This window comes from Ylistrum balloti, unplaced genomic scaffold (assembly GCF_031769215.1).
Source record: "Ylistrum balloti isolate Yb309-2 unplaced genomic scaffold, AGI_CSIRO_Ybal_v1 Utg370522, whole genome shotgun sequence".
In the NCBI taxonomy this organism is placed as follows: domain Eukaryota; kingdom Metazoa; phylum Mollusca; class Bivalvia; order Pectinida; family Pectinidae; genus Ylistrum; species Ylistrum balloti.
This window is the reverse complement of record NW_026782334.1, coordinates 9,602-131,776: the sequence shown is the minus strand read 5'-3', so window position 1 is coordinate 131,776 and position 122,175 is coordinate 9,602. Positions and strand designations below refer to the sequence as shown.

Sequence of the window (122,175 nt, the reverse complement as noted above, 5' to 3'; positions counted from 1 at the left end):
ACATAGCCTCACATAAAAAAAGAGATAAACAGGTTGTAAAATCATTTATCTTCTCAACATACACCAAACTTTCAACTCAGATAGGATTGATAAAATCACATGTCTCTCTCAGATAATCTAGTTTACAGAAAGGACATATTTAAAAGATCCAAGTTGTTAGCATTTTAGCTCCTATGAAGAACACAAGTAACAAAGTACTGTGTAGCATTTTCTTTTCTAGAAAATAATATCTTTGTTTCCAGAATCTTGGATATTAACATATCATAGTATCTTCGATACTAGTTTTTTTTGTGTTTTAACTATTTTGATAGCACTCCACGACAGGTAAGTCTATACTACACATCTTAGTGCTCTTTTGATTGAGTCGTTTGATTATTTCATTAAATCCATCCCCTTTAAGTGCCGGGTAAGCTATAGGCCAGGTATCAAGACCGTACTTTCAGTAAAAAAGAATATCAACAGATTTTGCTTACCTCTCGTTTGATCTGTCTCTCCTCCTCTGTCATCCCAGACATACTACTTCCGGAGGAATCACTAGCTGTTTCCGACGGTTCTACGTACACCCCCAGTTTTTTCTGTCTCTCTACCCACCTAGCTTTTCTTTCCTCTAGCAGTTTCTGACGCTCCTCTTTTTTCTTGTTCCGGTATTTTTTCATACGTTGTTTGATATAGTCCCTTACCCGTAATTCCTCCTCCTCCTCGCGCGTCTGTAATGTAACGAGAAACACATCAATTTCGCAGTCTTTATCATTTTGGACGAGAGCTATTGTGTTATTTTGATGTTGTGATACAATCGTTTCCTGTTTACCTTGTAGAACACATTTTGTAGTCTGTATTTTTACTTTATCATTTTCCTGTGTGGTATACCATTTCATGTCAGATTGCTGTATTTTCCTTCTTCGTATTTACTGAAGCAGTGAAACATATTTTGTATGTTGTATGTCACTGGTATATGTTGTGAAGTAGAGAAACAGTTTTGTATGTTATATGTTACTGCTCTTTGTACTGAAGAGGTGAAACAGTTTTGTATGTTATATGTTACTGCTGTATGTACTGAAGAGGTGAAACAGTTTTGTATGTTATATGTTACTGCTGTATGTACTGAAGAGGTGAAACAGTTTTGTATGTTATATGTTACTGCTGTATGTACTGAAGAGGTGAAACAGTTTTGTATGTTATATGTTACTGCTGTATGTACTGAAGAGGTGAAACAGTTTTGTATGTTATATGTTACTGCTGTATGTACTGAAGAGGTGAAACAGTTTTGTATGTTATATGTTACTTGCTGTATGTACTGAAGAGGTGAAACAGTTTTGTATGTTATATGTGACTGCTCTTTGTACTGAAGAGGTGAAACAGTTTTGTATGTTATATGTTACTGCTGTATGTACTGAAGAGGTGAAACAGTTTTGTATGTTATATGTGAATGCTCTTTGTACTGAAGAGGTGAAACAGTTTTGTATGTTATATGTTACTGCTGTATGTACTGAAGAGGTGAAACAGTTTTGTATGTTATATGTTACTGCTGTATGTACTGAAGAGGTGAAACAGTTTTGTATGTTATATGTTACTGCTGTATGTACTGAAGAGGTGAAACAGTTTTGTATGTTATATGTTACTTGCTGTATGTACTGAAGAGGTGAAACAGTTTTGTATGTTATATGTGACTGCTCTTTGTACTGAAGAGGTGAAACAGTTTTGTATGTTATATGTTACTGCTCTTTGTACTGAAGAGGTGAAACAGTTTTGTATGTTATATGTTACTTGCTGTATGTACTGAAGAGGTGAAACAGTTTTGTATGTTATATGTTACTGCTGTATGTACTGAAGAGGTGAAACAGTTTTGTATGTTATATGTGAATGCTCTTTGTACTGAAGAGGTGAAACAGCTTTGTATGTTATATGTGACTGCTCTTTGTACTGTAGAGGTGAAACAGTTTTGTATGTTATATGTTACTGCTGTATGTACTAAAGGAATTCACAAATCGACTATAACTGGGTACCGCTCTGTTTACTGTTGTTTGTGTATTGGTGATTTGGTTGTTTACTTGGTACCGCTCTGTTTACCGTTGTTTGTGTATTGGTGATATGGTTGTTTACTTGGTACCGCTCTGTTTACCGTTGTTTGTGTATTGGTGATTTGGTTGTTTACTTGGTACCGCTCTGTTTACCGTTGTTTGTGTATTGGTGATTTGGTTGTTTACTTGGTACCGCTCTGTTTACCGTTGTTAGTGTATAGGTGATTTGGTTGTTAAGTGTGTACCTCTCTGTTTACCGTTGTTTATGTGCTGGTGATATGGTTGTTTAGTTGGTACCGCTCTGTTTACCGTTGTTGGTGTATTGGCGATTTGGTTGTTTAGTTGGTACATCTCTGCTTACCGTTGTTTGTTTATGGATGGCAAATACACAAACAACGTGTTCAACACCTTTATCGTCAATATAGAATACACTTTGTATTAATTAATGCATTATCTATCACCTTTCAAACAAAAACAAAAAACAAAAAACAAATACTTGATTTTTAATGAAAGATGCTGCTAACTTGTGTGATGTTTGTAAGGTTTGTACGTCTTCAAAAAACAGCATGTCTAAAGTTTTTGTCTGCGTGTAGATTTCAATCCGATATTGATGTATTAAATAGTTTGAATGGGCCTCCGTCATCAACAGAGAAATGTGATTAGTAGTGTTACCGATGTATCTAATGTCAAGCGATAATTTTTTGTCAATTTGATCTACAAGAGTCTGGTAGGAAAAGTTCTAATGTGTTTATTGTAGTGAATCGAGGTAACGATCTGGTTTTATTATCCCATTTGGCATTCATTGATTTCTCTGCAAGGCGTAAAATTATTTTCTAGGATTTCAATAGTAATTCATTAATATTCATATATATTAATTTACAGGTATATAGACAATATTGTGAACGATATAGAGGCCGGCTGTTCTTTGTCTAATATATTAGATCAATATTAGTATGTGATTTCAAATAATACGTCTCAAATGCATTTGTTCTACTGGGAACATATCCTAACACAATGAATACACTTGGCGTAAACAACAGCTCTCGATTATCAAAAATTAAACATCCAAAGTGACGTGTATCGTAAAATATGTGTGAATATCGTTACTGGGCCCATTCCGAGCCCCTAGATCCCACCTCCCACCTACTACTAGAAAAATCAGTCGGATCAATATATTGCTTATTGATTTTTTTAACAAAAGCGAGGCTGAACTGTTCTGAACCAATATTAGACGTATGAATTATATGGCGTATCGGTCTCTGTGGGGTCGATCCCCCGATACCTAAAAAGGCCGTGGCGACTCTGTTTATATAAGCTGATAACTGTAAAACTTCCGTCAAAGATAGTAATAAGGCAACAAATGGTTGATTGAAACTACACAACCAATTCCTAAAAGATGAAAATGTCCAATAGGAAAACTAAAAATTCCAAAAATATTAAAAAGGAACAAATGGTCAAGACAGAGTCATGATAAATAAAACAGAATTCTTGATTCTCCTGATACGTCACAATAATAAAACATTTAATTTATCAACACAGTACAATGGGTCAATGATATCCATAGAATAAAAGCCCATTAGTGTTAAATTCATGTTAACACTAGGCTGTTCCTAAATGTTGCCGCTGTGCCTAAATGATGTCAATTAGATTAAACAACTTGAGAATTAGCGTTATGTTTCTTAACCTTATGTTTTTGTCTGGATTTCCCATTCCTCGTTTTATTATCAATTAACAGAAATAAATAGGTTTTTACCTTATAAATTAGGTAGATAGCCTAACGAAATTGTCTTTTTTACTGGTAATATTAGTTGATGGCAGCGGAAATAGAAATATATATATGTATATATATATATTGACTGGACGTAGTATGACATTTTTATCTATGTTAAACAGTGTATAGTTATGTCCTCTATTGATATGATCGTGTGTTGATAGACTTACCCATAGGCTATAACTGTATATCGATATGATACAGCATATAGTAAAGTGCACGGTATCAATATTTTATGTGCTATATAGCTTTTAATGCTGGTACTGTAATGTACATTGTGTTCAATTTTTAACATTAGGTTTCGGTTGGCTTTTTATATTAATTTTTTTATGTTGTGTGTTCAAGCTAACATTTTATCATTAATTTATTGATGTTGTGTGTTCAAACTAACATTTTATCATTAATTTATTGATGTTGTGTGTTCAAACTAACATTTTATCATTATTGTATTGATGTTGTGTGTTAAGGCTGACATTTTATCATTATTGTATTGATGTTGTGTGTTAAGGCTGACATTTTATCATTATTGCATCGATGTTGTGTGTTTAATCTGTTTTTTTTCTCAATAATCTTGTGAACTATCAAAAGTTGATATGCAAGTTAATTAAATTATTCAAAATTGTGTTCAGTTAGGCATATGTCAGATTTTTTAATTAATTAATTAATTTTCAATGCCAGAATGAGACCATCTAAATTCATTACTGACATCTATCGACCATTGGGCAACTATGTATTGACCAGTAGCCAGAAGCATACAGTTGTTAATTAATCTAATACACCTGTACATGTATTAATTAATTCCCTGACTATATAAGTAATTACTTGAGCCCTATCTGGGCATTTTGTATACTTATTTTGTGGAAAACAACCTAATATAGACCATTCCCCTGTGCTATACCCATGTATTACTTTATTACTCAATGTGTGTTTAGGCTGGTTTTTATTATCATTTTATCAATGTTATGTATTTAGGCTGGTTTTTTTTAACTATTGTCCAATTGTGTGTCTTTCATGATAAGTGTCACGACAAAAGCACACATTGTAGTTATCAAACACAGCTACCGTCTACACACACTAGTTAGCATACTTAGCTAGCGTCTACACACACTAGTTAGCCTACTTAGCTAGCGTCTACACACATTAGTTAGCATATTTAGCTAGCGTCTACACACACTAGTTAGCATACTTAGCTAGCGTCTACACGCATTAGTTAGCAAACTCAGCTAGCGTCTACACACACTAGTTAGCATACTTAGCTAGCGTCTACACACACTAGTTAGCCTACTTAGCGTCTACACACACTAGTTAGCATATTTAGCTAGCGTCTACACACACTAGTTAGCCTACTTAGCTAGCGTCTACACACACTAGTTAGCCTACTTAGCTAGCGTCTACACGCACTAGTTAGCATACTTAGCTAGCGTCTACACGCATTAGTTAGCAAACTCAGCTAGCGTCTACACACACTAGTTAGCATACTTAGCTAGCGTCTACACACACTAGTTAGCCTACTTAGCGTCTACACACACTAGTTAGCATATTTAGCAAGCGTCTACACACACTAGTTAGCCTACTTAGCTAGCGTCTACACACACTAGTTAGCCTACTTAGCTAGCGTCTACACACACTAGTTAGCATACTTAGCTAGCGTCTACACACACTAGTTAGCATACTTAGCTAGCGTCTACGAACATGATATAGAAACACACTCCAGTTAGCACATTACAGTGGTGTTTTAGACGTGTCATCACATTGTAGTGGTGTTTAAAAACGTGTCATCACATTGCAGTGGTGTTTTAGCATGCTATCTTAAGCAACACAATAATAGGCTTTTTAGATGATATCATATTGCAATATCGAATGACATTTAATCAACTCAATGAAATTAAAATTCGCCAAAAAATTACTGCTGCACTTTTTTCATGGCGCCAAGTTTTTTGCATCGTACGTTTCATTTGCATGTCCTTTTATCGAAACGTTAGGTACCATTCCTTTCTGTACTGTTTCAAAATTTATAAATCTTATAAGAAAACGTTTTCCATTAGTTCGAATCGACATTTGTGTCTACTGAGGAGGAAATCGATAAAAGGAATTTTACAATGACATCAAAAGCACCTTTTTCAACTGTCAACATTTCAAATATGCGTAGTCTTGTTAGTCACTAAAGTGTTGACACACCTATAGCAACGTACTGCATATATAGTCAGAATATTGAATTCAGGCGAGCATGTCTAGTGGTATAAAATCGAATTCAGCACCGTGCCACAAGTACTCGATATTTGATTCAAGGCAAACGAAACGCTGTCCCACAAAGTCAACTCCTGACGTGCATGCCAAGTGTCAGATAACTGATTCAAGGCGAGCACACACCGTCCCACAAAGTCGACTCTTTATGAGCATGCCAGGTGTCTGATAACTGATTCAAGGCGAGCACACACCGTCCCCAAAAGTCGACTCCTGACGAGCATGCCAGGTGTCAGATGACTGATATAAGGCGAGCACACACCGTCCCACAAAGTCGACTCTTGACGAGCATGCCAAGTGTCAGATAACTGATTCAAGGCAAACACACACCGTCCCACAAAGTCGACTCTTTATGAGCATGCCAAGTGTCAGATAACTGATTCAAGGCGAGCACACACCGTCCCACAACGTCGACTCCTGACGAGCATGCCAAGTGTCTGATAACTGATTCAAGGCAAACACACACCGTCCCACAAAGTCGACACACACCGTCCCACAAAGTCGACTCTTTATGAGCATGCGATGTGTCAGATAACTGATTCAAGGCGAGCACACACCGTCCCACAAAGTCGACTCTTTATGAGCATGCCAAGTGTCAGATAACTGATTCAAGGCGAGCACACACCGTCCCACAAAGTCGACTCTTTATGAGCATGCGATGTGTCAGATAACTGATTCAAGGCGAGCACACACCGTCCCACAAAGTCGACTCCTGACGAGCATGCCAAGTGTCAGATAACTGATTCAATGCGAGCACACACCGTCCCCCAAAGTCGACTTCTGACGAGCATGCCATGTGTCGGAAAACTGATTCAAGGCAAGCACACACCGTCCCACAAAGTCGACTCCTGACGAGCATGCCAAGTGTCTGATAACTGAGCCAAGGCGAGCACACACCGTCCCACAAAGTCGACTCTTTATGAGCATGCCATGTGTCAGATAACTGATTCAAGGCGAGCACACACCGTCCCACAACGTCGACTCCTGACGAGCATGCCAAGTGTCAGATAACTGATTCAATGCGAGCACACACCGTCCCCCAAAGTCGGCTCTTGACAAGCATGCCAAGTGTCAGATAACTGATTCAAGGCGGGCACACACCGTCCCACAAAGTCGACTCCTGACGAGCATGCCAAGTGTCTGATAACTGAGCCAAGGCGAGCACACACCATCCCACAAAGTCGACTCTTTATGAGCATGCCATGTGTCAGATAACTGATTCAAGGCGAGCACACACCGTCCCACAAAGTCGACTCCTGACGAGCATACCAAGTGTCAGATAACTGATTCAAGGCGAGCACACACCGCCCCACAAAGTCGACTCCTGACGAGCATACCAAGTGTCCGATAACTGATTCAAGGCGAGCACACTCCGTCCCCCAAAGTCGACTCTTTATAAGCATGCGATGTGTCAGATAACTGATTCAAGGCGAGCACACACCGTCCCACAATGTCGGCTCCTGACGAGCATGCCAAGTGTCTGATAACTGATTCAAGGCGAGCACACACCGTCCCTCAAAGTCGACTCCTGACGAGCATACTAAGTGTCAGATAACTGATTCAAGGCGAGCACACTCCGTCCCCCAAAGTCGACTCTTTATGAGCATGCGATGTGTCAGATAACTGATTCAAGGCGAGCACACACCGTCCCACAAAGTCGGCTCCTGACGAGCATGCCAAGTGTCTGATAACTGAGCCAAGGCGAGCACACACCGTCCCACAAAGTCGGCTCCTGTAGGAGTCCTTGTGGTTACTTTTATAGTACTTGCTTCTTGTGTTCAAGTTTCAGGAAGTTTCTGAATTGAAGACCCACCATCTTTTCCTTAACTGTTTGCTACAGTTAAACGACGATAAAAATAATACAAAAAAACATAAAGAAAGGAAACACATGTTGGAATGTGTTGTGATTGAAGAGCTGTTGAATATTTCCTTATGAAGATTATCTTAATGAAGCCAGGGCCCGAGGAGATCAATAACTTATACACAGGTATTAAAACTATAGACGATCACAACAGACGAGTTTTACTAAATATTTCATAATTCTAATATTATTGAACATTTAAGAGTGCGCTAATGTCCGCGCCATATGGCGAAGTCTGATACCAGGCAAGATACTGCTGTAAGACAAATCCCTCCAGCAGACACTGAAACATGTGTAATTACTTAGATATGAGCATCAATAAGGCGACAACAAATTAAGTATTGACACGGGAAAATGCTTAAACAACATACATAAAAATTAATTGATCGATGTAACAAAGAAGTCAACGTTGTCCACGTCCGCTGTATTTGTCTGCTAGTCAGATATTTACCACTAGTACTATTATAATAACTCATCGGCTGCATTCTCAACCGCATACATTTTAACGATACTAACAATAACAATGAGATTACATTAGTAAACTGTATTGGAAAACATTTTTACATCGATGTTTATCCGTCGTTCATTAACTATTTAAAAATATAGTATTATAACAGACCCACAGTTTGGTTTCCGCAATGATTGATCAATTACACGTGCTATTTTCTCATTACAAACTCTAATTAATAGAACACTGAAAAATAAGAAAACCCTGTATTGCTGCTTTATTGATTATTAGAAAGCTTTCAATTCCATCGATAGATAAAACGCGTGGTTTAAATTATTCAAAGAATGTATAGAAAATACATGTCAACAAACATTAGATCATTATCTGGAAAAGTCAGATGCTGTGTAATAAAAAAACCAGGAGTTGAATACAGATTACTTGGTTATTGAATGTTCGACAAGAATCCACTTCATTTATCATAACTGAAATTAAATGTGATTATTTTTCAGCAGAAAAACTTAAATAGAATCTCCAAAGGGAAATATTTTTAATACTTAAAGAGCCAGACCCACTCCTTTATAGATATTTTTTTCATATTTTATTGAATGGAAATGTTGTTGTATACTAATAGATGCTATATAAATAAAGACTTGTATAAAGTTTCGAACTTGAAATTGAAAGGGTACCGGATATATCGGTGCCGCAATTAATCTCATTAATCAACACCAGTATATGAATATTGATGAGGAAAAGGAAAAATCACGTGATACGTTCAAACGCGGTTAGAACCAAAACAAAATATAAGGAAGAGGTGAGTAGTACGTCCATGTGACATCGCTTGTAAAGAGATTTTACCGATAAATGCAATCAATACTCTATATATCCTGTATGGAAATCATCTGACGTATCTATTGATCACATCTTTCAACGCACACAAAAACGTGCAGATTACGAGAAAAACTACGATTAATTGCAAAGAGGCCCTCAAATGGGGGCTACGATACGCTAACGAACATATAGAACATCGCGAAATGGATCTATCTAAAGCGAATATTCGATGATAAGAGTATATATGAATATGATTTTAGAGTGATACTACACGAGATAGTCATACAAAGAGCGATACAGAGTATGAACCAGCCATCTTCCTTCTTTTCGCACTGAGTCGTTTCGAATTCTTTTTTAAAACTATTTATTACGTTAGATTGGTAGCGATTTACTTTAAAATTACGGTATTACAGGGTTAGTCAGAACTTTTGCTACCCGAGAAAAATAGAAAATCATGAATTTTTTTATGTGAAATAATATCGGTCGAGGAGTGGGTTTGGCTCTTTAACAAATGTTTTCACCTGACAGAATTTCAAAATGAAAGTAAATTTCAAAGAGAACTTACCGGAATTTGAATGTCTTACACATAAACTTAATATAGAAAGAGGCCGACTTTAATACTATACGAAATGAAAGAAAAGGAACCAATCATAATCTAGACGAGATCAAAGACGAATACCATTTCATACGTATCTGTCCTAACTTTCTAGATATTCGACAAAAAATTAATTAAACCTTATTACAGAAAAAGAATCCAAGCGTATACAAATTCTTACAACTCATATGTTATGGTAATGTGTCTGATTTAAACAGTCTAGGGAAGCATCTACTTCTGGCCGAGGGGTAAACCTTTGAAAACATTGGATAAAGCAATTGTGATACACGATATTTGGGTGTCTTGTTTATAGGTAACATGTCCATGCAGAGAGTCGAGTTTCTTTGTCGTGAGGTGTTTTTAGTCAGTTCTCAAGAAGTTGCAGATTGATTTGTTTGAATTCGTGTAATATAACCTAAATATGAATAAGATATAATGACAGAAGTACCGAAAATAGACAACAGCGCCACATACGAGGAGGTATGCGCCGACTATAAAAGTGAAAAAAAAACGAAATAAAAAAAAAAAACATCATGAAATGATTACCACATAAAAAGAACTATGCATTTAAAAGGGTTGTACAAAAACACACAAGAAAAACCTATCAACATATATTAATCAACTAAGCTGCACCACACAACTGTTTCGTCTATCTAGGGCCTTTTAGTGATGATAGGAGTCGATGAAACTGGAGGCGACGTAAAAAAAAAAAAAGTAAAAAATTGTCGAAACAAATGTCAAAACACTAAACTCATTGAACTCATGATCTTCAACATTTAGGGATTTTAAAACAACGTCAAACAAAAAGAGGAATATAGTATACGGAACTATAGTATAATGTGTAAATTCTGGACCGTACCGCTGTCCGAAATGAGAAATATAGTATACCGGTGTAAATTCTGGTCTGTACCGCTGGCCAAAATGTGGAATATAGTATACGGAACAATAGTATAATGTGTAAATTCTGGACCGTACCGCTGTCCAAAATGAGAAATATAGTTTACGGAAATATAGTATACCGGTGTAAATTCTGGACCGCACCGCTGTCCAAAATGAGAAATATAGTTTACAGAAATATAGTATACCGGTGTAAATTCTGGACCGCACCGCTGTCCAAAATGAGAAATATAGTATACATGTGTAAATTCAGGACCGTACCGCTGTCCGAAATGAGAAATATAGTATACGGAACAATAGTATAATGTGTAAATTCTGGACCGTACCGCTGGCCAAAATGAGGAGTATAGTTTACGGAAATATAGTATACATGTACCAGCATAGTATTTCATATAGACGTATTCATTTAAAAAAATATGTTTGTTGTGAAGTTGTAAAAACATAAGCATAATTTAATCATTGATGTAAATATCCTAAAACATCCCAGACACAGGCATTAAATTGATGTGGTATAGCTCGACATACCGTTGCCATGGTGATACAGTCAGATGGTGTCAAGGGGGAGTGACTAGTGTTTGACAACAGAGACAAACATTTATAATTCATCGTAAGATACTCCGGAATACACACGACACATTAATATAGTGGAGCACATTACCAGTGTTGGAACAGATATAGATGTATATAGTACATAATTGATGACGGAATTCAAAATCAATGAATTGGATGAGTTTTTACCTTGATACCATTAAAAATAGACAAAACATCCCTGACACCATTAAAAACAGACAAAAAACCCACATTGACACCATTAAAAACTGACAAAAAACAAAGATTAAAAATTATACCGGTCTAGAGTCGATGGACGTCAAAATGATTCGGACAAAAGGACACCTCCACCTCTATATTATAATACACTATCACGGGTACATGTGTATATTTATTTTTAGTGTTACGTATCATGCTTCCATTGTAGTAAAATTACATTGTGAATAATGCATGATAAAATAGCTTGATTTGGTGACAAAATCTATTTTGAACTTAAAGGAAAATATTCATTGGAAGAAATGAAAATGAGAACATCTTTTTGTTTACAGCTAAAGTGTTTCTAAATGATATAAAGTGTTTCTAAATGATATACCTGAAAGGAATATTTCAGAATACTCAACAACAAAATTATAACATGATGTAAAGCTTGTGTAGTAGTCTAGGTTGTAAAAACTGTATATTGTATAAAACACTGCAGGCTTGTGGCGTTACGATACGTACGGTGAGAAAGTCTATTGCAGTCTTAAAAATTCTCTACCAATATAACCTACCATAGTAACAAACAATTCAAGCTCATTGTAAATATCAGCGTTAACTTTGTATTTGAAAATGCCTATTAATTTCTTAAACGAACTAACCCGGCACAAACTGATCGTACCGAAAAAAAGAAGAGCCCTGCCCCTAATTTTATTAATTTTTTCGTGCATGATTTGTTTATTGTGAAACAAAACTTTGAGTGGTTTGTGAGGTTTGTGTCATGACCGTTTTTGTGGTTTCATAACAACTTGTCACGCAAATTACAGTAACCTCCTTCAGATGCTGCGAATGATTCCGTTAACTGCCGAAGGGTCACGTGCTCAGTGAGATGAAACGAAAAAAACCATTATAAGTTTACGGTGTCAGGTAAGATATTAAAAATGCATTAATGTAGGTTGGTTTCTAAGTACAGATAACCCAACTTTCTACTAATAATCTGCCGAACGAAGCAAAAACGATCGACATCAGGTGAATATTTTGTGAAGTAAATAGCACGGAAATAACTACAAAAATGTTTGGGTCATGATATTTATATACATAGTACCCAGTGACACAAGTGACAGAAATAACAAATGACTACTCATACCAGTAATAGCTAAAGGATCAGCAATTACCGACATATGCAGGAGAGGTCAACCTCACGGACACACAGAGGGGCCACAACAATGACAAGAAAAAGACAAATTTCGTTTCCGAGACAAAGAGTGTAACGTTTTACCACAACAAACACGAAAAGGCCAAACTTAACTTTGTTATCGAGACAAACATTGTGAGGTTGGCCTAAACAATGACGAGAAATTGACAAAATAACATTTGTTCCCGAGGAAAAAAAGTATGAATGTTGGTATAAGCAATGACGAGAAAAGGCCAAAACTAACTTTAACTCAGAGAAAAAAAGTGTGATATTTTGCTACAAGAACACGTAAAAGGAAAAAGTAGACTTTGTAACCGAGAGTGTGGAGTTTGGCATAAACAATGACGAGAAAATGACAAACTAAGATTTGTTTCTGAGACAAAAAGTATGAAGGTCGACATAAACAATAACGATACAATGACAAACTCAACTTTGTTATCGAGACAAACAGTGTGAGGTTGGCCTAAACAATGACTAGAAAAGGCCAAACTTAACTTTGTTATCGAGACAAACAGTGTGAGGTTGGCCTAAACAACTTTGTTATCGAGAAAACAGTGTGAGGTTGGCCTAAACTTAACTGTGTTATCGAGACAAACAGTGTGAGGTTGGCCTAAACAATGACTAGAAAAGGCCAAACTTAACTTTGTTATCGAGACAAACAGTGTGAGGTTGGCCTAAACAATGACTAGAAAAGGCCAAACTTAACTTTGTTATCGAGACAAACAGTGTGAGGTTGGCTTAAACAATGACTAGAAAAGGCCAAACTTAACTTTGTTATCGAGACAAACAGTGTGAGGTTGGCCTAAACAATGACTAGAAAAGGCCAAACTTAACTTTGTTATCGAGACAAACAGTGTGAGGTTGGCCTAAACAATGACTAGAAAAGGCCAAACTTAACTTTGTTATCGAGACAAACAGTGTGAGGTTGGCCTAAACAATGACTAGAAAAGGCCAAACTTAACTTTGTTATCGAGACAAACAGTGTGAGGTTGGCCTAAACAATGACTAGAAAAGGCCAAACTTAACTTTGTTATCGAGACAAACAGTGTGAGGTTGGCCTAAACAATGACTAGAAAAGGACAAACTTAACTTTGTTATCGAGACAAACAGTGTGAGGTTGGCCTAAACAATGACTAGAAAAGGACAAACTTAACTTTGTTATCGAGACAAGTTTGGCCACAAAATAGACAAGATAATGACAAACTTCACTTGGTTACCGAGACAGAACACACATAATTTGTCACGAAAGTGCGAAGAGAGATTCAGCGAAACGAAGACAGAACATACGTATGTATTGGCAATATGCCCTTGTTGCATTCCATACAAGTGGACTTTCGGAGTGATTCTTGTTCCAGTCATTGAGTGATATTATTACCACTAAAATTGTAAGTATTTATCACTGTATTCATTCGTTATTTGACTGATGTGTGTTTATAACAGCAAGAAAATCGCTTTTATAGGATATGCCTGTTACCCAATTCCTTTTGTCAGTTAAACTATGACAATAAAATATTCTGAAAATGAAAATACAGAACATACTTTATTGACATTGTTAGTGCTACAATAGATGAAACCAAATTGAACTTACAGGTGTGTGAGGGAGTTCCTCTTCCTCTGGTTTCAAGGTCAACTCTGTGTGTTCACCATTCTGAAAATAACTTAGATCTACAGAGGGAGTGTCCTGGACACTCCTTGTTTGAGCTGTACTGGGTCCAGACGATTGCTCACTGACCGGACGTTTTGCTTTCCTCGACCGGATGGTATTGATAATCTCACGGACGGCGTCATACTGGTCATTGTCATGATCTCCGTCTGCTATCGAATCGTCCTTGACTGATGCTTGTTTCACGCGACTGGTCATCCCGAGGTTATTTATCTAACTAATGAGTTTCCTTTAACAAAGTGTCATTGCGGTTGTCTTCCATCATCAACACGATGTTCATTCGACTGACAATCAGACAAAATATGATCGATTTCAGTGTGTATAAACCCTTAAAACCAAAAAAGAGCATCGATTAAAACTTAACAAATGAAATATTTTCGCTGAATAAAAAGAAATATACTCCGGGTCTATTAAGGTTGTAAAGGGTCCATGCACGCGCCGCAACCCGTGTTTGCTGTATTGTCGCGCCTCATCATGTGTATACACTTATCAACAGGACGGTTTTAGACTGACTGCCTTGTCACATGTTTAATTATTAATAACAGTAAAATACATTTTTAATGTATATGTCGATGCTCAATGTTACGTTTTATAATCCATGGATTCAATCACGTGAAACCCGACTTGGAAATACATTGGTTCCCATTATACAAACACTCAACATTATACCACTACACAATGATGGACAATGATATTATTACTGTCAAGGAGATAGCGACATATTCACACGTACTTAATGAAGGATGAAGGGTGATTCCCAGACTGGGAATTCATTCCTCTAAACACACGGTCTCCAAGCAGACTTTATTTCAGCCGATGTTTAGATTTATCGAAATACGGTATTCATCAGATGAATGGTGCAGTTATTGTTTGAAAACCAATCAAATAATAAGTACAGAATCACTATTATTATTCTTTGGGGAACTCAGTCTTTCATCTCCATAGATATTTTTCGTACCAATGTTGTTAATGAGTTATTGAACGTTTCATTAACATTACCCCTGAGGGAATGTAGGTATGGTTTACAGCATGTTATGAGTTTCCGATAACCTGAGCCCAGGGGTGTTAACACTAAAACACAAGCATTAAGGTGATCCGAAACAACGGAAATCGGGAAATTCTACAAAACGGACAGAAAACAGCAGGTGAATCGGCCAACTTTTAACGTTTCAGTTCAAAAGGACTTGCCTCTCCTACCGCACGTAAAAACATTTCATGAGCCCTTGATGAACAGCTCTTATAAAGGAAGATGATTGGATGGGAAACATGAGCATGATATCTGATATACAATATTTCTATATGGCCCTTCGGCCTTTATGAAATTACTCTAAAAGCAATTCTAGTGTAAATAAACTGTCATACTGTAATTCATTACCTAATGATTAAAAAGTGCTAAATGATCTGATATAAACCATCCATTAACTAATAATGAAATAGCCTAAGCTAACAATTGTGGACAAACCAGTTGATCTAGTCACAATTCCTCGTACATTTGTCTAACAGATCCACCTTCATGTATCTTTAAATGGACACTCCCTCCTCCACGTCACGTGTCTTTAAACTGACACTCCCTCCTCCACGTCACGTGTCTTTAGATGGGTACTCCCTCCTCCACGTCATGTGTCTTTAAATGGACACTCCCTCCTCCACGTCACGTGTCTTTAAATTGACACTCCCTCCTCCACGTCACGTGTCTTTAAATTGACACTCCCTCCTCCACGTCACGTGTCTTTAAATGGGTTCTCTCTCCTCCATGTAACAGTTTCTCCTACGTGTTATTAGATGAACATTTCCTCCTCCTAGTCTTGAGTCTTTGGAAGGGCACTCCCTCTCCAGGTCACAACTTTCCAACATGTGTCTTTTGGTGAACACTCCCTCCTCCATGTCACGTGTGTTTGGATGGGCACATCCTCCTCCATATCACAACTTTCCAACATGTGTCTTTGGGTGAACACTCTTTCCTCCATGTCACAGTTTCCCAATATGTGTCGTTGGAAGGGTACTCCCTCCTCCATGTCATGTGTGTTTGGATGGGCACATCCTCCTCCATGTCACAATCTTCCAACATGTGCCTTTGGGTGAACACTTCCCCTCCATGTCACAGTTTTCCAACAGATGGGAACTTCTTCCTGCAAATTTTTTTAGATGGGTACTCTGTCCTCCATGTCAAAGTCTTTGGATGGGTACTTTTTTTTATCCATGTCACAGTTCCTCCTTAGTGTCTTTCGTCAGGTAAATCTCTCTGCCATACCGAAGATCAACTACAATTTGTCTTTGGTTGGCTTATCACTCCGCCATGATGCCTACATCACAGTTCCCATACATTTGAAATCAGCCGAGTAACCTTTTAGCCACATAACAGTTCCCCTACATTTGTCTTTGGCTGGCTAACCTATCTGCCACGTCACACTCCCCCTACATTTGTCTTTGGCTGGCTAACCTATCAGTCAAATCATATATCCCCTACATTTGTCTTTGGCTGGCTAATCTATCAGCCACATCACAGTTTCCCTACATTTGTCTTTGGCTGGCTAACCAATCTGCCACATCACAGATCCCCTACATTTGTCTTTGGCTTGCGAACCTATCTGCCACATCACAATCCCCCTACATTTGTCTTTGGCTTGCGAACCTATCTGCCACATCACAATCCCCCTACATTTGTCTTTGGCTGGCTAACCTATCTACCACATCACAATCCCCCTACATTTGTCTTTGGCTAGCTAACCATTCTGCCAAATAACAGTTTCCCTACATGTGTCTTTGGCTGGCTAACCTATCTGCCACATCACAGTTCCCCTACATTTGTCTTTGGCTGGCTAACCTATCAGCCACATCACAATCCCCCTACATTTGTCTTTGGCTGGCTAAGCTATCAGCCACATCACAATCCCCCTATATTTGTCTTTGGCTAGCTAACCTATCAGTCAAGTCATAGATCTCCTAGATGTGTCTTTGGCTGGCTAACCAATCTGCCACATAACAGTTTCCCTACATGTGACTTTGGCTGGCTAACCTATCTGCCACATCACAACCCCCCTACATTTGTCTTTGGCTGGCTAACCTATCTGCCACATCACAATCCCCCTTCATTTGTCTTTGGCTGGCTGACCTATCAGCCACATCACAGTTTCCCTACATTTGTCTTTGGCTGGCTAACCAATCTGCCACATAACAGTTTCCCTACATGTGTCTGGCTGGCTAACCTATCTGCCACATCACAATCCCCCTTCATTTGTCTTTGGCTGGCTAACCAATCTGCCACATCACAATCCCCCTTCATTTGTCTTTGGCTTTGCCATGTCATAGATCCCTTATATTTGACTTCATTATTATACCCATTAATTCATTGTCGCGTACACTGCCTCTATTGATACAGATATACTTTCTCTGAATTTTTCCTTTTACACACAGAGATTTACTTATGTTTTCTCTACGTAGTTACTACATATGGCCCATTTCCCCAAAAATTGTTGTTTATAGTTACTAACACACTGACAAATGACACAATATGTAGACGTTTCAATCACTGACATATCAGATGATAAATTTTAGTTGTTTCAGGTCAGAAACTGTTCTGGTCAGAAAATGAGAGTTGCAGTAAGATATTGTGTATATGTAATACTTGATTACTTGTTGGTTCTTGTAGTATTTTATTATTGTCAATAATTATTGATTAGTAGATGGATAATAGATGTGAACAAAAAATTGATATTTGACATATGAAAAGTACAAATAAACAGAGTCCTTTTTCTGCACTTTCATGGAGTACTTGGAAGATATGCTGCCAAATGAAAAAAAAAAAAAAAAAACTGTGGCCGCAATTTGTGTTGTAAGAGTTATCTCCCTTTGAAACTTGACCATCGCATACAATTTTTGATAATTCGGTTTGTCCTTTTGATTAATCTTTAAAGATTGAACTAAGTTAGCCTTGTGGTTAATTGTTTGGCTGATCCAGACATCATAACTGCTCAATCAAAAAATCAGACTGACAGTGAAGTTTGATTCTGTTTTCAGGAAGTCCGATGTAATAGTATAGTGGCAGATACCTTCGGGCGTGCATTGCTGTTTCTATACCTCTGATTTGTGCTCTTCCAAAATCTGTATGATGCCACTCTGTCATCCTTGGGCAATCTGAACGATATGCAAATGAAGGCTGTCATTACTGAAAATCTTGTTTTTATCAATTTCTCAGTAACAATGAATGGTATCGAAATCATTTTGGTGTCTATCCCCATGTTTAGAACGCACCAATCACTTTATGGTGAATAGACATATTGAGGCGACCATTACTGAAAATCTTGTTATCTCAATCATTACACGTGGTGTCAATATAATTTTCGTGTTCATACCCATGTTCTTAGGGGTAAAGCATCGGATTAGGTCATTCCAGTATTAATCACAACTGTATTTTCTGCAAAGAATTGACAATCAACTTTAGTGTGTATGTAAATCGTCATAGAATATTTCAATTACTTGTGTTGATGCATGTTGACATCCTCTGTGCCATGCTTATCCACAAATGTTAGCAGCATTGCGAGAGAATGCGTTGAAAGTATCCCATTCTGTGAGGATATCTGTGCACCAAAATTGTCGGAGACGAGCTGAACAAGACTGTCCTCAGCGTGGTCATGTCCCCTTAATGAAGCATTGCTTACAGCTGCTGCTGATACTTTGAACCTTAGAACTTCATCATTACTGCAAGCTGCAACTCATGACATTGTTCAATCAACCCTTTCCTGTTTAAGACAACACCAAGAGCAATTTGGAGAGTTGCGAATCTATCGCTTAAGGCATTTGCAACAATGTTTCTGATGAGAGCGGATTGTAAAGTGTGGTCCAACTTTGTGAAAAGCTTTGATAGCAATGATAACAAAGTGGCACTGACACAGTCAAGGGCAATGTCCATATTGACTCTGGCATGATACTTCTTTTCATCAACTAATGATTCCTTTACATCATGGACAATCTGGTTGGCAATTTTTCTCCAGTCCTATCTTAACATCATCTTCATCACTGCTCGGCACTAGCCTCAACAAGGTTGATGCTTTACTTCGAAACACAAGAAGATTAGCAACACCTGTGCCACTCAGCAGGAGAAGATCCGAACCAAAGTATTCTAACAACCTGGAGACTAAAGTTCGGCGGCTAATGCCTTCTCCGCCATTTGACTGGTATAGGTCGTATAATTTGATGGAATTCCACATTCGCGATGATTCTGCTTTCAGTGCATTAACAGTCGATTCAAAAGCCACATCCACCTCCTCTTGACTGCTACTAGATACTGCTGAAGCTGACTTCACTGATCAAGATGAACACAACTTCTTGTACCAGTCTATGCGATATCTACCATCTGCATGCAGATGATTCACTGCCCCAGCAAAACGTGTCACTACTTCGTGTCCCCAGTTGTCCTTGCGAGATCTGCAGATATCTAGAAGTGTTTTCTTATAATTCTTCCTCCCCTCACCACGGTCTGCTGTCCTACACAGAACAACCCCTATCCACCGATCTGGAAGTTTTGGATCAATGTCGAAGCATTCCTCGCCACAGAAAAGGCAATGCTGCCTGAAGTTGAAGGTTTTCGATCCGGACCAACGCAGACGTTTTACTGCAAATGTCTCTTCGGAACATTTTGATGAGCTGAGCTTATTCAAGTGCCTCTTGATGCGAGTTTTGGATGTATACTAAAAGGATAAAGAAACGCAGGGTGAACTTTAAACCAGAAATTAAGTATGATATCGGACTTCATTTAAAACGAAATTTTGTATACTTACAGATAAATTAAAGCTTACAAATTTCCAAAGTCTGTATTTTGCATCTGACAATTGGTTTAGAGGTAGTAATGATTGAATTGAATGGACCCATAGGATTTTGAAATTGAAATTGAACTGAGTCATCAATATCTTGTGTGTCCGCCGTTTGCTGTGGTCACGGCCTTTATTCTTCTGGTCATAGAGTTCATGAGAGCGTTAATCCGTCTTATGGCGATGTTGTCCCACTCTTCAATCAGAGCTCTGGTCAACTGCTCTCGAGTAGCAGGGGGTGGCTGGCGCTTTCGAACCTGTCTATCCAACTGGTCCCAAAGATGCTCGATCGTGGACAAATCAGGGCTATATGGCGGCCAATCTAGTGGTTGAATGTTGTTGTTGGTCAGAAAGACTTGGCAAATCCTTGCTACGTGGGGCCTAGCATTATCCTGCTGGAGGGTTAGATTATGCTGCTGTAAGAAAGGGGTAACATGGGGTCGGAGGATCTCATCTCTATACTTAGCTGCTATTAAACTGCCATCAATAACAACCAATTGTGATTTTAACCCGTGTGAGATTCCTCCCCACACCATTACTGAACCACCCCCAAACCTATCCCTCTCTACAACGCAAGCGTCCGTAAAACGTTCGCCATGACGTCGGTAGACACGTTGACGGCCGTCAAATTGATAAAGACAGAATTGAGACTCGTCCGTGAAGAAAACTTGTCTCCACTGCCTCAGTGGAAACCGTTGTGGAGGATGTGCAGCGACCCAGGCCATACGACGCTGACGTCGTGCAGGGGTAAGGTGTGGACCTACGTAGGGGCGACGTGCTCTTACACCAACTTCTCGTAATCAATTCCTTACAGTTATTGAACTTATAGGACGCCCAAGATTACCACGAACTTTAAGTGCACTCTCAACGGCAGTAAGGCGCCGATTACGCACATGAGAGACGACGATATAGCGATCCTGACGTCGTGACGTTACGCGCGGACATCCTGACCTAGGTCGATCGGCCAATCGCCCAGTTTTTTCCTTCCTCCATTTACCAGAGCTGCGCACTGTACCGTGACTAAATTTTTGATACATGACAAGGTGTAATATGACCTAATTACTTAATCCACAAAGTTTCACTTTATTTGGAGAACACGTTTTTAAAATATCGGAATAAATATAACCCTGCATTTCTTTATCCTTTCAGTATATATGTAGATATACAGTCTCTATGACAAAGGATCTCTAAATGTTTGTCTGCGGAAAGATCATCATGGAGAAAATCACATGTACTTGATTCAATGCTAATCTGTATCCTATCAGTGCTTGCTACGCCAAGTTCCTTCTTGCTTCCATCTTCGTTACCCAAGAAGCAACACCCTTTCATCTCTAAACTCTACCTTGAAGATATATTTATGTTTTTCTTCCGATTAATATTTGCTGATCAATTGCTAATGTGAAACAAAGAAAAAGTCCGAACTCAAGTTCTCCAACAAATCTCTTTATACGATGTCCGCGTTCCACATACCACCTGAACAACCCGTTTCTTCACCTTCAGTTTATGTAGCTTGGATGATCCTGTCAGTTTGGGTGATTCTGTACACGTGGTCGCGATTCAACGTCTCATCCAAACAACGGTACTGCTGTTCGTCTGCTCCTTCACCTTCATATCAGTTTTTTCAGCTCTGTAGACCATGTCAGCTTGAGTAACTCTGTACACATGGGTGCGGTTTAACGTCTCATCCGAACGATGATGGTGCGGTTCGTCTGTTCCTGCCCTTTCATATCAGTTTAGGCGCTTAACTATCAGAAAAGTTTCTGCTTTACATGACCGTTACAGCTAAGATTATTAATGATGGAGGACCTCATTCGCACTTGAAAACGGTTGTTTGTTTTTTGATGGAATTATCTAATCTGAATGTGCCCCTAAAAACACGGGGTTGAACGTCCATTTTTTTGGTTCTTGATATCATGTGATCCTTACTAAAATGGCTTAATCAGATTCTTTGCCTGTCATAACATGGGGGTAGACACCAAAATAGTTTTGACACCATTTATGGTTACTGAGAAATTGACGAAAACAAGATTTCCAGTAATGGCGGACTCCCTTTGCATATTGTACGGACTGGCCAAGGATGACAGAGTGGCATCATACAGATTCTTGAACAGCACACTACAGAGGAATAGAAAAGGTGAAAAAACTTTTTTTACGGACCGCATTGTAAGGTCCTCCAAAAATCTTTGGTTTGGCAACCGGACTATAATGTTAGATCCCTAAGAGTTTGATGATAAGCATTATCTAAAGTTCCAACAATCCTTTAATTAGAAATTTCTTTGAAAATCAATGTCAACACAATGCAGTTGAACCCATAAATTTAGAAAACGAGATTTGTAACTCTTGGGTATGAAAAGTTATATATCTACTTCAGGTAGCATATGCCCTTAACTAATCTTGCTAATGTCACACTGTTCTTAGTTATCCTCCTATATGCGGTTAGTTTGCTGTACCTTTGTGATGTTTACCGTGCCACCATTAGCTGTCTTTTGTCACTACTAAAATCATTATATAATAGCACATCTTTTGTATACATGTATTAACTATGAATCAAACATAGCATTCAAGTATTCGAACTTGAATAAAATGTAGATTTTCTATAAAAAAAAAAAACACCAATTCTACTTGTTCTTCATACTGACAAGAACAATTTTAATATATATAATATATATATATATATATATATAATGGTGTCTTTCAGCCACATCCACCCTATTTCCACCATGGACATATCAGAGAATTATCTTCATCTAAATCACTATAACTCAAGCATTAAGTCATGGGGACAATATACTACACAAAGAATACCAATTTCCTTTTGTTTTATTTACTCTTCATCCTACCTCATCATGTTAACAAAACAATTTGCAGATTCTGTATGTTTTCCAGAAAAGAAGCTGAACAATAACCAGATTTCCTTAATCTTACCAACATATTCTCCATTGATGTTTCTTTTTACCAATAAAGACAAAATTACAAAAAATGCCACAAAATACAACAAAAAAATCCAGCTTTTTGTCAGGTTTTGATAGCTAGTGTTACTTTCTGCTTCTTCTTTCGGTTTTTGTGTTTAAGTGTGGCATCCTTGAAGAGCATGACCTCCCCTGATTTGTCCACATGTTGCTGTAAGAACTGAAGTCCACTCATGTTGAATCCAATTCGATCCTGTAACATATATACCAGTAAATGTTATAAAATGCCATCATTACAGTAATCTCATCATGTCAATTTTTGTTTTATTTTGTCATTAAAGGAAACAAAAATACTTAGACAATCATTTGTGTTTTTGTGACGAGGTGAACTTATGATGACCTACTCTGATTTGGTTAACCTTGGTCTGAGTGCTGCTTCGTAGTCTGTCAATGATAGGCATAAGGACAGGACTGGACGTCACCTGGCCATGGTGTACTCTGTCAAAAAAACAACTAAATGTCAGGATGTAACAAACAAAGTATCTTTTGTTAATCCCAAAAAACAGCTCATAAATCGGACTACAAAATTTGTGAATACTGGCAGACTAATCCAAAGGACACAGGATTAGGTAACAAGGAAGAAAGGCTGTATTTCATATAGTCCTAGCAAACCACCAGAAGGAAATTCCAAAAGTACAATTAAATGGGTGACTTAAAGGATGTTGTAAGTCTCTAGCAAACTATTCAAAACTACACTGAACAAAAATGAAGGTTGAATTATTTGATTTAAAGAACATTTGAATCTGAAAGTTACGAAGATTTTATAGGATAACTTCAGGAGGATTTGACCTACCTTAGTAGGAAGAAGAGGACACGACAGGTGAGCTCCACATGCCAGCCTCTCTCTAGAAACATGTCCATAACCTGTATGAGGTCTATCACATAGTTAAAGGGCAGCACCAGAAGACTTTCCTCCAGTTCACTAAAAACCAGAAAAGAAAACATCTTATATTCTCCTCCAGCTCACTAAAACACAGAAAAGTTAATTTTGCATTCTTCTCCAGTTAACTGAACCACAGAGAAAAAGTAAATCTTATTCTCCAGTTCATTATACACAGAAAAAATAAATCCTACATTCTTCTCCAGTTCAATAAAACACACAAAAATTTCAATCCTATATTCTCTTCCATTTCATTAAAATGCAGAAATTATCCATTTTTGCTCTTCTCAAGCTCACTAAAACACACAACAAAGCCATCTTCTTTTCTCATCCTATTCTCTAAAACACACAAATTCCTTTTCAAAGTCATGCTGAGATAGTCGTACCTGTTTGATAGGAGACTTAGGACATAACCATGGTTTCCTTAGGACATAACCATGGTTTCCTAGTTTTCTACTGTTTATATGTTAACAAACTAAGATGATATTTGTTTATTCACTAACCTTGACCTGATCTTTTTGAGCACCTCCAGCATGTATTTGAGTGGAGTATCCACAGAAAAAGCCATCAGCATTGGATGGAGGGGAGGCATAGGTAACTACAACGAATAAAAAAATATTATCAACCCACAGTCTGCAAACAATAACAATGACCTTCAACTTGAAATCCTTAAACATGAACTTATCAGAGGTTTTTCCTAATATAGATCATTTTCTATACATAGTAAATGTGACCTAGGCTTAACCATGGAGTCCGGAAACACAACCTTATAGTTGACCTTTGTATGAATATTCCTTATATTCCCCTTAGAAATCAAGGTGAGCAATGAGAACGATTCCAGTCTTAATTGAATAGAAAATATAAGCACTGTATGTCCAACACTGCCCCCACCCCTATCCCTGAACCTCCCAACACCCCAAGAATTGGCATGGCATAACAAGGTCATGAAGAAAGTGAGAAAAAGGTCAACATAGGGTGAAAAGGTGATAACTGTTACACAGAGATAGTTCGTCGCCTTTGTGTTAACAATTCAAATGGTTGGACCAGTTGAACCTGCAAGAAAAAATGCCAAGTACTGGTTGGGACCGAGGCTGGACTGCGTAATATTTGGCACATGCAGATTAAGCGTCCAGTCATAACTGTTCAAAACTAACTTGCTGAATAAGTTTTTAGAAGGATTCCAGCATAAGGCAAGGTTTGTGCACTCATATATTTCTGCATTATGCTATTACGTATGAATGAAATGGATGGTACCTTGGTTTTATTCAATTATTTTATGCTTGACAAGGCATTATGACACTTTTGAGCTTTATATGTATCAGTTCAAACATCTGGTGTAGCATGGTATTGCGAAACTTTAAGGGTTTCATCCAGGTAACGCTAAAGTGGCCTGTATCTCCTGTTACATATATCTTAATGTCTCTTCAATATAACTGAACAAAAAGTCTTAATTTCTTTATTCAATGCATAGTTGTTTCAAAGTTGTCTCTAACATACATGATAAGCTACATGGCCTTATCAGTCTAAATAGCGGACTCCAATGATTGAATGAGCAACACTATTAGCTACTTCTTTGACGCATGGAATGTATAGTAAATAATCCGTGAATGTCTATCAACTCACCTGTTTTCCAGCTCGTTTACACTCAGCCAGGTGTTGTTGTAATTTTTCAGTTTCTTCTTTATAGAGCTCCAGGGCCTCCATCAAACGCTCAGCCTATGTTATATAAATATACATAAAGTTATAACAGAATTTGTAGACTTTTGACCAGCCTAATTCTCCCCTTTATCAGTGTTAGATCAGAAAAAATATACAATAAATATATATATAACCACTGATCAAACAGGTGTAACACCAGCCTTATTATACCCTGTATAAACCCGAGTGTGAGACCATACTGGCATACAGACAGATAATCTTATCACAATTCAAGATTCCCACATTTTTCTAAGTAGCCTTACTTTTTTTTTGTAGGGGTCTTATGATGACACCTCTTAGACACTTCCTCTTCATCATAGTAGAGGTCAAATGAGAGCAAACTTCCTTGACTCCCACCCTCCCCCAACCCCAAATTTGTTATAGATGTCTAATGAAAACATACATCCTAGACTTTTCCCCTTAAATATGTTGTAAGGGTTTAATGAGAACACTCCACCACCCCCGAGAGTTCCCTCTAATTTTGCTGTAGGGTTATAATGATAAGGGTAACAGTGGGTGACTTACCCCTTTGACAGTTTCCACAGTTTTACGTCCAGCCATTGCCACTTCTGTGTTGGTCTCCCCAGGAACCTGTCATCATGGAAACAAATATAATTATCACATATATATATATATATATCAGTCATAGTGTCAACTTCATACATTAAACTATGGGGTGATGTCTACATTAACAGTTACACTCCAGTGTCAACAAGACACACTACACTGAGGGGTGACATCTACCATTAACAGTTACACTCCTGTGTCAACAAGACAATCTACACTGAGGGGTGACATCTACCATTAACAGTTACACTCCTGTGTGAACTAGACACACTACACTGAGGGGTGACATCTACCATTAACAGTTACACTCCTGTGTCAACAAGACAAATTACACTGAGGGGCGACATTTACCATTAACAGTTACACTCCTGTGTCAACAAGACACACTACACTGAGGGGTGACATTTACTATTAACAGTTACAATCCAGTGTCAACAAGACACACTACACTGAGGGGCGACATCTACCATTAACAGTTACACTCCTGTGTGAACTAAACACATTACATTGAGGGGCGACATTTAGAACAAAAAGTTATGCCTCGTTGTCAATAAGACACATATGTGAGATATCTTATGTTATTCTTACTATAATATAACTCATAACCCTTACCCTAGTCCTTGTGAGGAGTGAAGTTATACTTATCACAGGCTCCCCTGTTTGTCCCATGCTCTCCTCCTTCCCATACCCCTATTCCTTGTGAGGAGTGAAGTTATACTTACCACAGGCTCCCCTGTTTGACCCACGCTCTCCTCATAACCCTTACCCTAGTCCTTGTGAGGAGTTATACTTACCACAGACTCCCCTGTTCGTCCCACACTCTCCTCCTAACACTTACCCTAGTCCTTGTGAGGAGTTATACTTACCACAGGCTCCCCTGTTTGTCCCACGCTCTCCTCATACTCTTTTTCTCGCTCCTTTAAACAGAGAAAGTTTTCACTATAGCAGTGTATTATATAAAATTCTGCTGTAAGGTTTTTCCTCATAACCTTTTTTGTAGAAACTTTTTCATCACAGATCTTTTCAAAGCAACGGAATGACTGAACACTCACTGTTGACAGATTGTGTAAATTAAGCCCACATCGTTGATTTTCAAGCCATTCAACACTAAATGTGTCAGATCAACAAAAATGCCCACACCTTCAACCTAGAAGGTGTAAAACTTTTTCGTATAATTGGCCTTGTTAAGACGAGTTTTCTTAAAGTGTAAATGAGTGGAAATGACTTTATGCTGATGGCTCCTTCAAGAAATGGCGGGAGTATAAAATGAAAACACTTCATCTGAATAAGCCCTGAATCATTTCTGGCGACTATCAAATAAATCCTCACAGATTTCAAGAAAAATTTTGTTTTGTTTTAAACCATTGATGATTGTTCAAGGTCACCAGCGATGCCAAGTTACACACTGGACCTACCATTTCTCTTTCATCCTCCAGTACCAGTGGCTCCCGTGTCTTCTCCCACAGACGAAGGGATTTATCATGGGACCCCGTCACCAGAAAATTACCGCTTGGGCTTGTGGTCATACACCAGATCTCTGCATGATGTCCCTGTTTAAAAAATAAATGTAATAGAGGATAATGGCTAGTATTTACCATGGTTACATAAATATTTATTGTCCCCAGCAACAGGTAAATGTGATAAGTATTGGCCCAAGTAACAGATAAATGTTTAAAGTCCCTAGTAAATGACAATTATTTATTTACCCTAGTAACAGATGGATGTTTATTAACCCTAGTAACAGATAGATGGACATTGTCCTTAGTAACGGATAGATGTTTACTGCCCTAGTAACAGATAGATATTTACTGGTCCTAGTAACAGATAGATGTTTACTGGCCCTAGTAACAGATATATGTCTACTGGCCCTACTAACAGATATATGTTTACTGGCCCTACTAACAGATATATGGATATTGTCCTTAGTAACAGATAGATGTTTATTTCCCATGTAACAGATAAACGTTTTTGTCTCTAGTAACAAATAAATGTTGATTTATTTTAACATCACTTCGTCAACTGACCATAGCTTTACTACTTGGCGTTGTGAATTTTGATAAGTATTACCCACCTGCACTACATCATTAAAATAAAAGTGCTTCAATGTCAATAAAACAGTTGGAATGTGGTTGTAGAAATTCTGTTTGACCTCCCAAAAATAACAGTAGTTTTACAATTCAGACCTGGTACAAACCTTTAAGGTGACAATACTTTCAAAGTTGTCAGCATCCCACTGTTTAATGGTGCCATCTTTACCCCCAGTAAAGAACAGGTGTGTCCGTGGTATAAACTTTATACACATGATGCTGCAACAGTAGATAGCTCAATTATCCTTCTGTTAAAATTTTGAGAGGACAACAAAATATTTTGTTCAAAGATAGACTGTACTGTATAATACTGTGCTCAAAATCTAGCACGGTAATTGTTCACTGGATTCAAGTTCTAACAAAAAAATTGCTCCTTTTGTTCAATATCTGACAAGGTAACACAAAATTCATTGCCTTCAAATTGTGATAAGAGCAAGTCTAAGTTATAAATAAAAGCAGAAAATTGAAGTCTTGTTGTTGATTGTGCGGCCATTTACTTGAGATGTTTAAATGAAGTCACATGTGCTCAAAGGTATGTTAGGTCTCACCTGTCATCATGAGCAAAGATAGATTTGTGACAGTCCCCAAAGTCCAGGCCCCAGATCTTGGTATTTCTGTCAGCTGAGCCAGTCACCAGCAGTGTGGAGTCTGTGGAGATATCCATACAGAGGACAGGCAATTTGTGTCCATACAGGGAGAGGAAAAACTGTAACAGGCAAAAAAAAAATACATTAGGGACAAAAAAAAGGCAAAAAGGAGAAAGCAATAACAGGCAGATTGTGTCCATACAGGGAGAGGAAAAACTGTAACAGGCAAAAATTATACATTAGGGACAGAAAAAAAGCAAAAAGGAGAAAGCAATAACAGGCAGATTGTGTCCATACAGGGAGAGGAAAAACTGTAACAGGCAAAAATTATACATTAGGGACAGAAAAAAAGCAAAAAGGAGAAAGCAATAACAGGCAGATTGTGTCCATACAGGGAGAGGAAAAACTGTAACAGGCAAAAAATACATCAGGGACAGAAAAAAGGCAAAAAGGAGAAATCTTAGCAATAATAGGCAGATTGTGTCAAACACAGACAGAAAAAATGTAAGAAGGAAAAATTCAAAGAAAGAGAGCAGTGGCTCATATAAATATACCCCCAGCCCCTTATCTTTTTCTTCTGGTTTGAATCTATTGCAGAGTCAAGGGCAACCTTTGATCATTAACCCTGGCCAATAAAAACCAATATCTAATAAGGTGTAGACCTTAGTGGGGACAGTAGTGGGGAGCTGTATCACAGAGAGGACAGGCAACTTGTGTCTATACACAAAAAGCTGAATCAAAAAATGTTAAAAATGGTCAAACTTGTTCCTTGACTTTAAAAGTATTGGTCAACAAGGATAATGACCTTGCATGAATCAGTAAAGATGATATTTACTATGCTAACCAACAAGGATACTGACCTTAAGTGTGTCAGTAAAGAAGACTTTAACTGTATTGTCCAGCAAGGATACTGCTATCAATCTGTTGTCAGGGCTGAAAAAGTTTAAAACAAAAAAATATTTATTGTCAATTACAGCTAGGTAACCTTGTCATCTGAAAACAGTTTTTCACTGAAATCCCATTATAACATCATTTATTCAGATAGATCTTTGAAGTATAAACACAGTGAACCGTGTAATTATTATTTGATATCCATGATAAATTTTTTACCAGAACATACCAGTTGTTTACAGTTATTTTAACCCTACCTATATGAGGAGAGACCAACACACTAGGAGTATTGATTCTGATGATGTTACCTGCACTGAACTGCCAGGATATCCTCATCCATACGTAATGTGCGTGAATGTTCCAGAGTCAAACGTTTACTATAACATAAAACACAGTCAAGGTTATTAAAGGGACTGTACAGTAATTACACAGAGCTTAATCAACCAGACATCATTAACCCAGTTGTCCCACCATCCAGCTACAATAATCTGGCTGCCCCATTATCTAGTCACCACTAATCCAGTAATCCTACTCAGCTAACCCTAATCTGGCTGTCCCAATATCCTGTTACCACTAATCCAATAATCCCACTATCAAGCTAACCCTACTATTGTTGTCCCACTATCCTGTCACCACTAATCCAGTAGTCCCACTATCACGCTATCCCTAATCTGGTTGTCTCACTATCCTGTCACCACTAATCCAGTAATCCCACTATCAAGCTAACCCTCCTATTGTTGTCTCACTATCCTGTCACCACTAATCCAGTAATCCCACTATCACGCTAACCCTCCTATTGTTGTCTCACTATCCTGTCACCACTAATCCAGTAATCTCACTATCAAGCTAACCCTCCTATTGTTGTCTCACTATCCTGTCACCACTAATCCAGTAATCTCACTATCAAGCTAACCCTCCTATTGTTGTCTCACTACCCTGTCACCACTAATCCAGTAATCCCACTATCACACTAACCCTACTATTGTTGTCTCACTATCCTGTCACCACTAATCCCACTATCAAGCTAACCCTACTATTGTTGTCCCACTATCCTGTCACCACTAATCCAGTAGTCCCACTATCAAGCTAACTCTAATCTGGTTGACTCACTATCCTGTCACCACTAATCCAGTAATCTCACTATCACACTAACCCTACTCTGGTTGTCCCACTATCCTGTCACCACTAATCCAGTAGTCCCACTATCAAGCTAACTCTAATCTGGTTGACTCACAATCCTATCACCACTAATCCAGTAATCTCACTATCACACTAACCCTAATCTGGTTGTCTCACTATCCTGTCACCACTAAACCAGTAATCTAACTATCAAGCTAACCCTCCTATTGTTGTCCCACTATCCTGTCACCACTAATCCAGTAATCTCACTATCACACTAACCCTAATCTGGTTGTCCCACTACCTGTCACCACTAATCCAGTAATCTCACTATAAAGCTAACCCTCCTATTGTTGTCCCACTATCCTGTCACCACTAATCCAGTAATCTCACTATCAAACTAACCCTAATCTGGTTGTCTCACTATCCTGTCACCACTAATCCAGTAATCTCACTATCAAACTAACCCTAATCTGGCTGTATCACTATCCTGTCACGACTAATCCAGTAATCCCACTATCACACTAACCCTAATTTGGTTGACTCACTATCCTGTCACCACTAATCCAGTAATCCCACTATTACACTAACCCTAATTTGGTTGTCTCACTATCCTGTCACCACTAATCCAGTAATCCCACTATCAAGCTAACCCTCCTATTGTTGTCTCACTATCCTGTCACCACGAATCCAATAATCCCACTATCACACTAACCCTAATTTGGTTGACTCACTATCCTGTCACCACTAATCCAGTAGTCCCACTATCACACTAACCCTAATCTGGCTGTATCACTATCCTGTCACGACTAATCCAGTAGTCCCACTATCACGCTTACCCTAATCTGTTTGTCTCACAATCCTATCACCACTAATCCAGTAATCTCACTATCACACTAACCCTAATCTGGCTGTATCACTATCCTGTCACGACTAATCCAGTAATCTCACTATCACACAAACCCTAATCTGGCTGTATCACTATCCTGTCACGACTAATCCAGTAATCTCACTATCACACTAACCCTAATCTGTTTGTCCCACTATCCTGTCACCACTAATCCAGTAATCTCACTATTACACTAACCCTACTATTGTTGACTTACTATCCTGTCACCACTAATCCAGTAATCTCACTATAAAGCCAACCATACTATTGTTGACTCACTATCCTGTCACCAGTAATCTGGTTGTTCCACAATTTATCACTTTAAGTCTGTTTTTCCCATTTTCCAATAACCTCTTATTTTATTGTCTCACTTTCCAAGAATCTCTTTCCCTTAAGTGGATTTAATAATTCATGATGTGGGTAAGGTTGAAAACCTCAAAATTCAATGCCATAGTGGTATCTGATTTAAAAGACTGTATAATAGAGGGTTGTGAGTAAATCTTACTTTGTTTGAACCTAGAAAGCAAATTTAATGTCAGAACCTACATTATAACCTGAAATAGCATAGTTATTAAACACAAGGTATGTGAATAATTAAGAAATAATTTTAATTTTTTGTTGTTTACTGGTGTGTAAACTGCATTTTTTTTACAGACAGCATTAGCGCGTCATGTTAAAATATCTGTAAAAAATAAATGCAGTTTACACACCAGTAAACAACAAAAAATTAAAATTATTTCTTATATTTACATTTTTTTGGTTTCCTCTTTGAGAATACCGCATTAAAAAATTCTGGTTTCAATTGTTTGGACATTACACGCTTAGGCGAGAATACCTGACATCTGATGGAATAGCCGAACAGCTGACTCCAATTTGGCGGAAACAATTGTCATACACAAGACATAAGCAAATAAAGTTCCACAATATAGCATCATTTATTTGAATTACAAACAAAAAACAACAACTTGTAAGTAATTCTTTCATTTTGTATAATGTTTTTTCGTACACATAAGAAGTTGTCTGTAGGTTATCATTTTCATTCATAGCCGTCCGGTGTTTATTGGCATCAAGCCAAGTGTGCTTGCTGTCAAGTTACTGAAGGCCAATGTATTCATACGCGTAAGGTTTACCGAAGTGTAAACGTCAATTTCGTTGGTAGGTCTATTTAGAGGATACACACCGGAAATGTAAATATTGTATAATGTATGTTTCAGTGTATTGTGTGTGACTGAATATCAGTATGTGGTTTGTCTGAGATTGTGTCATTATGAGATTTTGAATTTTATCCTACTCACCTTGTACTAGAATTATCTGTGTCACTGACTAGCTCAAAATTCCAGAACTTGACTTGCTGATCAGCACTGCCTGACACAATTCCTCGCTGTCAAAATAAGCCCAAAATAAAAAGATCTTCACTGACTCTTTAATTTTTTTTATATTTAATCAACTTTATCATATGTTACATTTTAAGTCAGGTCAACTGTAAATGAATCATGTAGTAACTTGATTATAGCATAAAGACCTCTCCAATTACTCTTGAAAACTAGTGGCATAAATTTCAGATTTCAAATCCAAAATAGCTCTGATGGTCATCTTGAATATTATATAAATCTCTGAATTGACATGCATTTATTGAATCCATACTTGAGAAACAGTGATTATGTTGAGACTTATTTATGTATTAAGTTTTATGTAGATACCTCTTATAGTTTTAGTGTAATGCACTGGACAAAATTAGGTATGAAAAATAAGAAAGGGCAATAACTCCTAAATTATGCAAATGAGCAAATGAGAGTGAGGGTTATGGTGCAATGCAATTCTGATTGCTGAGATCTATCTAATTATAAATTATTATGTCGATACTTCTAATAGTTTTTGTGTTATACTCCAGACAATCAGAAAGACAGACAGACAAAGCAGCAAATATGTGCTCTCCTTTTGGGAAGCATACAGAATAAAAAATGAATTCAATTCAAGAAATTCTAATTTTGGAAACCCACAAAATTCCATCATTTGAACAAAAAACAAAAAAAAATTGGGTAAAATGTACCAAAGTATTCCCTGCCTTTATCTCATTTAAAAGGAACCTCATATGATCTTACTTGACATCAATTTATGCTTTGCAAGATACTGATCTTAACACAACTTCCAAAACTTTAGGAAGTCAAGCCAACAGAAATTAACACATTAATCTTGCTGTTGCTCTTTCATCATAGCGAGATAGTAAGTAATTGGGAAAGCCCAGCATCTGATAATAGTGGGCTATATATGTATATATATAATCTAAAAAAGCTATTAATCATAGTAGGCATATATTAAAATGTGTATATTTGTACTATCACTTACCTTATCGGGGGTCATAGATAAAGACCACACCTCTTTACTGTGAGCGTCTATACTCTCCAGTAGAGATCCACTGGCAATGTCAAATATCAGTAGTTTACCATTCTATAACACAGAATACAGAAACAATATAATTTGATCTACTGACAACCTTGATAAATATTTGGTACATAATGATATGAAATAGTAGAAAATAGACTTTACCTACTCATTACAACTGCCAATACCTGTTTCACCACGTCAGCTATATATAGAATTAATAAGTAAATGAAGTCTTGACGTTGACTTTTAACCTTTCAGAATCAAGGATCCTTTACGGGAAATATGTGACACTCAATCAGCGACGAGTACAGACTGAGCGTTTTTATACAGGGTCCATTACCTTGGTGCCTATGATAATGTGTCTGTCGCCAGGAGCAAAGGTGGAACACAGGGCGTAACTACAGGGCATAGTTCGAATACACTGCAATGTCGATCTGCAATCACAACACAATAATCCATACAAGTTTTCTGTGGAGCTATGTCTTGCCATCCCTGCTTTATAAAATCCACTAAAAATTCATATTTGTTCACCCCAAAATAGATCATAGTAATCTAATTGATTTGATTTATACACCCATGATCTACCTACACACCATATTTTGTTGCTGAAGTGATTCTTTCAGAGAAACTGATCACAATAAACCTTCTAAACAATGGGAATGGAGACCTGCAGAATTAGTAACATGTAAGTTTTGTTTCGGTTCCTTTGTAGCAATGAGGCAACACAACTTAATAATCATAGCTAAAACCCTAAGATTTTTAAGTCCAAAAACTTAACCTGTCTCAAGGGTAAGAAAGTTGTACAATACTTTTTCATACATTAATACACAACACGTATTTAGTACCTGTTCCAGATCTTGGCAGTCTCACCACTGGCAGATAGTATAGCTGTGTTGTCTGAGCTAAAACTCACTGTCCGTACATCTGTGCGATGACCAAGAATGGTCAAATTCTTCACATTCTCTGCAGTACACTTCTTCACTTCAATGTTACACGAACACGTCTGAAGTGAGTTGTTGTTTAAAACCGCCACCATCTGTAATAAAATAGTCAAATCTTATTAATCTCACTAAACCCAATACCTGTATGTCACAGGACCATATATAGAGTGAGTTGTTTAGTACGACCATTATGTGTGATAGAACACTCTAATCTTACTCTATATCTCATTGTAACAGGACCATATATGGAGTGAGTTGTTTAGTACGACCATTATGTGTGATAGAACACTCTAATCTTACTCTATATCTCATTGTAACAGGACCATATATGGAGTGAGTTGTTTAGTATGACCACCATCTTTAAAAAGAACACTCATTACTCATTCCAATATAATCTTTACCAAATGTAATCTAGTATGAATTCAATAACATGAAATGTTACTGACAGCATTAATTCTCTGTTTGAGAATTATATTTGGCATCATAGAATTAAGTTTTATATTTATCCTTTAGAACCATGTGATCTGTATTTACCTGCATGTTTGACCCTGCAAACTACATCCAGTGTACTCCCCATAACCCATGACCCTGTAAACTGCACCACATGCACAGCCCATGTCTTTGATGGGCTGTGCATGTGGTGCAGTTTCAAATCATTTGTTTCACCACAAAGTGTGACCCTTCAGAAATGCATCACCTGCACTCACCTTAAAGCCTAGAACTTTTACAACTCTAGTCTCTTGCGTCTGTGGCCTTTAAGACAAAAGCATCTGTTACCTTGAGCTACACATCACCTGTGCTCTTTCCAGCAAGTGATCTGGATAACCTAATCACCATAAGGCCTTTTGACCCAGGACATTTAACACTACATATCTGTTCTCACCTTGGCCTGTGAACTTTCCTCCAGCACCACGTCAACTGAAGCTACCTTAGAGGTCATCTTGATACAGGTAACCTTCTGTATTTCATCCTCCAGAGTGAGTTCTGCTGTCTTGACCTCTCCCTCCTCCCCATCAGCTCTGTCAAAGAAAGCCACATTACTAGTCATTTAAAGATTATGCTGAAGACAAGTTGCAATGAAGTTGGATATAATCTTGGCTAGGATGAGCAGTTTTTTCAAATATTTTATACACAAATGTAAAAAAAATGAGAACTATTTTCATACAAATATACATGTACATTAACTATATACCAAGGAAAAAATACATTCACAAAAAACCTTTATTTTAAAGAAAACTTATATATATATCATGATGTTACAAAAAACAAACAATAAGTTTAATATTCAACAGACATGATAAAGGGTCTGGAACTTAGAAAATCAATGTTAACTCAAAGCAATGCACTCCAACTGACTTGCATGTAAACCCAGACACAGTACACTATTCTCAAGCCTTCACTTCTTTGACTTCAGTGTGAACCTTGAAGCAATACAGTGCAAAACCTGTAGGAATACAGTTGTTTCAAACTGTACACCGACTTTAATTTCCGCCTTAACTTTAAGTAATACATTGTTTTCGATTCTTCCACTGACCTTGACTACACATGCTACAAAGTAATTTCCCTCACCCAATACTCTACTCACTTTGACTTTTTGTTTAGTTTCTTCTGTCGTTTACTCTGGCGCTTACTCAATTCTTGTTCAGATGGAAGTTTGTACACCTCAACTAAAGCATCATTACCCTATGGAGATAAAACATAACAATACTGACAATCAAGTTATAACGCTGCACAGTTAAAATAATACACCTACAATGTCACTGGGCCAACTGATGGTATGATTACAGGTGAGAACACAGATAAATATAAAGTAGTTCTATGTTCTGTTACACTGTGAAGGGACCAGTCTTATTAAAGACAATAACTTAAGTTTTAATTACTGATTGTTTGTTATATTAAAAATTCATCTCTCACATGACAGAGGAGAACTTGATCTGATTCATCTGTTGTCATGGAAACCACTCTATCACGACCTTGTCTCATGATGGAGCCAACTTTGGAACAGCGGAGGATAGTCTGAAACAAAGGACATCCAGTTAGAACATGTATAAAAAGGGAAGTAACTCTTTCTTTCCACATTTTACAAAGATATTGATGACCATAATAGGTTCTTAGAAATTGTCTGCCCTTCATTTTTACATGCCTGAACATGAAAAGCCATTACATTCATTATTAACATGGACAACTTATACATACCAAATCATCACTGTCTTCTGATTCCTCTTCACCATCAGACGCATCATTGTCTGGTACTTGAAGTCTTCTCCGTTTGTTCTGTGGTTCATCATCATCCTGTTGTCCAGCCTAAATATTTTGTCAACCATTTGAACAATATATTTTATGCTACTGAAAATATTATAGTTTAACTTAAATATATTATTACCACATTTACATACAGCAAAATCTTGATATATTATTCCTACATTTACATACAGTAAAAACCTTGATATATTATTCCCACATTTACATACAGTAAAACCTTGATGTATTATTTCCACATTCACATACATTATTACATTTGTAACTACACTGAAACAATATATTTACCTGTTCTGTGATGTAATTGATATCCCAAACACGTAATTCACTATCTCCTGATCCTGTTACAATCCTGTGGCCATCACGTGTGATGACAAAGTCATGTACCTGTTAACATCATCAATCACATCATAAAACTACAATAACATCTAATTAATCCTTAATGTACACAGGACAAATGTCTCAACATTCTAGACAAACATGACAATATAATACCTATAAAATGTAACTAGTGAGGATTCACCTACCTCTGTCCTGTGTCCAACCAACGTATGAAAGCAATGCTGGGTATCTAGATCCCAAAACTTCACAAATGTGTCTTTTGAACTGTAAACATAAAGATTCAGCATTAAGACAAACCACAAGTCATATTGAGATCACAGCCCCCTTCTACAGAAAGACTTTGTAAACTACCATTTTCAGATGATATCATAGTCCCCTACCCCAGCGGACCTACATAATCCCTCATGCATGGTGATATCACATACTTCCCTTCATTAAGATATCAGTTCCCAGCTCTAAGGTATCACAGTTTCCATCCTAAGGGATACCTCATTCCTTCATCCTAAAGTATACAACTCACTCAAAAAGATATTGTAGTTCCTAATCTTAGGGCATATCAGTCCCATCTTCTGGGACACCAGATTCATGTCCAATGGATATCAAACACATCTATCCTAGGGATATCAGTTCTTAATACTTGGCAATATCACATGCTCACATACTCTTTGGTATTTCCCAGATTCCCACTCTGAAGACATCACAGACTCTCATTCTGGTGATATCACGGACTCCTAATCTTGGATATATATCACAGTATATGAGATAATATCACATACTTGCAGATAATACAAATGTCCTTTTTTAAGGGAGATCTCCATTTCAGTTTGATCTCAAAACCTCTTACAGTGGAATATAAAAGATAATCTACACCCCATGGTGTGTGACATAAGGTATCATTAGTAAGCCCAATAATGGGTACATATCAGATACATTCAGTTCAGATTAAGATCACAAAATATCCTCTCACATTAAACAATCCATTTCTTACCTTGTGACCAGCACATTGTTTTTTGACAGAAACCTGGCCTGGGTGATCATGCCCTTGTGACCCTTGAGTCGATATAGACCACTCTCACTGACTATGTCCCATACAATAACATCTGTGTCCTGTTGGTAGATGACATTTCAAAACATGTATATTTTGGTTCTATTGCAATATATGATGGGGTCTTTAGTGTAAAGTGGGACAGTCTACACAATACATCTATTACTGACAGTAAAACAACCCTGGTAAATACTAGCTGCAATCTACCATTACAGTAGAGAGAACTTCTCTTTAGCTTTATCGGTTGGGCCTAAGTCTAATCAGCCAGCAGTCTACGAGTTAATTCCTATTGGTAACATTGAAATAAATGATGACCTCTGTTACTCTGAAAGCATTTTAATCATGATATGTTTCATAAAGAGTCAATCAATAACATCAATGATCAAGTTTTTACTTATGGTAAATTTGGTAAAAGTATGCTAGTAAACTTTTGATTGAGACTTAAAAGTACATTTTTGTTAAGACATTTATTGTATGTGGATTGGTTATTCTATCTTTATCTTTCAGGAGGAAATTATTCCTCAGTCTTTTCCAGTTCTATCATAGGTGATTTCATTCCATAGTTCCCTCAGTGTCCTCATAGAAAATCAAATCCATAACCCCTGGCTTACCTGTCTACTGCTACACCTATCAAGCTCAAGAGAAAATTACCTCTAACATGCACAAAAAAAATTGAAATGTGAAGTTTTCTTATTTTCATTTTTTTCCTATGGCAACAAAATAAAAGTCTGAAGTGTCTCCAAGATAAAAGGAAACACCAGAGTACTGGCTGGCTTGTACCTAGGAAAGTGTACATAAGTACAAAATTCTATCTTAACAGTTAATTTTAACGCTGTCGTATGTGGGAAGCAGATCTACACACACATATTTTTAAATGTTTAAAAAGACAAAATTTAAATACAGCAATAAAACAGTTACTGATTGTTAGTACATCTTCACACTAACCTTTGCTCCTGATACCAGATGAAGCCCTTTAACATCATATTGTAAGGCTGTCACTGTAGACTTGTGTCCACTGAAGTTAATGGTTGCTTCTCCTGATGAGATGTCAAATATACGAACCATGCCATCATTGTACCCAACTGCCATGTGGCGTCGGTCTGGAGAGCGGGCTATCTTTGTCACTTCATGCTTGTCTCCCTTTAGTGTCATGTACTGCAGTAACAAACATTGTGAAGATTAGTGTCTTTAAAATTGACTGTCATACTGAGATCATGTAAAGAAATAAAATACAAAGTTGGATTAATAAGACATGTTTTACATAAGTTGTTTTATGACTGCCTACCTTTTCCCCGGTGCGCACATCCCAAATGATGACATCTTCACACACTCCTACAGCACAGTGGCGCCCCCTCATTCCCTTTAGCTCCATGAACACCACATTGGATTTCTGACTAGCGACCAGACCAAATACTGCATCTTGTACATAGCGCAGGTACTGTTTTGTCAGACCCATCTTAGCTATTCCTCAAATCTGAAAGCATTATAAAAAGTTGATTTAGGATGATTCTTATAGCCCAGATTTAAAGGACAACCGTAAGACCATCAATGAAAGTAGACACTTCAATTGTGCTAAAGAAAATTTTAATGCCATTGGCACTGAAAGGTCAATACTGAAATACTCAATACTGTGCAGATGGAATGGAATCCTGATATTTGATCACTAGGAGTTATAGAATCAAATCAAAGCAAGGCAAGAACAAAAATGAGATATATATATTTTGAAGTTTGATTTTTGTTGGGGGTTCAATATAGAGCATAAGTAACTTTACAGGACACAAAACTATTCTGTTGATACCTTTTGATAGGTCAGTTTTAAGTAACGAAATGAATTTTCAATCATGTCTGCAATGAGGATCAAAATAGTGAATAATCTCTGAAAACAAGACTGGATGTCATACTTCTTTCACTGCTTTCTTTATCACATATTTCAATTCATCAACATTTTGAACATTTCAGGCAAAATTGGGACAATTTGCCTTCATATATCAATATGTGTCATCAAAGACTTTATAGGGACTTACCAGAAAGCTGGGCAAAAAATTAAGGAAGTTTTGCCTTATTTGATAAACAAAGAGCCCTGGTCCAATTGTCAAACTGATGCACAAAATTGGATAAAGATTTCCAACTAGATGAGACTGGTAAAGCAAGCTAATGCACTCTAAACTTAGTTATCAATTAAAAAAACAAAATATCAGTCTTCTGTGATGCAATGTAACTCTCAGATAATGAATATATTGCCCACTACCAACTGATCAATATGACACACAGTTGTGTACATACTGTTTTTAATCTTAACTTTTTCTTATAAATACTGTACTCCTTATTTAATGGTTTAAATCCGATATAATTACACCGGTTTCCTATCATTATGTAGTTGAAATCAGAATTTTACAACAACACGACTGACACTAAATACTGTTGTAAGTGAACTGCTGTTATAACATAGTTTAGCCAAGCAGACTATCGAAACAAGAAACGTTGGTGTTTGCCCAGTTTTCTACAGACTCTGTCAAAATCAGTTTAAATCCTCAAAAATATTTACCTGTTTCTCCATACACGTGCTATAATTATCATGTCTGTGAAAAGCTTGTGTTGAACGGGCGACTCCTTCTGTTTTGATTGACGCAGATAATTTTAGGGATATTCTAAATCAATATTATCAATCCGAGTACGTTGAACAAATTCCGGATTGTTAGAAGACGGCGTAGCAGACGATTTTCTTGAATATGAAATCAGTGTTTAATGAGTGCACCACAATTAATCAGAAATAAATTTATACAGCGTCAAACTAGAGACATCTAGTCAGGCTATTCTATTATTATTACTACTACTATAAAAAATATAAACCGGTACTTTGTCGTTAAAAATTTTTCAAGGAAAACAAGTAGTTTTTGGGCGATTCTGAACCCATATAGGGTATCATACAGATGTCATTATATCATTAGAAGAAATTTTCTGGTGACACTATTTAAAGTTTAAAGTGAGTTTCGTGTTGATTCGAAAGGTTTTCATTTATTTGCTTGCCGCAAATATATTTTTTTTCACATATTCATACACACGTTGATTTTTTTCCTCTTCTCTACAAGTTGGATTGAGACGCCCTAGGTATATTTTGACAATTAAACATTCGACTAAGCCAAATCACCAAGTAGAATATTTTATTAGTTATTGAATGGTGAGCTATGATACACTAATGTTATCTGTCAGGGACGTATAATGACGGTTTTTTTTAATTACACTTTATTGTTCCATGGTTTCTTCAGACCAGCATTTGCATCAGAAATTTACGAACTTTTGGGTACGTGTAAATCTAACCCTGTGATAGATTCTATGAGGATAATCAACACGAAGAATTGTCTTCCGTTGAAAATACATATACCAAAAATCAATATCTTCTCTTCAATCAAAAGATCATACACTTCATACAAATCTGTAGTCATCCCCAATTCTCCCAGCAGAATAAAGACATTTCAGCGAGTCTCAGCAGGAAAAGCACTTTAGTAAATTCGATGTCTTCACCTAAAGCAGAAAAAGACACTTTAGCAAGTTCTGAGACTTCGCCTAGTAAAGAGAAACAAAAGAAAACATTTCAACAAGTCCTCCGTCTCTCAACAGAAAAAGTAAGTTATTAAATTGACAGGAAATTTATCGAGCATTTCCGTCGTATATGAACACCAACATTGGGAGACGAGGACACAGCAGACTTGTCTATGCCTACAGCTAAATTCTATCTTTACCTACAGCCTAACTGTATGATAAGTGGGATGATTTCAACTTCCGTATTGCGAACATTCACCCATTTCTAGATAGAAACATTCATCAATTTTTAGATAGAAACATTCCCCCCATTTCTAGATAGAAGCATTCCCCCATTTCTAGATTCCCCATTTCTGGATAGAAACATTTCCCATTTCTAAATAGAAACATTCCCCATTTCTAGGTAGAAACATTTTCCCATTTCTGGATAGGAACATGCCCGTTCTAGGTAGAAACATTTCCCCATTTCTAGATAGAAACATTTCCCCATTTCTGGATAGGAACATTCCCCCATTTCCCCAACCTGTTTTTAATATCGCAGTTGATATTCAGTGATTTATTCCCAATATCACGATTTTCGTGCAAGATGTCGACAGGTGTCCGATCAATTTTCGACACAGGTTTTTCGGAGATGCGAGTTGATGCAGATTATCATCGGGAAGTTTTGTGATCGTTACAATGATCTCATTTAGAAACATTTGATATGCCTAATGGTTCTGCTATTGTTAAGATTGACCAAGAAATACACCATGTTTACCCTTCAGAACACTTGGCATAGTCTTGAAATACTTTTCAAGGGGTCTATGTGCACGTTTTTGTCTCTTGATTACATGTTGCTCTCGTTTAATCGAATTTGAGTTTGAATTACCTTTGTTTACTTTGCAAACCAGCAGAGAAATGTTATTGACGCTAATATTAGTTCTAATAAGTACATATAAAAGCAAACTTGTTATTTTACATGTTACCTGAATCGAAGCGATGGTCTGTGAAGATTTCAAGTTTGTTCATTGTTTGGCACCAGGTTTTATTTTGAACAGGTTGTCAATCATTTATATAGTTCCCGGAAAGATAATGCAGTCCGTTTGCCGAGGTGAGAGATAGCTAAGTATGGGACGAAATCCCTCATGTGCAGCAAGGTAGGGAATGACAAAACGTTCAGCAATGTTGAACACCTGTATCAAGAGCCAGATCTGCAGGTGCAAATTACATACAAATGTTGTGCGTAGATCTGGTCTTAGATACCTGTATCGCTTCTTGAGCCAATTAAATCTTACAAACCGCTAGTGTGTTTTTGTTTTGCCTCTATACGTTCAGTACCATTTTTTCGTTTACATTTTGTTCATTAGCTTGTTTTATTGCGTACCTAGTTATAACAGTAAATATAATTACATTGTTACTGTTTTATTAGTAAGGTATGTACTAGAATGTTTGCTCTGTAATATTTTCATTGATCATAATTTGTAGATCTAATACTTGCCAGTGTCTATGATAATCATAGCTGCTGTGTTAGGAACATTATGCTATTTTCCCCATGATGCCATCAAATGTATTTTTCCTACTTGTATTGGCTGTATGCATGTATTTTACTTTTACAACTGCCTTTGTTGTAAATATTTGTTTTTGTCGCAACATTAGCTCTACAAGGCTATTATCTTTGTTGTCCCAAATCAACCTGCTGCTTCAGATCTATGCTTGTGTCTTGTTGAGGTTGTATGAACCGCTTCTATCTTTATATAAACATGTATACATTATAAATGACATATCTAGATACGATAATTTCAGTCCTATTGTCAAAGAATTAGACATGAAAATATTGAGTAAACAGTTACGTCTTTGTCCGAGAAATTGTCTGAAGGGCAAGATATCTTTCATTATACGTATGAGATATTCGCCGTGGGTGATAGATTACCCAGTTATCATCGGCCTTCTGTCAAAATATTCCCTAATCAATCTATCCATGTTCAGGGTGTCATCTTCTCTCTGGCGACATCGAATGTAAATGTTCAATATAAAAAGAATTCTGCTTTTCTTTTATATAAAACGCAGTATAGAAAACCAAGTTTGGCAAAAAATCCCTAAACACAAAACACACACAAGCACAAAAGAGGGGTAGAATCTTATTCTACAGTGGCGTTTTAAAACAAGAAAGTCGATTTAAGTAAATCCGGACGCTTTCATTCACCGCACTCCGTATCAGTAACTACTGCGATTCCTGGTGCGTGCGCAAGCTAATGTGTTCAATGCATCACGTTGTGGACTTACTTCCACTTGTCGGATAGGATCCGAAGTGTAAGGACATACTGTGAATTACGAGTTCATGGACACGGACAGGGCCACCATGATGCTTGACGATGTCGGATAATATCATAGTGGACTGGTTAAAATCCGTTAGGTTGGAATTATACACACAGGCGTTTTTAGATAATGGTTACGATGAGTTAGAAGTGTGTAAACAGATTGGTGAAGCCGATCTTGATGCTATTGGGGTTCACAACGGGGTTCACAGAGAAATTTTACTTCAGGCTGTCACTAGACTCCGGGAGGAGGGTGGCACGTCAGTTTACTTTACATTAGAAAACACAGATGTACCTCGAAAGTGTGTGAAGAATGGCACGGAACAAAGTAAAAGTGTTAAATTGGGGACGAGAAGTGCGTCCTCCCGCAGAGGTCTCCCAAAGGCAGGCGATGACATCCCCTACAAAACACTGGAACAGCTGAGGAAGTGTATTGGAGACAAATTGGTCAAGGATGGCATTGACCTCGCATGCCCTCCCTACATCAAACCGGTAATTGCTAATATTGACTAATCTGACCCGACAGGCACATTCGCTCGTTACCTTACTAGTGATGAGTAGTGTAACTGGCTACCGTTATTTTTTGGAACACAAGTGTTCTTTAACTTAAATATAATCGATTTTATGACACTTCAACTTATTTAATCCATAATTTATCATACTTTGTTATATAATATTCTGTAAGACTTATGTATAAAATGTAAGTGACATTTTTTGGGACTCAGATATTTGAGTTTTGGACTCATACTTATCCTATGGGACTGCTCAAACTTTGAGAACCCACTATATCTCTTAGAATTAGGACTCGTCAAAATGTTTGAATTGGACTTTTGGACTCGCCTGAAAAAAATCCTACAAATGTAAATGTTGAAGCTCTATTATTTAACAGAAACATTGTGGTGACAAGAAGTAGATGTATTGAATTATTTTCAGTTCAGGTGTTAAAATAATATATAACAAGTTAGTCTGTGATAATACTACTGATGTTAGGCTGGTGTTTTGGTCTAGTTGTCAATGTGGTTGGAGCATGCAGGTCCAACACTCAAACAGTGAATTTGCATGAGTTATATCACATCTGTTGTTTGTACTGAGAACTACGACCTCCCGTGATTTGCTTACATTAAGAATAAAAGTCTTGGAGAAAATAACTCCAAGTATATATATGTGTACTGGGTCCTGCTTATATTAGTTGAAGGGTGGAGTAAATACAACTTTTTCGCGTCAAGTTCATAAATCTCCGCTGGAGAGGAGCTTTGTTTGTGTAGTCCACAATACACAGACACCAATCATTGCATAATATACACATGAAATTAGGATCCTGAGCTTACTGTAAAATGTCAAAATTTTTGAAGAACAGTTGGCTGAACAAGTTTTTTTTCTCCAAAAGAAATGAAAAATAAACAGATGAAAAAGATTTGGCAATGGAGCATTTTGTAATAACAACTTGTCTAGATTAATTTCTTATACTGTCACAGAAATTGTATATTTTTATCAAATTTTTGTGACAATTGAGATATCTCTTATGCAGAAAGAAATTAATTATACTTATGCAACATGTGTTTTCATCTTTCTTTATCAAACAGTAATACACATATGAATTTAAATATATGCTTTTGTATTTGTGATATATGTAGCTGTCAGCTTTAGTTGTACAGTATATTCTAGAAATTGAAACTGTTGTAGACAACAGAATTTTCAATAACTAAGCACTTGTACTGATAAATATCAGAAAGCTGACAAATATTGTATGTGCTAATATGTGTTGAACATTCTGATTCATCTCAAAAATTTTCATTTCTTTGAAATATTTTTTCTCTTTCAAATGATGTCCAGGTGTTGAATTTGTTAAGAAATTTGAAAAATAGTTAAATGAAATTAAATATGAGTGGTTCTTCGCGCTCTATTGAGTTAATATTAGTCTGTCGTATACATCTGCTTTAGTTTATTGAAAGTTAAATATTTTTATCTTTTCAATGTTTTATACAATAAAACTGCATAAAACGTTTTAGGAACAAGTTAATCACTATTATGTCTAAATATTTGATAAGAAATGAACAATTGAATAGGTAAGGTGGGTGGTTTCTGATGATAAGTGACTATGTCTGTTGGAGTGTGGAAGAGGCAGTAAGTGATACCTTTAAACACTTTGTCCTCTTCCTGACAGCTGGCTATTGTAGACAGCTACAGGTGTACACTACAGGTATCCACACACCATACTTGTCACAGGTAGAGCATACTATCAGTTAGGTGTGGTAGCCAGCACTTTTATAATTACTTGGTGTATAATGCTTACTGTTGACTGTGATATGTTAACTCTAAATTATTTGGATTTTGTGCTTACTGACTTACAGATAACATGTTTGACATACCTGTAGCAACCCACCTCACTTATATCTTGCGTTTACCTTTATAATATCATATTAATTTATAACATGGTAATACAAATATGAATATCAACCTGTCATCATACTTTATCTCTGTGGACTGAACTTCAGGGTTTCCAATTTGTGTTTTTGTAATTAGGATTCATGCATGAATACCTTAATCTGTGCTACCACAACTAGTATCATTAATACCCTCCATCCCTACACCAAACTTCTATTCCATCGTCAAAGAATCATGTACATTCTCATATCCTTAGGGTCCCAAAACTTGAAATCATCAGCATATCCCTGTAACAGCAAATAGCGTTGCAACAGTGTATAGTTGCCTAAAAATTCTTGTTTAAGGTTTAGAATTACTTGGGTAAAATAGGGACTGTCAATGGTATATACTGTAGATGATCAGGGATGGCTGGTGGGTGAATTTAGGGACTCGGTATGTCCTTGTTAGGTTGAGGGTTGAGGTTGGGACTACCCGTTGGTTGGAGGTGAGATGTACCAGTATTCAGGCCGTCCCTAGAGGACTGTGTACCTGATAGGTGGATCACATCGAAATACAAGTTGTCCCTGGGTACTACATGTGTACCTAGTGTATGGTGGGGAAAAGCTAATGATAGGTACACCCAGGTATGTTGTGACTGCCTGTCATCTGTATTACCTGTTGTTTACTGGTCAGTAGCTAATACAGGTGAGACAAGCACCTAGTACACAGAAATAGTTCAACTTCATAAGTTAGAATGATATATAAGAAATATGCTTGGTATATATCACTGATAAGATATTTGTTTGCGGAGTATAGGTATAAACTATACATGGATTGGCTTATCAGTGATTGTCTTCAGAAGAGCAGGCCCTGGACTGTAGAGTTTTATTGGGATGACTTCTACAGCATACAGATGATGTTAATAACAGGTGTATGATGGTTGTTAAATAGTGCTGGCTGAAGAGGTATTACAATGTAATGAACATTGTGATTGGAATTTGTTAGAGTTAGATTTGTAGCTAGGTGTATCTAATACTTGGTGCTGTGTTTCATCGGTCTACAGTATGGGTGTTACTAGCTATAACTAGACCATTACTGTGGGCTAATGAACTTGTTGGAATCTGCCTTGATAGCACCCCTTTACCCCTTCTCCAACTCCCTCTCTCACAAACAAGTCAACCACCACCACCACATCTGGAAGTCGCTGCAACTGTAGCCTCATTTACTGCCTTACTACACTTTGTTTACTTGTAATAGACTGGTGTTATTTATCTTAATTTACTTGTAATGTGGCCATTAATTTGTGTTGGTATGGTAGAGACACCCCATGCTGTTAAGCGTATTATGATGTTATTTATAATTTCTGTAGTCGTCAACAATATTTAATATGTATATAATTGTCATACTGACAATTCTGTTTTTATGTACATTGTAATTTGTGTTTTCTACTAGAATTTATAATTGGCTACCAGGATCTACAGCATGCAATGGAATTATAGAAACTCAGATATTGCAAAGAAAATATATATAGTTAATTAAAAAAAACAAAATCTCCTGTTACATTTCATATATTTTGCAGATTTATGTGTCTGCTTAAAATGTTGAGTCATCGGTTTATATTTACATGTAGATACAATGTTGCATCATAGTATCAACTCAGAGAAAAGAAAACAATCATTATGCTTCAGTTCGTAAAGCAGGAAAGTTTTATTTCTCTCATAAAAATAGTATACATAAAAAAGTTTATTAAAAAATACTATAAGAAATTGACCTTAGGGCTGTGGGAGTACTTCATTAATGAAAGGTTATTCAATCTGCACATTATGATAACGGTTGTGTGTTTATTGTATCTATACCTACATACATGTATCCTTGTGCAATGGTTTAGTGGCACATGGCCTGATAACATGCATGTGTGTTTGTAGGGAATACACATGTTCATAATTAGCTCACCATTACTGATGATTTCATTAATGTATTGTCAATATCAAATGGTCATCATGTAATAACACTGAAATTTAAGTTAGGATAAGTGAGGTCTAGGAAAAAAGAAAACCTGGTAGAAATTCATGGTGTGACTTTTGATAGACAATTATTCTTCTTTATTGATCATTGTTTCATTTTCCTTCGGTTCAACACATGACGTGGATTGAAATTTGCATGTCATTATTGACATTTTTAAAAAATTGAATTGTATTTTTTTATTTGGCTGGGAGAAGTGGGTTTGAATTTTTTATTTGCTGCAGACTTTGTGTCTATGACCAGATGTAATTGTGTTTGTATATTACACAGCGGGGAATACTGGAGAATAACGTTTTGTGGCAATACAAAGACCTGCTATAGGATTGTCAGTGTTACTGAATATTCATTTGTTAGGAGGATAGATATTAAATAAAAGATGATATACAAAATAAAATATTGACTCAGTCTCCCAACTGTGAAAGTTGATAAAAATACAAGACATTTTGACATCAAAGCCTTCCTGTACTGAAGGGTTGGACGCCCCACTCAGTCCTATACCCACCTCTGGTGCCACAAATTCTGGACTATTGTCCGATTATATGTACATCTGTTAGCATGTCTATGTAAATCCACATTTGTGGGCATTGAATTGGACCTGACTTTTGTTGACATTTCCTACAGTGTCAGTCGTGTGTAACACTGTAACAGACCACTGTACCACAGGTAGCAGTGTATAGTGAATAATGAAATTTTTATGAGGTGATAATATGTATACAATTCAAATATATTACATTTTTTTTGTTTGTGGTTGATGAAAACATCTGAAGTATTTGTGGTGTGGTATTATACCTATACATATATAGCTGTAGAAGTGCTATATATGTTTGGAATGGGTAATGCAATGTTCTATTTAAGAAGAAATTGGCTTTATGAAATGTTCTTATTGCTAATTTTGAAAATTCCTTTCCTGACTTGTCACTTTGATATAATATTTTGATACGTGTGATCTGCATTCCCCTCCCCCATAAGTTCTGTAGAATTCTTGTGTCTGATGTAACATAAACAACCCATGGGCAGTTAAGTTGAGTTAATTTATTATGGTCATCCAATGTATTGGTAACTAAAAATCTGATTACAAATAATTAAATGTGTAGTCAATAATGAAGCCACTTTGCCATTTTTAAACCAAGATTTCAAAATTTTAGTTGCATGATATCTTCTACAGCAGGGAAATTTTCTTAGGTGTATAGTACACAAAATTTGTTTTTTATTCCAGGACAACTCGGCTTGTCATAGCAGTCTAGCTGCCTTAGCGGTCAAGTACACTGACCAGCTGAAAGGCTCAAGCCTCCAGGATGTGTATCGATGTCTGGAGGAACTGTCATTGTGGCGAATCAATGGTCCTCACAACTATTATTCAGTAAGTCTCTACTTCTACTATTTAGGTAGTGATCCATTTCTACTATTGGGTGGACCCCTGACTCTGGTTTTGAGAGGACCTCTAACTCTACTATTGAGCAGACCTCAAACTCTTAAGTATTGAGGTAGCCTCTAATTCTTTTCATGGTTGAATTCCCTATTGGGTCATCAAATCTTTAATTGATTGAATGACCTTCAACTCTTCTGTTTAGTAAATGACCGCCAACTCATTTATTGTGTAAATAACCTCCAACTCTTTAATTGTGTAAATGACCTCTAATTTTGCTTTAGGATAAGTCTTTAAAAATGTAGAAAATAAACTTAAAACTAGTTACTGATTTTCTCACATTAAGATTCACCTTTGTTGGTTATGGCTGCAACAATGTAGTTGTGTTCTTGGTAACTCTGCTGTAACAATGAACTGTATCCATAGTTTATTCAAGTTTGAAAATCAATCAATCAAAAATTTCCATTAATTTAATTTCATACAGACAATGAAAGTTAGATAAGTTAGATAGGGGAGATAAAAGTGGATGTTTGACAGAATCAAATGGCCCAGCATCAGCACCCAGTCTTGCTGGCTCCATCAGGTCCTCACATCCACCTGACTCTACATCACTGGTGATTCATTAAAGTACAATGTCGGCATCAGATTAATGCATATGGTTGATGCACTGATTTGCTAGCACATTACAAAACAGAAAAAATGTTTTTATTGTGGCCATAATAAAGTCACCACAGAAAAGAGAATTTAAATTTTCATATACAGAATACATGGAAACAGCTTGTTTTTTCTTGTTCTTACATAAAAATTTCCACCTAGTGATAACTTTGCTTTGAAATTACATTAAAAACACTGATTTCAGATTTAATATTTCGTCTTATTTTATGCACTCTTTGCAAAATGACAAAACTTTTTTTTAAAGTTATCTGCAATGAAAATTTCACGGCATAGTATACCCAGATTTTAGGAAACAATACAAACTGATTCAAGGTTACAGGGAAAACATATGCACACATTTATATAAAAATGAGTTTAAATGTACTGTATCTTTTGAAATTTTTTACATTTAAAGATGGGTGTTGTTTCTTGTTATTATTGCAACTAGAGATGATGAGGAGACTATCAATGCCTTTGTACATGTTTGGAGATTAGGCTAACAAGCTCCTTTCCTTTGATTATCTATGTTGTATCTAATGATGTTGGTAGCTAGTGCTGTAGTTTCATAGTCATTTAGGCAATTTACTTTTCGACTGCAGTACACCTTATTCCTAATAAGAATAAACAAGGTGACTGCAGTACACCTCATTCCTAATGAGAATAAACAAGATAACTGTAGTTCACCTCATTCCTTATAAGAATTAACACAGTCTAAACCCAAAAAATGTCTAAAATACATGTACAGCCCTTTATAGCAAGGATATGGCATGTTCTGCTGCTCTGACTGGTGGACTATATAGCTATGTCAGACCTTAGTCTTCCTTCATAGGTTTTCAGTCATGACTAAAGTTTGAATTGACCACCATAGGAATTGATGGAGTTGGAGACACTTGTACTGCAGTAACGTATTGATTTGCAAATGAAATCCTACACTGCAGTTTGTCTGGGTTTATCCCTAATTGACCATGTGTCACAGTGACCCCATCAGCTAGTAGGGGCTAAATAAAACGGGATTCTGTCATGCAGGCACTACCAGATAGCAACGTCATCCAATAGTCCATTGATTTAGTCCCCAACTCCTATTTCTATTGCCCTATTTGTTCTAGGAAGAAAAAAGATTATCGGAAATTCTTTTTCATTGTATGTATTGGCATGACTTGACCAAGTTAGAGCCCAAGGCATGCAGATAAAAAGGGACACAGCTGTACTGCATTGCAATGGCCATTGGTCCCTCCTCGTGCCAGACTCTCGTAACTTAAATCTATCGATTCATCAAGTTTAATGATGGGGAAAATTAAATACCCTGACAGATAGATCAATATGTGAATTCTTTATGAGGAGTTTTTTCTTTAGTGCTTCTCTATGAAATATATTGAGGGTTACATCTTCATAGATCTCTGGGTGTGTCTGATGTACATAAGAATTAAGAGGGAGGACTATTATTAAAGGCTTGGTATGAAGATTGTGGTATACTATAGACAGTAATAACAGTACTGTACCACTTTGTAGGACAACCTGGTACTTAGCTGTGTGTATCAATTATTGACGGCACCCCTCCAGGAAGGCACACTATTTAGTGTATAAAGGACAATTGATTTTCTCTGTTCTCTATAAATGAATGCTGATGTTGTTTCTTGGCAGCCTTTGATACCAATCTACTTATATACATATGGATGTTTACTCTTGTGAGATACAACTTCTCCAAAGGTCAGGTTATAAAATTTCATAGGTAAATTTCAGATCTAGGAAAGGATATATATAAACTCACATGTATGTTGCATTTTAACAAAAGACTCTTAACAATGTCTGTTGTTTTAAGTTATAATCTTAAGCGCCTTTGAGCTCCCAGCCCAATACAGATTACAGACAGATCTATAGACCTTAAATTCCTGCCAGGCTTACACATGAGTTGATCTATAGACCTTAATAAAGCTCTGTCAGACTTACACAGATCATGGACAAGATCTATAGATCTTACATCCTTGTGAGGCTTACACAGATCATGAATAGATCTTTAGACCTTACATCCTTGTCAGGCTTACACAGATCATGGACAAGATCTGTAGACCTTACATCCTTGTCAGGCTTACACAGATCATGGACAAGATCTGTAGACCTTACATCCTTGTCAAGCTTACACAGATCATGGACAGATCTGTAGACCTTACATCCCTGCCAGGCTTACACAGATCATGGACAAGATCTGTAGACCTTACATCCTTGTCAGGCTTACACAGATCATGGACAGATCTGTAGACCTTACATCCATGTCAGGCTTACACAGATCATGGACAGATCTGTAGACCTTACGTCCTTGCCAGGCTTACACAGATCATTTACAGATCTGTAGACCTTACACCCTTTTCAGTCCTACATGTTATACATCTAAACCCTACATGACAGTGATCATGGTTAGACCTAACAATGTGTCAATGCTATCATGTTTCTTGTGAAAGAAAAGGAAAGCAAGCATTCAGAAGAAATTATTTTTTGTACTTTTGGGGCAGCCTGTTCTCTTGGTTTTCAGCTGTCAACCCAAGGTTTTGTATAATTATTGGAAAAAATGCAAATTAGACCCAGTGTAATTATGTGTCATTATGCTTTCATGTATGAGAATTTGATAAATAATTATCTTTCTTTCATACAAAGTAAATTGCATGTTGTAATGACATAAGGAAACAGTGCAATCAACATGTCCATTCACCATTTATATGGAAACATTTACATATTCATCATTTGTGTGTGAAGTAATACCTTTTAACAGAAAATACATGTATGAATAGTCAGTGTTTTGATCTAAAGTAAAAATATTTTCAGCCTTTTAAGTATATTCTTCAGCCTGTACATTATGACAGACTGCCACATGCAAGTGCTATAAAGCTAGACTCTTAAACATTTTCTCAGGATTGAAATGTTGAATATGCTTGTGTTGGTGACTTTTTGTGTCTGTGAGTTATAGGTGGCCATATGTTGAATGTGGAATTCTGGTCTAGCAAGTCTATGAAATTACTCTGGTGTGACCTAGTGCTCAACGAGGCACATCCACCTGTGACCTTGGGTCACACTCAGTGATTAGATAGATCTTGGTAGTGGTGTAGGAGATAAGCCGAGGTTATCTGTTGTACCATTGAAGATAATAACAGGATCTCCCCACACACACCTTTAGTACCATACAACTGTTTCAGTTATAACCGTTCACATCAAAGAAATTTAAGAGGGTGTTTGTGACTTGTAATTGGTGTAACAGTAAACGATGAAGGTTTTAATTAAACCTTTATACATAGTGAACATCCACTATTCCAGTGAACTGAGATATAGACCCTCATGACCAGGTATTTGTTAGAGAAGTAGACAGGGTTGTGTCTATACAAAGTGTGACAATGACAAATTACAACAAAAAGCTAATATATTCGTTGTTATGACTTTTATAGTATAGAAATTCCTTACCGTATTTATCTTGCAAGAAGCCCAGGGAGCCAACAATATGCTTGTGGAGGTAGGGGGCGTGGGGGCCACACGCCCATCATCTCCTAATACGGGATGGGCTTATATAAAACACCACGTTTGAAGTATGATTGATTTGTAGATGAAATGAAATTGATTTGTAGTTCTACTGAACAACAATAGATATGGGTGGGCTTATTACATAACTTCTAGAATATTCATATATATATATATATATATATATACATATATAATATTGTTTGTAAATGTCGGCTTTGTGGAACCTTCCAATATCTGCTTGTGTTTGCAGCAGTTTTGTAGTGGTGTTTGTGAGATTTTAATTATACATATAAATGCAAATAAATTCCATTGGGGAATCTCCAAAAGGAATTATTCACATTGGTTTTCTTTGCCAGGCCTGCAGTTTGCATGTGTTTTCCCTCAAATGAACACAAGACTTCAAGTTTACAGACAAATTGTGTCAGCTGTTTACAAATTGGTGATTCAGGAACTTGTGATGATACATGATGCAGATTTTTTTTTTTTTTAAAGTGTAGGTTTCAGTATAATAAAAACTGTTGAAACATACATTTGAGATTTCATGTTTGTGTAAAAATGCCAGAAGGAACAGCTATCAGTTAGGGGCCACTGATTGGAGTATAATATATGTATGTTTAAGTCCAGTAAGATGTATGGAGATATATGTGTGTGAAGGGAATCCATATCCTATGTATTGTTCATGGCGTGCAAGTATAGAGATAACATTGCCTAAACTGGAGCTGACATCACATGATCTTCTATGCTTTATTGTTAACATGTCAAGAAAACGAAAATTCATCATCTACGTGAAAAAAAAAATTCCAAAAATCAATAGTCTTTCATTGGTTTTCATTTAAGAAAATAAAAACTGCATGAGAAGGTGAAAGCCAATAAGAATGATGTGAATTCCTTATAGTATGATTGTAACCCAGATAAAATGTATAGCAGACACCGAAGGCATCTTGGATACAATTCCTACGGGTACTTAGTTACTTTCTATACAATCTGCAGGTCTCCATGATGTACATGTCAATTGTATGCTGGCGAAGCTAGCTGTTGGAAAGTTAGGTAATCGAAATTCAATTATTTCATATTAGTAGAATTCACAAAATTTTGCTGTGTTCCACAGTGCCTCCATTGTGTGTATAGCTACCTTTGGTAAAAGAGTCATATCACCGCGTGTATAGGTTTAGCCTAGGATGATGAGGGAGAAATTCTTCCATTGGTAAATATTCAAAATCATTGTGTGCAGTGTTATCTTTAGCATGATGATGATGGAGAAATAAATGGAGTCCTCTTCACTACTTGATGATGTAACCACTTTACTTGAATTTAACCCGTCAAATATCAAAAAATTGTTTAAAAAGTTCATTCATCAGTTTTAGTAGAGAATCATTCATGTAAAAAAAATACAAATGTATGATTTTGCATAAAATACTTTGGTATACCCAACACATACTGATATTTTTATAGACATAAACAAGGTTTTTATCATTAATCCTATAGACTGTAACAGAATTATAGTAATTTGAATAGTAATGTTGCTTTATGACACAAAAGTAGTTAAAAACCAAAAAATCTGGTAGAATTTCTATTGTACTTCTAAGTTAATCTTTCTAATACATGGGTCTAGATTCCATATAAACTTCGAGTTACAGCTGATCTTTTTCTGTTAATACTTATACAGATTATATAATGTGTTTTGGTAAGAATTATTTTGTCAATGAGATACGACGTGAGAATGCACCCATCACTAGGGTATAGAGATGATGGAAAGTCTTAATTATAATGTGCTGGAACTCCCACATTCCATGGTGTGCATATCTGAGACTTATGATTTATGTAATACTGTCTGTACTACAGCCAGCTGTGAGAAGTTGGACCTAGATCAAATGTATGGTGACAGTGTACTGGAATTATTGGTAGACATATATTTCCACATTGTGTTAACTGATACTGAGAGGTGTTGGCAGTATTTGAAAGCCATCACAAGATGATGAGGCACAGCCTGGTACTGCACCAACTCTTTGTGCATACTGCTTGTCCTGTATTCAATCCTTCCCAATAATCCTTTTGTATAAGCATTGAGTGACCTAGAATTTTTGGTGGAAACAACAGCTTGGTTTTCTTCCACAACCCAAAACCTGAACGGTAATGGTGGATATATATATAGGGTTTGTATAGTAATGCTGAGCATAAGATCTGTACAGTAGGTCTGTTACAACAGTAACCCAGGATAAAACGTCTACAGAAACCCTTGTTATAAAGTCTGTACAGTAATCCATGATATAAGATCTGTACAGTAGGTCTGTACAGTAACCCTGGGTATGAGGTCTGTACAGTAACCCTGGGTGTTAGGTCTATACAATAACCATTGGTATAAGGTCTGTACAGTAACCCTGGGTATAAGGTCTGTACAGTATCCCTGGGTATGAGGTCTGTACAGTAATCCATGATACAAGATCTGTACAGTAGGTCTGTACAGTAACCCTGGGTATGAGATCTGTACAGTAACCCTGGGCATGAAGTCTGTACTGTAACAACAACAACATTAAAATGAAGATGGTGTATTATCTTTGTGTACTGTCTTCTGTCTTATTGAACCTTTGATCGGTGACATTCTAACACTTGGGTTTCAAATTGTGTAGTTTCTTTTGATGAACAATTTGTAAACTATGAGGGAGACTTGGCCATCAACAAAGCAACAAAGGTCAAAGATATTGATATATGGCACTGAACAAGTGTCACAGTACTCTGACCTCCTACCCCCTCCCACACTATCCTTCCCATCATTACAGCACATGTCAGTTGGCTACTTATCCTGCTACATTTCTGTTGGTTCATTCCATAAAAAAGTTGGCTCAGATTAAGCTTGTATAGGTCATGTGTTAATGTATGTTGTTATTCTAGAATTCTCTGTTGCCCCTTTCCTAAATTAAATATCATCTTTATATTTTTGGTCAGAATTCAAGAATGTTTTATGATTTTGTATAAGAAATTTCAGAATGATCAAGTTTCACTGTTATTGATGTATTTAAAGAAAATGTAAAATAGGAAATATCAAACTTGTTTGGCTTTGGGTGCCTTCACACATTGTCTACACACAAATATATGGCCTGATGTTACATACGGTTTGTTAAGCAATCTCTACATCAGTGTCTGTACTGTTAAATATTAATGAAGGCCCTTGCATGCTGACAAAATTCTTATAGTCCCATGTTATTTCTTGGAATTTTCACAAAGCCGTCCATGTCAAAAACAAGCATGGTGGTCATTCTAGAATTTGACTTATAACCTGATGACCTATTGATCCCATGATGCAAAAGGCTATTGTAAACTTTCGTTATGACTTTGAAGTAACTGTGAAGTCCAGATAATATTGTTGTGATTCATGTTAAAAGGTATGATTACTTAAATCCATGCAAATGTTATTTTTATTTCATTCTTCAAAATCATCCTTTATATGATTGTAAATGGAGTTTCTAGAGGAGCTGTTTCAGTCACAAACATGTGACAAGCAGGTACCTGCTGAAAAACTCCATCTTGTACTGGTGTACTGGTACACTTCATTTTTTTTTTTGTCATCATGCCAATTTTTTTCCCCCGTCCCAATAGAAGCTGCACCAGTATATAAACTGCGCGCCTGATTCACGATGAAAAAAGGTGCGGCTCATATCCGGAAAATACGGTACATATATAACAATACAAATATATCATCACATAGGATGGCTCTCAATTTCCACACACTTCATTCATGCTGTCACTACTTTAATTGTAAATTCTGGGGACTAGAGCCAAGGCTGTGTGAGTACAGAGTGTTCCTGATATCCCTTGCTTGGATGCCATGCAATATTTAGGGGGATTGAGTAAAAGGGACAAACAATGGAAGATATCAATTGCAACAAGGATAAATTATCCTTAGCTTGTTGTGATTGATATGTTGTGTTTCTTTAATTGTACATACAAATATCCTTACATACATGTAACTACACATATACCTACATCATAAATCTGGAAAAAACAATTTTATTGAAAAGACACAACTAGCACATATTCTCCACATAATGCAAACATATCTATATATCTTTAATTTAATTTTAATTAAGATTTAACCATTATTTATTTGTGTTAAGAGCTGTTGCTTTCCTGACACATAATTAGTACATTTACACTCAGATATCTTTATACCTGTAATTACTTGTGTAACATACTATATATACATTTCTCTGGGTATTTTTAGTCTGATAATAGGGTCCAATTTGGAAAGATCTGTCAGTAAAATTTCATTAACAATTTCTAAACCTGTAAATATTTTATCTTTTGTCATTAAAAATGCTTGATCATCAAGAAGACTTTTTGGTGATATTAAACTGTTACATTTCATAACTTTGCCAGATTTTGATTTATTGGCCATCAAAAGTAATTAACCTTGTGTTGATTTAGTCTTCAGTTACCCATTGGTGTTATTTGATACTATCAATAGTTATCTTATATAAGGATCATTGATTAAGTCGATCTTTCCATATCACGATCATTCCAAGTTGAATTTGCCTCATTATTGATTGACAAAAATAAACAAGTTGCTGTTGTGAAAACTTTCCAATTTTGAACAGAAGTGCTGTGTATTATACATTCCAATGATATGACCTACCTTAGGAATAGGATGAATACCCGTCATATATTACTCTAAAATCATTAGGTCTCGTGGGGAATTCCATTTCCTTGATTTTGTGGGAACTCTTAGTCCAAGGATTTATATGTCCACAAACTGTTTAAATTTGTATAAATAGATTCTTTATCACCCAAGAAACACGTTTTCTGGGGATATTAATATGGGTTCAGTGCATCCATGCATCCATCTGAGGGCTTTTCCGGGGTATACCTTCAAAAGTGCTCAACACAATTTTACAAAACATGCTGTTTATATTCAGTTGGTGTACTTGTTGTGCCTTTTACTATTGACGACATTTCATTTTTTATATTTTTCCGTTACCATGGAAACATAGTCAAAAAACAAAATTAGTTTACTTTCCTTTCCAGGCTACAACTTCAAAACTGTTCCACTCAACTCAATGAAACGTTCTGTATATATTAAGTTAGTGCCCTGGTTGTGTCTTTTGCTATTGATGACATTTCATTTTGGATATTTTTTCTGTTACCATGGGAACAACCTTCCTTTCCAGGCTATAACTTCAAAACCATTCAACTCAACTCCACAAAACTTACCGTATTTATTAAGTTAGAGCATTTGTTGTGCCTTTTGCTATTGATGATATTTCATTTTATATGCTTTTGCTGTTACCATGGAAACATAGCAAAAAAACACAAAATTAGTGTATACTTTCCTTTCCGCCATACAACATCAAAACTGTTCCAACTCAGCAAAACATTCTGTATATTAGGTTAGTGCCCAAGTTGTGCCTTTGTTTATTGAGGACATTTTATTATTTATCTTTTTTCTGTTACTATTGAATTTTTCAATTTCTTGTGACTTCTTGTATTACTCCAGAGCTTATAGAGTGTTGCCTAAATTGTATTCATGGACAATACCAAGCTCTGTTTAAGTATCAACACTCGAACACACAGGATCTACATCAAGATATAAACTCTTGAAGGTTGATATATACAATATATATGTAAATATATATAAAATGTTGAAGTTGATGAGATACAAGGAAATTTATCTGATAATTGATAAAAGATGTGTTACATTTTACACTAGCACTTTCAATGTGTTAGGTATTCAGGTGATTGTAAAGGTACATAGTTGAGTGACATCACAAATTGTAATACCAGTATATATATATATATCATATTTTGATTTTACACCAACAGCTGGGTGTGGAGGATAATGCCATGTTCAGTGGCTCCTTGTTGAGTTATATTTTTATATCTAGTGTCCACAAATAGTAAATTTCTGTAGAAGCATGAATTTGGAGTTCCATGAAAATAAATTTGACAGTAAAAGTATGTCCAGTGATTAAGATATGGCAGATTTTTGTAAAGGAGATGTCAACAAAACACTCGTGCAACTGTAAGGTGACAGACTACCTTGCATATATAAGGGCATATTCCCAGTACTTTCACTAGCAGTCATCTATGTCACCCACAGATTCTCTACCATGTATTATAATCATGTTCTGATGTCTTTTACTTGCAGACAGCCATGCCACCTGGTCAAGCAGCAGCCATGGTAACTTCACTGTATGCCAGTTCCAGTCCGGCTCCATCTCATCCCACTTCCCTCACTGGCCATTCTCCCTATGCTAGAACTGGTCATACTCAGTATTCTTGTCAAGCAGGGCATTCACCTTACTCTAGTTCAATTCAAACTGGACAGTCTACATACGCTGGTTCTAGTCAGGTTAGCCATTCACCATATGCTAGCTCAGGCCAGGTGTGTCAGTCACCCCTCGCTAGCTCCAACCAGACTCCTGTGCACGCAACTGCCTACCCTGTGTATGCCAGCTCAGGGCCGAATCCACCCTGTACTGCATCCAAACCTGTTTATGGAAGTCCAGGCACACAACCACCACCCATTCCCTCCTCACTCCCGGTAAGTTACCTCCTCTCTCTGCAGAAAATAGCTATTACTTCATCTTACTAATCACATCCATTTTATATAATGACCCAAGTTCCTAACCAACCAACCACCTCTCCTAACCAATGTTCATACCCAGATAGTAATACTCTGTATGCCTCCAGTCTCAGATGTTTCCTACTTCTACTCTAGATCTTCACACCCAGTTTCATATAACCCCTGTATTGGCAGATTTACTATTGCTCCAGTACTGGAAGATAATATACCCCATGTCAAAGACATTTTGTCACCCTACTGTAGACTTCTGCTGTACCCTACCTATATTCTCTCCACCCTACTGTAGACTTCTGCTGTACCCTACCTATATTCTCTCCACCCTACTGTAGACTTCTGCTGTACCCTACCTATATTCTCTCCACCCTACTGTAGACTTCTGCTGTACCCTACCTATATTCTCTCCTTTCTACTGTAGATTCCTGCTGTACCTTACCTATATTCTCTCACCCTATTGTAGATTCCTGCTGTACCCTAACTATATTCTCTCACCTTACTGTAGACTCCTGCTGTACACTGCCTATATTCTCTCACCCTACTGTAGACTTCTGCTGTATCCTACCTATATTCTCCCCACCCTACTGTAGAGTTCTGCTGTACCCTACCAATATTCTCTCCACCCTACTGTAGACTTCTGCTGTACCCTACCTATATTCTCTCACCCTACTGTAGAGTTCTGCTGTACCCTACCTATATTCTCTCCTTTCTACTGTAGATTCCTGCTGTACCTTACCTATATTCTCTCACCCTATTGTAGATTCCTGCTGTACACTGCCTTTATTCTCTCACCCTAATTTAGACTTCTGCTGTACCCTACCTATATTCTCTCACCCTACTGTAGACTCCTGCTGTACCCTGCCTTTATTCTCTCACCCTAATTTAGACTTCTGCTGTACCCTACCTATATTCTCTCCACCCTACTGTAGTCTTCTGCTGTACCCTGCCTATATTCTCTCCTTCCTACTGTAGACTTCTGCTGTACCCTACCTATATTCTCTCCTTCCTACTGTAGATTCCTGCTTTACCCTACCTATATTCTCTCACCCTACTGTAGAGTTCTGCTGTGCCCTACCTATATTCTCTCCACCCTACTGTAGACTTCTGCTGTACCTTACCTATATTCTCCCCTTCCTACTGTAGACTTCTGCTGTACCCTAACTATATTCTCTCCTTCCTACTGTAGACTTCTGCTGTACCCTACCTATATTCTCTCCTTTCTACTGTAGACTTCTGCTGTACCCTGCCTATATTCTCTCCACCCTACTGTAGAGTTCTGCTGTACCCTACCTATATTCTCTCCACCCTATTGTAGACTTCTGCTGTACCCTACCTATATTCTCTCCACCCTAATGTAGCTTCTGCTGTACCCTACATAGGTTCTCACTTTCTTCACTCTGTACTCTGTCCAAACATCAGAGAGAGGAAACAGTAATTGATATTCATATAAGAAATAAAAATTGGAAAAAATGTACAAAGATAAAAACATTAAGCAACTTGCAAATGCTTAGAATTAGCAGGTAACTTCAAGTAATTTCTTGTCAGGCGATTGGCAGTCAATGATTAATTGATAAGATCAGCTTTGATGATAGATGCTAGATGTCAATACTAACTTTCACATTAAGATTTGTGTTTGCTGACAGTAGTACATTGGACACCTGTTTTGTGAGGACGGGTGCCAGCAGCACGAATACCAGCCTTACCTGGCTGGCTTTGATAGCAATACCTGTGCTATCAGGCTCTCTCACTTTTCACCTGACTCGACTAATGACTGATATATTTCTCCTGTAGGATCTAAAGCTTGATAAGTCAGCGTGTTAGTGACACTAGATTAGATGTATACAATCAGAGTATTGGAAAAATCATTACAGATCCAAACAAGTACTCTATGTAATCACATGACATGGCAAGGGCAGGTCTGGCAGGGTCACTCAAGCATGTCAAAATGGACATTGATTATTGTATAATCAAAAAGTGATGCATCAAATACAGGAAATCATCCCAACCAGTGAGGCAGAACAAAATAACCGATCATCTCATTAAGATTGGTGTAACGGAAATTCTGCTTTTTAACTTGTGTATCATTGGAATATAGGGACATGATACCTGAGTTCTAATGTTTCTTTTGATTAATGCTGTAGTCTATTGAAGTTCTAGGTCTAATCTACCTACAGAACTATTGATTGCCAGTCATCAAGCATATGTCGCCCAGTCGTCTGTTTAGAGTTTAGGAGTTCCAGCTTCAAATCCTGATATGGCTAAAGCATTACAAGCTCACTTTTATCATTAGTGTGCCTTACATCAACCACATACCAGCTATTTTTCTCTTGAATAATTATAAAGGACTTACTGTTTTGTTAAAATGAATGACCTTGACCCATTTTTCAAATCAATGGCATCATAATATATTAATAGAAGTTCTAAAGTGTCTTATGTATAGCTGAGGGGCCAGTAATATTGATATTTTGGTAGCAGCATGATGTGATAAAATGCTGTCATGTCTGCTGACAAAAATGACCTTGATCTATCCTCAAAGTCCAAAAACAATAATGAGGAGAGGTTTTGAAATCTTAAATGGACTTCTCTCTGAATATCCTACAGCAATCAAGTTTGCCCAAGTGCATTACATTGACCCACTTTCAAAATCACATCTTCTGAACATAATACCTTCAATGTTCTTTTACCAATATGTTTTATGCAGAAATAGTCATGATATGCGAGTATAGCATGATTATCTATTGTGATATTACTAGTATCCAGAACACCTTGTATAGAATCATTTTAGTGTAGGTAAAATTATGTTGAGCCAATTTTAATAAATTTGAAAGCAAGTCATTTTAATGTTTTAAATGCAAGATGAATAGCTGATGAGTTTGTTAGCAGCTATGGCTACCGATGAAAGAACATATTCATGTCAATTTTGTCCAAGGGTGAATTAAATACTTGCTTTTTGCAGCCTGCAACCAGCCATGTGGAGAAGAACATTGACCTGCACAGTGTACACACAAGGTAAGAGCTTAGTTTGTGATTTAAAGATGTGAAGTGTCCTGACCAGAAAACATTCATATGTTTACCAGTGTAACACATGCTATCATACTAATTGATAAGTTTGCGTGTATTAATTATGACAAATGATGTAGTTGATGGGAGATTCCTATGCACTTAATTGTAAGGTGTGTGTGACATAACTTTGGTGTGAAACCTGCCCTGGGGCTCTATACCTACTGAACCTGTGACCCATACACAATGTTGTTGAGTGATACATATAGGATGTTATGTATCTTGTGTGTGACAACTTTCAGTAACCTCCTCAAATGTATTTGAAACAACAAGTTTTCAACATTTCCCATAAGTTAATTAAAGCCAATTTGTCACTGCCCACACTAATGGTTGGGTGAGGTGTGTGGATCAGGTAGACAGGATAGGGTACATGTATCATTGTGATGTCATGTGTATCTCCCGTGCATTATAGGTAATGTAATTTGGAGTGGTTGTCATGAACAGCATGGAAACAGTATTGATAATCAGCTCGTGTTCATAAAACACAAAACAAGTAAATAATTCACTGCAGTGTGTTTTTATGAGGAAGCTACTGAAACACCACTAAATGTCTAGAACAGTCTAGTGGAACTTGTAATGTAGCTTTAGATGCTTGTAACTATCTCTTAGGTAAAAGGGATTATCCTTGTTCTGATAATATGTATTTTTTTTTTATTTTAAGTATAACTGGAAATACCATCAGCAGATGAATGGGTAAAAGGGTGATAAATTGTTGTAACATATGAGCCATCAGAGTTTTACAATTCAGTGCTTTTCTAAGTTATGATCTGTGAATAACTTCCCCATACATTTCTGTGTTATATCTATCTGAAGTTTTTACCAACACTGTCATGTATTGTCGATGTCTGCAACTTCAATCAAATGAAGGTGTGGTTTTCAGTAAAAATAAAGCTTTTTGCAAATAGCATTAATAAAGATAAAGGAATTTTGAGTACAACATCATAGTGGTAGTGATGATTAGAGAAATTTTGAGTACAACATCATAGTGGTAGTGATGATTAGAGAAATTTTGAGTACAACATCACAGTGTTACTGATAACAGAAGTTTCGAGTACAACATCATAGCACTGGTGATATTAGAGAAGTTTTGAGTACGTCACAGCAGTAGTGATAAAAAGTTGATGATAAACAACACCTTGTGGTTAGAATCCTGTTTCAGTGATGCATGAACTACACTCAACAAGCATATGTGAATTTGAAATGCTAATGTATACATCCTATCAATAATGAAATGTTAACGAAAAGTTAAGTTAGAATTCACTGTTTGATGTGACATCCTTTGTCTCAATGTTCGTAAGTGTTAACGTCAAGTACTGTATGTTTTGACATCTTACTCTGTATATAAATAGTTATATATACAGTAGCAGGTGATCTTTTACTATAAACCAAGGATTTGTTTGACTAAATTCAAAAGCAGAATAAAAGCCAAAACCTGTAGGCATTAATACATGAGCTTGTGTCACATTATGATAGTGAGGATGGTGATAAGGTAAGGGAAGCTTACCAGGTTTTTGGAGGCAAAGATGACATTGAAGGAATGGGGGAAAATGTGAGGAATTTGATTTTGGAAAACTGAGTTAAAAATGAAAGGGGAAAGAGTCATGTGGTCCTGTGAGGGGGACTGTGTGGTATTGTAGGATAGTGAGTTAAAAGGGGAGGAGAAGTTATTAGGGGGAGGGAACAAAGCTGTTTTAGCCCTTGGAGGGGGACTATGTGGTTTTGTAGAATGGATTACTATTCTGAATGGTAAAGAAATTGTATACTTAGTCGTTCAAAAGGGACTGTGTAGTATTATAGAGTGGAGTGCTGATGAGGGGGATGGAGAAGATGTATGTGTGCAGGGGGGACAGAACTGTTTGGTCCTGGGCTTGGGACTGTAGGGGATTATTTACATAACTCAGCATTGAATGACAAACCAGTCAGCCCTCCACTAAAATCTTTATAATTCTTGTCAGTTTTTGTGTCAGAACGCTCTGCAAATCTCCTGTCAACAGGATGATAAACAGCTGACTATACAATGGTGGGTCAAAGGTCAAACTCCAATACAATGAGCTCCCAGACACTAAAAAATCTCATAGAAATGCTTTCCTGGTGCAGACAGTGGTGATTGTCATGCTTCTTCTCCCTCTTTGTGTTTCCTTCACAACAAATCATATTAATGATGTGTTATCGGGATCCCATGTAAGTGGTAGGTTTCTCTGAAATCTTCAATTGTAGATTTAACTGAATTTGCATTTTGGACATCCTGACTTGTAGTTTAAACATAAATGGATTGGTATTAGGTTATCTAAGTGATTGAATATTTTATCTGATGATGATGACATTTTTATGATTATCAACTTTTGATAGGTCACTTTAAAAGTGTCCATTTTCAGTTCTATACTAGCAAGTTACCATGGTTACTTGGTAGTTTTGTTGTATTGGATATTGGCATAGTTACCAGGGAATAGTCAGTCTGGATGATAAGAAACAGCCAGCAGCAGAAAGACAAACACAAGTGACACTGTATGGTCTGGAGTCTATGTCACTATGAGGTCTGTACTCATTCATTGACATTTTGAGGTCTTGAGAATGTGTTCCTGTGAGGTCTGTAGTCTCTGACACTGTGAGGTCATTAGCATGTGATGATTTGAGTCTGCTGTCTGTGACCCTTTGATGTCTGGAGTCAGTTGTTTCTCTGAAGTCTGGAGTCTGTTACTGTGAGGTCTTGAGGCTGTCAGTTTGAGGTCTTGTGTCTATGACATTATGAAGTCTATAGGTTGTGACACTGTTAGCTCATTTGTTTAGAATGTTGGCTTATGTAACCTCGTATGAACATATGAGGTGTTCCCTACCTGGTGCATCTTCTGTTCCTCAGGAAGCAGAAAAATGGGATGGACTGTAATGTTGTGGATTGTATCCTTGGTCATGAAGACTTCACCTCAAACTGACCCAGGCTGTTCACAGGGCATTAAACCTAGCAAACAAATGTTAGACTGTAGTCTTTGACACTGTGAGGTCTTTAATATATGACACTGTGGAGTCTGGTGTCTGTGACACTATAAGGTCTGTGATTTGTGACACTGTGGAGTGTAGTGTCTGTGACACTGTAAGGTCTGTGATTTGTGACACTGTGGAGTCTGGTGTCTGTGACACTGTAAGGTCTGTGATTTGTGACTCTGTGGAGTGTAGTGTCTGTGCGCTGTAAGGTCTGTGATTTGTGACACTGTGGAGTCTGGTGTCTGTGACACTGTAAGGTCTGTGATTTGTGACACTGTGGAGTGTAGTGTCTGTGACACTGTAAGGTCTGTGATTTGTGACACTGTGGAGTCTGGTGTCTGTGACACTGTAAGGTCTGTGATTTGTGACTCTGTGGAGTGTAGTGTCTGTGCGCTGTAAGGTCTGTGATTTGTGACTCTGTGGAGTGTAGTGTCTGTGACACTGTAAGGTCTGTGATTTGTGACACTGTGGAGTCTGGTGTCTGTGACACTGTAAGGTCTGTGATTTGTGACTCTGTGGAGTGTAGTGTCTGTGCGCTGTAAGGTCTGTGATTTGTGACACTGTGGAGTCTGGTGTCTGTGACACTGTAAGGTCTGTGATTTGTGACACTGTGGAGTGTAGTGTCTGTGACACTGTAAGGTCTGTGATTTGTGACACTGTGGAGTCTGGTGTCTGTGACACTGTAAGGTCTGTGATTTGTGACTCTGTGGAGTGTAGTGTCTGTGCGCTGTAAGGTCTGTGATTTGTGACTCTGTGGAGTGTAGTGTCTGTGACACTGTAAGGTCTGTGATTTGTGACACTGTGGAGTCTGGTGTCTGTGACACTGTAAGGTCTGTGATTTGTGACTCTGTGGAGTGTAGTGTCTGTGCGCTGTAAGGTCTGTGATTTGTGACACTGTGGAGTCTGGTGTCTGTGACACTGTGAAGTCTGGTATCTGTGACAATGTAAGGTCTGGTGTCTCTGATACTGGGATGTTGTAAGATTTTTGTCATAGTAAGGTCTGAAGTCTGTATCTTTGTAAAATCATTGGTCTATGATGCTTTGAGGTTATTAATCTGTAAAACTGAGGTCATTAGTGTGTGATACTAGGTCTAGAGTCTGTGAGACTGAGGTCATTAGTCTGATACTAGGTCTAGAGTCTGTGAGACTGAGGTAGTCTGTGAGACTGAGGTCATTAGTGTGTGATACTAGGTCCTGAGTCTGTGAGACTGAGGTCATTAGTGTGTGATACTAGGTCTAGAGTCTGTGAGACTGAGGTCATTAGTCTGATACTAGGTCTAGAGTCTGTGAGACTGAGGTCATTAGTGTGTGAGACTAGGTCTTGAGTCAGTGAGACTGAGGTCATTAGTGTGTGATACTAGGTCTGGAGTCTGTGAGACTGAGGTCATTAGTGTGTGATACTAGGTCTAGAGTCTTTGAGACTGAGGTAGTCTGTGAGACTGAGGTTATTAGTGTGTGATACTAGGTCTGGAGTCAGTGAGACTGAGGTCATTAGTGTGTGATACTAGGTCTGGAGTCTGTGAGACTGAGGTAGTCTGTGAGACAGAGGTCATAAGTCTGTGATACCAGGTCTGGAGTCTGTGAGACTGAGGTCATTAGTGTGTGATACTAGGTCTGGAGTCTGTGAGACTGAGGTCATTAGTCTGTGATACTAGGTCTAGAGTCTGTGAGACTGAGGTCATTAGTGTGTGTTACTAGGTCTGGAGTCAGTGAGACTGAGGTCATTAGTGTGTGTTACTAGGTCTGGAGTCAGTGAGACTGAGGTCATTAGTGTGTGTTACTAGGTCTGGAGTCAGTGAGACTGAGGTCATTAGTGTGTGATACTAGGTCTGGAGTCTGTGATACTAGGTCTTGAGTCTGTGAGACTGAGGTCATTAGTGTGTGATACTAGGTCTGGTGTCTGTGAGACTGAGGTCATTAGTGTGTGATACTAGGTCTGGAGTCTGTGAGACTGAGGTCATTAGTGTGTGATACTAGGTCTGGAGTCTGTGAAACTGAGGTCGTCTGTGAGACTGAGGTCATTAGTGTGGGATACTAGGTCTAGGGTTGGTGAAACTGAGGTCATTAGTCTGATACTAGGTCTGAAGTCTGATACTGAGGTTTGGAGTCTGATACTGAGGTTTGGAGTCTGTGATACTGAGGTTTGGAGTCTGTGATACTGAGGTCTAGAGTCTGTGATACTGAGGTTTGGAGTCTCAGATGCTGAGGTCTAGAGTCTGTGATACCTGAGGTCTGTAGTCTCTGATATTGAGGTCTGGAGTCTGTGTCACTATGGGATGTGGGATCTGGTTTATATAAAGCTGTGAAGACTGTAGTCATTCATATGTGTGTGACACTGGTGTGATGTGTATGTGACATTGTGGTTTGATGTTTTTGACACTGTGGTTGGAAGATTGTGTGTTTAACACAACAACAGCAGTGCTGTTTTCCAGTATGACAAGAATGTTGGTGCCACTTGGTGATACCATCTATCAAAAACTCCATTCCACTCCCTAGGGCAGTTTTCACACAAAATTGTTGGGTTTGACTGAAGTCTGCTGGTGTAATGGAAGACAAATGAACAGCAGAAAGGATAGGATCATTATCAGTCACAGCCATGTGCAAGCCGTTTTGTTGGCTGTTTGTTATGGAATGGTATTGTTGGGGGTCCCTTGGTAGTTGATTAGGCACTAGCTATGTGATACAGCTAATATGTACAGAACAACTCCTATTAGTCCTGGCTTTGTTTAGTGAAAATCAGATTTTAATAGACCAAACATTGCGAAAAATAAATGAAGTGTTTAGGTGGAATTGGAAATCAATAAACTTCAGGAATGTTGTGCAAATTAATGATTTTTGCCCAAATCTGTATCTGAGAAAGAGGTCATGATCTACTTTCTGTCAATATCACAACCAGACGAAGTTTAGGAACAGTTTTCAAAATTACTAATAAGACAATTATTTATTCATATTTTTCAAATCAAATTTAAAGAAAGCATTGCACTAACATTTCAGACATTCTATTACCGGGGTTTATATTGCTAATTCTATGGAAGAACTTAATCGAAGGATTGGTTACTATAGTAAAAGCTAAGTCAGTGGAGGTATTTGATTGGTGTAAAATAAGGTTAGTTTTTGTTTGGGGTATTCGTGTCCTCACATCACACCATGGCCATGTGTAGAAGGTTCTGGAGGAATTTCTCCATATATTTGGTTTATTTTTATTGGCACTTGATGAAACATTTGGTTATAGACGAAATGTTCAGTTATATAGCAGAAGAATTATGATAATTTGAATGAGGGTATGCATGTTGCTAGGGGAAGTACCGAATATTATTGTGTATTATATAAAACTATTTTGGTTATCATTTTATTTCAACTTGAAAATAGAAAGAGAGATCATTTTGAACTAACAGAAGAATAAATTTGTAATGGAGACTGGGCTGTAATGGCAGATGGATTTGTATTCGCAGTTGTATATTTTAGCAATTTGTACATTTATGACATCTGTATTTACAACTCTGCTATAAGAATGTACACTTGTCAGAATAAGTTGGTTTTAGCCCTAGTGATGTTGATGCAGCCATTCATCTGGATTCTGTAAAATGACAAGATGGGTCGGATAGGTTGGCGTATTTTCAGTAGTGATTAATATCTTGGGCATAAAAAGTCTGCTCTGACAATGATGTATCTGTCTGTCTACCCAAGACACCCTAAAGATGGAGCAAATCTCATGGAACCAGTTTCAAAGTATATAATACATAGGTCACAGACTGGTGTGCTAGAAATGGTGACACATAGGGATCTCAGAACTCCAGCTGATTTTCAAAGTTCTATCCTTGTCTGTGAGGTTTTTGATCGAGTATAGTGTAAAATGTTATTATAGTCTGCCTTCTATTTAAATCATTTCAGGTCGAGCATTGATATCAAAATACTTTTTCAGTATCAAACTCTTTTAAAATTTCAATTTGATATTAAACCAGTATTTTGATAAAATTAAGAATTGATGAAAATAGTTGAATACATGAAAAGCTGGTGAATTTTATGCAACAACACTTACATTTAGTACCATTTATGAGAGTCATTTATTTATGGAAAAGTCTGGTTGTATATTAACCGTTCCTATTTTACAATAGACAAGGAAAACCCTGTGAAAACCAAATTTGAAAATTTACTTTTAAACCAGTACAAAGGGATTCTGGGAGCAATCCATGTTTGTATACTGCGGAGAGGGAGAAGAAACTAAGTACGGAGAAAAATTATAAGCCTCAGAAAATAGTTTTTTTTTTTTTTTTGGCGTTTACCTCATTTGAGGGACTAACACCTTAATACACCATATTTGAATTTATATTTTGTATTGGACAAGTGAATATTTGAAATGCTTAGAGACAATAATAACTAATTATTAGAAACAATAACAACTGATGATTTGTGTCTTAAATCAGGGGAAAAAGTTGAAAGTCTCTGTCCTTACTAAAAAGGGTTGGCAAGTATGTCTATCATGCGTTTGTTATTTCATTGTTTTACAACAAGTAATGTGTTTCAGTATAACTTCATTTTGTTGTAGTTTATGTCTATAACGAGAAATTCCTATCTGTCTGTTGTTATGATTTGTGTTATGGCTAAACTATTGAATATCACATAGGTCTCTATACATGCACAGTGAGTGTTGCACATTGTTTGGAGATTCCTGGTCTGTTTAGTCTGTGAGTGAAAGTACTGAACAAGTGATCCCTTTGTTCAGCTTGCTTAACATTTCACTGTAAAGGAAGTGGATATTTTGAAAAGAAATCTTTCAGACATGTGTTTGTTTAATTCCAGTCAAAGGAGATCTTCAGCTGTAATATTTGAATTAGCACACTTTGTATTAAAACCCATCTCCAATAGTCTCCTGAGATAAACCCTTGTAGAAATCTTAAGCTTGGTTTAGTGTACCCTGATACAGTCCACTGATAACGATAGAACTTTTAATACATCTCTTGTCTTTAAAGTGTCTGCCATTGACTTGGGAATCAGACATCTTCTGGGTAGGATTAACTTCTCTGGCAGATTTATCTTTATATGATCACTAAGGAAGATTTCATCAAAACATTTTGGGCTCCTAAACAAATTGGAAACTTACTCCCATAAAACATCTACACCAGACCTCCGGAGTCAATATCTAAATGGCTGTTTGTAGCCATTAGTTACCATTCTGGCAGGCGGTTTGAAATATTCATCAACACATCACAATAATGTAAGCTCAGCTTTGTTTTTGGTTTAACTGAAGTAGAACACAAGTTTTTTTTCAAATGAAGAAATTGAATATAGAAATATATCTTAAATCTTTCTCCTGTCTTGATTGCCATACAGCCAAACTGTGAATTTGTAGGACTTCTGACCTCCGCTAAAAACTTTCAATATGTGTCCGCATGTCATTCTCATTTTAAAACTTTTTAAAAGTAATTTTTGTATTCATATCTGGTAATTGTTTCCTTGTCTTTTTAAAAGTTGATTGTTATTCTTGTTAATATTTTCTAAGACTAGTTAAAACATGCCATGTGGTATGTGAAACTTAAAAGAGATACAGTTACAAGATAAGATATTGTCCTTGTTATTAAAGACAGAAATATTAGTTCCTGAAATCAGTTGTGTACAAAATGTTTATCTACGAGCTATGTAACACTTTTGTACTTGGTTCACACCTGGTGTCTTTCATCTTACCAGGTACTGACTGTGCCAGTGTTTCTAGTGCTTTACATAGGCACCTGGCTCCAACAAAATGTCTTCCATATCTATTTTCACTGTTATAGTTATGTGTGATGTTCTACCCTATCTGACCACCTGTGGAGTTTTGCTGGAGAAGTACTCTAAAACAGTGATAACTTCACTTCCTAGTTCTAATGAGTTGAACCGTTGGATGTCATCTTCCTGACTTTTTTTAGGTGTATTGCTTTGCTGCTTTGATAAGGTGTAGATTCTCACTTCATTTCTGTACCCAAAAATCTCCTGTTTTGCCTAATTAGCATTCTGACTTTACAGAGTTGTGTATCTTCATAGTATATCCTGTTGGCCAACTATAGAAGATTCAAGACTCCAAATAAAGATAGTGAAAACTGAAGGTTTAAATAAAAACTAGTGAGGTTATATAGTTTTAGGTTCTGATAAAAGTTCTTCTGGGAATATCTACAAGACTTTCAATCATAAAAATTGTGTAATGTAGAAACATCCCATCGAGACCTATTGGGAACTCCCCTACTTTTATTTTAAATCCAGTTGATGTATTCTTACTCAGACAGTTTGATATATAAAGTATTTGAATTGGTTTTGTTTTAGAATATACATCATGATTTTATGGGTTCAGATATGGAGGGGATTACGAACCACATGAAACTACTTCAGGTTTAGTTTGCTGTGACTTCAGGAATCAGAAATAGTGAGAATACATTAACAACATTTTATATTTAGTAAAATCTATATATAGATTGAACTAGTTATATGGTCAATTGAACTAGTTATATAATGTATATGTATGAACAATTGTTAAAGGCTACTGTCACCATGGATGGTAATGGACTATGTATCATAACTGGAATCCAACTGGGTTAAAGTCAATGTGTCCTTGGCAGTGATATTCTTATTCACAGCTCTGAAACACAAATTTTCCTTTCTGAAGACTATATATGTTGAGTATTTTACAGTAATATATTGTGTAAAGATGATATTTCTTAATGATAATTTTATGGAGATCTAGTAATGCTGATATTTTGATGACAGTGAAAAAGGTTAAGAATTACGTGGGGTAATTGCAATGTCAAGGTCAAACTATTTGTCATTTCATGTGGTATAGGATCAACCTATCTGGAATTGTATGAGCTCAAGGTCAGTCCCTGTTTCAAAATTTGCAGAGTTATTAGTCTGGTCAGTTTGTAATTTGTTCACAAGTCCAGGGCTGACATGTCTCTCTGCCATTGTTGATTTACTGGAATGTAATGATAGGGGTCAACACCATGTCTATCTGGATATCAAAACCAAGTTAAACTGGTCTACCTGTATCAGATAGGTATCACAATGAACAGGTATAATTGAATTAAAATGTCCATTGTGGTTATAACACTTAAGTATATACATTTCTTCAGTATTCAAATAGGCTTTAAATTCCATTAAGTCAGTGGTTAAAGTGAATCACTTTGACGCCGGCTTTACTTGCCACAAAACCAAAATTTTCACTTATTGTTTGTAATAGAATCCAAATTTTCAAAAACATTGGATTACTCTTTCACAAAAGCTGGAAAATTGTTTCTAGATGTGACACCTTTTAAATATTTCTCTGTATTTAGTTCTTTCTATAGTCAGAGGCCTTTGTGCTTTAATTGGTAGAAAATTTAGGTATGGCTGAAATATTTTATTTTTGGATCAAATTTGATGATTTTCCAAAAATAAATAGTTTTGTTTGCACATGATTTATTGGATGAAATTTGCTTAGGAAGTCCCCTAATACCACCATCCGGGTTAGTCTTTATCTGTTGAATCAAAATGTTGACTTGTCTACTCATGGATTATGAGTACCCAGAAACTCCAGGAAAATAAATCCATATATGAAAATTAGTTATTTTACTGCTGTTTATTTAACTCATTGAGAAATGACATACAGATGCAAATTTAATTTGAGAGTTTGTCAGATTTTGATCACAACCTGAGTGGGGTTCTAATGTCTTCCAAGCACAGAATTGGTGCAATCGGGTGAGCATTTTTCATGGATTGTTTTGTAGTATGAGAATTCTTTCTTGAGAGGCTGTGATCACAAGAGGAGTACTTCTGTGTTTTATTATCAATTCAGCCCTGTTCTAAAGCTCAAGGCCATACAAAATTGATCCCCATTGTGTATCTATTAAGTGATACCAAGGTTAATGTTTACATTTACAGACTTTTTGATGTCACCACAATTGCCATTATTATGTCACTGGACTGATAACAAGTTAAAAGCTTTTATTAACTGTACGTGTTTGTGATATTTTGATGTCAAGGTCACTGAATATTGGTACCAAGGTTTAATTGTTGTTTGTACTGAGATGTAAGTGTTGTTTTGATGTCAGGATCACTGAATATTGGTACCAAGGTGTTTGTGTTGTTTGAACGAAAGTGTTAGTGTTGGTCTCTTAGTATTGGTATCAAGGTGTTCGTGCTAAATACTGTTCTGTTTTGACACCTTATGGTCAGTTTTAGTGCTGGACATTGTACTGTTTTGACACCTGAAGGTCACTCTGAGTATTGGTATCAAGGTCCCTTTATATGACAGCCTGCCACTATAGGGTTATCCAGACAAATTCTAATGTGATTAGGTCTCCTTATCAAACTAACAAGAAGGAACAAAGGCAATATTGGGCCAAATCCTCTGGTGTGATTGATGTGAGTAGGAGATGTTGTGATAGGAAAGTGATATAGAAATGGCCAGTATTGGTGTTGACACTATGGACAAAGGTATAGATTGGGGGCACTTGTGTGTAATGTCTGGTATTCCTGATCCTTACACTCTTTGTGTTATACAAACATCTACTCAGCCCTTCAGCTTCTGTGTAAGTGCCTGCTAATTCTATCATAACTAGATTGCTGCTAAATAAACTGAAATGGAGCCCTGGCAGATTGTTGATGTGTCTACTTAGTCTGTGTACCAATAGTCATAACCAAAATATCTGTACAGGTCATAGCTGATTATAATATCAGTACTCTGTGGACATGTCTCATCTTCCATGGTTTTCCATGAGATGTGAATGTCCAATACCTGTAAGGCAAATGTGTCCTTTCCATGTGAGAAAGCTTTGTTATAAGTGTGTCCAGTCTATAGCTTCCATGTCAGATAAGTGTGTGTTTAGTATGTCCCTTCCATAGGTTCCATGTCAGATAAGTGTGTGTTTAGTATCTCCCTTCCATAGGTTCCATGTCAGATAAGTGTGTGTTTAGTATGTCCCTTCCATAGGTTCCATGTCAGATAAGTGTGTGTTTAGTATGTCCCTTCCATAGGTTCCATGTCAGATAAGTGTGTGTTTAGTATGTCCCTTCCATAGTGTGTGTTTAGTATGTCATGTCAGATAAGTGTGTGTGTTTAGTATGTCCCTTCCATAGGTTCCATGTCAGATAAGTGTGTGTTTAGTATCTCCCTTCCATAGGTTCCATGTCAGATAAGTGTGTGTTTAGTATCTCCCTTCCATAGGTTCCATGTCAGATAAGTGTGTGTTTAGTATCTCCCTTCCATAGGTTCCATGTCAGATAAGTGTGTGTTTAGTATCTCCCTTCCATAGGTTCCATGTCAGATAAGTGTGTGTTTAGTATGTCCCTTCCATAGGTTCCATGTCAGATAAGTGTGTGTTTAGTATGTCCCTTCCATAGGTTCCATGTCAGATAAGTGTGTGTTTAGTATGTCCCTTCCATAGGTTCCATGTCAGATAAGTGTGTGTTTAGTATCTCCCTTCCATAGGTTCCATGTCAGATAAGTGTGTGTTTAGTATCTCCCTTCCATAGGTTCCATGAGACAAAGGTATAAAATTTCTATAATTCTCTGTGAGACGTGTGTTCCCTATGACACATTTCTTTTCACTGTAACACATATCTGTTCACTGTGACATATATCAGTTCACTGTGACACATCTTTTCCTGTGACACATATCTTTTCCCTATGACACATGTCTGTTCCCTGTAGCACATCTTTTCCGTGTAACACATCTGCTTCCTGTGACACATGTCTGTTCCCTGTGACACATCTTTTCCTGTGACACATATCTTTTCCCTATGACACATGTCTGTTCCCTGTAGCACATCTTTTCCGTGTAACACATCTGCTTCCTGTGACACATGTCTGTTCCCTGTGACATATATGTGTTCCCTGTGACACATGTCTGTTCCCTGTAGCACATCTTTTCCGTGTAACACATCTGCTTCCTGTGACACATGTCTGTTCCCTGTGACATATATGTGTTCCCTGTGACACATGTCTGTTCCCTGTGATACATAACTAGCTCTCCTGCCTCTAGATCCAAACCCAGTGAACAATGTAATTTCTTTATACTGTATTGGAAATCAAATGTCATTTTTCTTTGTATTTTCTGGTTACTTGCAGCAAGGTGTCATATATTGCATCTGTCTATCCGTACTTCACTGACCTCTATAGTACTGAGGTCATTGCCTCCATCCACTGGGAATAAATACAGGTGTTAACATATCACTGCTTGGTCCCTAGAACAGACCTCTTGTCACCGTGAAAGTCATTTATTGACCTATGGCTTTCCAATCCATCCTGCTCATAATAAATGAGGATTTAATATATTTCCATAATCAGCTCTCCCATCACAGACTCGCTGTTGACTGAAACATCTGGTGGGTGCTGATCAGAACAAAAAAAAAAAAAACATAAAAAAATACATGCAGTATAGTTGACCAGTACTCAACCTTAAACAGCTTGGCTCATAAACAAGGACCTTCATCAGGCATGTCCACATAACTTATTCATCACAACAAAGATGTGGTCGCATGTGGTCTCCAAAGTATTAGTGCTGTTACTGAGCATTACCAACAGATTAAACACCCAGCTTTAACCACACCACCACAATGGGCTTCATTATCATTAATACCACTTCCCTTTAGCTAAGGGGTCTGGTATTGGCCAATATCACCACAGACTGATGGGTCTGAGGCTGGTCTGTATCACCAGACTGATGGGTCTGAGACTGGTCTGTATCACCACAGACTGATGGGTCTGAGATTGGTCTGTATCACCACAGACTGATGGGTCTGAGGCTGGTCTGTATCACCACAGACTGATGGGTCTGAGGCTGGTCTGTATCACCAGACTGATGGGTCTGAGACTGGTCTGTATCACTACAGAATATTGGGTCTGAGACTAGCTTAAAGCTTCCAACTTGTTTAGATCCAATGTCTTGGGCATGACAGACTTTACACAAGGACAGAGATTTATGGACAAATACCTAAATACAGATTGGGAAATGGCAGGCCAGCAGTACTGTAATGCAAATGATGCCAACAAATTGGTGTGAAATCAGCTTCTCTCAGCCCCAGGATCCAATATATTTTCAAACTGAGGTGTTGACCCCCTCAGGGAGATGAGTTTCTCATCAGAAATTCTTCCTAGACATTTATAGTTAGGCAAGGGAAATCCTGTTCTATTTCATGAACAGGGCTAAAACACATGGCCTTTTAATTTTTGCTGTTGAAAACATCAATTTAAAAGAAGATTTAAATTGTCAATTTCAGTAAAATTACTCGCATTATGAGATTAATCAAATCTTTCTTGATTTACTCACAGCTAATCACAATGGCCTGACTAATGCCACAGGGCAAACTATACACGGAGTGACATTATCTGTGTAAAATGAGGTTATAGTGTCTTGGAGGGGTCCAGTGTGACACAGTAGAACTAGATAGTCATATGTTCAGGAAGGGGTCCTGTGTAATACAGAAAAGGGAGATAATAATGTTTTCATGTTGGGGAAAATTTTCACTGTTACACAGAAAAGGGAAAAAATCATATGTTTGTGTGAGAAGGGGTCCTGTGTAACGCAGAAAAGGAAGAAAATCATATTGTCATGTTGAGAAGGAATTCCAGTGTTACACAGAAAAGGGAGACAATCTTGTGTTATTGTTAGGGAAGGGGTCTGGTTTTGCAGATTAAAGATGGGGTCCTATGCACAATAATATTAAGGGAGACAATTATATGTTCCTGTTTGATGGGGGGTTGGGAGAGTGTGTGTGAATACACTGTGTGATAAAGACAATTAAGAAGTACCAACATCACAGCTGTTACCAAATCTGTATTCTGATATAAGCTGTTCCAATGTAGATTCAATATAAAGTTAGCAGAGTTAATAGATGGGCCATAATTAAAATACACTCAGTTTTGATTGAAATGCACACTGTTCTTAACTGGCCTTCATGCATGCACTAGTGACTTAATGTGCTGGTACTGTTCATACAACTTTTTATTGATATGTGATTGTCTGTTTCAGATACATCTATGATAACACAGGCTTCCAGACTGACCACAGCAATGAAGATTTAGGTCAGTATACAGACTATATCTATACCCTATCCTCACTGGAAAATATTGAATGTATTAATAGGCCATCTGATCTGAAGGTTCAGGATGACCTGTAGCCATGTGTTTTGTCTGTTGTTGTGCACTGTGTGTAATTTACCCATTTAAACTATTTCTTTTCACTAACCCAAAAGCCCATGGTTCTGATATCAGGCCTGAAGCTTGCTAGGAAGAAGGGCAACCCAGATTTAATGCTTGCTTTGTCTGTCTGTCCATCCATCCATCCATCCATTTGTCTATTTAAACTATTTCTTTTCAATAACCCAAAAGCCCATGGTTCTGATATTAAGCTTAAAGCATGCTGAGAAGAAGGGCAACATAGATTTAATGCTTGCTTCATCTGTCTGTCCTTGCATTTGTCTTTCCGTCCGTAGCAAAACTTTGCCTACATTTAAGCAAGGGTAATGAAACGTGGTGTATACATTGGTCATACTAAGGTGATGTGCAGTGTAAAACCCTTGACCCCTCAATTACAGAGTTATTGCCCTTCCTTAAAATTTTGTATTCAGAGCATAACTTTGCTTTCATCTAAGCTAGGATAATGAAATTTGATGTATACATCAGACATCAAAAAGTAAAGTGCAGTGTAACAAAGTCAGGGCCCATTACCTCTCAGTTACAGAGATATAGACCTTCGTTAAAATTTTTGTCATTGCTTGCATTGTGCTTGCATTTAAATAAGGATAATGATACATGTATACATTGGTCATGCTCAGAAAATGTGTATTATACCAAATTCAGGGCTTGCAACCCCTTAGTTAAAGATTTATTGATGTCCTTTATTAAAATTTTGTGTCCAATAAGTTGATTTCTTGGAACATTCATCATTTTCCCTGATACTCATGTTTCAAATTAGTTATTAAACTTAACTCACTTTTTAGGTCAGAGATCAAATGTGATAGTATTTTTTAATGACTTCTTTTCTTGTTTTGTAACATATTGTGAAGGAGGGTTCCCTAGTTTGTTCAAATGAATGACTTTGTCACAGAGGTCAACTGTGTTGAGAATTGAAAATTTCTTTGGAAGTCAAAAGAGTGTTCATAGTCTGTTATGCTGTGTTTGCTGTCTGTGGTTAATTAATTAAAACAGATGCATAGTTGTTTTAATCATTAATGTTATAAAGGTAGTCAGTTTTTTTTTTCATAATGTATATTCTGACAGTAACATGTTACATGTGAACAGAACAAGCTAAAACCTTTGATTTGTGTTAAAATTTACTAATAAAAAAACTCACAACACAAATGTTTGTTGAGGCCTACTAATGAAGATATATGTCTTTACTGATGATGACAAATGGTTTGTTCCTTGGTGATGTGAGAAGGAGAGTGAGGTAGCTCTTTGCTGATTACAAAATCTGGTATGACATGACTCAATTAATCTTTTTTTTGGTCCCTCACTATATCTTATTGGTTTGAAGCTTCCATCAAATGCAGCTTTTCCAATAACTAATTCAATGACACTGACATTAAAATCAGCTTTTCCAATAACTAATTCAATGACACTGACATTAAAATCAGCTTTCCCAGTAACTATTTCAGTGACACTGACATTAAAATAAGTTTTCCCAGTAACTATTTCATTGAAGCTGACATCTTAACCAGTTTCCCAGTATCCATTTTTGAACCTGAAGCCACATTCACAACATTTATTGAATTGAATCTGGCTTCAGAACAAGCAATCCTAACATCCATTTGACTGAAGCTGAAATCAAATATAGTTTTCCAAGCATCGTTTTGATTTAACATCAAAACCTATAATTGTATCCATGGTTATCCCAGTGTATACCCTAAACACTTGTGCTGTACTGTATACAGTCTTCTGTTCATTGTACGCATGATATTTGTGTTTGTAAGATTGCATGTGACGGGGCAGCCCTGACTGGCAGCAGTAGACTATCAATGGCTGTAAGATTACACACACGACACTTCCTATCTATGATTTAACTCGACATGTGTGTCAGCATTGCTCCGATTTTGTCAATGATCAATAATTGACTCTATTATCTATGGCCAGAGAGTTAGGGCAGGTCATTAACTTGTGTTTGTCAATCTGTATTGTCTGTCTCCCAGATCATTTGAATTCTGATTTAACTGCTTTGTGGAAAAAATGTTTGTCTTCCAGTCAGTACACTGTCTCTTAAATCAGTCTAATTCCTGCTCAGATTAAATGTAAGACTTTGTTATTGTCTGTATGTTTGTCTGAATTCCAAGCTATTAGAGTTGGTGTTACATTGTTTTGTCTTTCTGCATTCTGTCTCTCCAAGTAGGTGAATATGTATTGAAGTGAATAGTTTATGTACTGTCTGATTCTACAATCAGGGGAGGTAACTTCTAATGGAAATCTATTTTAGTCATGACCAGGTTGGCTGATGAATGTGTTTTAAAGCCTCGCATGCATTGTTTTTAAGCCTTTTCAGTATAGGTTAAACATGCCACATACAATCAGAAAGAATACAATGTAAACAGGCAAATGAAAGGGAAATAAATAGCTTCATGATAAAAGCTGGCACATATTTTTATAGAACCTGGCACATATTTTTACTTTAAAATGTTTGTGTATTCTGACCTTCCCAACAAATGTAAACTTGACGTGCAAAGGCTACAGTAATGAAGCTGCCATTTAAAGAGGATATTACTGAACTCCGAAATATCTAACAGGGATTGGAAACAAACTTAGCAATGTACAGTAAATGAAGTCACCATTTAGAGAGGATATTACTGAACTCCGAAATATCTAACAGGGATTGGAAACAAACTTAGCAGTGTCTGAAAGCAAAGGATTGGAATCTGAGCAGTATCTTAAATGGAAAGGTTATGAGCTGACCAATGAATTAAAGGGAAAGATTACAATTTCAGCAATGTCTTAAAGGAAAGTGTTAAAACATAAAAGAATATTAAAGCAAAGGTTTGGATGAGCAAATGTCTTACAGGGAAGGCAAAACCTTAGCAATCTTTTAGGGAAGGGTGAAAATAAATGCTGAACAATGTCTTAAAGTTTAGAGTTAAAATCTGAGCATCGTTTTATTTTGAGGTGTCCTTATAGGGGAGGTTGTATGGATAAGGGACCAATATTAAATATTGCTTTGATGGAAAAGGTTACAATGTAACAATGTCTTAGAGGGAAGGGGAAAATGTCTTTATAGATGAAATATGTTGCAAATAATATTATGGAAATTTGAGTAAGGGCCAGAACTGAACTGATTATAGGGAAGTAATAAAAACTGAAATTTGTCTGAAAGGGAAATGTAAGAAACTAAGCAATGTCTTATATTGGAGAAATTCAAACTAAAAATGTCTTAACGTAAGGGATTAATGAGGTCTCAGCATTGTCTAACAGTGGTGGTGGTTTTTATCAAATTGGCATGTCTAGATATATATATATATATTTAAAAGATCCAGATATATTCATTGGCTATACCAATATATTCACATAGAACATTAAAACTTCCATTAAACTTCAGACCATTATAAAGCAGACATCTTTATAAGAAGATAAAACACCAGCCATCTAAAACACTTTTCTTGTTTAGTTTCCACATAAAGATTGCTGACAGATGAGAATCTAATATTGACTGCTCACACTAACACAGCAGTGGGCCACTAGTGATGACTGTCATTAGGTCATCACACTGTCTGAGAGTATCTCACATCTCTGGACTAGTGCACCTAGCTCTGGTGCTGTTTAATGTGATGGCATTGGTTAAGTGCAGGCATTGGAATTCTGCTTTAGTATAGAATCAGTTCTGTGATGTGAATTATAATGACATACTGTGTAAATATGGAATTTTGTGAAGGCAAGGGGCATAAGCAATCATATACATGTCTGTGAAACCTGAAATATGATTTTGATCTAAGGAGAATAGATATGTTGTAAATACAATTTAGAGAAGAGAGTTACAACAAAATTGTTAGAGAGGCAATTTCTTGAGGCAAGAAGAAGAAAATGATTCACAAGGGAATCTGGTAATATTCCCTTTAAATTACTGTTTTGGGAATGGTAGTGTATGAAATGATATATACATTGATATGGTTTGGATGTTAAAAGATTGGTTTGATAGTGAGGGATATTCTATACTGTCATGGTTTGAAGGTTAAGCAATGGTCTTTACTGCTATGATTTCAGAGGTTGAGGAATATTCTGTATTGCTGTGGTTTGGTGGTTAAGGAATGGTCTTTACTGCTATAGTTTGGTGGTTAAGGAATGGTCTTTACTGCTATAGTTTGGTGGTTAAGGAATGGTCTTTTCTGCCATAGTTTGGTGGTTAAGGAATGGTCTTTTCTGCCATAGTTTGGTGGTTAAGGAATGGTCTTTTCTGCCATAGTTTGGTGGTTAAGGAATGGTCTTTTCTGCCATAGTTTGGTGGTTAAGGGAATGGTCTTTACTGCTATGGTTTGGTGGTTAAGGAATGGTCTTTACTGATATGGTTTCAGGAGGTGAGGAATATTCTGTACTGCTATGGTATAGGGGTTTGGGAGTAGTCTGTACTGCTATGGTTAGGTGGTTAAGGAATGGTCTTTACTGCCTTAGTTTGGTGGTTAAGGAATGGTCTTTACTGCTATGGTTTGGTGGTTAAGGAATGGTCTTTACTGCTATGGTTTGGTGGTTAAGGAATGGTCTTTACTGCTATGGTTTGGTGGTTAAGGAATGGTCTTTACTGCTATGGTTTGGTGGTTAAGGAATGGTCTTTACTGCTATGGTTTGGTGGTTAAGGAATGGTCTTTACTGCTATGGTTTGGTGGTTAAGGAATGGTCTTTACTGCTATGGTTTGGTGGTTAAGGAATGGTCTTCTCTGCCATAATTTGGTGGTTAAGGGAATGGTCTTTACTGCTATGGTTTGGTGGTTAAGGAATGGTCTTTACTGCTATGGTTTGGTGGTTAAGGAATGGTCTTTACTGCTATGGTTTGGTGGTTAAGGAATGGTCTTTACTACTATAGTTTGGTGGTTAAGAAATGGTCTTTCCTACCATAGTTTGGTGGTTAAGGAATGGTCTTTACTGCTATAGTTTGGTGGTTAAGGAATGGTCTTTCCTGCCGTACTTTGGTGGTTAAGGAATGGTCTTTACTGCTATGGTTTGGTGGTTAAGAAATGGTCTTTCCTACCATAGTTTGGTGGTTAAGGAATGGTCTTTCCTGCCATAGTTTGGTGGTTAAGGAATGGTCTTTACTGCTATGGTTTGGTGCTTAGGAATCATTTTGAATGCTACAGTTTTTATATTATGTTTTTGTTAATAAATGGTATTTACTGCTATGGTTTAAAGGAGAGAAATCATTTTGCTGTAAGAGACATTTATTAGCTCTCTTGCCCTGTCTCTCTGTCAAGCATCAACTTTTCCCTTCTAACAACTTTTTCTCAACAACCTAAAAGCCCAGGGTACTTATATTTAGCCAATAAAACTAGTTTGAATTTAGGACTGCCAAGTTTGTTCATATGATTGACCTTGAAATACTTGAGGTCAAAGGGGTAAAATAAGTTTAAATTTCTTCTTTTCAACAAGGTCTTGGGTCAAGTTGTTGTATAGTAGCAAGCTTGAGGAAGAGGCTTTTACATTTGCAGAAAGCAACTTAATAAAACTAAAATGTCTTTTGTGCAAGCTTCAGAACTAGTGAGTGATTCAGGAACATTTGGCCTCTTGTTTTGATGTTAGGTATAATGTGGAAAACAAGCATTGGTGTGTTTGCAGTAAATCAATAGGCTTGTGGTGGACATATCTGGCAGTGTAATTATTCTGTTGTAGAAGCTAGTGATCCTACTGACCACTTGTCCTGTCCACTACTAATCTATCCTGCAGACTTGACCTCTGTGTGACCTCTGCTAGGCTGGAGAATTCCCCATTTCCTCACAGGACTTATAATGACCCTGCTTTATCTAATAACATAATTACGGTATTTCTTTCAATGCTTTGCTTCGATTTGGTTATTTATGTGCTTGGATCTTTTGAAGTGTGGCCATTTGCAGCCTTTTACAGACCAACAAAGTGACTGTTTCTGGCTGGCTCTGTTCATCTCCTTGTGTCTAGGTACTGGTTGTATATGTATCGGTAGGACTGGAGTCAAAAATCTTCTCATTGTCATTGCATATGATTCTTAATAATTTATGGAAAGTCCCTAGGGACCTAAGAAGCTGTTGCTTTCTCCTTTCAGTCAATCTGGCAGTGTAAACTTTGACTCCTTAAAACAGAGTAATGGAACTAGTTGGAAAATTATGTCTTGAAAACAAACCAAACATAATAAGTTAATGGAAGAATTCCAAAGCACATTTCATTTATACAGGGAAGAAACTTCAGGAAACTATCAACTGGCATAATGATTTGTAATGAGACCGTTATCAAAAAGTCAGACACAATCTGTCTGTAGAATCACCAGTAGATATTGGTAGAAGATATCCTCACTAGTATTATTGATGAATATCTTCTGGAAGATAACATCACTGGTACATACCATCAATGGTAGATATGTTCACTGATAGATATTCTCCAAGGTGGATACCCTTACTGGTAGATATCATCAGTGGTAGATACCCTCACTGGTAGATACCCTCACTGGTAGATATCATCAGTGGTAGATATTATCACTGGTAGATGTCATCACTGGTAGATACCCTCACTTGTAGATACCCTCACTTGTAGATACCCTCACAGGGAGATACCCTCACTGGGAGATACCCTCACTGGGAGATACCCTCACTGGTAGATACCCTCACTGGTAGATACCCTCAATGGTAGATAACCTCACTGGTAGATATCCTCACTGGTAGATAACATCACTTGTATATATCCTCACTCTTAGACACCATCACTGCTAGATGTCCTCATGGGTAGATGTCATTACTTGTAGATACCCTCACTGGTAGATATTCTCCCTGGTAGATACCCTTACTGGTACATAACATCACTGTAAGATATTATTCCTGGTAGATACCCTCACTGGTACATAACATCACAGATAACCATGCTTGTCAATACTCTCACTGGTAGATAACATCACTGGTAGATACCCTCACTGGTACATAACATCACAGATAACCATGCTTGTCAATACTCTCACTGGTAGATAACATCACTGGTAGATACCCTCACTGGTACATAACATCACAGATAACCACGCTTTTCGATACCCTCACCTGCAGATAACATCACTGGTAGATATTCTTCCTGGTAGATACCCTCACTGGTACATAACATCACAGTTAGATAACCATGCTTGTCAATACCCTCACCAGTAGATAACATCACTGGTAGATACCCTCACCGTTAGATAACATCATTGTGAGATTTTCACTGATAGGTAACAATCCCTGTTGATATCCTCACTGGTAGAATACATTACTGGTAGATAATATGACTTAAAGTTATCTTTCACTGGTAGATGTAAATGTTGAAAAAGTAACAGGAAATAGATTTCCATAATAAGATTAGAACATTGGTATGAATTTATTAGCTGTCACATGTTGTTGAAACATTTGTCTTCAGAATGCTATATGTATAGTTCCGTACAGCTTGATCCCTTCAACCATGTCATTGAAATATTTGGGATCTGGCCCTCACTTGATATTTGATAGTGTGCTTCAAAGGAACTGTGATAAGGTGTCAATTTACTACAGGGTTATTTTTCAAGTAAACAAAGACCCTGTCACATATGATATTGTAGTTTCACCAGGAAAATTGGACTCCATTTCTCTGTCTTGAAACATAAATAAATCCTCGTCTTAAGGAACAATTTGACTGACAGCTGTCACCATAAAAACCTTTTGCATATGAGGATATCTTCTGATTGTCCTAATTTGTTTTACTGGAGTTCAGTTACACTTCTATAGAAGAGGAAGCACCTGTTTTCCTCCCCCACTTACTAGGTACACACCTACAAACTTGTAAGTCTGGACAGGTGTCAGATTGTACAACAGACCAGACGGCTCTGTTGGTATCACATTGGCATGTACATCTCACTCCAGGCGTCACATTTCACAAGCCCTTTCTGATACTGCCTTTAGATTGGGGATTGTAACAAGGGGATGTTGCCAAGAGTTGCATGCCCCTGATAAGATAGGGGTAGGAGGGAGAAAGTGAGGTCATGACCTTTTGTATCAGGAGTAGCAATACTCAGTGAGCTAATTATCTATACTTAATGGAATTTGCCCAAGTCCACACGATTAATTGCTGTATAGATTTTTGATGTGTGTACATGAAAAGTGATAAGATTGGTAATCATCTCCACAGACTCCTGCAGGAGACTGAAACAGACCACTCTGCTATCATGCATACATCTTACATAATTTACACAGAATCTCCCTCTGGATTTCTAGTTTTTTTTATGCTGATTAAAAAGATGTTTGATTACAATTTTTACCCAGTTTGATTGATTTAGTTAATTGATTTGATTGGTAGTATCAGCGAACATCTTCAATTTTTTCTGGTTTTATTTTGTGAATTTCCTGATAAGAAAACTGTATTGCCATAGAGTTGGTATGCTGTTGGATCTGTATAGCAGTAGTTGGTTTTAGATAGAGAGTAAATAGTATGGCTATCAACACTTAACTAAGTGGATAGTGATGTGTTTTAACAGAGGTTGCCTGATGGATGGGACGGATGACAGGTGATGGATTTATTACCTTTCTCAAGGGGACCATTACTTTCACTGCAAACCCTAGAAACACAGAAAACATTGCTTTCATATTTCATTCAGAATTTCAAATATTGTTAAAAGCATAAATTTTGAAGGGACACATGTTTTTAAGAGTGCTATTATACATAAGCTCAAATTTTCACTATATTTTGTTGAAAGTAGCCATCAGTATACCATGTAAAAATTAGTTAAAAAAGGTCACTGTGACTTACCAATTTGTTGCTGTCATGGCTATTTCCAGCTGATTCTGAGCTGAAATTCTTCATGCTAGATAATATACTTGCACCTGGTTCAATGTTCTAATTTACTGTTAATTCATTAAATAAACATAATGACATCAGAAAATTTGGTGAAAAAAGTTACTCAGATACCTTATGTTTTATATTTACATTTTGAAAACATAAGTATCTTTTATGATTTATAGAGCCAAAATGTTTGTACCTCATCTTATCCATAAGGAGTACCAGATGCTGTAAATAATTTTCTACAGATGTATTCAAAAAGAGTCAATTTTGCTGTAATACATTGAACAGACATATTGAGAGGGAACTTACTTTGGAGCTACCCATTGTCATGTCTTTAAAGTAAAGTTGCTTAGCATTAACATAACAGATAAATCCTTATAAGGGAAATTACCTGAATGCCTGCATTGGACAGAAGTATTGAGAGGGAACTTTCTTAGGAGTTACACATTGTCATGTCTTTAAAGTAAAGTTGCTTAGCATTAACATAACAGATAAATTCTTATAAGGGAAATTACCTGAATGCCTGCATTGGACAGACGTATTGAGATGGAACTTTCTTTGGAGTTACACATTGTCATGTCTTTAAAGTAAAGTTGCTTAGCATTAACATAACAGATAAATCCTTATAAGGGAAATTACCTGAATGCCACGAAAGCATTAAAGAGTGTTACAGTATTATTAAGTGAGATTTATTTCATGTTTTAGGGATAATATTTAGTCAGGTGATGTGTAGCTAGGAGTCATTTGGTCATGATATGCATGGATTGGTTTCTTTCTGTAGTTTGTTGTCTAAAATAGGGACAGGGTCTTCTGCCTCCATTTTCACTAGGTTGTCTGTCATGTAGAGAGCTCTGATAGAGATGTTGGTACTACTAGTAAAAGCATGATTGATACAGTGTGTTGTGAGTTAGATGTTATGAATTGAATGTGAAGATGATGAGTCCCCACAGGAATTGGTAGGCTTCCTTCAGTAAGCTTTTCCACTTTGGACTTATTAGTGAAATGTTGAAATGTTTTGCATCCTTAATGTGTTTTGATCCTGATTGATAGGAATTTGATTGTAGAAACTTGACTGATAAGAGATCAGCGCTCCCGCAGCCAATCTACATAAATATATATAAATACATTACTCCCTCTTCATTACAGAAGGCAAAGATGACGATAAAAAGAAGTCTTCCACTTTGGGTCGATTCTTCCGGAATATTGGGTTGCGACGATCTGGAAAGAAGCACTCGTACAAACCACATAAAGGTATATATATAGTGGCTAATGTACGGCTATAACGGTATCCATGGAAATCTCTGGTGTTCTAGCAATAGATTTATACTTATAGTCATGTAATTTTGGAGGTCAATGACACAAAGGTCACATCAGTCTATACTACTCAGAAAATTGAAACACAAAGCCCAATAATAAAATAGGAAAGTAATCAATGTAAAGGAGGAACAAAGAACAAAATGTCATTGCTAAAAAAAGGATCAACTGGCCTTCAGGTCAATACCCAGATCATGTTGTATGCTTAACTAGTCACAGAAGAATAAAGAAAAAGAACAAGAATGGAATATCTTCATATTACAACATAGCTTACCAATGCTTTACTTTTGTAGGGGACCCAAATGCTTATGACATCACTATGGACGATGACGACCGAATGGCACTAATGTTGATGGTCAAAGAGGGCAAGATTACCACTGAACATGCCCTTCAAGTGGTCAGTGGAAATTGGCCAGAAGGCACCATTGTAGGACTGACCTCTGATTAAATCTAATATTTAATGTGTGATTGTTGTTATATCTGCCATGTAGAACAGAAGTAGACATGAAGTTGTAACAGAGAGTGAAATCATCCTCTGATGTAGATTGGTATCATACATAGTATGATGATTAGTCCTGTTATAGATTTTATATGTCATCATCAACCACTTCAGGGTATACAATATCCGAGATCAAGTAGGGTTGAATTGCATAATTCATCAAAAGGATAAATGATACGGTCTTGAAGAATATTACAATTTCAAAGTACTGATGTTTTAAACATTTAGGAATAAAATTATCATCTTGGTATTTGGTAAATGTGACAAATGTCAACACTGTTTGTAGATGTTTTGTACATGGTTTCAGATTTTACATGAAAAGAACACTGAATTGTCAATAAAAATTTCTAAAATAGAAAGCTTTTTAAATGTCGGTTCCAAATTTATATTTAATGATTTTATCTTGAAGGTGAAAAAATATGAGGAAGAAAGACGGAAAGATATTGAACAGGTAAGTGTACAGGTTGTAATGAAAAGGTACAAAAAAATTTGTTATACAGCAAATCTGTCAAATAAGAGAAAAGATTGTATAAAAAGAGGGGGAACAAAAATAAAAAAAAATATCTACCTTACACCAGGAACTTATGATGGTGGTTGCTTTGTTGGAGGTGTCTACAAATACTGTTTTTTATTTCAGAGAGAGAAGGCTTCAAAAAGGAAGAAGAAACTACCTAAACCAGTCAAGTCACCATCAGCTACTTATACAGGTAAACACAGCACCATCATTGATCACTTCATTTAAAAATTTATATTGAAAATTCCATTACATCAAGATAATTTTGCCTCATATTCAAATAGATGTTTCTTTGTCATTTTAGGGTCAGTTCCACGTTGTGATATCTGTTCTGGTTACAAAGGATCTCCACATGACCTTGGTTACCCGATGGGCAATGTTTGTGTGGACCCTACTCATCAGATGGAATACAGTCAACACCGACGTGTACACAGTGTTGGTCACATTGACCATGCCTACTCTTCCCGTTCCCCAGAGGGCACACGCTCACTAAACTGTACACCTACCCACTGTGCCATGAGTCGGTCATCAGCAGTCAGTACCCCTGTCAGTTTTTATTCGCCGGGCCACCATCCTAGACTGTACTCTCCAGTATTCCCACAAGATCCGCGCCTCGCACACTACCAATGTCGTGCATGTAGTCACCCCCATGGCTCCATGTCCTCTGGTGGTGTTGCTGGTCGCTGCCATACAGCCCTTGGTGTGCGCGTCAGTGAATCATCACCTGGGGTGAATTTGACGCGGGACGACCTATCACCAGGTGGGGAGGCCAGTCGGTCAGGGTCATGTGTTGACCATTCCCCATCCACTACCTCCTTTGATCTAGTGTCATCTGAGTCTGAACATTCAATTGACTGTCAGTCACATGGTCATCCCTCTCACAACCGCATGGCCAATCAAAAGGAGAGTGGCCACTACCTCAGCAATACTGGTGCAATATCTCCCGGAGACAGGAACAAGTCACCCCAGGGAGTCTGGCAGAGAAATGTGGCTCACCGGGATACAAATAGTCGTAATAATGTCAAGGTAAGACAACTATTTACAGTTAAAACTTGTTTGTTAAAATGGGATCAAGAGTTTCTGACTTTTAGCTCATTTATCTGCAGGGCAAAGGAAAGGGCAAGTAAGCTTATGATATAGTGCAGCTAACATTAGTTTTTCCCTTTAAAAATCTTTTTCTCAAGAACCAAGTGACTATAGGTACTGATGTTAGAAATATAGCGTGCTGGGATTTGAAGTATATTCAAATGAATGACCTTGTCCCACATTCAGGATAATAAGGGTCAAATAGGTTATCAATAATTAAGAAACTCAAGGTATCATGAAGTGTGCTTGAAGAAATTGCTAACAAGTGTGTTTAATTAAATGACCTTGACCCACTTTCAAGGCCATAAGGGTCAAATTTGTTAAGTATTTTCAAACAACTTTTCATTAAACAAGAGGTCAAGGGTACTGATATGGGGCCAGGAGTTAAATATGCTGAAATCTTAAACAGCTTCTTCTCAATAACCAAAATATTCAGGGTGTAAATATTGTGCTCTAGGCTTGAAGCATACTTAAATGAAGCACTACCAAATTTGTATGAATGAATATCCTTGACCCTTTTTCAAGGTCAAAGGGATCAGATATGTTAAAATTTTAAAACAATTTCTCAATAAATCAAGAGCAGGTACTGATATTGGGCCTGTGACGTGCTGGAATGAAGGCTACCAAATGTACCGGTATATAAATGAACTAATTTGACCCACTTTCAAGGTCACAGAGGTTAAATGTGCTAAAACCTTTAAATGACTTCTTCTCAATAACTGAGAGGCTGAGGGCGCTGATAGTGGGCTTATATGATGCTGGGATGATGGACATAAAGTTTGATCAAATGAATGACCGTGCCTCACTTTCTAGGTCACTGCAAATTGGAAACTTTACCTATATTAAAAAGTACACTGTAAATTTGACCTTGACCCACTTTGTAGCTCAGAATTATCAATTAGATCTGCAAACATTGAATGACAGGTGAAATTATACAGACCATTTGGGCCTCTTGTTTACAGTAATCATAATTTACCAGAATATTTATACCTATCTAGAAATTGGAACATGGTTTAACATTTCTAAAAGATTTTTTTGGGGTTAAAAATAGGACACTTACAATTTCCTCACAGATAACGAAGAAAATTAATCTTAAGCATCTGGGACATTTAGATAGGATTTAACACCGACTGAGAATGTGAAATACCAAGGGTCTGACCTTCCAGGAGACAGAGGGATGGAATGGCCAAATAGGGAAAATAGAAGTAAATCTTTAAAATTCTTCATTTGTTCAAATAAAAGAAATTTAACCAAATTTTGGTTAGAGCATTCTTATATGAAGGGAACTTGTTTTGAATTTAGGGAAGGTCTACAATCCTAGAGACTGAGTTGCAAGGCCTAGAAGGAATAAATCTTCAAAATATGTCTTCTTCTGTTCAGATTCTTGGTAAAATTTTTTCTAAATCATCCTAGGTTAGAGAGAAACCAAGTTCGTGTAAAATGCTATTAATGTAGGTGGTCCATGAGAAGAGAGTTCAAGGTCCAATATGAGATCTACAACAAAATGTTTCAGTCTGCTGAAATTAACAGATTATAGTTAATAAGATAAAAAATTTGTCTAAAGTATCCTCAGGTGAAATGGAATCAATCTGTACAATTGATGGTTTTTAAACTAACCTAGCTAAATGGGGTTGATGCCAAATAAGGTAGTTTTCAAATAGTTCTTCTCTACTGATGAGAGGATTGAATTGAAATTTAGTCATAAACCTTAAAGGATTTTTTGATGTGAGACCAAACTTTTTTTTTACTCAAAATCCTATATATATTTGTCTGAAAATACTTGGTAAAAGATTTTGATTTCCATTTTTAAAACTTTTCTTTGCTAATCCACTATCTGTCTATGATGGGGATGTAAATCACTTTTGTCTGTCAGAAGTAAGGAGGAATCTTTTGGAGGCTCTTTGTTTATCATATATTGAACTTGATTTGGTATTTAAGATGGCTGTCAGCCTCCATTTTGAATTTAGACATGGAACTTTTTCGTTGCTATTTCTGAAGAATAACTGAAAGAATCTTCTTTTTTTCTTTATTTTAATTCCCTTTTAACATTCCATGATGAAGCCTTTTTGATATGCCCATTAGGAAGTGATTCTCTGTGCTGATACAATTAGAGATATTTTAGATGCCTTGTTACTTTAGCTTCTAACTCCATTCATCATTTTAAAATCAATATCGTTCATGTTATAATAATATAATGGCCTGACCCTGATGCAAAATTCAGAAGAGTTTTACACATTTCTGTTGACATTCCTGTACTAAATATGACAGTTGTTTAAACGTGCTGTATTATGGTGTGGATACTGACACGAGTTGTGTAAGACTAGTCACCGACTTGAGGCAGTGCTGCCCCCTCTCTGTCCCAGACACGCCTGGCGGTCATTCGTACCATGTTGCATTAACAGTGCTTCCTGTCAAGTGGCTGAGTAACCAATGTTCTTGATGTTTTCTAAGTTTTATTGATTTTGAATGTTTGTAACACTAGTTAGAATGGGAGCAGTGCTGAACACATTAATCAAATGATGATGAAGCATTTTGTGCCTTTTTGTTGAATCCTACTTCACCACGGCCATTGCATCTCGTCAAATGTGTAACATGGTCTGGGGTTTGGACAGCAGGTATTTTTTATTTGTTTCACGGTTTATTGTGGCCCCTTAGGGACAGATTGACGACTGTCATTGATGAATTATTCAGTCTCCTGTACATAGTGATAAACCAGTTCCTGGACCCTCTGGAACTCCTTCTGTTACTGTGGTACACCAGCTTATTACCAGATTAATGAAATCTATATGCTTCCTCTCTGCTTCACGCCAAATTGGGGGAAGTGGTCGACCATTTGACAATGGTTAATAGAACAAGCTGTAATTGTTCCACTAAACAGCCATTCTAAAGATAATGTCGCCTGTTTATGAAGGCCAGTTTCCTGGACACAAATTCTGTCGTTGGTGGTTGAGTGGATTGTCGCTGGGCAGTGTTTAGGATAAGTGCATAGGGATTAGGAACCACAACATGTAACAAAGTGTTGTGTTTCTTGCTGTCACAGAAAAGAAATGACTGGATTCTGTGACTGTTTTAATGTTCCATTTTCTAATGTGTTGTAAAGGAATGTAGTAATGAGACACTCAGAGCAATTCACCAACAATGTATTATAATGATCCATAATGAAATCAGAATAAATGACACAGATGACCAGTTCTAATAGGATAGAATTATGTGACAGGGATTAGGATAGGTGTGTTCTGATAGGATAGGAGTATGTGACAGGGATTAGGATAGGTGTATTCTGATAGGAGAGGAGTATGTGACAGGGATTAGGATAGGTATGTTCTGATAGGAGAGGAGTATGTGACAGGGATAGATGTGTTCTGATAGGATAGGAGTATGTGACAGGGATAGGTGTGTTCTGATAGGATAGGAGTATGTGACAGGGATAGGTGTGTTCTGATAGGATAGGAGTATGTGACAGGGATTAGGATAGGTGTGTTCTTATAGGATAGAATTATGTGACAGGGATTAGGATAGGTGTGTTCTTATAGGATAGGAGTATGTGACAGGGATAGGTGTGTTCTTATAGGATAGGAGTATGTGACAGGGATTAGGATAGGTGTGTTCTTATAGGATAGGAGTATGTGACAGGGATAGGTGTGTTCTGATAGGATAGGAGTATGTGACAGGGATTAGGATAGGTGTGTTCTTATAGGATAGAATTATGTGACAGGGATTAGGATAGGTGTGTTCTTATAGGATAGAATTATGTGACAGGGATTAGGATAGGTGTGTTCTTATAGGATAGGAGTATGTGACAGTGATAGGTGTGTTCTTATAGGATAGGAGTATGTGACAGGGATTAGTATAGGTGTGTTCTTATAGGATAGAATTATGTGACAGGGATTAGGATAGGTGTGTTCTTATAGGATAGGAGTATGTGACAGGGATTAGGATAGGTGTGTTCTTATAGGATAGAATTATGTAACAGGGATTAGGATAGGTGTGTTCTTATAGGATAGGAGTATGTGACAGGGATAGATGTGTTCTGATAGAATAGAAGTATGTGACAGGGATAGGTGTGTTCTGATAGGATAGGAGTATGTGACAGGGATAGGTGTGTTCTGATAGGATAGGAGTATGTGACAGGGATAGGTGTGTTCTGATAGGATAGGAGTATGTGACAGGGATAGATGTGTTCTGATAGGATAGGAGTATGTGACAGGGATAGGTGTGTTCTGATAGGATAGGAGTATGTGACAGGGATAGGTGTGTTCTGATAGGATAGAGTATGTGACAGGGATTAGGATATGTGTGTTCTGATAGGATAGGAGTATGTGACAGGGATGGGGATAGATGTGTTCTGATAGGATAGGAGTATGTGACAGGGATAGGTGTGTTCTGATAGGATAGGAGTATGTGACAGGGATAGGTGTGTTCTGATAGGATAGTTGTATGTGACAGGGATAGATGTGTTCTGATGGGATAGGAGTATGTGACAGGGATGAGGATAGGTGTGTTCTGATGGGATTGGAGTATGTGACAGGTATGGGGATAGATGTGTTCTGATAGGATAGGAGTATGTGACAGGGATGGGGATAGATGTGTTCTGATGGGATAGGAGTATGTGACAGGGATGGGGATAGATGTGTTCTGATGAGATAGGAGTATGTCACTCGGACAGGTGTGTATTACAGGGATGGGGATAGATGTGTTCTGATAAGATAGGAGTATGTCACTCGGACAGGTGTGTATTACAGGGATGGGGATAGATGTGTTCTGATAAGATAGGAGTATGTCACTCGAACAGGTGTCCATTACAGGGTTGGGGATGGGTGTATTCAAATGGAAAAGAAATATTTGGTGAGAATAGATGTTTTTTGATGTGATAGAAATATAGTAGTTGTAAAATAACTGAAATAAAGTTTTGTTTTTGTGTTATAGGGAAATGTAATGTTTTTGTGTATTTCAGGAAAACTTAGTGATAGGAGCCTCCCCAAAGTCTGCCAGCTCTGACAGTAACCATAGTGCTGATTCCAGTGGACTGTGTAAGTATTTACCATCCAAGTTATGTTGATAACCAGCAGGGACATGAAATCTAATTTATAAGTCAGTAATTAAAGCTGTAGTAAGTCTTTGGTTATTTAATACATATATTTATCAGATAAAACAACAGAGGAGTGCAGAGAATCATAATGTGATATTATATCCACTGTGTGTGGCAGTAGAAGGTAGTTAACTTTAACATTGGAAGGCAACTGTGTGTGGCAGTAGAGGGTAGTTAACTGTTACATTGTAAGGCAACTGTGTGTGGCAGTAGAAGGTATTTCAGTGTTACATAGAAATGCCACTGTGTGTGGCAGTAGAGGTTAGTTAACTTTAACATTGGAAGGCAACTGTGTGTGGCAGTAGAGGGTAGTTAACTGTTACATTGTAAGGCAACTGTGTGTGGCAGTAGAAGGTATTTCAGTGTTACATAGAAATGCCACTGTGTGTGGCAGTAGAGGTTAGTTAACTTTAACATTGGAAGGCAGTGTTACATAGAAATGCCACTGTGTGTGGCAGTAGAGGGTAGTTAACTGTAACATTGTAAGGCAACTGTGTGTGGCAGTAGAAGGTATTTCAGTGTTACATAGAAATGCCACTGTGTGTGGCAGTAGAGGGTAGTTAACTGTTACATTGTAAGGCAACTGTGTGTGGCAGTAGAAGGTATTTCAGTGTTACATAGAAATGCCACTGTGTGTGGCAGTAGAGGGTAGTTAACTGTAACATTGTAAGGCAACTGTGTGTGGCAGTAGAAGGTATTTCAGTGTTACATAGAAATGCCACTGTGTGTGGCAGTAGAGGGTAGTTAACTGTTACATTGTAAGGCAACTGTGTGTGGCAGTAGAAGGTATTTCAGTGTTACATAGAAATGCCACTGTGTGTGGCAGTAGAGGGTAGTTAACTGTAACATTGTAAGGCAACTGTGTGTGGCAGTAGAAGGTATTTCAGTGTTACATAGAAATGCCACTGTGTGTGGCAGTAGAGGTTAGTTAACTTTAACATTGGAAGGCAACTGTATGTGGCAGTAAAAGGTATTTCAGTGTTACATAGAAATGCCACTGTGTGTGGCAGTAGAGGGTAGTTAACTGTAACATTGTAAGGCAACTGTATGTGGCAGTAGAAGGTATTTCTTCATTGTCTGAAATAACTGTTGCATATAGCATATTTCAATGTGTCATTGGAAAGCCAATGTATGTGGCAGTAGAGGGTATTTCAGTCTGGAACTGGAAGGCAATTATGTGGCAGTTGAAGTTATTTTACTGTGGCATAGGAAGGCCACTCAGTGTGGCAGTAGAAGGAATTCATTGTGGCATTTAATGGCCAATGAAAGGGCCTACAAGGATTTCAATCTGGTCCTTCTGAAGAACATCGTATGGCTGAATGTGTTATTGGTAGGGATTGTAATTTTGGATAGCCATTTAGTTTATTGGCAAAGCAAGGGCTTGAGTTGCTGTAAATTAGATCAATGTTATACACATGGCATTAATGCAGCATTAATAATAAACACTGTGATTTAAACTGCTCTATTGTTAGCATGAGAGATGAAATATCTTGGATGGAATTTTTGAGCACCACATCGTAAAATCAGTTTTATTATAAGGTGGAGAGAAGATATGTCCTTGAGGGAAATTTAAGCACCTGATAATTATATCAGTTTTATTTCAAGCTTGAAAGATGAAATGTCCTTGACATGCTCTTTTAGTGCCACTTCATAAATACAATTTGATATACATTGTACAGTTTAACTATGTTATGTCTTTGACATATTTATCCAGTAACAAAGTAATGATACCTTTTATGCAAGCAGAACAAATTATTTCACAAGTAATACATTTCTGGTGTTTTACAGTTTTGTCAAAGTATGAATAGCTGATTATGAAAAAGCTCATGAAAGATTTATCCTTATTGTGATGGTTGTATTAACACCTAGGTAATGTTATTCCAGAAGGTGTTGTAGTAGTGGTGGTGGAGGGGTTTGTCTGAATTTTTATTAGGTTAAGCTGTTTACTCTCTCATTAAAGATGGTTTTCTATAATAAGAAAATCCAATTTCTCTCTTCGTCATTAGGTAGCTACCGAAGTAGCAGCCCTAATGCAGGTCAGACCATGGTGTCAGGGGAGGAAGTTTCAGGGTGTGGTCAAGTATCATACGTCCAGGCACATTCTCATTTTGTGCCCACCTCCAATAGTAGAGATGCCCTCACATTACAGGTAAGTGACTTTTGCTGACATATTGACATACTAAGTTGATCTTTGTTTACATTGTGACATATAAATGAGTCCTGTTTGATGTATTACAGAAGGGGGATGTCATCCGTGTCCTTTACAAGCCTCCAGGGGATCTATGGAGAGGCGTTCTTAAGGGAAAGACTGGCTGGTTCAGAGTATCATGTGTGGAACCCCTGTACACTGGAGAAACCACTCTTGAGCCATGGCTGGACAGGCGTCCTAACAAACCCAAAACTGTACAGGAGGTGCTTCAGGTCATAGGATTGGAGGTATGTTGTTTAGGTAATCAGATCTTAGAGGAATGGAAGTAGTATGTCACAGCAACCAGATGGTACAGGACTGGAGGTAGGATGTCACAGCAACCAGATCATATAGGCCTGAAGGAAAGTTGTCATAGTAACCATAGTATATTGGCATGTAGGAAGGGTATATCTTGTGAAAAGTCATAAAATGTGGACAGTCATAGTTACCAGGTCAAGTAAGGGTAGAAGCTCTGATACTGATGTGGTTATAATGAAGGCATACACTTCAAGATGTAGTAGTGATGGATCAGAGTATCAGACAGTACGTAGGTTGTTTAAATCATCACCTGGTATGGTTAAAGGTGCTTTGTCTGTAAACAATCACCATGTCATTGGTTGTCATAGATACCAGATTGTAGAACAGGAGATGACTGGATATATCTGTCTTGTCTTAGTGTAGGTCTGTTCTCATTACTAACCTTTTGTTTCTGCAGGCAAACTAGTATGTCAGTTAAATGTAACATTTCAAGCATAAAGTTGGAAAGAGCTGCAGATTTTAGTAAAGGCCTTGAAATGCTTTATTAAGGTTTATCAGAAAACAAAAGAAGGTCAGTAAGTGTAAAACAGCCCAGTAATACTGGTAGGTGTTAGAGTTATCCAATAATACTGATATATATAGACTATGATACCGCTGAAAATATTAAACGTTATTGTGAACTTTTTAACCCACTTTGGTTATATCTTAATGGTATAAAATTGCTTTTTTTAGAGTCTGGAGGCAGTGTTTATCCAGAACGGCTTTGATGAATTGGATTGTTTTGCTGATATTGAAGAAGAGGATCTTGATGCCTTGGGTATATTTGACCCACTGATCAGGACCAAACTGCTTAGTACAGCTGACCTCATCAAAAACACACAAGGTTAGTAAACTGCTCTCCATATCATTCCTTATTTCAACCAAACTTCACACACAGGAACAAGATAAGTCTCAGTAGAGGTCAAATTTCAGGGATGTAGTAACAAAGATAATGTTATCATTTCTGTTTTTTGGAAGTACATACTAGTTAGTGCTGTGGAAGGAAATCAGATTCCATGCATTTGGCAATCTTTTTTGCCCATCAGCCAAAGTTGAACTTCATGGGAATTTGTATGTATAGCAATGCCTTGTTATTTAATCGTAGCTGTTAAATATTGAATGAAAATGATTGTGGTATCTTACAGATACACCAACGTTGCAGTGGAAGGTCCACCAGGGACGAGCAGGACCTCCTGTTGTCTTCCTGAACAAAGAGTACCGACATGGCACATCTTACCCTCCAAGTCAGGACTCGGGTTGCTACGCAAGTTTTGAACATCTAGCTCATCGGGATGCATACCCAACCACAAGTGAATTGAAGCAGCAGTATTGTTTACATTCCAACAAGGAGAACATTTCCCCTGGAGTGCGGGCTGGAGCCCAAGGCCTGGGAATGTCCCGGCTCCAACGGGGACACTCGGGCCTGAGTAGTTCAGAGACTTGTGAGGACATGGACAAGAGTGATAAGGAGTATACTGCTGAGGATCGTGAGGTCAGTGAGATAACCAATAGTGTGGATTGTCCGCCCTCAACCAATGACCTGTCCAGACAGTCTGGTGATATGGTCATCATGTGTAACTATGCTGGAACGCAAACTACTCCTACCTATGGGAGATCCAACTGTGATAATTTAGCTAATAACCTTTCCTCACCCAAAGCTCACATACGCCAAAGTAGCAGCACCAGTGGTGACTTTGTGTCTTCTAGTCAATCACAACAAGGGAGTGTGTGTTCCCCATTACATAGTGTACAACCGTTTCCACGTAAGTGTGTTCCCAGACAGGACTGGAATTTTCGAGATGTTCAGGTCCAAGTTATGTGTCCTCTAGGAAGTCTGAATCTAAACGCTGATGGTGAACAGAATGGTGAGGGGCTGCCTCCTCCCCATCACGTAACACCTTCTCATTCACACCCGTCACACCCTCCCACCTCTCTAGTGCTAAGTAATCCTCAGGGGCGCAAACCCCATGAGACAGGTAATGGAGTGTACCGCAGTGTGTCTCGTCCAGATGACGGAGGGTACCGAAGTGTAGGTCAGTTGTCACGACGATCCATGTCTGCAGACAGAGCCAATGTCAAGGCAACCAAACAAGAAGACCCGCCAGAATACAGAACTGTGATGCGCTCTCTACTCAGTCTTATAACATCAAAGCTCCTGTCTGAAAATATAGATCTTGCCTTAGAACCATACTCCACACAGGTAGGTATAGCCATATAAACCTGTATTGTTACCTTATCCTTACATGGCAACATCCATGGTGGAAATTCCTTGTCTTACTCCCAGGCAAACTGTCGGTGTTATGGTTTGTAGGTATTACATGATTAATATCTCTTCAGTGTTGTAGTTTATAGGTATTACATGATTAATATCTCTTCAGTGTTGTAGTTTATAGGTATTAGGAGTTTATAGGTATTAGGAGATTAATATCTCTTCAGTGTTGTAGTTTATAGGTATTACAGATTAATATCTCTTCAGTGTTGTAGTTTATAGGTATTACATGATTAATATATCTTCAGTGTTGTAGTTTATAGGTATTACATGATTAATATATCTTCAGTGTTGTAGTTTATAGGTATTAGGTGATTAATATCTCTTCAGTGTTGTAGTTTATAGGTATTACATGATTAATATCTCTTCAGTGTTGTAGTTTATAGGTATTAGGAGATTAATATCTCTTCAGTGTTGTTGTTTATAGGTATTACATGATTAATATCTCTTCAGTGTTGTAGTTTATAGGTATTAGGTGATTAATATCTCTTCAGTGTTGTAGTTTATAGGTATTACATGATTAATATCTCTTCAGTGTTGTAGTTTATAGGTATTAGGAGATTAATATCTCTTCAGTGTTGTAGTTTATAGGTATTAGGATGATTAATATCTCTTCAGTGTTGTAGTTTATAGGTATTACATGATTAATATAGTGTTGTAGTTTATAGGTATTACATGATTAATATCTCTTCAGTGTTGTAGTTTATAGGTATAAGGAGATTAATATCTCTTCAGTGTTGCAGTTTATAGGTATTAGGAGATTAATATCTCTTCAGTGTTGTAGTTTATAGGTATTAGGAGATTAATATCTCTTCAGTGTTGTAGTTTATAGGTATTAGGAGATTAATATCTCTTCAGTGTTGTAGTTTATAGGTATTAGGAGATTAATATCTCTTCAGTGTTGTAGTTTATAGGTATTACATGATTAATATCTCTTCAGTGTTGTAGTTTATAGGTATTACATGATTAATATCTCTTCAGTGTTGTAGTTTATAGGTATTAGGAGATTAATATCTCTTCAGTGTTGTAGTTTATAGGTATTAGGAGATTAATATCTCTTCAGTGTTGTAGTTTATAGGTATTACATGATTAATATCTCTTCAGTGTTGTAGTTTATAGGTATTACATGATTAATATCTCTTCAGTGTTGTAGTTTATAGGTATTAGGTGATTAATATCTCTTCAGTGTTGTAGTTTATAGGTATTACATGATTAATATCTCTTCAGTGTTGTAGTTTATAGGTATTACATGATTAATATCTCTTCAGTGTTGTAGTTTATAGGTATTAGGAGTGATTTAATATCTTAATTCTCTTCAGTGTTGTAGTTTATAGGTATTAGGAGATTAATATCTCTTCAGTGTTGTAGTTTATAGGTATTAGGAGATTAACACCTCTTCAGTGTTGTAGTTTATAGGTATTAGGTGATTAATATCTCTTCAGTGTTGTAGTTTATAGGTATTAGGAGATTAACACCTCTTCAGTGTTGTAGTTTATAGGTATTAGGTGATTAATATCTCTTCAGTGTTGTAGTTTATAGGTATTAGGTGATTAATATCTCTTCAGTGTTGTAGTTTATAGGTATTACATGATTAATATCTCTTCAGTGTTGTAGTTTATAGGTATAAGGAGATTAATATCTCTTCAGTGTTGTAGTTTATAGGTATTAGGAGATTAACACCTCTTCAGTGTTGTAGTTTATAGGTATTAGGAGATTAATATCTCTTCAGTGTTGTAGTTTATAGGTATTAGGAGATTAATATCTCTTCAGTGTTGTAGTTTATAGGTATTACATGATTAATATCTCTTCAGTGTTGTAGTTTATAGGTATTAGGAGATTAATATCTCTTCAGTGTTGTAGTTTATAGGTATTACATGATTAATATCTCTTCAGTGTTGTAGTTTATAGGTATTAGGAGATTAATATCTCTTCAGTGTTGTAGTTTATTAGGTATTAGGAGATTAATATCTCTTCAGTGTTGTAGTTTATAGGTATTAGGTGATTAATATCTCTTCAGTGTTGTAGTTTATAGGTATTACGTGATTAATATCTCTTAAGTGTTGTAGTATATAGGTATTACATGATTAATATCTCTTCAGTGTTGTAGTTTATAGGTATTATGATTAATATCTCTTCAGTGTTGTAGTTTATAGGTATTATTAATATCTCTTCAGTGTTGTAGTTTATAGGTATTAGGTGATTAATATCTCTTCAGTGTTGTAGTTTATAGGTATTAGGTGATTAATATATATTCAGTGTTGTAGTTTATAGGTATTAGGTGATTAATATCTCTTCAGTGTTGTATTTATAGGTATTACATGATTAATATCTCTTCAGTGTTGTAGTTTATAGGTATTAGTGTTGTAGTTTATAGGTAATATTAATATCTCTTCAGTGTTGTAGTTTATAGGTATTAGGAGATTAATATCTCTTCAGTGTTGTAGTTTATAGGTATTAGGTGATTAATATCTCTTCAGTGTTGTAGTTTATAGGTATTAGGTGATTAATATCTCTTCAGTGTTGTAGTTTATAGGTATTAGGTGATTAATATCTCTTCAGTGTTGTAGTTTATAGGTATTAGGTGATTAATATCTCTTCAGTGTTGTAGTTTATAGGTATTAGGTGATTAATATCTCTTCAGTGTTGTAGTTTATAGGTATTACATGATTAATATCTCTTCAGTGTTGTAGTTTATAGGTATTAGGTATTAATATCTCTTCAGTGTTGTAGTTTATAGGTATTATGATTAATATCTCTTCAGTGTTGTAGTTTATAGGTATTAGGAGATTAATATCTCTTCAGTGTTGTAGTTTATAGGTATTAGGAGATTAACACCTCTTCAGTGTTGTAGTTTATAGGTATTAGGAGATTAATATCTCTTCAGTGGTGGAGTTTATAGGTATTAGGAGATTAATATCTCTTCAGTGTTGTAGTTTATAGGTATTAGGTGATTAATATCTCTTTCAGTGTTGTAGTTTATAGGTATTACATGATTAATATCTCTTCAGTGTTGTAGTTTATAGGTATTAGGTGATTAATATCTCTTCAGTGTTGTAGTTTATAGGTATTAGGTGATTAATATCTCTTCAGTGTTATAGTTTATAGGTATTAGGAGATTAATATCTCTTCAGTGTTGTAGTTTATTAGGTATTAGGAGATTAATATCTCTTCAGTGTTGTAGTTTATAGGTATTAGGAGATTAATATCTCTTCAGTGTTGTAGTTTATAGGTATTAGGAGATTAATATCTCTTCAGTGTTGTAGTTTATAGGTATTAGGAGATTAATATCTCTTCAGTGTTGTAGTTTATTAGGTATTAGGAGATTAATATATCTTCAGTGTTGTAGTTTATAGGTATTAGGAGATTAATATCTCTTCAGTGTTGTAGTTTATAGGTATTACATGATTAATATCTCTTCAGTGTTATAGTTTATAGGTATTACATGATTAATATCTCTTCAGTGTTGTAGTTTATAGGTATTAGGAGATTAATATCTCTTCAGTGTTGTAGTTTATAGGTATTAGGAGATTAATATCTCTTGAATTTATGCTCATCAAATACTAAATAAAAGGCCTCATTACTATGTAGATTGTACTAAAGTCCTATTTTATGCAGACGTGTGAAGTTTTAGATGTTGATAAAATGTTGTATTACAGACAGGTGAGTGTGGGATTCCTCCACTCTTAGTCCAGCGGTACGCAGATGAGCTGAGACAGGACCTAGTCAGTGTGGCACTGGTGGTAGACCAAATCCGTGTCCAACAGCTGTGTAGCAGACACAGACCAGCGGTTAGTTAAGCTTTATATAGGAGAGTCTCTTCTCTCTTTGACTTTCTTTCCATGGCAGTGTTATAAAAAAAAAACCCTAGAATCATATTCACTTGCTATGATTAAATATGGTGACATATGTGGTGGAAAATAACTATTGAACACTCAGATTTAAAGAGAGATGTGAACAAGGGGAGGCAACTCTAAATTTTTATTTTTTTTTTTATTTTCAACAGGTGCTGTCACGTGATTTGCCTGACTCTGCAGCAAAAGCATGTGAGATAAAGATTTCTTCGATTCCGGAGTTCTTTACATCTATAGGTCTTCCTATGTACACCAATATGTTCTTGGAGGAAAAACTCACTGCTATGGAGGACTTACTTCAGCTCAATTTCGAGGATATTCGTGATATCACTCGCACACACGCAAAGCATGTCAAACGAATCTCACATGCACTTGATTGGGTACGTACTCGTATTTCAACACTGAGGAAGACAAGTAACATGGATGCAGCAGTGATGGATCGAGTGTAGAGTAATATCCTTAACCTAAGTGTGTTCTCTGATAATAAACATTAGTGTTCATGTAAAGATTTATGTCTATTCATCCAAGGATAAACATCCACTGTCATATATTGATTTATATCAGTTCATCTCAACATATACTGAATAACGTCAGGTCATACAAGGATAAGTATTTATGTTCATATAAGTATTAACGTCTGTTCAAATGAGGATAAACATTTGTGTTCATATAAATATAAAAATCTCTGAATATGAAGGTAAAGGTTTATGTTCATATTACAGTGTAGTTTAAATGTCAGTTCATATGAGGATAAATGTTTGTGTTCATGTAAGAATTTACCCTTGGTCATATGAAGATAAGTGTTCATAAAAGAATTTGTAAGAATTGACATGTGTTCAAGTGAGGAAAGACAAATGTTGGTGGTGTACCATTGTGGTAATTGCTGGTTTGATTTGTGCTACAGACAGAAGTCATATGTTAAGAGATCTCCTAACAATAATACAGTATTCCTGGTGTTTTACGATTGGCATTTTAAAAATTTTACAATTAGCATCTGTGGACCTTTGTAGTCAATTTTTCTGGGTTAAAACGTTTTAATGAAGAAATATTTCATCAGTGTCTGCTTTACACATTATCCACTATGTCAACTGTGGTAGGTTTACACAGTGTGACATCATATATAGTAGCTAGATTTTATCATGTCTGTTTGGGTTAGCATTCAGGACCTGGGAATTCAGGAATTTCATTTCACACAAAAAAGATTCAATGTATTGTATTCTAAATTTTGTTTGAACATGAGGAAAATTTGGTAACTACCTTAAAATAAAATCTTGATTTCAGGAAAAAACGTCACCATCACCCTTTTGGCTATATTTTGAGGGCAGATATGATGAAAACTAAAAGATATAATACATAGAATTAGTCTAAATATAGATGTGATCAGTTCATCATCACTTTAACAGAAATCCCACTCCATATCGTTATTCTAGTAGCCTCATGTCTGAAGTTCTACTAGCTTCATAAGTTTTTAGATAGCAATTCAAAGTCATAGATCTGCCTTGGACAAATTGAAATGTGTGCATGGTTATTTGGAGGTCAAGGTTGTTGTAGTAATTTACTATAACACTTCTAGTCATCAGTTGAGCTAAGTTATTTTGACAGGATTTTATGCGGCCTTTTATGTTTACTTTGTACATATTTTTACGAAGTCTGAGTATGATCATTATCAATCCGAGATGAATGTACCATTGCTGGGAAAAAAATTCTCAAATACATGTTTTTATAGAAAAAAAAGGATTAGCTCCATCAGAAATGTAAGACAGGTCAGTGGTGTTGAATGCCCTCTGCTAGGTAGTACACAGTAATATTCTACAAAGTGTAGTGGTGTAAGGGTAAGGAAATCCAGTTGGTTAAGCCCAGCTGTTTGTCTTAGGCTGAAGAAGTCTTACATTTACAAACAATTCTCAGCCTAAGAGCTCTTGTACTAAAAAAATGAATAATCATGTCAGTTAATTCATCTCACAATCCCAACCCTGAAAAGTAAGTTTTAATTAGAAGATGACAACATGTTTTATCAAGGAGTAACCCTGGTGTAACAAAAAAACTTATTGACTCAATGCATCACAATTGAATAAATGATAGTAATGCTCGTTTATGGGTGTCTGTATGATACAACTGGCTTGTTATGAAAGTCTTTAATTCAAGCTTTTGTGTTCTAACAAACAAACACAGGAAACACATGATGTTTTTTTTTTTTTTTTTAAATCTTATTGCTTGTATTTAGATAGAAATGTGTTGATGACCCATTTATCTGTTATTTAGTGTGTTAAGAAAATTTACCTACAATGTCTAGAGAGACACAAAAACTGTTCACAATTATATGTTGAGTGCTGCTGAAGGTTAGAAAATATTTTTGTGCTAATAAAATTGCATCAGATAAAAAACTTTTTATTTATTTTAAATGTCACAGTGTTGTACTGTTCTTATGATATTTATTGTGGATAAAAGCATTTGTAAGAATGATTGTTACATGTGTGTAGTCTTTTCAGCCAGGGAGTCTTGACATATCTCCCAGGCCACCATTTTAATATACTGACATATAATTTTTTCCATCTCTTCAGAATACATTATTAGAGTGTTGTGATATTTTTCAAACATGTTTTTTGTAGGAAGGTTTTATGTGACTATTTTCTACAAAGTTAAGGTTAGGTTATGATAGATGTAATCAGCAGTTCATTTTTACATGATCTTCTGTCAGGATCCAAGACAAGCTCTATCGTTGTATGGTTCATCAAACTTAAGTATCAAAATCTGTAAAAAAGATTTTTCTCTTGATAAGACTTATCTGTTCTTTTCATTCTCTGATGGCCTGGGTTTGTTGATGTTTGAGAATTGTAGCAGGCGTAATGCCACTACAATTTTGAAGACATTTTGATTCGTTTATAGGGTAGAACTTTTTGGCCATTTTTCAGAGGAGTAAGATTTGTAATTGTCATGGTTATTACATGTATGTGGGTCCGGGACACAATTTTCACATTGTCTTATTGGAAACTGAATGTATCCTTTATACATTATAGAAAATATAGCTTGACATTTATTTGTTGCAGTTACATCAATTAAAGTTATGAAACCCTACATTTGTGTTGGAATTAATTTGTGATGACATATCAGGTAGTACAAAGTGTTCATATAAACTTTCGCAATTTCATTTTAGTCTTTGTCACTGTCAAGTCAGAATTCTTCTTCATAACATTTTTTACTGACTCTGGCAATGTGTTATTTATAACAGCATGATGCCTATAAATGAGATATTACTACTGGTTAGTTATGTATATGTCATTGATGGTCGTAGCAATGCTGTTGTAATTATGTATGTGTCAAAACCATTGATGGTTGAAGCATTGCACTGTTGTAATTATAGAGAAATTTGAAGATTTCTCTTGAGAAATGCCAATAATAATCTTTGTTAAATCCAAGATGGTCACCTGATGGCCATCTTGTTTTTCTGATCAGTCATAAAATCAAGCGTGCATAGGTAAGGTATATGGGTTATGCACATAGGAATTTTTTTAAATGATCCATCCAGAAATTCTCAAGAAAAAAGCAGTAGCAAGTCACGATCATAGTAAAATCCAAGATGGCTGTCTGTCAGCCATTGTTTTTCTGATCAGTCTCAAAAACCGAATGACACCAATAGGGATGGAGGGAACATGCATATGAAATATGGGAAAGATTCTTCTTGAACTTTTCAAGAAATTGTCATATCCATTGTTTCAAGCCTAACGATAGATGGATCGCGGACACAGTAATTTCAACAGCCCAACATTGTCAGCTACAATGCATGTTGATTCTGCTACAACCTTTTTAGTAGCTTAACGATGATGCTAGTTCCAGGCCTTTTTAAGCTTTGTCAGTAAAATCTCTAAAAGTGATGTCATCCATGCATAAACTCAAAACAAACACTATATTTATCTATTTATACTTCTCTTTATAAATACTTTCCTATTTCACAAAATTTACATATATCAGTTAAAATATATATCTATATAATACAAGAAGATGTTCATTGTAGATAGTACAACTAGACATAACTATACAGGTAAAAAAATCACATCTGTATTCTGGTAGGACACTCAGGTTTTACTAACAATGCACAATCTGGGTATAAACATCACTGAGAAAACGATTGTATAGGGTCACAGAGAAACAGGGCTGTATAGGGTCACAGAGAAACAGGGCTGTATAGGATCACATAGGGACGATTATTAAGGGTCACAGAGAAACGGGGTTGTATAGGGTCACAGAGAAATATGATTATATAGGGTCACAGAGAAACAGGGCTGTATAGGGTCACAGAGAAACAGGGTTGTATAGGGTCACAGAGAAACATGATTATATACGGTCACAGAGAAACAGGGTTGTATAGGGTCACCGAGAAACAGGGTTGTATAGGGTGGAGAAAAACAGATGTAAAGGGTCACAGAGAAACAGGGTTGTATAGGGTCACAGAGAAACAGGGTTGTATAGGGTGGAGAAAAACAGATGTAAAGGGTCACAGAGATACAGGGTTGTATAGGGTCACAGAGAAACAGGGTTGTATAGGGGCTGGGAGAAACCGCTACATGGTATGTAATAAGGTTTAGAGAGGATAGAAATATGCTGTGTTCATTAGTCTAAATGACACTCCTGGCTTGATTTATATTTCAGATTTTATTGCTACATTTAATATATCAGAATATTTTATCACATCCTCTGTTTTCACAAACCTTCATTCCATCATCATTTTAAATGCCTCATGATTGCAATCATAGTATGATAATTAATAACCATTAGAGGAATGCAATGTTTTTGAAGAAAAACAACAGAGGTTAAGATTGATTGACATATAAATCAAATACAGAGTTTACAAAAGTCAAATGATCCAGGCATTAACCAGAACAGAACACCACAATACTAAGCTGACACCAGAACCAGGAAAAAATCCAGATTTATTGCCTTAAAATTTTGCTCACAAAGAAATTCCACTTAATGCTTCCGTTCATGTATAGTAAATCAGTGACAATACGAGTGACCTAACAAACATTGTCTGTGATGAGATCATTAGATAAAGGAATAAAAATAACTTACAATGAACACCATGATTGATGATTGTTAACAGAAATGTTACAGCAGTTGTCTCCCCTCATCTAGGAACAAGTAATTTCCTGAACAAAAACTATTGGTACTTTATATATCACCAATGGCAATTAATTTCATTTCTTTACCTTGATGAGAGTTGAGGTGGATTTCAATAAATGCTAGTGACAGCAATGACAAAATAAAAAAGCTGTCTTCAGTATATGATTATATTCTGACTACAGAGGCCTGCTGATATACATGTAGTGCTAAACCATGTGTATGTAACCTGCAGCAGTGTCTACGGATATACTGCTAAATTACAGTGGTCTGTATTGATACACAGCTGAACTGTAGCATTCTGTACAAATGTACAGCTATCCCTAGCACTCTCTACTAATACACTACAGTGGTCTGTAATGATACACAGCTAAACTGTAGCATTCTGTACTAATGTACAGCTACCTCTAGCACTCTGTACCGACACACTACAGTGGTCTGTATTGATACGCAGCTAAACTGTAGCATTCTGTACTAATGTACAGCTACCTCTAGCACTCTGTACCGACACACTACAGTGGTCTGTATTGATACGCAGCTAAACTGTAGCATTCTGTACTAATGTACAGCTACCTCTAGCACTCTGCACAGATATAATGCTTAATTACAGCAATCTTTACTGATGAAAAATGTACTTCTAACTCTAGCAGTAAGTCTGTGCTGATACGCAGCTAAATTGTAGCACTCTGAACTGACAAACCGCTAGCTCCTGCAGTTTACTACTGAAAAAATGTAAAACTGTTACTGTATATATTGCTAACTCTAGTGGTTCCCATTGATATACTGCAAAACTACAGCAGTTTGTACTGATAAACTGTAGCATTCTTTATTGATACATCTCTAAACTGCAGCAATTGTACTGATAAACTGCTAAACTGCAGCGGTTTGTCCTGATACACTGCTAAACTACAGCAGGATGTACTGATAAACTGCTAAACTACAGCATTCTTTATTGATACACTGCTAAACTACAGCAGTATGCACAGACTCTGTAACAGATTACCCACAAGTGAATCCTGTTGTCATTTTTGACAAAAGGTGGACCATATTAATATGTTATTGAGTTTGTCAATGTAAGTAGTTTTCACATGCTATAAAATTGTACAGAATACTTATTTAAACAGTCCCAAATAATTGTCTTTAATACTGATTGTTAAAAAATATAATTTTGTGGAAATAAAATTTTTTACTTTTTTTTGTTTTGCACCACTGTAAACATAGGTAAACACATGCACACATCCAAAAAACATCTGCAAGTATGCACACACATAGACATACATTATCTTTGAGAATTTCTTGGTAGGAACATATCGATCAGGATCAGAATATACCAATTATCTGAAGAATACATGTATGTTTAGAATACAGTGTGAAGAAGACCTCAAGCTGCCTCAGGAACAATCAGACCATCACATCAGTCCTGATATCCACCTCTCCTGTGTAACACATCAGTCCTGATATCCACCTCTCCTGTGTAACACATCAGTCCTGATGTCCACCTCGCCTGTGTAACACATCAGTCCTGATGTCCACCTCGCCTGTATAACACATCTGTCCTGATGTCCACCTCGCCTGTATAATGTATCAGTCCTGATGTCCACCTCGCCTGTGTAACACATCAGTCCTGATGTCCACCTCGCCTGTATAACACATCTGTCCTGATGTCCACCTCGCCTGTATAATGTATCAGTCCTGATGCTCCCTCGCCTGTGTAACAAATCAGTCCTGATGTTCACCTCTCCTGTGTAACATATCAGTCCTGATGTCCACCTCTCCTGTGTAACATATCAGTCCTGATGTCCACCTCGCCTGTGTAACACATCTGTCTTGATGTCCACATCTCCTGTGTAATACATGAATCCTGATGTCCACTTCTTCGGTGTAACACATCAGTCATGATGTCCACCTCGCCTGTGTAACACATCAGTCCTGATGTCCACCTCGCCTGTATAACACATCAGTCCTCGATCCCACATCCCCTGTTTTAACACATCTGCCCTGGAGTCCTCTTCCCTTGTAACACACCAGTCCTTGAGCACACCTCCCCTTCCTAACGTACTGCAATTACAATTTTTGAGATCTGTTGACAATGCTCAACGACTACACTTTGTGACCAATCCGTAGACTGTCTGCAGTGATGATCCTTGAAACCATTAAGTAAACACAGGTAATTTCACTTGTGACTATCCAGGAGGAAGGAAGGGTATCCCACATCAAACTATCTGTGGTAAGTGAGACTATTGGACCTTGAGGCTACCCTGTAGGCTATCCCCAGCAGCTATGTAGAGATGATCCTGTAGACTGTCTTCATTGCCTATCTGTTCGAAACTTATCCTAGAAAGGCGTGCAGGTTGTCATCACTATATCCTATATCTTTAGCTAATCTGAAAAAATTAATTTAAATTTGGTTGAAGCAGTATCAGTGTCAGTCATATCAATGTCAGTTATATTACAATACAGTTTCAATATTAAATATTCTCTGCTTAGTATTACTAACAGTAATCTATGTGTCACTGCCAGTAAGAAAGTCTGTTACAGTATGAACAGTGTTAATATGAATTATTCTGACAAAATTGCCAGTAGGAGTGTCTTTTACAGTATAAACAGTGTTAATATGAATTATTCTGACAAAATTGCCAGTAGGAGTGTCTTTTACAGTATAAACAGTGTTAATATGAATTATTCTGACAAAATTGCCAGTAGGAGTGTCTTTTACAGTATAAACAGTGTTAATATGAATTATCTGACTAAATGGATTAAAATGGATCAAAAGATGTTTGCTTTGGGACATACCTCATTGTACCAATAAACTCACTGAAAATACAGCTCTAACTGAATTCTGATCAATATTATGTGTGTTAGCAATGCTTCCTCGAGTCATGTCACTATAGTCTCACTGGATTTATCCTCATACATATGAGCAGAAGTTCAGGAAAAAAGTAAACAGTTATTTTTCTTTCCCCCTCTGTACATGTTTTGTGATGAAGTCATTACATAAAGACATGACTACTCAGATCATTCCAAATATTTCTTGTAAGAGCATTAGTTACCCATAGACATTTAATTTTGTAACAGCAAACCAAAGCTGTGAGTGTGTGTGTTTATTTTCATCTTGTTTACTTTTTGCAATACATATATCAGAACTTTGGGAAATACTAGGGTAACATTAGACCATACTATTGAGTTCAAGACTTAATTTCCATTAAAATGTGGGAAAGCTCTTGTTATGTACTTTTAACATGACTGGGTTAGAAAATGGCTGTTATATACTTACTGTATTACTGTTTTTGTAAATGGAGTAGGGCCACAGGCACATATAAGGGTATCAGATTTCCCTTCTGGAGCTGGACTAAATATTTTCATGAGATCTGGTCTGATTCGTCCCTGAGGTCCTGTCCAATTTTCATCTGGCTCTGATAGTACATACTGTACTGTAAACCTACAGAAAAAAGCATGATTGAGTTACCTCCCTTTGATGATTAAATGAAACAAAACCTTACCCTCCTACACATCACTATCCCCTACATCACATAAGTGTTGCCTTCTACAAACTAGTGTTCTCCTTAAACAACAATGCTCCCTACTACACATCACTATCCCCTACATCACATAAGTGTTGCCTTCTACAAACCAGTGTTCTCCTTACACAACAATGCTCCCTGCTACACATCACAGTCCTCTCCTAAATGTCAGTGTTGTCTTCTACACATAAGTGTCACCTCCTGCACATCAGTATCCCCTACATCACATAAGTGTCACCTTCTACAAACCAGTGTTCTCCTTACGCAAAGTGCTCCCTACTACACATCACAGTCCTCTCCTACACATAAGTGTCACCTCCTACACATAAGAGTCACCTCCTATACATTAGTGTCACCTCCTATACATTAGTGTCACTTCCTACACATCAGTGTCACCTACACATAAGTGTCACCTAATACACATCAGTGTCACCTCCTACACATAAGTGTCACCTCCTACACATCAGTGTCACCTCCTACACATAAGTGTCACCTCCTACACATAAGAGTCACCTCCTATACATTAGTGTCACCTCCTATACATTAGTGTCACTTCCTACACATCAGTGTCACCTACACATAAATGTCACCTCCTACACATCAGTGTCACCTCCTACACATAAGTGTCACCTCCTACACATCAGTGTCACCTCCTACACATAAGTGTCACCTCCTACACATAAGTGTCACTTCCTACACAAGAGTGTCACCTCCTACACATGAGTGTCACTTCCTAAACATGAGTGTCACCTCCTACACATAAGTGTCATATCCTACACATGAGTGTCACCTCCTACACAAGAATGTCACCTCCTACACATTAGTAGTGTCACCTCCTACACAAGAGTGTCACCTTCTACACATGAGTGTCACCTCGTACACATGAGTGTCACCTCCTACACAAGTGTGTCACCTCCTACACATAAGTGTCACCTCCTACATATCAGTGTCAACTCCTACATATGAGTGTCACCTCCTACACATCAGTGTCACCTCCTACACATAAGTGTCACTTCCTACACATAAGTGTTACTTTCTACACATCAGTGTCACCTCCTACGTCACCTCCTACACATTAGTGTCACCTCCTACACATGAGTGTCGCCTCCTACACATGAGTGTCACCTCCTACACAAGTGTGTCACCTCCTACACATAAGTGTCACCTCCTACATATCAGTGTCAACTCCTACATATGAGTGTCACCTCCTACACATCAGTGTCACCTCCTACACCTAAGTGTCACTTCCTACACATAAGTGTTACTTTCTACACATCAGTGTCACATCCTACATCACCTCCTACACATGAGTGTCACCTCCTACACATGAGTGTCACCTCCTACACATAAGTGTCACCTACTCCACAAGAGTGTCACCTCCTACACATAAGTGTCACCTCCTACACAAGAGTGCCACCTCCTACACATCACTGTCCTGTCCCACACCAGAGATTTACCCTTTGAGATTAGACTGTCCCCTTCAACACATCAGACTTTCCCTTCTTGATGAGAGTTTGTCCTGTCCCACAAGCCACAGTTTCCTTCCATGATTATAGTCTCTTGCCTCCCATACATGTAACCATCCCTCTTTGTTGAAAATCTGTCCCCTCTCACATATCAGACTTTCCCTCTCTGCTCAGATTCTGTCCCATCCCATACCAGAGACTTTCCCTCCTTGACAGTATGTCCTCTACTAAACATGAGACTTTCCTTCCTTGACAGTCTGTCCTCTACTATACATGGGACTTTTGCTCCTTGAGAATTTGTCACCTCCCACACATCAGAGAGTCTGTCCCCTCCTATACATCAGACATTCCCTCCTTGAGAGTCTGTCTCCTCCCATACATCAGACTTTCCCTCCTTGAGAGTTTGTCTCCTCCCACACATCAGAGAGTCTGTCCCCTCTTATACATCAGACATTCCCTCCTTGAGAGTCTGTCTCCTCCTATACATCAGACATTCCCTCCTTGAGAGTCTGTCCCCTCCTAAACATGGGACTTTTGCTCCTTGAGAGTTTGTCGCCTCCCACACATCAAATAGTCTGTCTCCTCCCATACACCAGACTTTCCCTCCTTAAGAGTTTGTCTCCTCCCACACATCAGAGAGTCTATCCCCTCCTATACATCAGACATTCCCTCCTTGAGAGTCTGTCTCCTCCCATACATCAGACTTTCCCTCCTTGAGAGTCTGTCTCCTCCCACACATCAGAGAGTCTGTCCCCTCCTATACATCAGATAATCCCTCCTTGAGAGTCTGTCCCCTCCTAAACATGGGACTTTTGCTCCTTGAGAGTTTGTCGCCTCCCACACATCAAATAGTCTGTCTCCTCCCATACACCAGACTTTCCCTCCTTAAGAGTTTGTCTCCTCCCACACATCAGAGAGTCTGTCCCCTCCTATACATCAGACATTCCCTCCTTGAGAGTCTGTCTCCTCCCATACATCAGACTTTCCCTCCTTGAGAGTTTGTCTCCTCCCACACATCAGAGAGTCTGTCCCCTCTTATACATCAGACATTCCCTCCTTGAGAGTCTGTCCCCTCCTAAACATGGGACTTTTGCTCCTTGAGAGTTTGTCGCCTCCCACACATCAAATAGTCTGTCTCCTCCCATACACCAGACTTTCCCTCCTTAAGAGTTTGTCTCCTCCCACACATCAGAGAGTCTGTCCCCTCCTATACATCAGACATTCCCTCCTTGAGAGTCTGTCTCCTCCCATACATCAGACTTTCCCTCCTTGAGAGTTTGTCTCCTCCCACACATCAGAGAGTCTGTCCCCTCTTATACATCAGACATTCCCTCCTTGAGAGTCTGTCTCCTCCCATACATCAGACTTTCCCTCCTTGAGAGTTTGTCTCCTCCCACACATCAGATTCTGTCCCCTCCTATACATCAGATAATCCCTCCTTGAGAGTCTGTCCCCTCCTAAACATGGGACTTTTGCTCCTTGAGAGTTTGTCGCCTCCCACACATCAAATAGTCTGTCTCCTCCCATACACCAGACTTTCCCTCCTTAAGAGTTTGTCTCCTCCCACACATCAGAGAGTCTGTCCCCTCCTATACATCAGACATTCCCTCCTTGAGAGTCTGTCTCCTCCCATACATCAGACTTTCCCTCCTTGAGAGTTTGTCTCCTCCCACACATCAGAGAGTCTGTCCCCTCTTATACATCAGACATTCCCTCCTTGAGAGTCTGTCTCCTCCCATACATCAGACTTTCCCTCCTTGAGAGTTTGTCTCCTCCCACACATCAGAGAGTCTGTCCCCTCCTATACATCAGATAATCCCTCCTTGAGAGTCTGTCCCCTCCTAAACATGGGACTTTTGCTCCTTGAGAGTTTGTCGCCTCCCACACATCAAATAGTCTGTCTCCTCCCATACACCAGACTTTCCCTCCCTAAGAGTTTGTCTCCTCCCACACATCAGAGAGTCTGTCCCCTCCTATACATCAGACATTCCCTCCTTGAGAGTCTGTCTCCTCCCATACATCAGACTTTCCCTCCTTGAGAGTCTGTCTCCTCCCACACATCAAATAGTCTGTCTCCTCCCATACACCAGACTTTCGCTCCTTGAGAGTCTGTCTCCTCCCACACATCAAATAGTCTGTCTCCTCCCATACACCAGACTTTCGCTCCTTGAGAGTTTGTCGCCTCCCACACATCAAATAGTCTGTCTCCTCCCATACACCAGACTTTCGCTCCTTGAGAGTTTGTCTCCTCCCACACATCAGAGAGTCTGTTCCCTCCCATACATCAAACATTCCCTCCTTGAGAATCTATCTCCTCCCAAACATCACTTTCCTTCTTGATGAGAGTGTGTCCCCTTTCACACATCAGACTTTCCCTACCTGACAAGATATGTGCCCTCCCACACACTCTCCCTCCCTAACTATGTACTTACTAGCTAGTCACTACTTACCATTCATGCTGGTCTGATAAGCTGTCTAGATGTTCCCTCCATAATATATCAGCTTCAGTTTTATTGAAAAACATTAATTTTACTTTCCTGGGGAAAAAGATAAAACATTTCTCAGTAAGATGATGACATATTTACAAAAAGAATCTTTTTACTCTCCTCTCATTTAATGAAGAGTGGGACATGAAAAATTGCTCATGTCCAGCCCAGTCTCATTTCATCCCACATCAATAACATTTCGCTAATGATTTCACTTGTTTAAGACTTTTTATCACAGTTCACATGAGGCCCATGAGGGGTAAAGTAACCTTACCTAATATTATTCTGTGATAAACAGTGGTTGATGAGGCCCACGAGGGGGTAAAGTAGCCTTACCTACAATTATTCTGTGATAAACAGTGGTTGATGAGGCCCACGAGGGGGTAAAGTAACCTTACCTACTATTATTCTGTGATAAACAATGGTTGATGAGATCCTAAAAATAGTACCTACTATTACTATGTTTGAAACAATGGTTGATGAGGCCCACAAGGGTTACAGTAACCTTACCTACAATTATTCTGTGATAAACAGTGGTTGACGAGGCCCACGAGGGGGTAAAGTAACCTTACCTACTATTATTCTGTGATAAACAGTGGTTGATGAGGCTAACCATAGGAGTAAAGCCTGTTCCTGCAGCATACATGACGAGATCACCCTGTCCTGCTAGTCGACTTTCACGAAAGTCACCATCATACTGACTGACTTCTATAGTGTCACCTAAAACAAAGCACATCAATGTTGGGTAGTCTAACAAGGCTTCTACAGTCTCACTGAAATCATGATTAAATCTTTCTTACAATGGCAAAATTGCAGGTTCTGATGCAAATCTTACCTGGTTTTAACGAGTCTATCCATGGAGTGAAGACGCCATCTTTATAAATCTTTATCATTAGGTAGAATACTTTGCCCTGTGACAGTCGATGATCAGTGATCTTTGAATCAAGTGCTGGTTGGACAAGTGTGTAACTGCGGACCACCATCACATCTAATAGTACAATCAATTATACAATAATCCACTTATCAAAACAGTTATACATGTATTTAAACATTAACTCAGTCAATAAAACAATAACTCATTCAATAAAACAATAACTCATTCAATAAAACAATAACTCATTCAATAAAACAATAACTCATTGAAAGAAACAATAACTCATTCAATAAAACAATAACTCATTCAATAAAACAATAACTCATTCAAAGAAACAATAACTCATTGAAAGAAACATTAACTCAGTCAATAAAACAATAACTCCGTCAATAAAACAATAACTCATTCAATGAAACAATAACTCATTCAAAGAAACAATAACTCATTCAAAGAAACAATAACTCATTCAAAGAAACAATAACTCATTCAATAAAACAATAACTCATTCAATAAAACAATAACTCATTGAAAGAAACAATAACTCATTGAAAGAAACATTAACTCAGTCAATAAAACAATAACTCATTCAATGAAACAATAACTGAGTCAATAAAACAATAACTGAGTCAATTAAACAATAACTCGGTCAATAAAACAATAACTCCGTCAATTAAACAATAACTCTGTCAATAAAACAATAACTCTGTCAATTAAACAATAACTTGGTCAATAAAACAATAACTGAGTCAATAAAACAATAACTGAGTCAATAAAACAATACCTCAGTAAATGAAACAATAACTCTGTCAATAAAACAATAACTCATTCAATGAAACAATAACTGAGTCAATAAAACAATAACTCATTCATTGAAACAATAACTTGGTCAATAAAACAATAACTCATTCAATGAAACAATAACTAAGTCAATTAAACAATAACTCGGTCAATGAAACAATAACTCTGTCAATGAAACAACAACTTGGTCAATAAAAAAGATTACACAGGTACCATTTACACATATAAAATGTACACAATACTCACCCTCCACTTGATGACGTATATGTACATGATAACCTACAGGTACACACATACTGGTACCCTGAGGCAGACTAACACAAAGAAGTTTGGTGTCATGGTTTACAGGAACAACAGATTCCACACAGCAGCATCTATACTTCAAACCTAAGAATTAAATAAATCATCTTTGAAAAGTTGAAATTCATTACCAGGTTTCTTGAAATTCAAGGGACCATGAAAAATATTTTCACTCATCCAAATTTCGACTCAAACAGAGTGTCCAAATAAAGTTTGAGATATCAGTTTTCTGATGTTGATTACAGTGCATCCTACAATTGCATGGTACTCTATGGTACAAACTGTAATTGAACTTTTTATATGAAATGGCAGTAAATTAACAGAAACAAATAGATTTCCACTTTCTCCTTTTATTGTTTATTCAATAAGATAAGAAAACATGTAATAACAATACCAATCTACTATATTTGTACTCACTTCACTCAATCCAGTACACACACCTAAATTATATGTTTTATGGAATATAAATAAAACAAAACTGAAATTTGTATATGAAAAAATATATATTTACACACCTACAACTGAAAGATTGAAGGAGTGTGTACCTTGGTCATTTATAGGTGTGTATACCTGTCATTTGTAGGTGTGTATACCTTTGTCATTTATAGGTGTGTATACCTTTGTCATTTATAGGTGTGTGTGTATACCTTTGTCATTTGTAGGTGTGTATACCTTTGTCATTTATAGGTGTGTATACCTTTGTCATTTATAGGTGTGTATACCTTTGTCATTTATAGGTGTGTGTATACCTTTGTCATTTGTAGGTGTGTATACCTTTGTCATTTATAGGTGTGTATACCTTTGTCATTTATAGGTGTGTATACCTTTGTCATTTATAGGTGTGTATACCTTTGTCATTTATAGGTGTGTATACCTTTGTCATTTGTAGGTGTGTACTTTTGTCATTTGTAGGTGTGTATACCTTTGTCATTTATAGGTGTGTATACCTTTGTCATTTATAGGTGTGTATACCTTTGTCATTTATAGGTGTGTATACCTTTGTCATTTATAGGTGTGTATACCTTTGTCATTTGTAGGTGTGTATACCTTTGTCATTTATAGGTGTGTGTATACCTTTGTCATTTGTAGGTGTGTATACCTTTGTCATTTGTAGGTGTGTATACCTTTGTCATTTATAGGTGTGTATACCTTTGTCATTTATAGGTGTGTATACCTTTGTCATTTGTAGGTGTGTATACCTTTGTCATTTGTAGGTGTGTATACCTTTGTCATTTGTAGGTGTGTATACCTTTGTCATTTGTAGGTGTGTGTACCTTTGTCATTTGTAGGTGTGTGTACCTTTGTCATTTATAGGTGTGTGTACCATTGTCATTTGTAGGTTTGTATACCTTTGTCATTTGTAGGTGTGTATACCTTTGTCATTTGTAGGTGTGTATACCTTTGTCATTTATAGGTGTGTGTATACCTTTGTCATTTGTAGGTGTGTATACCTTTGTCATTTATAGGTGTGCATACCCTTGTCATTTATAGGTGTGTATACCTTTGTCATTTGTAGGTGTGTATACCTTTGTCATTTGTAGGTGTATATACCTTTGTCATTTGTAGGTGTGTATACCTTTGTCATTTGTAGGTGTGTATACCTTTGTCATTTATAGGTGTGTATACCTGTCATTTGTAGGTGTGTATACCTATGTGATTTGTAGGTGTGTATACCTTTGTCATTTATAGGTGTGTATACCTGTCATTTCGTAGGTGTGTATACCTTTGTCATTTATAGGTGTGTATACCTTTGTCATTTGTAGGTGTGTATACCTGTTATTGGTAGGTGTGTATACCTTTGTCATTTGTAGGTGTGTATACCTGTCATTTGTAGGTGTGTATACCTTTGTCATTTATAGGTGTGTATACTTTGTCATTTAAAGGTGTGTATACCTATGTCATTTATAGGTGTGTATACCTATGTCATTTGTAGGTGTGTATACCTTTGTCATTTATAGGTGTGTATACCTTTGTCATTTATAGGTGTGTATACTTTGTCATTTAAAGGTGTGTATACCTATGTCATTTGTAGGTGTGTATACCTTTGTCATTTATAGGTGTGTATACTTTGTCATTTAAAGGTGTGTATACCTATGTCATTTATAGGTGTGTATACCTATGTCATTTGTAGGTGTGTATACCTTTGTCATTTATAGGTGTATATACCTTTGTCATTTGTAGGTGTATAGGTGTTATGGGCCTCCAAGAACTTGCCAAGCCCTCGCCACTGTTGGCCAGGTGTCTGTTTCTGTAACACCAAATCTGTCTTCCCTGTCTGACTTTGTACCTTCACTGTCAACATACAAATAATGCAATTAAAACTAGTACGAGTCACACATAGTTCATTAGAGTCGTTATCAATATAAAGTTGTTGATAACTGATCAACACCTGAAATTTTCTGCAGTCTTAACCACAAATTACATGAAAGCATCCACCATTTGAAATATGTTATAAGTAGTATTATGATCGTAACTATCAGATGATGATGACATTG

The 122,175-nt window shown here is 37.1% G+C and overlaps 3 protein-coding genes across 8 annotated transcripts; 1 reads left to right on the top strand and 2 right to left on the bottom strand.

Annotated features, from left to right (window-relative positions):
- Positions 1 to 22,873: 22,873 nt before the first annotated feature.
- LOC132555879 (WD repeat-containing protein 3-like) lies at positions 22,874 to 40,186 on the bottom strand. The gene is made up of 25 exons (XM_060220246.1): positions 40,016 to 40,186; positions 39,676 to 39,885; positions 38,674 to 38,792; positions 37,871 to 37,949; positions 37,632 to 37,730; positions 37,281 to 37,388; positions 36,999 to 37,100; positions 36,670 to 36,767; positions 35,968 to 36,103; positions 34,989 to 35,179; positions 34,484 to 34,577; positions 34,105 to 34,206; positions 33,054 to 33,139; positions 30,059 to 30,127; positions 29,720 to 29,792; positions 28,821 to 28,978; positions 28,380 to 28,491; positions 27,601 to 27,735; positions 27,052 to 27,102; positions 26,144 to 26,209; positions 25,544 to 25,636; positions 24,424 to 24,518; positions 23,834 to 23,962; positions 23,385 to 23,478; positions 22,874 to 23,233 (listed from the first exon to the last, which is right to left on the bottom strand). Exons 1-25 carry the CDS (start codon positions 40,184 to 40,186, stop codon positions 23,087 to 23,089), a joined length of 2,817 nt encoding a protein of 938 aa, XP_060076229.1. The 3' UTR covers positions 22,874 to 23,086.
- Positions 40,187 to 44,572: 4,386 nt separating this feature from the next.
- On the top strand, positions 44,573 to 108,195 carry LOC132555872 (SAM and SH3 domain-containing protein 1-like). Of its 6 annotated transcripts, none has more exons than XM_060220237.1 (17): positions 44,573 to 45,056; positions 50,167 to 50,310; positions 60,614 to 60,646; positions 64,002 to 64,054; positions 79,060 to 79,112; positions 89,160 to 89,264; positions 89,621 to 89,754; positions 90,236 to 90,277; positions 90,464 to 90,533; positions 90,645 to 91,366; positions 96,381 to 96,456; positions 98,522 to 98,664; positions 98,754 to 98,951; positions 99,694 to 99,844; positions 100,146 to 101,200; positions 104,926 to 105,057; positions 105,273 to 108,195. In XM_060220237.1, exons 1-17 carry the CDS (start codon positions 44,622 to 44,624, stop codon positions 105,567 to 105,569), a joined length of 3,843 nt encoding a protein of 1,280 aa, XP_060076220.1. In that variant the 5' UTR covers positions 44,573 to 44,621; the 3' UTR covers positions 105,570 to 108,195. The 6 variants fall into 6 exon arrangements, with proteins under 6 accessions (XP_060076220.1, XP_060076218.1, XP_060076217.1 ...); XM_060220235.1 differs by having other exon boundaries at positions 60,614 to 60,817; XM_060220234.1 differs by having other exon boundaries at positions 60,614 to 60,850; positions 89,621 to 89,724.
- Positions 108,196 to 110,688: 2,493 nt separating this feature from the next.
- Positions 110,689 to 121,972, bottom strand: LOC132555881 (cytochrome b5 reductase 4-like; the record flags this gene model as incomplete). The annotated part of the gene is made up of 7 exons (XM_060220248.1): positions 110,689 to 112,619; positions 113,510 to 113,674; positions 117,673 to 117,759; positions 118,281 to 118,428; positions 118,544 to 118,696; positions 119,627 to 119,767; positions 121,847 to 121,972. Coding segments are annotated over 7 exons (875 nt in total), but the record flags the coding sequence as incomplete, so codon positions are not given.
- Positions 121,973 to 122,175: the final 203 nt, after the last annotated feature.

Bases quoted from the DNA above. Each gene is read 5' to 3' on its own strand.
- LOC132555879 (XM_060220246.1), bottom strand. From the start codon at position 40,186: ATGGGTCTGACAAAACAGTACCTGCGCTATGTACAAGATGCAGTATTT. The intron at 37,950-38,673 runs GTAAGAAATGGA...TTATGTTTACAG, and splicing joins AACAATGTGCTGGTCACAAG to TTCAAAAGACACATTTGTGA. The intron at 35,180-35,967 runs GTGAGAACAGAT...ATTTTATTACAG, and splicing joins AGGAAAGTTCACAGGCCAAG to ATGGTGGCGGTTTTAAACAA.
- LOC132555872 (XM_060220231.1), top strand. From the start codon at position 44,622: ATGTCGGATAATATCATAGTGGACTGGTTAAAATCCGTTAGGTTGGAA. The intron at 96,457-98,521 runs GTAAGTATTTAC...CTTCGTCATTAG, and splicing joins TGCTGATTCCAGTGGACTGT to GTAGCTACCGAAGTAGCAGC. The intron at 98,952-99,693 runs GTATGTTGTTTA...TGCTTTTTTTAG, and splicing joins TTCAGGTCATAGGATTGGAG to AGTCTGGAGGCAGTGTTTAT.